The 141,799-nt window shown below is 45.2% G+C and overlaps 4 protein-coding genes and 1 long non-coding RNA gene across 5 annotated transcripts; 3 read left to right on the top strand and 2 right to left on the bottom strand.

Moving 5' to 3' along the window:
• Nucleotides 1–45,544: 45,544 nt before the first annotated feature.
• LOC138061405 (uncharacterized) lies at nt 45,545–57,304 on the top strand. Its single transcript, XR_011135125.1, has 4 exons — nt 45,545–45,580; nt 55,646–55,891; nt 55,991–56,418; nt 57,112–57,304. It is a non-coding gene; the product is annotated as an uncharacterized lncRNA (long non-coding RNA).
• Nucleotides 57,305–65,906: 8,602 nt separating this feature from the next.
• Nucleotides 65,907–102,262, top strand: YDJC (YdjC chitooligosaccharide deacetylase homolog). The gene is made up of 6 exons (XM_068910844.1): nt 65,907–66,502; nt 87,021–87,193; nt 94,856–95,015; nt 95,798–95,897; nt 98,376–98,553; nt 100,630–102,262. The coding sequence occupies exons 2-6, from the start codon at nt 87,036–87,038 to the stop codon at nt 100,958–100,960; spliced, it is 927 nt and encodes a 308-aa protein (XP_068766945.1). The 5' UTR covers nt 65,907–66,502; nt 87,021–87,035; the 3' UTR covers nt 100,961–102,262.
• On the bottom strand, nt 71,980–77,661 carry SDF2L1 (stromal cell derived factor 2 like 1). Its single transcript, XM_068910845.1, has 3 exons — nt 76,288–77,661; nt 74,679–74,875; nt 71,980–72,652 (listed from the first exon to the last, which is right to left on the bottom strand). Exons 1-3 carry the CDS (start codon nt 76,454–76,456, stop codon nt 72,374–72,376), a joined length of 645 nt encoding a protein of 214 aa, XP_068766946.1. The 5' UTR covers nt 76,457–77,661; the 3' UTR covers nt 71,980–72,373.
• Nucleotides 102,263–103,927: 1,665 nt separating the features above from the next.
• On the bottom strand, nt 103,928–122,715 carry UBE2L3 (ubiquitin conjugating enzyme E2 L3). Its single transcript, XM_068910846.1, has 4 exons — nt 122,601–122,715; nt 113,781–113,876; nt 109,595–109,781; nt 103,928–106,273 (listed from the first exon to the last, which is right to left on the bottom strand). The coding sequence occupies exons 1-4, from the start codon at nt 122,625–122,627 to the stop codon at nt 106,119–106,121; spliced, it is 465 nt and encodes a 154-aa protein (XP_068766947.1). The 5' UTR covers nt 122,628–122,715; the 3' UTR covers nt 103,928–106,118.
• Nucleotides 122,716–126,603: 3,888 nt separating this feature from the next.
• Nucleotides 126,604–132,778, top strand: LOC104138923 (peripheral-type benzodiazepine receptor-associated protein 1-like). The gene has a single exon (XM_068911505.1). The coding sequence runs from the start codon at nt 126,604–126,606 to the stop codon at nt 131,482–131,484; it is 4,881 nt and encodes a 1,626-aa protein (XP_068767606.1). The 3' UTR covers nt 131,485–132,778.
• Nucleotides 132,779–141,799: the final 9,021 nt, after the last annotated feature.

The raw sequence follows: 141,799 nt of genomic DNA, 5'->3' as shown, positions 1-141,799 counted from the left end.
CTCCAGGGGAAGTAACGTTGTCTTTGTTTTACAGATGAGGGAAGCCTCTGGCACAGAGATGTTGATGTGCAAATTGCTCGAGAGCTGAGCTATGTTCCCCAACTCCTAGGCAGGGTTTCCCAGCTGCGGCTGAGCTTCACCTGAGATAACCAGCTTTGTTCTGTCCCTCACTATGTCCAACTTCTTATTTCCCACCCTCAGGACCTGCTGCTGCTGCCTGCCTACCCTTACACTGGCTCCATCAGGACCAGCACTGAGAGCAGGCGAATAAGCCCAGCTGAGCTAGATGACCCTGTGCAGAGCTGCTTGCGTGTCTCTGCTCCACATCCCACCACCTACAGACATTATACCCCCAACTATAATACTGCGACACAGAGACACTCAGGTTGACCTGGCAGAACAGACTCGCATGGGCTCTGGCCATGCCATGCCTGTACTGAGCTTGTGCCTCACCACCAAGTGCCGGCCTCACCGGGAATCGCTGTGGGAGAGCCAGCAGCATGGCATCTACTTCCAGTTACATTGCAAACGCTCCACGTAGAAATTGATACTCTAAAATTTGCTGGCAGCCGGTGACTACACTAATTGACTATATTTGCAGTTTTGAAGCTCTTGTTCAAATGATGCAAATATGGATAACAAAATAATGTGTCATAAGCTTTGCCCGTTGACAAAATTAAAATCTGGATATAAGGAAATCTGTACTTCGTCATTCAGAAGAATACAAGCTGTTACTAGACGGTCTTGTAATATTTACTGTATCTCTAACTATTTATGTCTCTACTTTCTAAGTGTCTGAGTTGTGTACATCAGGGGAGAGGTACATGCTTAGCTGTTATTTTGCAGAAATCTCAGCTGGTTTTTGAACCACACTATTTTTTTTTTTGTTTTCGCAACATGGCATTTCTGCCTTGACTTGGCTCAGCTCCTCAGTGCCTAGAGAGCTCCACCAGATGACCCCAAGGTGGAGCCAGCCAAAAGCTTGCCCTTGTAATTTCAAATCTCTTCTATCCAGAAAGCAGCAGAATTCAGGACCTTGAAATCTTAATCATAATTTTGTGTGTTATATAGTATTCCCTACCAGCTATCTTGAGGCCAAGAAAATCCAAACAACTGTAGCTACACTACCCTCTTCGGGAAGGACCACTCCTCTCCCCTCAAGTCCAGGACCTTGCTGATATTGAAGCAGCTCCAAAAAAGTTGAGGAATCAGCTTTGCATAAAACAAACAAGCAAACAAAACTAGGACACTTTACAATCAGTATTGCAAGTCCAGAAGCTGCTTTTCACTTTTTCTAGGAAATTTCCATGAGAAATACGCTGAGGTTCTCAAACCATTGACTCCACTGCATGAATTCCATAGCACTTTGGTTTTCCCTTGACCATAATGTCGCTACACAGACATACACACGCAGACATACATGCACAGGCTAGATGCTGCTGATGCCTTTACCCCAGAGCTGGCTGCCTTTCTGTGCTGCCAAATATCTCTCTATACCAAATGCTTGCCTTTCCTAACAATCTCTGGGCATTTACTTTCTATCAGGTAGGTAGAAGTCTCTCAGAACCCACTTCCCAACTGCTGTTTTTAAAATTCTACCTAGATGAGAGGCTCCTGTAGCTTCTTCCCTCTCTTGGGTGGCTCTATCATCTAGCCTTATTCCCAAACTTGGCCTGTGAGTTGCAGGGTTGCTATTTCACCGGGATGGCCCTGGCCTTTGAGCTATGAGTCAATTTTGTGTTATATGTTTTGAGCTAACACCCGCACTTGTGCTGAAGTCCAAATTTGCTTTGCAGCTCTTCGTGTTTGGCACTGCCTGTGGGTCTGGACCCATGCCACAGATCCCTCACCACAAGCTACAGTGATCCTCCAGCCAGTGCTAGGAGTACGCAGGGTATGGGGAACAGAGCACACCACGCTTCCACAGGCAATGCACAGCCAACTTGCTTCCTCAAGATTTTATAAAGCCCTTTCTCTCTCTCCCCTACAGAAGACCAATGCTACCCTTGCTCTCTACATTTAGAAGTAAAATACCTCAAACAACTGAAGTAGAAATATGGTAGAGAGGAGGCGACCTGAGATTTCTGTGTTAGCTACTCACCCTCCTGCTCTGCAGCTCTAAACTGCAGATTGCAGCCTATATTGGTACAAAATGGCTACAAAGCCGTACCAAATGCAGCCTAGAGAGCTCGGCACCTTCTTGCTGAAGCATGAACTATGACGCATGCTGAAGGCCCTGAGAAAGACACCCCCAGTTTTGTTTCCTTCTCTTACAAAGCTTGTGTTAGAGCCTGCTCAGCTCCCCACCTGCTCTGGACTCTGTGCACACTTGCCCCAGGCAGCTCCACCATTCTTGGTGTCTTTTTCTCCCTGCTTCCCGTCACTTCTGAATGACTGAGGTTTCTGTCACATTCTTCAAAGATGAAACAGGTCTCCTGCATAGCACAGTAAAGCATCCAACTGAGGGATATCTCTAGCATAAGCTATTCAGGGTTTGATTAACAGAATTGTTGTGTGTTGTGGCTCTCACTTGCAACAGAGCTGAAGGAACTTAGCAGGTCCTATGAAGACTGTTTTACTACAACAATGAAAACCCTTTACTTGGGGTTTCGTCTACAGCCGTGACTACCTAACTCCACCTGGATGGTAGGGGCTATACAACCTCCATTCAGACTACCTTCAATGAGTTTGTTAGCCCAGAAATAACATCAATCAGCAATTGTTTTTGAGGTAGGGAAGTAACTTGACAGATTCTTTCAAAGGAGAATTAGGTTCCTAATTATCTGTGACCTTGCGTGTTTCAAAATCATTATAGCCATTACAGGACATCACTTGTCTTTACTTTGGCTGTTCCCACTTCCTTTGCATTCTCTGACATTTTTCGTATTGATTTTCAAAGAAACTGATGGGGTCACGCTGTGGCCCTCACCAAAGGAGAGGAATCCTCAGTACCTCCAGCAGCTCACCCTCACAACATGGGACGAAAAGCCATATGTTCGGAGACTGGTTAAATTCAGAGCCCCATGCTGCTGGCTAGGCATCCGAGACAGAAGCAGTGGTCATACTGCATCGGGGTGGGTTACTCCCTAGGGCAATAGCCTGCAAAGCAGGCTACCACCCTGGCGTCCCTGCTGAGATAACTCGGGCTTGCTAGGACCCTCCTGACTGTGCTGCACATAAAACAGTGCCCTGCAAAAGAGGCAGTCAGGCACACAGCTGATATTTTCTGGATTTCCCGATTGCTCATTACCATCACTTCGCAGAAGCATAGCTGTAGCTCTCACAATGAAACATTAACAAAGCAGAGATCTTTCTTGGTTGACAGGGTGGAGCGATTGTTCCTGTCTGAACATTTTGAAATTGTATTACAGATTATAATTTAATAGCTCTAGAGGTATTTTAATGTACAGCCCGCTGCCATCATTTTATCACCTGAAGCTGAGGGGAGAGCGCCTAGATGAGCCAGTGGGTAACACACTATTTTACACATTTAATAATTCTAAGCTGGAGCTGAAATCAAAGGCTGAGTAGCTGCCCAGAACGCTTCCACGGGAGGTGCCTGACGTCATTTTTCCAGTTTCCAAAACAACTCTTTGCAGATCTGCAGAATTCTCTGGAAAATATTGTGTCAAAGACTCTTTCTTTCCATTTTTGAACCTCCATGGGGAAGTCATGGAAGGGGTTAACTGAGCAAGAGGACCATGAATTCTGAAGACATTTTCAGATACCTGGGGTACCTTCGGCTCCACAGCGTTGACCTCTGACTCTGGAGGTTTATCAGCACGTTCACTAATCAGGGGTGTTTAATGGAACAGCCACATGGATTCCTGGCATTCTTGAAACGTTATGACCCTGTCAGTTGTAGGAAGACTAAAAGTCTCTTGCTTTTGAACTCGCTAGAGTTTGCACTGTCTCAGAAGCCTTTGAAAAATACTCACTGGATTTCTTACCTAGCTGCTCTAATCTGCCCAAGGTCATCATTCCAGAAAAAGGGTTTTATTTTGTGGGCATTCATCACTTAGATGGATCCAATCAATGTTTTCTCAAATCGTGGAGGGGAAAAAAAGCATTGTGTGCCATATTTATGGAAGCTAGGAGATAACAGATTTACTTTCACATTACGTGTGGTTTCTTTGTGTTCACTGTCAGACTCTAAAGACCAATAAAAAAAAAAAGTCAAATATGTTTTCTTCAACATACACAAAAAAAAAAAACAACATTACTTCAAAAAGTCTCACACAAGTACCCAAGGGCTTCACACCAGCAGAGTCCACATGGGTGTTCTGCCTTAAGCATTCATGCTGGGGAGTTTCAGCACAAAGGTCTGGATTTGGTTACAGTCAGACCCAAGCCTGGCTTGAGGAACAGATGCCAACCCAAACTTTGCCCAGAATGTAAATGGACCACATTAAAATGCCTGGCTCCTATTCACTGCCAGGAAGGTGCCTGATTCACTTCTGAAAATTAGACTAGAATTTAACAGTCACCTGGGCGATTTTTAAGAATTACTTCAAGTATAGGATAGGAACATAGGACATCAATATCCAAGTAAAATAGCTTGAATTTTGAGCAGGAAATATTTTTGTTGGCCTGCTTGTGAATAAGCTCCACATACAGAAGCCTTGCTGGCACCAATCGTGGACAATCAGACTGAATAACCCATCAGTGGAAGAAAATCTTGTAATCAGGGCACTGACAACAGGTTAAAAAGAAAAAAAAAAGATTGGAAATATCAAGAGCTAACAGATGACTTGAAATGAATGGTTGTCTCAGCTGCAAGGCTTTTAAAAGCAAACAGCTCACATCATTTCTGAATGATTTCATAGGATGGCTCATATTTCTCCTAAAAGGCCATGCCACAGTCTAGCAGACCTCATGGGAGACTTTTCAGGTGACTCTTCCTTTATCAACTTCATTTTATTACTCCTATTCTTCTGCCACTTCTCCTGAAAGATCCTTAATATTTTTAAACCCTTCACCTACTGGCAGATTGTCATTAGATTACATTGTTCAGCCAAGCTACATAACCTTATTTTGACATGGACAACAGCAAGAGCCTGACCCTTCACAGAGCAGGGGAAGAAAACCTTAAAAGAGAACAGAGGAGGTCAGATTCTGTCCCACACCAGGAGATGAGATGCTGCTGCTAAGCCAAGGGCTGAGCAAAAACAACTCCCTTGCAGGATAATGCTTGCCCTGTCACTCCATAGGCAGCATCCTCCACCTCCTGGGTTTTCTCCGAGGTTGTGAAGAGTAACGAAACAGGGACATGCACTGAACACGATATTTCCCCAGCACTCGACCTCACTAGCACCGAGGCAGGCACCAGCCCACACACGCGGTGACCTTGCGTGTCCTGCTGTGCCTCACGTATGAGGGCTCAAAACCTGGGAGGAATTTTGTAGCATTCTTTGGGGTGTCTTGCTCTCCTTGTCACCTCTCCTGACCTCGCAAATGGGGGGCAATATGGGAACTTGATATGTAGGTCAGATCTTAATCTTTTTATTTCTTTTACTTTATTATAGAATCATTTCCTTCTATTTCCTCTCAGCTCACTTTCAGGTTTGCCTTTCAGCTGCTGCTTGAACATCCGTCTGTTGATCTCTCCATCAGTTCTTTCTCTCTTCAGCCTAGGACAGAATGATTTGTGCTGAAGAGGATGACACTTTTCTTCATTTTCTGTTTTCACTCTTCTTTCTCCCATGTCCAACTGGTGTAATACAATGAGATATTTAAAACCACACAGACTGCTGTAGAAGTACCTGTGCAAGCCAGATTCCTTTTTTTCCTTTTTTTCCTCTTTCTTTTTTTTTTTTTTTTGGGAGTATCTAATGGCAGAACAGAGGCCAATTGGGGACCCACTGGTATACAAGTTGGGGAAAACTCATGCATTACTAGTGAGACTCATTCATCTGTCTCCATCCTCATGCTCCTCCACCCCATGAGGCCATGGAGCAGATGCACCTGATCTATCTGCAGTCCAGCAACCACCTTCCTGTGGCATACATGGCCGCAAAGGGGGAATGGACATGTTGCCTAGCACTGCCCTAAATATGTTGGCCAAACCAAAGCCAAGTGCATCTCTCTAGCGCAGGACCCAGGCTGATGGAGGGAGTGCAGGGCATGCCTGCTGCATAACCCAGAGACATCCCAGCCAGGCAGCTGGGTGTCCTGTTGGGCTGCCCAGTATGGGGAGCCTCACAGGGTTTGAAACCAGAAAGCTGAGATGTTTACATGAGGTCGTCTCCACCTTCTCCCATCTGACAGCCCTTCTCACTTCTTTCTGCCTTCCCTTCCCACACCAAAATGAAAACAAAAGTATCCTAATGATGAGACATGCAATGCACAGGCAAGTCTACTGGTATTTTTTAAGAAAAAAAAGAAATGGAACAGGGTGGATTTTCAAAAATGACTCCTACCAGAGTGAAGGACAGTATCAGTCACTGCAAGTACCAGCTCTGCCCCACAGAGCCCTAAACCTCCCTGGCACCAGGATACAGCCAGGGCAAACCACAGGTCTCCTACCAGCACTCACCCGGCTCAGCCCTCCACACATATGGAGGAAATCAAAGATATGGATTGCTGGGGCAGCCTGTTGGGGCGTTAGCCACTCCATCAGTTTCAGGAGGCTCAATACACAGATGAGTGTGCAATTCCTCTGCTCAGGGTATCTCTAGACCTCTCACTCCATACATTTCTGATGCAGGGAATGGCACTTCTCTGCTGCCTGACTCCTCGTCCTGCTCTGAACTGCATTAGCATGAACAGAACATTTTAGACAGACGTTGTTTATCATACCTCTACCTTTCAGTTCCTTGAAACACGTGTTGTTGCCTTCAGACTTAGACATGCCCAAAGAGGCAGCATCTCTCTTGAAATCAGTTCTTCAAGCAAAAAAACTCCAAGACCCCCAGCCCCAAACATGTGATCAGAAGTGAAAACGTGAGATGGGCCTTGCTCTGTGCTCTGAAAGCTGCAAACATGGCTAGGGGGCAATAGAAATGCCAGAAAGGAGGGCCAATGTGGAGAGTGCCCTGCTGGCAGCCCAACTGCACATCAGATCTCAGAGCCTGTGAACAAGTACACTTCATGTGATTTCCCGCTTTAAGATGCCTTCACACACTATCCTCAGATACCTTGGCTTTACCTCACAACGACACCAAAGTTTTCAGCAATGCAAATGCTTTCAGCATAGTCACAGGTCCTAGCTCCTCTACCCAAGAATGTAATGTTCTTCTCTGTCGAGGATTTGAATACCCAGAGAGAAGAAGGTTGCTCTAGCCTAAGATCCATCATAACTACTTTGCTCTGGCTGCACAGTCAGAGTCTAGTCCTTATCAGCGTTTACCTAAATATCTTCCACTATGCCCCCAACCTGGATCAGCTCTACTGATAGTATCATAGAACAAGAATCAAGGGAGTCATTTTGATCTACGGTTTGCACTTGTGGTCATCTAAACCAACATCAAAAGCCAGCCCACAGCTGCAGAAGGACTTGCCCCATACCCTAGATGCTAAACCCCATGCAAATCTCCTCCTCGTAACCCTGATTTTCAGTTTGGGCAAGCAGCAGTCAGATGAAGAGGCTGACGCTTCATAAATATAAATTGATCAAATTTATACTTTAATTGATAAAAATTAATAAATTGATAAATTTAAATATGCTAGCCTAAACTGCACAGGGCTTTGAGCAAAATATAATCACTAATATAACTAGTATCAAAGTAAAAATCTTACCACAATACAGGAAACAGAGAAATGGCAACCACAAGAAAAAAGCAGGAAAGCACCACAGAAGCTGTGAAGGGCTATCTCAGGCCACAGCAGCCAGGCAGCCTGCTGCTGCTCCTGACCCCTCTCTCCTCACTTTGTGAGGAAAACAGGCCTCCTTGGCTTTGCCAGAGACCTTAACTGCAGTTAGTCACCCATTATGGATGACAACAAATGCATGAATTTAGCCACCTAGCTAAAAGTAAAACTTTATAAAAGAAGCATCCAATAAATCACGGAAGCCCCATTTATACGAGCAGGCAGCATGACGTTAAACCTCAGCACAGGCCAGCTGTGGCCTGCGTTTACCCTCCTGGGCTCTGGCACGGGAGCACTGCCAGCTGGATGAGTTTTAGAGACAATTGCCAACTTGTACGAGACCTGTTGCTGCCATTGACCTCTTCCACCTACTTCTGCCAGGGAGGGACTGGGGCTGGAATGGCAACCCCAACTGCTTCTTTTCCTTTTCTTCTTCCTTCCATCAAGCCATGTGGATGCTGCTCTTTGCCTGAGTGTCTCACAATGCTCAGCAGAGGCCAGCTGTGGGACCCTTTAACAGCTGCAACTGTCTCAGCTGTGGGGCAGCTCTCCTGGTTTGCCCTCTGTTCTCTCTGCTGCCTCCCCCTGCCTTTTGGAAATTGTTGCTCTGAGAGCTGAGCAGCTTGTGCGACAGCCAAGAGGAGCTGGGTTAGCGTAAAGCAGCAGGGCTTTGCTCAGCCGGCCTGGCTCAGCTAGTTCAGAGCACGCCCTGAAGGAAGCAATCACCTCTAGCAGAGGGAATGATAGCAGCTCGGAGCTGGGGAGGGTGGCAGAGGAATGGGGACAGGGACATTTCTACAGGTGCAACAGCTAACACAGGGCATGGCCAGGTGCCTGCTCTTCAGCCTGTAGAGATATCTCTCTCAACTCGTCCTCTAAAGAGGATTCTGCCCTCCTGATGGATGTAGATCAGATGCTTAGTAATGCTAGGAAAGTACTAGGTTTTTATACCTTTACATCTGCTTTTTCCTCCTTTCATCTTCCTTTCAGGGAAGGGACAAGCAAGCCCTGGAAAGCACCTGAGAGGTGCCAGCCCCTTGGAGGGTCAAACCTATGGCACTTCCAGGAGTGTTACTGGTGTAAGACCATAGGGCAAATTGCTCATTTAAGGTGAAGCTAGTGAAACGTTAATGCATTCGTATCCCTGCTAAAGGTGTTGGATACTTTGGCGGCTGGTGAAAGTTTAATCATCCAAGCTTAAGTGAACAATTTAGCTGAGGTGAACAGTTGGTTTCATGCCTCACTTACTAAAATGCTCTGAGCTGTGAGGTTCCCACTTGCTGTAGCTCGCCATGCTCTGGAAACCACTTGCTCTCCATGGGTGCCACTTGTGCCTGCTGCTCTGGTTCTTACGTGCGCTGTTAAACGTACTTGGAGCTGTGAGAGACTAAGGTAGGCAAGACGACACTGGGAACTTCAGCTGGTGCACAAACTGTTGACGCTTGCAGAGAGCACCACAGTCTCTGTACATTCCCAGCAGAGACGAGGCCTGCTTGTCAGGGCAGGCCAAGTGGAGGTCACTTGCCCCAGCTCCTTTCTCTCCGATACATCACCTGCAGAATTCTACCACTTCTACTCTTTGGATAAGAAATTATTTTTGGCTGTGTTTTGCTATATTAAATATTAGCTCTAGGCTTTCCCTTATGCACTGTGTAATCCTGTTCTGTATGGGTTTTATATATTGTTCTTTTGACATTATCACTATTGCATATTAATAAATTAAACTTTCAATTCATGTTATTCTCATGGGCCAATGTATATTGCTAGGGGGTGAAAAGAAGGGATTAAACTGGCTTAAGGTGTTCTGCTCTTGTATCGTGCTACAGTAGATGCATAAGAAGGATCAGGGAGTTTTCTTGGCTCTGAATTGTTATATTAATAGCAGAATTGTGGGGTCATAATTTTTATTACACTCTTTTAATAAGCTATTGATGGAGACACATTTTGCACCTATGGGAAAATATAATTATACTGGAATTGTAACATCCAATGTTCTTAGCAGAATATCACAAGGTATTAAGAAGAGAATAGACGATGAGTCTTCATGTTGCAATGAAAGAAGTTTTGGCAAGACTAGAGGGGTGACGGTTCGAAATAGAGAGAGAGGAGTAAAAACAAGCTGAAATGTGTCTAAGTCTGGGCTTTGAGAGTTACTAATTAGCACTGCAGTCAGGGAGCTAGTGGCATACAGGGCTGCCTGAACAGGAGCATACGCAGGTGCACAATGTGGTGCTGCGTATAGTCAACAAGCTCTGATAATAAGAATGGACTGGAGAAAAGCCCCACGGTGGGGTATAGCTTATGCTGGGGCTCCTTATCAAATGCCACATTGCAATGTTGAGTTGTGGAAAGGTGAGGCAGAGAATACACCGATGCCAGATGCAACTGCCCCATCAGCCACCTCCAAAACAAGGGAAGGGCTAGAGACAATTGAAAGACTTTCTTTGAGATGGTTTGATGAAGTACAGCAGATATTATATATCCTACAAAATCTTAAGAAAAAGTAGAATGACAGGTCTGAAAGCAACAGACTAGAAGAGACAGAAAGCTATGGGATGGGCAGGCCCTACCACAGGAGATGCTGATTATCTTCTTCATTCTTCCCACCAGCTCCACCTGAACGTCTCTGGACTTTGGAGACCTGAAGCTCATCCAGACGGTGACGTGGTGAATAAAGACCTTACCAGCAAGTTCTCCTTCTGCAGCTGATCTCAAGAGACTTCCAGCCTCACTTCTCCCAGCCTCTGTGCAGATACAGGAAGGATGGTTCTTCTGGGCATGAGCTGCTGGGTAGGTAACTCCTGAAGAAGGCGAGTGTATGAATGTACAGTTCTTCACCTACTCCATTTAGCCCCGTCACACCACGAGAGGAGCCAGCGCACCGTCTGGCCACGCTGCAGACGGGGCCACTGGCCCACTCCACATCCATGCCCCACACAGGCTCCCTGGGCATTGCCACTTCTGCACTGAAGCAAACAGGAGCTGAAGCCATGTGCTTCTCCCAGACACCCCCCCAGCTACAGCAGGGCATCCACTAGGGAAAGGACCTCATTTTAATGTATTTGACAACCTTTACTACCACTCTTACTGACAGTTTATTTCTTGCCCAGGCAATCAACATCAAAAGCCCTGCATCTACACCATCAAATATATTCTGTCCATGGTTTAAAGACAGTCTCCTGGAAGATCAGATGTTCCTGTAGCCTGATAATCCTACAATGCCTAATACATTTACAGTACCACATGGGGCCTTTAAATGGACAAATCTGTCTGTGTTATTTTTACTATGACTATCATTATTATTATTTTATTTCATGTAACGCTCCAGATGTGACAGACTCTTTATGAACGTTAAAGCAGTTCCTTGCTCTGAAAGATCTCATGGTGGAGAACTGAAAGCTGTTGCCTCAACTAGCTTTTGTTGTTGTTGTGGTTTAGCACTTGCTACCACATACCAGCCAAGACACACAGTAGCTCTATGGAGATCTTGGCGTCTGAGCCCTGAATGGTGACTCCTGGGTTATGATTCCTGCTTGAAGCCCTGTCAAATGTATCTTAATTTGTTAACGGTTTTGCTCCATTAGGCTGACTCTGCTAAAAGGCTATAAAAAGTAATAGTCCATTTGTGAGTTTACTGCTATTAGCTGCAAGTGTTAATTCATGCGCAAAAAACTATACAGCTATATACATTCAGCCAGTAATGAAGTAGAGGAGATTACATAGTGGGTGAGGAAATTATTCCCATTGCAGATTTGCTGCGTATTCATCTGTAAACAGTCACCCTTCCTGCTTTAAGAAAAAAAGTGGTAACTTCTTGGTTTTAATCACACTCTGTCAGTTCTAATTGCTTCACAAACAACATCACAGGGGTGGGTAATTGGGCCCTTCAGTTTCTCCATCATAACAATGTGACTACTCAGGAGAGGAAAACAAATCCTCACTCCTTCCAGAAGCTAAGAGAAAACAGTAACAAGTACATGGAAAGGAGCCCTTCTAATTTCTGTGCAAGTCCTGACCTACCCGTGCAAGGCAACACTTGCATGTTAATGCTTAATCAGCTTACCAAGAACAGGGATCTCCCCAGTGAGCCACTTGAAGAAGAACGCATAGACCAAGCTTGGAAAATATGGACTCTCAGTGCTTGGCGCTTGGAAAAGTGCAGGCTCAAGCCTGTCACCTGCTTTCACACCCATACAAAGGAAGACGAGCTCTCTGCCACCTTTCTCTGCTGTTTGTCACTATTTTTCATTTCCCCAGGACACACACAGAGGAGAACGTCGCCTGGCTGGTGCTGAGCCATGTGCTTTTGCGCAGACAGGTGCCCTTTGCCTGCCGAAACACAAGCACGCAGCTCAGCCAGCCGCTGCCTGCTGCACCAAGCGGAGCGGGGACACGGGCGCCCAACATGCCTTCGCGGCAGACACACGAGGCCTTTCGGTGACATCCTGGGTAGGCTGACGTCACCAAGTGTTCCTACTCAAGCAAGCCGCAAACCGAGCCCTATAGATTAAGGTTAATTTTTTTTACTAGCAAGAACAAAATTCTGTCAAATGGTGAAACACAGCAAATGCCAATTGAACACAATATTCCCCGGACTTGTAGGGAGAAGAACCATAGTCTTCTAAAAGGGCTTCTAACGTGTGGTTTTTCAGGAAAAATAAAGAAAACAAAAGTAAAGAAAAAGTAATATGCACCCAAGAATCATATGCGGCATGGCACTGGGCAGAGAAAGACCAGGGAAGCTTAACATTACATTGACTCTCCTATATGTAGAAGCAATAGACATCAAATCCCATTTTAGCATGTATTTGGAGAAACATTTATAAATCTTAGGGAAATTATTCTCACCGCACCCTAAGAGAACGGTGGAACGGGACTAGTTTTGTGACACAGTGGTCTGCAGTGGCACACAGGCACCTATTTAGTGTCTGCTAGAACCTGTTTTACAGTCATGTGCATACAAACATTATGGCACCTTCTCCCATACCAAATTTTCCCAGGGTAAAACTGTTCCAAGAACGTTATCTTCAGTTCTTAGCCTCTGATAACCACATCTGTTTGGTCCAAACTTCTTGGTTGTTGTTATCTGAATGAATGTTAACAGGGTGACTTTTAATGATGTTTTCATTGTATTCTACCTTGTTTGCCTTACACCGTATAAAATGCATTACAGGAAGGTGCTTCATGAAGCCATTATGCTATTATTGATAGTGGGAGAAATTGCGATCTTTGAGCATCAACAGAAATGTCTTCATTGCTTTTGAGAAGGGAAAGGGAAGAGGGGAAAAAAGGACAATCAGCTGGTATGTCAAACATCCGTATACAAATGATGATTCAGAGAGGGGTTATAACAGTACCAAGGCTAATGAGACACTACAGATAAAATAAGAGATGTAAAATTGAGTTCACTTTACAATCTTAGTGTATTATAGAACTAATCATTGCTTGGAGAAGTGGAAGGAGAAAAAAAAAAAAAATCAGCCAATGACTCGGTGCTCCTGGGTCATTCCAGGTTTCAACCATCTGTCGACCTGCCTGGAGAAGTTTGAAGAGCACGTTTTAAAGTGTTTTAAGAAGCATGGAATATGCTTTCTTGACTGAAAAGGTAAAACCAGGACAAGGAAATGGGATGTATTTGCAGACCTGACATTTAAGGATAGGGAAGAAATAGAGCAGGAGAGGGAGTCTTGACAAAAGCTGATTAGAGAAATAGTTACGCTTGCTGCAGGGAAGCATGCACTCATTATATCGGCAAATATTGTTCTGTTGATCAAACTCCTCCCCCCCCCTTTTTTTTCTTTTTAATTTTTCTGCATGCACTAGTCTTTCAATAATCCACGGCTTTCAGTTTTAAGCTTTAGATTTACATCTCTTTCATCACCCTGCTTTCCCTCTATGGGCGGGAACATTTGACACATACTCTCTGAAGCCCTGCTAGCCAAATCTACGCAGCAGCTAGGAGTTTGAAAGATTTGAGAAACGCCCATCCAGGATTTGCACCTGGATATCAGAAACGAAAACACCCCCGACTCAAGGTGCATCAAACTTGCCATAACTCTGGGGAACAGGCACATACAGGAGGCTGAACGCTTAGGAAAAACCCGACATTTCATACTGCCTTCCTGGGATCTGTGCTCTCCTGAAAATTCGTCCTTATTTGTGAGTGCTGAAAGCTAGAACCTCTTCTGATGCTTTGCTTTCCAAATTTCACTAGGAAACACTGGTTATAAGTTCTCTAGAGAAAATTATTCAAAAGCTCATATAAGCAATTCATCCTCTATCAAGTTTAAGAGAAACTCACTAATATATATCCACTACCAGCCTTTTGTAGACAATGCATTATACTAGCCTGTATGTCTTGTCATAATATATTCAAAGTGATATGTGGTGACGGCAAATCTGTTATCCATTAAAAAGGTGCTGAAGACCAGCTTGTCGGAAGACTTTTGTTTTTTTCCATTTTGCTCCTCATTAGCTTTTGAAGCCTGGAAGTTACAGAACAAAGTTCATGTTAAAGACTGCTACTAATATTGTCATGCTGCTTTAATGCTGAAGTAATCAAATATGTGAAAACTATATTCCCAGTTCCTAGCACCACATTTTTATTCTAAACATTAGAAAAGCATACACATCCTGGAGAGAAAAATGCTTGCAGCTGACCGATATTTATCTGAAAAGTGCGATTTCCTCAAAAGCAGCTTGATGCAGCTTCCTGCCTGCATGTCCAGCACCACTGGGACTCCAATTCAAAACTTGCATCCTCGGTGAGCGGACACTAAGGGAGGTAAATTCATCAACTTCCACAGAGTTACTGCAGAATCACATGCTGCCATAGAGTGAGGTCAGAAAAAGACTCCAGGCTTCATTTAGCAGTATAATTCTCTTTTCATGAGCACGTAATAAAAACGCAGGGAGGTAGAATAAGTTTTATTCTCTGAAGTTCTGATGAGGTGTGGGGGCTTTTTGTTTGTTTGTTTTTGAGAGAGAGAATGATTGAATTTACATTTAGGCATCAGGTATTTTCCTCTAACTGAACTGACCCAGACGCTTTCTACCGTAACCTTCTCATACAAAAGTCTGAGAACTAACTTCTGAAGCTTTCTTCTCGCATCAGCTAACAAGGCCTCTAGAACATATCCATGTAATCCTTCCTCAAGGAGTTCAAGATACAGAGCAAGGGAGGTACAGGCATCCATCATTGGAAATAAATGCCTCCCCCTCCCCAAATTTTCTAATCATCTTGGCATGTTTTTTCTGTGCATTGATATCCAATTAAAAGTCTATAAGAAATTTTTGTAAGGGCTACTTGAAGAGAGATTTCGATGCTACGTCTCAGAATCTGTGATGATTTGGAACTATTTTATGAATGAGATGAAGACAGGCAAAGAAGAAATGAGCGTATCTAGGTGGAATCCTGTTCCCATTGACACCACTGAGAAACTTCACATTGGAGCTTAATAACGTGGAACCAGAAGCTTGTGGGATCTGGAGTCCTGCTGGCAAAGCCACGGCCCCAGGCTGCGCGGAGGGCCGAGCAGAGGACTGCCAAGTGCCTGGTGGAGAACGTGGTGAAATTCCTTTGGTAGGACTCCGAGTTGGCACTTCTGAGTATCTGGGCAATGTTTTTCATTAAGGTATACACCAAGCAAAGCCTGCAGAGTTTATGTAAGTAACAATCCCCCCCACCAGGAATTACTTCCAGAAAGTATATTATTAAACACTCACTAGTCAGCATTACTTAGACTTCTCACCACCAAGTATGCTCAGCCACCCAATGGAGGAGTGACGTCTGCACCATATAGCTCTGTGCAGCTCTAACTGTACAAGCAAGGTCTGTGATGGTAACGGGATGGCTCTCGGAGTGTTATCTGCTCCTCTGGAAAAGCGAACCTCGGAACAAGCCCCTAGAACGCTTCCCTGGTAAGTCAAAGCTATCCTTCACTCTTAAGAAGTGGCTGTTCTAATAAAATATCTCTTTGTAGAGATGACCCTAGAACAACACGTCAGCTTTCCGGTATTAACATTATTTTACTTTTAGTGAAAGAATGACCTTTATCAAGCAGTTGATTTTTCCTGTTCCCTTGAACGACCGCTTAAGAAAACCCTTTAAAAGATGAGGAGGGATTTACAAGAGATCTCTTTAAAAGACACGATGGCAGAAGATCTCTGTGCCAGAGGGGCCCAGAAACATTTTACACCTCTGTTTCCCAGTACTTGCTTTCAGCCTTGCTCTTCCCTAGGAAGTGTTGGAGACCTTCGTTCACATCTCTGAGCACAAGGAAGTTCCAGCATCATTTTAAAGGGCGGGAGCTGACAACAGGCACCACCTACAGATAGGACTGTTTATGCTGACGCAGGATAAATGGATGGTGATCTCCATTAATTGTAACCACTGGAATAAACCTGGAAGCGTTTTCTTGTGCCGAGAGATAGCAGTGCAGGCAAGGAGCACAATGGGAGCCATGCTGCAGCGGCAACCGGTTCTTTGCAAGGAAGATCCCTGCTATTAATATCATTGCTATCATACCAGATAATACAGTAAAAGGCAGCAGCCTGCAGAAAGGCTTAGACTAGAGTAAACTGAGGAGTACTCTTCCGATTACAGTGCGGGATAAAGTCCACAGCGTGTTCTCATATCTCTGCAAGCTAAACATTCATCGTACAGCAGGACAGTCCTGCTATTTGTATTGCAGTAACACCTAACGGACTGACTGGGAGTAAGGCTTGACTGTGCCAGATGCTGCCAAAACAGGTTAAAGAGGCAGGTACGCCCCAAACACCAGAAGCAGATAAAGGAGGATAAAGGCTGGGAAATAAGAAAAGCCTGCTGTCCATCACAGTGCACCAGGACAGATCCTGATCCCTCCAGGGAAAGGGGTGTCCAGTGTCCTGCTCACTGGGCTAAACTACCCTTACGTGAACAAAGTGGTTAAGTTTTAATCATTTGGTTCCCTCCAGAGTGGCTTTCTTGCTCATTTGCTGGATGAACGTCTGGCTCAGGAATAGCTCGTGCTTGCTGCAGACCAAGGCTGGGCTTCTGCAGGTATCCAGCCCTGCACGTGGCAGAAAAGAGGGCAGGATGAGAGGAGAAAGAGAGTCGCCCTTGCTTATTCTCATCCTCTACGTACAGACCAGTGCTTCAGCTGGAGGTGCTCGAGCCTCAGGCAAACGGCAATCCCCAGCTGCCCGACCGCCCCGGCGTTGCCCGTGGTTCCTGCTGCCCTGAGTCCACTGCTTCCCACTCCTTTCAGTTCAGGCTCCTCAAGTGTCATCCCTCCCGCCGCAGGGGTGCCTCATCCCTCCCTTCCTGCCTGGGAGCAATTGCACAGAGATGAGCATCGTGAGCAGATGACGGGGAGCAAACTGTCATGCTAGTGATGCTAGCTCCCCTAGCACGTGCTGTTAGTGCTGCAGAAGGACACAAAACAAGGTACCACTGGAGCGCCCCCTGATCTACTGCAAAAGGCAGATGAGCTGCCCCAAGGAGAGAATGAAGCTGGTACAATCCTGTCTGTCCCTAGCAGGGCTCAGCCTGCTGGCGGGGTATTGCTCCTCTCTGAGCAGAGCTTCACAACAAAGCTTCGACTCCTGGTGGAGGGGCAGCTCTTCTCTCCATGTGAAGCCTTTCCTGATCTATTTTTAGTCCCTTACTATGAAGTAGCCCTGTGCAGCATGCAGTTCAGGCATGGAGAATGTCTCCATGCTTGAGCCTTTTGGAAATGGCTAATTTAATGCAACACAGGGAGAGAAAGAAAGGAGGATACTGAAACACAGCACAGCCGGGGCCTCAGAGCCATCTCAGGTTCAGGAGGGAAGGAAAGCACACAAAGAGCTCAGAGACCCCCCAGTCTGGCTTTCTGCAGGACCTCAACATATTAAATTGAAATGGGCCTCTTTTTGCCCCTGGCTGTTCCTACAGTTGAAACGCTTTAACCTTTAAAGGTAGCATTCAGGAACCATGGTACTCAAGCGTTAAAGTTAACCTGGAGTGTACTTTTGCAAAGGAGAAGGAGTTTCACAGGGGCTTTCACCTCCCAGGCTTGCGTTTCATTTCAGAATAGGCCATGTGCAGTGCTGGCTCCGCCAAGTAACCTGCCCAGGGTCCTTCATCTCAACATTTTCCTCAGCCCTGTCCTGAAAGAATCAACAGATTAGGAGCAAAGAAGATTTAAGGCTTCTTTTACAGTGGTGCTGAGTGCTTGCTGCTTCTAGTTTTGATAGGAGAGGTGCTGAGCACTTCTGCAAGAGGAGGCAATTCATTTCTATCTGTGCTGCTCTTTGCCCTTGTCTCTAAAGACGACTTGAGACACTGGAAAATAAATTAAGTCTTTCCCTATCAAATCACATCAGAACTCTCCTCATTTTTGAGGAGGCCAAGGTCTCTGCTACAGTCCCCATTTATCCCTAGAGCAGGCACTATTCCGTCCTTCTTCCTCTTGAACCTCTCTCTTGCTCTGCCGCTAGGTCAACTTTTTCCCCTCCCATGTCAGAAGTCCCACTTCTCTGCTTCTGTAAGTCCTTATCGAAATGCCTAACTCTTGTTCCTGATCTTCCCATCCTATTCTCTCATTCCACTTTCACAGTTATTGTCATTCCCCATTTCCTTTGTTTGCCCTATGCCTGCAGATCTTGGAGAAGGCTTTCTCTTGATGTGACCAGCCTCGAGCCTCTCCCTTTCCTGCTGTTCTTCAAGCTTTGCTATCCTTCCATGCCCAAGTGTCTTCATGCGTCTGTTCCCCAAGCCCTCTCCTGGTCAGGGGTGCCAGTGGTGTCCTCGCAGTTAAGCCAAAAGGGGACCTTTTTCTCCTCACGCACTTGAAGATCCTCCCTGGACACAGGCCATCAGTGTTCCTTCTTTCCTTAGTGCTTCTCTATAGACCTCGCCATCTACTTGCTTCTCTTGTCCCTTTCTGATGCTGACTTCAGTAATTTCTTTTCTGTCCTGCAGCATCCAGGGCCTCCCGGGAGTTCTGCCTGTCTGCTATGCTCCGCTATACGATTTTCTCTGTATCTTTGAACTACCAGCAACTATCTCTGCAGGTGACTCCCAGCTCATCTGGTGGTGAGAAATGAGCTTATTTTCCATGACATTTCACCCCTTAGTGTCCATTTTTTGAGATCACCCACAGCATTGAAAGGATATGTTTTGTTGTAAGGATACCTGTACATCAAGAACAAGAAGCAATCAGCTCTTTTCATGTTCTGTTTGCCATTAAAATAGGTAAGTTTGGGGTTTGCAAGTAATTACCTGCATTCCTTATGTAACATGAAAACAGCAACATTTCCGCAATACTCTCCCCAGGACAGAGTAGCCGTCAGACAACAGGCAGCAGTGTCTCAGCCCGCCTTGCATTTGAGAGCAGGGTGGAAAGGTGAGTATCTCTATACGCTGCTACCTAACCAAGCTTTTAATATGGCACGGCAGCCACCAGCTTTCAGCGTTTCCATCAGTGTACATCGCGGAGCACGTAACTGAGCCTGCGCACTGTGCAACCAACCGTATGGACTGTGCAGCCGGTCCCATACAGTAGACACCCAATTTCAGCAAAGCCTCCAAGAGCAAACACATTGCAGGCTCCTGGCTAGCTCTCCTCTCAAACAGGAGAACAACACGTGATACCTTCACCTCACGGGGCATAACAGCTCAAACTGGCTGCACCCAGCACCTTAGCAAAGCCTCCCATTCCAGCTGTCCTACCCACACGGTTTTGCTATCTTATCAATCACTTCTCCGGGCAGAAGCAAGTCAAAGTAGCAGATTATCTTTAGTAAGGACCAAAGCACAAATGAGTGCTTGGATCCAATGGCGTGCAGACATAGCTCGCAGCCAGGTCCCCCCATACTTCGTAGATCCCCCCCATTAGCACCAGGGGAGAGCAGAGCCCACAGGTCCACCTCTTCCTGCCGCCGGGAAGTGCCGCCTACTGGCCTCGCAAGCACAACGAAGGAGGCGAGGAACATACAAACAGCTTCTGAAAGAAGAATGAAGATGCACAAAGCACCCTGAAGAAAGCACGGCTTTCGCCTAGCCTGAGTTCTAGATTAGCGAACCCTGGTGCTTATCGGATGCCTCAAAACAGCCTTCCCGCAGCAGCGCTCTCACAACAGAGCCGAGCAGCTAAACGTGGCCGAACGACTAGTGTTTGAGACAAGAGCAAGCACGACAGCCTTGGGATCCCAAAAAGACGCAGCAGGAGGGACAACTGGGAGGAAGAAGCAGCTGGCCACAAAGCAAGGCAACCTTAAAAACGCATTTACCGACTGTAGATCTGTACTAGGTCACTGCTAATGAGCTTAGATAGATTTTCAAATCAAAGGTGGAGATCTTGTTGACTGCATTTTCCTTTGTTTTTCCTTTTCCTCTTTTTTTTTTTCTCCTCCTTTAAGTAGCTGTCCACAAAATAATCTTCCTCTTTCCTAAATTGTGCTTTCCCCCTCTCTTGTTGGCTAAATCTGGGCTGAGATTTGATCGCTGCAGGACAGAGATACGTTAGGAAATTTGAGGCAGAGGACAAGAAAACAAAAATCAGAGGTATTTGGTCTGAAAAGAGGCTTTGTCCAAGGCATAATTCTTGTGTGTTTAAGGACAGAGTAATAGATTTGGAAGGATAAGTCATATATCTTCGGATTTTCTTCCCTGCCCCCTTTGATTGATTAATTCCAGTCTCTTCAGATCTTTGCCTGTTCCCACAAACCTGGAATCTCAGGATTGTTTGATTAAGTCGCGGTTACCATGGCGATAAAAGTGCCTCTGGCCAGTTTGACCTTTGACTGGATTCAATTCACCGAGAGGAGCGGACAGGGACTACAGAGAAAGCTTTAGCGTCATGTCCACCACGGCAGAAAATGGGCTCGCCCGCGCGCTCAGCCAGCGAGCTCGCCGCCCCTTTTGCAACATAAATCAGGCTGGAGCTCGCCGAGGAGCCTTTCTGAGATTTTTGGCAATCAATTTTTTTTGGCCAGTATCACTTCAGGTGTAAAATAACGCGCAGCCGCAAGGTGGGAGATTGCTTTTGAAACGTAGCGGTTCGCACAAGGCAAACAACAGCTGAATTCGGCCTCCGCAAATCTTACTTATGGACACGCACACACGACTTAAAAATCACGTTCAAGATATCCGTCAGATGTTTTATGGCTGTTTACCAACACACGGCCCCATGTAAATAAGGAGGCAGGTGGAAAAGCAGATTTCAGCCGTGAGAGGGGTTTCCGGGCCGCCCCACCGCAAGCCCCGTGCTGCCGCGCTGCGCTCCCGTGCGCGCACAGACACTTGTTCCTTTTCCAACACTTCCCTTGTAAACCCATTTCAGCAAAAATAAAAACATTGGGGGGGGGGGGGGAAGGGAAGGGAGGGAGGGAGACGAGATTTCCAAATTAAACCTGTTAACGCGACTTGTAAACGGGCCCGACAGAACGACAGCCGAGCGGCCGTTGCAAGGCAACTCATGCGTGCAAGCTTTCCAGATCCCTGGCGGGAGAGCGGGCTGCGGCCGGGCGCCGCGGCGAGGCGCCGCTCGCGCCCTGCTGCCTGCTTGGCTCCGCGCGCTCCTGCCCCCTTCATTTCCATCGCTTTTGCTTTGCGCGGGATAGAAACCTTTTCCCAAGCCTGGCTCAGAGCAAGAGCAGGCAAGCTGGAAGGGGGCATAGCTGCTCGCTCCTGGAGCGGTCAGCTCCCCCAAACGCCGGGCACCGGCCCAGCGGCAGGCAAAACAACTCGATGGCACGAGCCCTTTGGAAAGCGGGGGCTGACCCGGGCGCGGGCGTCGCGCGTGCCGCAGGCGGAGCGGCGCTCATCCCGTCCTCGGCACGCTCAGCCAAGGCGCGCGCTTCCCAGCGACGTGGCACAGAGCCAAATAAAGGGAGGGAAAATAAAACGCAGGCGCTGTAAAAAGAGAGTGAAAAAGGGCGTCTGGGCTGCGGTAACAGCTGGGTTGACCTTACTTGGGTAACGGACAGCGCTGGTTTAAAAGGCACAGCGGAGCGGCCAAGCTGGAACAACTTGGAAATTAATTTTCCCACTTCTTAAACCCAGGTTTTGGGCTGATTCTTTGCTCATTTACTGTCCAGAAGCTCTTCCTTGTTCTCAGCCAGTTTCCCGTGACTGCAGAATTCAAGGCAATAGGCGAAGGGGTTCACCCGAGCCCTCCCGCGGGCCGGGCCGTCGAGCCCTGCGTCCCCGCCGCCAGCGCCGCGCTCTGCCAGGTGCTGCCACTTCCGTAAGCCTGCTGGAGAGCGGCCGGTGGTAGAGGGCGGTGGTTCCCAGAGCACGCGGCACTGGAAGAGATACTTGTTTCGGAGCGGGTAGGCAAGCGTATACAGGAAAATGATCAGCCAGAAGGAGGTGGCTCTCCGCGGGAGAAACATTCTTGCTTCCAAGACAATTCAAAGATAGAAACTGTCAAAGGCACCTACCTGGCTTTCAGGGAAAAATAAACTCCTAAAGATCCTCTCACTTTTAACAAACATCTGAATCCTTCTACTTCCATAGTTCATAAGCGAAACTGGTTTGGATGCCGATTTCCCCTCGGAAGAGGCAGCAGGCACCTAACTCCCTGGCTCATCCCCGGCAGCAAGACGGGAAAACATTATTAATGTAGAATTTGCCTGCTCCATCTCGGCCCTTCGCTCCCCTCATTCTTTTGATGCTGAGTGCTTCCAGTTGTGCCAGTCTGTAAACTCTCGGCAGTATTTTGTATTTTCCTTCGGTCTCTCTCCCTCTCTGTAAGATTTCACCAGCCTATTAGTGTTAGAATGTGAGTGTTTATTAAATCCAGATATCTATTTATCTATTGGTCTATCTTTACGCAATTCATACACATGCACGTCTGCTGGAGCCCAGTCCTGGGTATAATGTTCCATTAGAGTGAAATGTTTACATAAAGGAAACTGAGGAGTTTAGCTATTATAAACCTGGACACTGTCAGTTTACTTACAAGAATGTCATATACAGTCCGTGGCTGGCCTTAAATTGAGACCCTATCACATCTCTCCTTTCATATCTGTCCCCTTTTGTCTTTGCTTGCGGCCCATCACAGACGGATCCTAGATTGGTTCAGAAGCAGCAAGAAGCTTGAGTAGAGAGTCCGATTCCTGGCCGGACATTGTGCCTGTGCAGGGTGCCTATCAGACCATTTTTTTTGTCCAAGCGGAAGTCTGTTCCCATAACCTCAGAAAAACATCGCACTGAGACGGTCACGTTTGTCTCTTCCTCAGAGATAAATCCAGACCCAGCTACTACTCATTTTTTTCCTATCAAAAAATGACATGACAAGCCCCCAGCGTGTGCAGTCCCACCCTCCCCCCCAAAAAAAGAGGTAAGCAGTGATTTGAGGAGGGCTTGGGAGGACGCATAGCGTACCTGCTTTTGGTACAAGCTAGCTTTCCCACTCTGGGAAAACACACCTTGTTTTTGGATCCAGTGAGTAACGAGATGACGGGCGGTCGCTGAAGACCAGAACTGCGATGTTTAAAGCCCTGCCAGCTGGCGGTACTCGCCTCCAGAGAAACCCGCAGCGCAACCTCCCAACAACCGGTGTGACGTTAAATACGAGTGTCTGGCCGCGGCCAGCGATGACATTAGCTATCGAGGGCAAACCCCGGTTTCCTCGCCTCCTGCCCCCGTGGCCCGGGCGTGCTCTTTGCAGGGCGGCTGTCGCTCCCGGAGCGCAGCATCGCCGCTGCGGGCCGGCTCGCTTCCCGCTCACCCCTGGAAAGGCGACGCAGCTGTAACGACCTCCCGTGCACTTAGGTCTCACAGGTTTGTTTTCAAGAACGGGGTGAGACCTCACACATCCCCAAGCACCTTCAGCGGCTCCTCACGGCGCCTTCTGCGCCATCCACCACGCTCCAGCAGAAGGGTCACACGAGCTCCTCCCCTCCCACCTAGCTCTTTCCAACAGCGGGAAGAAGTGAGAACCACCAAAGGAAGCCGAAGAAACACCACCCGCTCGCCGACCGCTTGGGGAACGGCTTCCATGTCTGGCTCTCACCACCGCCTGGGAGCAGCGGTGCCGTGATGGATCCCCCTCGGTGCCTTCTGCTTCCCAGGACCCATTTGGAGGGTTTTGCTCGCTGAGCGAAGCCGGTCAATGGGAGAATCCTTCCGTCGCCGCATCCCCTCCCTCCTTTCCCTCTCTTGCGCCAGCGCTCACCCGCTCGCGAAAAAGGGAAACAAAAAGCCCCCTAGAACCAGTCTTGGTTCTCACCTCTTCCTTTGTTGCTCGTTTACTCCCACCCATTTACGAGCGATCTTTCCGCGGCTGGCGCGGGACGAGTCGCGCGGGCGCGATCCCGCAGGAGCACCCGGAGCGCCGCGCGGTCGGCGGCCGAGCGCGCACCCTGCCCCGGCGCGGCGCTTCTCCGCAACCTCTTTATACACGCCTCCACGCTAAAATGAAGGCATAAAAACACTGTGGTAGCTGGTGGCGCTGTCAGAGCTCAGCTGATAGACCCTCATAATACCGCCGGGCCAGAGGCCTGAGGCTGTATGATGTACCCCAAAACCAACACGCATAGCAGAGCTGAAGAGTCTGCTCAGTCCTTAGATAAGCCAGTAATACAGTGAGACTAATTACAACTTCTTTAGCATCGGTTCACAAGAGCCAGGGCCACAAGATTAAAAACAAAACAAATGCAGAACAACCTCCCCCCCAAACCCTGCTGTGATATAAACTCACGCTGCCAACGCTCCGCTCAGGACCGGCTGGCTGACAGGGCCGCCTGGCAGTTAAGTTTTACGCCAGCTCAGGTGTCATCTGTCTGTGCCGTTTTGTCTCGGGGCCGCGGGCGGTATCGCACAGCGCACGCGGGGAGACCTCGGCCGGGCGCCTGCAGCGGGGCGGCCGCGCGGAGGGAGCGCCGCGGGACCCGGCAGGGCCCCGCCAGGATCGACGGCCGGGGCACGGCGCACAACGTCCGCGGCAAAACCCCTGCAGGCTCTGACCGACTTCCAGCCCGGTCTCTTTCACTGATTACTGCCAGAGAAGGATAGTTTGCGTGCAAGGTTCGCGGTACCTGGATATCAAAGCATCTCTCAAACACCAGTTAGAGCTCGTAATGGCTCCAGTCAGATTTTTTACTTTAACAGGTAACAGTCTTCGTCATATAGAAACGTGTGAACAACTTCTAATCCCAGTGTTTTCAATCACCTTAAAAATTAAAAAAAAAAAGAAAAGTAGCATAAGCAGTATTTTGAAGAAATGAAGCAAATGCTGATAACCTTTTAAAGCGAATTCAAATTTTTCAGGAAGAAAAAAAAAAAAGACGAGCGGAAAAACCCTGAAAATTGTTATATTTTTAAAAACCCTCGGGACGAACCGCCATCTGGGCTACCTTTCCTCGTTCCGACCGCGATTTCTTTAGATAAACCTCCGCAGCAAGGTATTTTGCGGAAGGCGCCCACCAAGGCGGCTGGGGCCCGAACGGCGGCGCGCGAGCCGGCGCTGCCCACCCGGCGCTGCCCACCCCGGCGCCCCGCGGGCAGCCGCTTGCCTTGCCCGGCCGAGCGGCGAGCCGTTGCTCCTTCGCACCCCTGCCGCTGATTATTCCCCTGCGCTTTTACAACCCCAGCGCCGGCCCTTGGGTCGCCTCTTCTCCTGCGCCTCCTCGGCGCCCGGAGGGAACCAGAAGGACGGGACCCGAACTAAAGCGGGGACTGAACGTCCGTCAGCTTTGCCCCCCACCAAAGGCCCGGTGAAGCTTTGCCAGCCCCGGTTTTGGGATGAGGAGTTGGAAAACGCCCGTGGCGACCGTCTCACTGTCGCGCCGAGCGCAAGGAAAGCCTCAGGCTTTGCTGGCTGCAAGGTGGCAGATTTAACTCCCTCCTCTTAACTGTTCCTTGACTATAAGCGCGCGCTGCCTGCTGCTCTCCTGCCCGCCCGGAAGGAAAGTCACGACTGACGACTCGAGCTGTCAAAGCAGCCCTCGTCCTTTCCACGGGCGCGGGTGGGAGCGCGGCCGGGCCCCCGGAGCGGGGCTGGGCCGCCTCGTAGAAGGTCCCTGTTTCCAATTTAGCGCAGCTCCCAGGAGGTATTGCATTTCCTGGTGCAGAGCAGAAAACGCTTGGAGATCCTCGAGCACAAAGCCCTGTTGTTTCACTCGCGCCCTGCCGAGCAAATCCTCCTTCCAAGGCTGCCGGTGGGGAAATTTCCTTCAGTTTCGCCATAGCAGAGTCCCGCTTAAAGCTGCTTTTGCCCTTTTCATATCTAGAAAGCACGATTCCTTCACAGACCAGCTTTATTTCCTGTGTTGCCGGAATAATTTTTTAACCGCAAGAATCACGCTGTTCCTAACGGCAAAAGCCTTTGCACCCACCCCCTGTTCTGCCGCGCTGGTGGCAGAGCCGCGGGAGAGCCGCTCGCCAGCCCGAGACCCCCGGGGCTGCCGCCGTCCCTCCCTCCCCGGCACTCCCGCAGGCCAGCACCTTCCGGGATCGCCTGAAGCGCACGCATTTCACAGTTACGCTTTGTAAACCCTCTCCACTGTCACCCCCCACTTCTCCCAAGGGGGGAAACTGAGGCACGGCGCTGCCCGAGGCACGGCATGCGAGGGGGCCCTGCTCCAGGCGCTGCCTCCCTCTCCTGAATTTGGGAGAGCCTCCCTGACGGCTGACAGGTTTCACCCCTCTGGCTGCCAAATACACTACCGTTAACCGACCAGATCCCAGAGTTTCTCCTCGAATTTTCCCCAGATTACAACCAGGGCAAGTTCGCTGCTGCTTCGAAACAGCGTTCCTCTGATTCCAACCTAGGCTGACAATTACAGTGATTTAAAACCAAACTAATTGCAAAGTACTTTGATCGTGCCTAGCGCAACTTGTGGTTTGTAGGCTGAAAATAGTTGAAAGGAACCCTTGGGTTCACAATTTCCTTGAATATAAATTTCATTTTGATGCATAAGGTAGGATTTTAATATTAAAATCAACCTCGTGTTTGTGTTTTCCTCTCTTCCCATTTCTTCTTTGAATATTGTTGCTGGAATAGTTTTCCTCTTTAGCTTAATATTTCCCACATAATTTGTTTTAGCTCCAACTAAGCTTTCCTTATTTATTTATCTTTTTTTTAAGGGGAACTTTCTAAAGTATTTCCTGATTTTGGTCTCAGTCATGACAGTCACTCTTTTCTGTTAAAAGAAAACAGACTGACAGCGCAAGTTGCTTTCTTACAGGGTGGAGAGAGAGGGCATCTGAGCAGCAGCTCAAGTGACTCCTGATCTGTGTTACCGCGAGTATCTCTAGCAATATTACAAAAGCCCCAACAGCAATTTGCACTACATTAATTCAGCCCATGCAGTTTTTGTTAGCATAGCATGGGCAATAAATCCTTCCATTTCTCTCTCCTCCTTTGCACTGGTGAGAGTACAGGCCATTCGCCTTTGCAGCGGTGACGAGCTGCATTGGCTGGCTGCAGCCGGAGCTGCTCTGAACGATTCTCGCCAAGCACTGCACGTGGATCTAGAGTTCAAATGCATGCACTTCTTTTTTTTCCTTCCTCCACACAAGTACAACTAGTGCAGATATTGGACTTCTTTCTAGCGAACTTTTACATTTCCCTTTATTATATTCTGCTGCCTGTGCCCATTCCCAGAACGAGCCTACAACCCGGGGCTGCTCTGCACTTTTCCTGTCTCCCATCCAGCATGCTTGTTTTAAATGCAATTTCAGGTATGAGTGGCTGGTTCAAAGGGAGGTGCACATGTTGGCCCCATCCCCGAACTGGCGCCTCTCTGCCTGGGAAACCTGAGCGTTTCTGTCCTTGCTTATGAACCGTGACATCTGTGCATTCCTCGGGTGCTGACCCCCGGGGGCCGCAGGTCACCCCCAGGTCAAGCAGTTTCCTCTTTCACCACCAATAGAGACCTTGACTAGAGGTAAATTATGTTGCAGTTTAAGGAAATAATTTGAAACACTCTTGTAATTATAATAAATTTTGCTGTTTACATTTTAATCTTCAACCCTTTCACCCTCTGGTTCTCTTGTTTAAGAGAGAGGTAAAAAAAAAAAACATGTGGGGAATTATATATTTAGCAGAGAAACTCCTGCTATGGTGGACAGTTGAATAAATAGCTTGAGTTCCAGGAGCACAACAGCTCCCAGGTCTTTGTCTGCAGTCAGCACGAGCGTGCGCTTCTGTAAGTGCAAGATCTACTTAATCTTCAGATAAGTATGTTCATGCAGTAAGGCCAGAAACATAATATAGTGTCAGGAATGTCATGTGAGCCCCAATCCTCCACGCCGAGGAACTGTAAAGTTACTTGAAGAAAAGTCCTGCGCACCTTACTCGGGCAAAATTCCAGTGGGCTCCAATGAAATTTTGCAGTAAAACAGGCTTTGACTCACAGCTATAGAAAGAGCAGCTGTTTTACTCAACATGTATATATCCTCATCTGATCATTCGCTTTTGCTGCTCATGAGTGCTGATGGGGACTGGAAAGCCTTTCTTTCAAAGGAAAATGTATAAATAATCAAAACAAAACCCTGTCACTTTTCAGCTGAGAACTGTTACTGCATTTGATATTTTAAAATGAGACCCTGCTCACACGCAACCATTCTTCGTTTACCTAATATGTATTGTCATCCCAAAACTGAATTTGTGACAACACGATAGAAGAAGCAGAGTGATTATGGCAGTAAGGTCTATGGTGATATTAAGAGATGCAAGAATGAACACTTAAGGAAAGCAAATAACAAAAATAACAAAGGTACTCGGGGCCAAGCTTGAGTTCTCAGGAACTTTCTTTGCAAGGATACCCAAATTTTGTGCTGATCACTGCCTTGATTGGAAATGACCTAGGGGTGCTGATAGGTAAGCACCCGGGGTGTTGCCACCCCACCGCACTCAGAGGATCCCACCTGCGCTGCATAGAAGAAGCGGAGACAAGAAGGCCAAGAGACCAGAAGTGGTGCGACTGAGATGCCCGTCCCGTGGCAGGCAGCTTAACTTCACTGTGCTTTAGGGATGATGCTGGCAAAACAGGTATACAAGTCACCTTCATAAAATGCCAGAGGTTTACAGTTGAAAGCTGTTACTCCTAGCAATATTGTACCCGTGTTAGGTGTTGTTACAGAGCATCATAAGTTTCAAGAGCCTTTGGTAACAACAGCTTATGAAGAGATAAACATTGCCTTCAAAAGTGAAAGGGGGAAATTCAGAGAAACAGCTGAGACTAAAGACAGTCACTCACCAGCAAACAGAGAGGAACCTCTGGCAAGGCACAGCCACTCTCAGAGCAACCCCTGAAGCCAAAACACCTCAGACCTGCCAAACGTAAAGGCTTACCCTCGGTGCAGCCAGGCTCTCTGGGAAGGGAGCTCCCACAGCAGCAGGCTCAACGCAGCTGGAGAGTGCTAAGGGGGCTAGCTGCTAACGCCAGGTGAGCCTGAAGGGTGGGCAAGACGAGCCACAGCACTGCTTACTGGAGAGAGAGAAGAGGGAATATAAAGCAGTCATGGACTAGCCCACCTTTGGGGATCTTTCTGTACTTGTTTCTGGGTTAGTTGGTGTCCTGGGGCTCCATTCCAGGAACATCACCTGCCCATGGGCAGCCCTCAGCAGGGCCAGAGCCACAGTGCAGCTTCAGCCCCTCCTCACCAAATAGCCCCTGCTGCCCTCACCCAACACTTAATTCTGTTAATCGTGTGCTTGATTGACTGATGCTCACACAGCTGCATTGCTGTCCTCTGCTGCGGTAGTCCTGGTCTGGTCCAAGGTGTGAAGGTGGGAGGGAGAAGAGCAGACCCCTTCCTCGGCAGGAGCAGCAGCGAAAGGGGCTTCCTCTCTGCTTGGGAGTGCAGGGAACAGCAAGACACTGCTCTGAGATAAAGGGACAGCCTGTAGCTGGCGACTGCCACATTCCTGTTGGCAGGGCATGATCTAAACCTCCTGTTTTATCCTTTTTTTCCGCTTCCTGAGGAGCCCTTCCCTGGCCAGCTGGAATAGGGAACCAGAGGATGCTTCAGGCAATATCTTGGTCTCCTGTCTAACTTCTAAAAGCAGCATCTCAGGGTGTAACTTCTTGAGAGATAAAAAGTCAGGTTCGGAAAATCTTGATAGTAATAACAAGCGGAAAGCAGGAGCGTATATGGTGTGCATAGCAGTTTCTGGATGTAATGTTTTGAGGCTTTCCCCACCAGATATTGTTATTTTCTTATGGTATTGATATTGCTGGCTTGCAAAACTAATACCTGGACATTGATTCTGGGTGTTGTGTGTTTGCTTTTTGTAGTATGAAGGCTACAGGCTTCATATCCTTCCTATCATACCCACTTTCCAGCTTCATCCTTCCGTCTTCATCACAAGGGCCTACAAACAGAGCCCTCTTGTAGCAAGCACAGAGGGCAGTGTCCTGCTTATATGGACCTTTGACTATATCATCTCCCATGAGCTACGCATACAGCTGCCAGCTGAGCCAGTAAAAGCTGGGCACTTGTGGCCAGAAGCAGAGTTTTAGTCCTCACGCTCATACATGTCAGTGACTTCACCAGAGATGCTAAAAGCTGGACAGGAACTGGAGACTCCCCAGACTTCAGTTCTGGGCTTTGGTGGAAAGATTATTTCTTGTAGAAATGAGCACTCTAGTGCACTTGTCCTCCTGCACCAACACTGCTTAGTAGCATAAGTCTACCTCCCTTCAAAGCCAGCAGCAAAAGTCCCATTGATTTCAAATGGAAACTCTTAATCTTCAATTAAGTGGCCAAATTTGAAACGAATCAGCACCTTCCATGTTCAAATAGTTGAAAACAGTGATCCTCTCTGTCTTCCTAAAACATGACAAATCAACCATTTCCAAATGCAGTGCATAAAAGTGGACTGTATAGAAAAAGCATTAAACTGGTGCGTAGATGGTAAAATAGAAACTGCTTTACATTGGGTGTTACTGCTATGTGCGGTCAGTTCCCAGACACGATCTTGCTGACAGTCCGTATGGACTGCGGGAAACGCAGCCTGGCGGCTGACTGCTTGCTTTCATCCACAGTGCCCATCTGTGGCGGAGGGACTCCTTAAAAGCAATCTCTGTCTCTCAGGTTAGAGGACCTCACAGCAATAGCTGGGGATTGACTAGATGAACTAATAGAGGTTTCCTCATCTCTGGTTTCTACGAGTACGTTAAATCAGATCAGTATCTTGTTTCAGGACAGACCTAGGTAGATTACTCTTTTGGTCAGCTGTGGCCATGCCTATGTTCCTATGATGACTGGATATCACAGAAATCGTGCAGGAATTCCCCTGGATCCTCCCAAGGAGTAGCAAATATCTGTCATTCCTATCAGTAGTGCACAGAGACTGCAGCAGCACCGATCCAGAGGACTGCACAGGGCTACAAATCAGTGATGGCAGTGTTAGACTCTACATTACCATGAAACCTTTTATTGCCAAACTTGAATGAAGTTTTAGGAAACAGTGGAAAGCAAGGAAAAGGCAAGGGAAAACCTGTCACCAAACAGACTGGTCCATGTTTTGTCCAGCCCGAGGGCGAGCCCAGAATCCCCAGTTTGCTTTCTCCAGAGGAGCCAGTGTCTTAGTGGGACAAACCAGGCAAAATTCTAGGGACAGGTTTCTCTGGGAGCTCAACAGGGGACTCCTGCCCCCCATTAGCCCCAAACATGAGGAAAGGATATAACCGAAAATCAAGAAGCCTGAACTAAGAACATGCCAGGTTATGAAAGCATCAGGGTGTTACAGTCATTAGCACTCTCAGTGCCACGTGCTGAGAATATGTATTTAAGCAGATCCATGTTCTCAGCATCCCCTCATTTACCTCGCTGTCGACCAAGAGGCATCTTGCAAGGTTCGTGCTCAAAACTTCAGCTCCTGCTCCATTCCCTCTCCGGAGCGGAGAGGCGGATGCCCCACAGGCGCTGATGCGAGGAGCAGAGATGAAGATGTTTGCTCTGCTCTGCAATACAGAAGCACAGGAACGAGCAGTGTAAGAGCTGTCTGTGATTTCATCCTCTCAGAAGCAAGCAGAAGTCCTAGTGGCAAAATCACAGGAATCTAGCATTACTCAGAGCGATTTCTTTTTTTGTCTGCACACGCAGAGAACCACGCTGCATTCATCTCGCAAGAGGGGTGTACTACCACGGAGGTGGATGGAGGGGCAGGAGGGGAGCGGAGAACGGTTCCCTGCCGAACCTCTTCACGCAGCTGAGCCAGGGCAAGGTGCCGCTGGCGCCTGGCCAGCATGGCAGGAGGCAAATCAAGCTTCTCTCCACGGAGTACCTAAGTCCTTGTCCTTTCTTAGGAGAGCATGTTTCAAGCCCTGCTTTTTCCCTCTCCGAAGACATTTCAAGCCCTTGTTCCCCATGTAATTGTGTCACAGCTTTTAGGCTGATCTGGAGGAAATGCTCGCATCCTTCCTGAGTGTTTGCTTTCTCCTCTTACCCACTCTAATCCAGATTCTCTTCTCGCAATTTATTACTACATCTCTGCCTTGCGTTTTAATTTAGTTATTACAACTCTAAAAGAGAATTTTTTTTGCACCACAAGCTTAATTAATGACTTAATCTAATTTGTTCTCGCTGCTTTGTTTTCCTTGGAATAGCAAGCTTAGCTGATGAAATATTTTGGTGGATAGTCAGGCTTGGTAGCAACCCCCAAATTTAGCTGGGGCTTAGGCAATCCCGTGGGCCGCAGGAGAGCATCGTGGGGAAGTGAATGGAGTTGGTAGCTAATTCATCTTTCTCACCTCTGAGCTTCTAAAATTGTCTGATACTCAGATGAAGAATAAAACACGTACTGCCTGCTATCAATGTGCTCTCCTGTCCCTGGTTGCCTGTAAAGCAAAAAATGGTCGTGTGGGGATAAACGCCTTGCCCGAGTTTTAAAGCAGTGCCAGGAGCGAGCACAGCTGGCCCCAGGCGACAATCGAAGGAAAATCGGGGCGCCCAGTACGTACCGGGGGGCGGAGGGGCAGAGCTGGGACGCCTCCTCCCCTCCTCTGTCTGACCCAAATGGACACTCAGCGGTTTAGCTGAGGCTGTTTGCGACAACAAAAAGGGCTCCAACACCTGTGGTGTTTGTGCAGCATAAACTTTGCCCACTCTCTCCTTTGTCAAAGCAGCTGTTCTTCTCCTGAAGAAGCGCAAGCTATTTGGGCTCTGACATTTCTCTCACCTGCTCTTCCTGTGAGCAGCGCAGTTCAGGAACCCACTTCTGCTTCTGTTCGGGCGATGCAAATGATTCATGTCTTTGCTGCCTGACTTAACCCTGCTCGCACCCTGTATCCCCATCAGATGCAGAGGTTTGCTTTTGTTGTGTACTGTAGTGCTCTCAGGAACCAGAGTGTCCCAATGCACTTGGAAAGAGCTGCAAATTTTCGTACAAACTGAAGAAAGCACAGCAAGGAACAAAGGGATTCTAGGTTGTGTCTCATATCCAAGGGTTGCCTGCCAGCGAGCGAGTACAGCGCCTGGCACCGGGAGCCCCCTCTCAGGTGCTGCTGGCAGGCCGAGCAGCAATGCGGTAACAGCAAAAATCTCACTAGGGCAGAGGCGGTAATAGTAGCAATCTCACCAGGGCAGATTTTTATGAGTGACCTGTTCAGCCAGTGAAATCATTTCGAAAAACAAGACAGCTTTTTTCAGTCTGAAGAAATCAGTACATTTGCCTCAGCCACTATTTATTTTATAAGTGTCCTGCATATAATGAAAGGAACAATCTTTCTTACCATCTGCCTTACTGAAAAGCACATTTTGTGTGTCGAACGGTTTCAGAGAGCTAATGGCAAAGTGCACATTACTAGCCCAGCAGTGAAAGCATTTGTAAACATCATCATCATCAAAGAGGCCTAGAGCAGCAAAGGCTGTTTTTTGCCTTGTGAGTTTATGTCTGTAAATGACTAATTGGTAAAGTTTTATCTGCAGAAGGTGGTTGGTGGTGGAAGATATTTACAAGAAAGAAAAGCAGGAAATAATTCATCTTGAGAAGCTGAATCTAATCTGAGATGTTCGTGAATTAAAATGAGCTTTAAAGATGGCTCTATTTTCTTTAAAAAATATATAAACAGCATAATTTTATTTTGCATGAAATGAGAAATGGAAATGCACAGCCAGAGGGTACAAAAAATTGAAAAACAGGTGAGAGTCAGACCGGGTGTCTCTGGCTGTTAGAGCCATGATACTGCAGAGGAGTCTTTGGGGATGGAGGAGCTGAGCACTTGCACCCACTTGTTGCACTTGCCATTAATTTATTTAAAACAAATGAGATCCCAGACTGTGAATGAAACAGAAGCTGAGCTGTGGAAAATAGCCATTTGTTTTATCCTATATAACCAAAAATGCTTCTTCTTTGAAACAAAAACAAACACAAAAACAAAAAAACAAACCCACCCTGGTATTGCAGACTGGAGAACAGTATTTTCCTTCAGGCTATGAAGTTGTTAAAATCATTTCAAATGAGCTTGGTGTTTAGTCTTCCCTGCAGGAAACATTGCTCTACCTGTCTGAAATAACTCTTATCAGGGAAACAATGCTCACTACCTCTGCTGAAAAATCAAGGGGTGACTCTTTAAAACAGTTATATGACCTTTAAAAAGCACACAAAATAAAGGAACAACAAGGATGTTGGAATCCCCATTAGTTAAATGGCCTCCTAGGCTTTCATTGGGTTATGGATGTATTTAACTAATAGAAAACATCGCCCAGTTTGATTCCTGTCTTAGAAGCAAAATAGGGATAATTTAGTATCAGGAGTGATTAATGTCATTTACTTACCCATTTAGTTATAGCTGTTACTGAATTTAAAATGCTACTCGCAAATTAAATATTTTACAACCATTTTGCTCCTAATTGGTTGCAGATCACAGATTTCCTTTAAACATAATGGCTGTTCAGGTGGTAGGGTTCGAAATGCACACTGTTTTCTTACAATCACTTTCGACATTTTGAGAATTTGTTCAATTTTGATTCATTTCAGTTAAATGGGATGAGAGCGTACATCTCTGGAGTAGGCTGTTGTTTCAAAGTGTGGTTTGAGTATATTAATTTGCACTCTTTCCATACATAGATTGGTCTTTAAGAGTCTGAATTAATATAGCTTGAAGAGATGCTATCTTGATTGTTATTTGGATCAGGATAGTTTAACATGCTCTCAACGAAAACACATACCCTGTCACCTAACGAGCCTGAAGGTTTCAGGGATTTCTTTTGATGATACCTTTCAATGAAATATTTAATTCAAATTCAGATGAAAAATAGTGAAGTCCAGAGTGCACATCCTCTAATGTGAGCAGCAGAGGAAAGTTAATTACTTTTTTTCCAGTAGGCTGCAAACAGCAATTTTAGTACGCCAGTGACTTCCGAAAGTAGTACTGAAACCAGGAGAAGGTCTGCCAGGAGCTGGTGAAGAGCAACAGATAAACTTTATACCGCGTTCGAGTCCACCCCTGTGGGACAAAGCTTGTGTGCCTACCTGGAAGACAAACTAGTAGTTTGTTTTAAATATTATCAAGGTGTTTTTTCTGTGTGTGTGCCTGCGTGAGTGTCCGTGCGTGTTTCGTCATAGTTGGTGTACACCTTTCCTCTCTTAAATGTGTGTGCAGGAAGGAGAAAACCTGCCTGAGCTGCAGCGTCACGATGCCTGAGATGTCTATTGTCAGCTCTTAACAAAGTGATTTTTTTCCTTCGAATTCTTGACTTTTTAAAGGATTTTGGTGATATCCCAGCACCAAAGTAGATTCCTTGGAGGCTTAGGTCAAAAAATGTGCTATCTCGGGTTTCTGCTAGAAAGGGCAGATCTTCCTATTCATTAGTAATATTAAGCCAAATATTTGGAAGAATTGAACTGATTTTGCTCTGCAGTCCCTCGTGCTTTTCTCTAGTTCCCCGTTAATACTGTTTACACAAAAAACAACCTTTCCCCGATGGTACTGTCAATTCCCTACAATTTTTTTCTACCCAGTGGAGCTGCCCACTCACGAAATCCTTTGCTCCCCCTCCGGCCCTGGGGGCAGGGCTCCTTTTCCTGCCTTCCTGCCACAGCTTTGCCACGCGACGACGTTTGCGCATCTCGGTGTTTGTGCGCTGCGCGACACCAGCGCCCCTTCCTCTCCAGATTCGGACATTTTCCATGGTCATCCAAATATGGATTTGAACGGTTTGATGTCATGTTGGGAAATGCATGCGCGTGTTTTAGATGCGGACTCAGTCTGCTCCAAGGAGTGCTTGCATGGCGCAGACAGACAGGGACCCTTGCACTCTCTTAGCGGCTATCACCTGCCCCACAGCATTTACTAAAATCATTTAGTCAGAAAGATAACGTTGTGGATAAAGACTATTTTTAAATGTTTTGAAAGGACACTAGAATCTGTTCGATCTCAACAGATGACTTCTACAACCTAATTTCCATCTTCACTGATAGAAAAAGCTAAGTGTTTATGGTAAACCATGTCTCAGTTTGTCCTGGGTTGGTCACAGAGAGACTCCTGAGAGGTTTGAGCTCTCATTGAAGAGTTAGTTCTTCTTGTGGGCTGTTGTTTTCCAGGTACAGATTTCAGTTAGTGTGAAGAAGCTCTAGTTCTCACATAAATGTTTCCAGCTACAGATTGGTACATTCGATCAGGACTTCCCGGGTTCTAGGTGTGTAAACACCAACATTTCAGTGCTATTTTTCCCCCGTTGACATGAAAGGCGTACATAAACGTGTTCAAGAGCTAACAGTGTTGACTGAAATATTTCTAAAGGGTCTTTTATACCTTAAGCACCCGCCACTTTCCTGTGGTTAAATGCACAATGTGTGTGAGATACAAACCAAAGAAATTCTGTAATTGCAAAGATTATTTTTCAAGGCTTGTTAATGCATTTATTTCAGTCTTCCACTTATGCCAACAAAGTCTTGCTTAACTAGTTCAATATCTCTCATTATAAATGATGAGGAATGCTAGATTATAATTAGAGGTAGGTGCTTTGCTCAGTTAACCAGAGGTGTCTGAAAACTGAATGTGAACTAACAAGAGATATTTTAAATATAATTGAACACTAATCTTTGATGGACTTGAATAATTGGTATACAGCTTGACAGAAAATAATTTAACAAAGTGCCATGTTAACTGTTTTGGATTTGTAAGAAGAGCAAACCCCACAAGTTTAAAGGTAATGGGAAATTAATTCTGAAACCAAGTTTTTAATAAATGTTGTTTAAAATTAAGCCTCATGGGTGCTACTGAGCAATACGAGGATTAAATTCAACTTTGGAAGCATTCACTAAAGCTGCAGGTTAAAAATAAAGCTATATTGGTTAACAGCTAAAAGCAATGGAAATCAGTTTTCAGTTCATTTCTAGCACGTAATTCAGTAGCCATTCCAAGCAAAATTGTGAACACTTCTTTCTGCAGTTTTCTCTCTCATTTTGAAAGGACAGTTTATGAGGTAGTCAAAATAAGAGCACAGAGCCACGTGTTCACCCCCTAACACCCTCTAAATTTATTAAGTTGAAGATTCACAAGCCTTTTGTACTAAACTATTTGTTCGATAATCAAAGCATCATTTCATAATTGCAGTTGTTTAGATCAGCTACATTTAAATGCACAAGCTGCATCTGACTAGATGTTTACTGATGGGATTTTAGAGTTGAAAAAAGAAAAGACTGTTTTCAACATTTCTCAGAGTAGCCAGTGTCTCTGCTACCACTGCACAGAGACTTCCTGCTTTTACCCACCTAACAAACATGGAACTATCTTTGTGTTTAGCGCATATTTTATGGATAACATAAGAAAGGGAAAACCTTTGCAATTATTTATCTTCATATTAAATTCTTAACGCAGAAGTGAGATATGACCTTAGATAAATCTCCCATAATACCCTGCTGATTCTTCCCATTTGGTCAGGGCTAACAGAATCTTATTAATTGGCAACTCGACTATGGGGGTAAAGAGGTGGTTTTTTCCTTCAGTTACTTTTTCTGAATGTCAAACAGATTAGTGCACTAAAATGTCTGGGAGATAAATATGCTGCAGGTTTCAAACAAATGAAGTCCCAAAATTGTTTGTTAAAATTAATTCAGAGAACCAGGGAAATAACTTTTCTTTTTCATGGTCTCCAAACTGTAGGTCATACAATTTATTTTATTTATTAAAAAAAAAACTATTTAAAAAATAAGAAAAAGATTTGCAAAGAAGGAAAGAACTGAATCTCATGTTTTGTTTCTGATCAAGTTTTGTGAATTGTCTTTATTTCAAAAAATAACCTGAATTTTCCTTTCGTTTCACTGAAATTAAGAATCAGATCCTGAAATACTTTCAAGTGTGTTTTTTGTCGCTGTAATGCACTCCTAAAAAAAATGCTTCAGTCTTTCACAGCACAACTCTGTTCTCTCCCTAGCTGTTTGAAAGCACATTTTAATTTTCAGTACAACAAGATGACCTTTTTACTTTTGTTCCAAAAACAGTTTAAAGTAAAAATTCACACAGTTTTGAAGATATGCCCATCCTTGGTATTTTAGGAAGGGATTTTTATTTGTAAATATTTTGTTCTAAAATGTATATAAAAAAGCTTGTACAGTGGTGACAGGGTGAACCTCCTGAAATTAGCTAATTCAGAAAAAGTTTCTTTATATTTAAATTTTGTTTGTTACTAAGAAATTGTGGGTTCTTTAAAAACAAAATCATGGAAACATTTCTGTCACATACTCTGAACAAGCTAGAAATAAATGTTGTGTATTAAAAAGAATTAATACAAAACATTTGGGATATTTTGCTTTCAATGAAAATCGTTAAATAAAATGGGGTAGTGTTTGAACTATGATTTAAATACAATTTTATGCTAACCTATCTATGCAGGCATTCTCTTTAATTTTAATCCTGAGCAGGAGATAGGAAAAATAATTTTAAATACTGTTTGTGCTTTTTTTTTTCTACACGTATAGCTCCATTTAAATTATCCCATTCAAAATAGTGCACTTTTGATCCAGTAAACTCATTCTTAAGTTAGTGTTACACTGATAAACTAATTTCAAACAAATGTAACTCAGTGCCAACACACAATTTCAACAAGAAGTAGAATTACACCAACAAATATCAGACAAAGTGTTTGAGTCTGTGTGAAATCTGAGAGAGCTATATTTCTCAAGCAATTATTGTAGGAACTTTGGGTTGTTTGTTGGCTTAGATTTTTTTTTCTTTTTCTCATTTAGATACAGTTATATTACTTTTTAGTGATGAAACGCTTTCAAGTACTTTTTTTTAAATTTTAGGTCGGAATTAAGCTTTAAGTCATGGCTATGTTTTTTTTTTTTTTTAACGATGGTTAAGAACGACTTGCTTTCTAAGGAGAGAACATAGCCATTCACTTTTATACCCATGCCAAACCTCTGCAGTATTTCTTTGCGCTAACCTTTATCCCCTTTCTGGACTTGCATTGGTCTCTGCTAGAAAGCAAGTCAGCTGTAATTACTTACAGGTGAGTTATTCCATACTAATGAAATAGCTCTATGAAAACGATGTTATTGAATTGAAACGTAGATGGCAGAAACACATTGATTTATTTTGCATGGATTTTTAAACGCTTAACAATCACTCCCTCTGCCCTCCGTGCTAAAGAAATTAAGATCCAGCAGAGAGAGAAGTGAACCCGAAGTTCGCTTGTGAGTTAGACCGATACCGTTTTGGCACGGTTTTGGGGGTCAGAATGAGAAACAAAGTCGGGGCCCGAGTTTCCCGGCGAAGCGCCTCTGCCGCGGCCGGAGCCCGGCGCCGGCGCAGCGCGCACCCGCGGCCGCTCCCGCTCCCAGTCCCGTCCCCGTCCCCGTCCCCGTCCCCGTCCCGCTCCGCTCCGCTCCGCTCCGCGCGGGGTGAATTTGTTTACTCTGTTGTGCTTTTTTTTAAAGTGTGGGTAACTCCACCCATAACTCCGCAGCTTCCCACTCACCCGCTCCTTTTTAACCTTTTAAGCACTGCTCCTGACCCTCCATCCTCCCCGCCACGGGCAGGCAGTTGCCAGCCACCTCCAGTTTTACTGAGCAGAGCCAACGGGACCCCCGGCCCGGCCCGGCCCGGCCGCCGCCCGCGGGGCTCGGGCAGCCCCGGCCGGGAGGAGCCCGGTGCCCCGCGCCTGGCGCCGGGTGCCCTTCCAGGGCTCCTTCCTTCACCCCTCTCGCTCTTCTTCTTTTTTTTTTTTTTGTTTTTTTTTTTTTCGGCGGGGGAGGACCGGGATTTTGTTTTGTTTTTACAGCAGCCATCCAGAGCCCTGGGTATTGATTTTCGGGCACATGAAAGGGATTTTTTACAGGCCTTCCCTGTGGAAGGGAGCAGCAGTAAAAGGTGATACCACCCACTCCGAAGGAATGCTGTGCATGCAATTAGGAGCGAGCTCCCAGCCAGGGGGTTAGGATTCAAAGCCAGCCCAAAGCTCCCCACCTCCCACAAACAACAAATCCATTAAAACTACCAAAGCCATCAATACTAATCAATGCACCCAAGGGCCATTAACCATCGCGGTGCCGGCGCGCTGCCCCCGGTTTGGGCCGGCCGCGGGTGCTGGTCACCCGCGCAGCGGCCCGGCCGGGCGCTCGGGGCGCCGGAGCCGGCAAGTGCCAGCGGCTCCCGGGGGCGGAGCGGCCCCGGCCCCGGCCCCGGCCCCGGCCCCGGCGGCAGCGGCGGGCGCAGCGAGGCAGCGGCGCGGCGGAGCAGCGAAGTGGTTAATCAATAGCAGGGCTGCGGGCAGGGGAGGGGCGGCCGGGGAGGGGGGATAAAAAATGCAGAGAGGAAGGAAATGGAGGGAGTGAGAATTAGACTCACTATAAAACCTCCTCGTTCGGGTTTACAAAAGAGGGAGGGGGGAGCGCCGGGCGGCGAGGCAGGGAGGCGGGGGGAGCGAGAGCCGCCGCCGAGCACAATGCCCCTCTCTCCTGCAGCGGCGATGTTTATTGGGGTTTGCGCTGGGGATGTTTTTAACTATTAGTCCAAAGAGCCGGTGGGATCCGAGGGCAAAATCACAGCGCTGTAAAATCTCTGGCATTAAACTGATTTTTGCATTAGCTGGGTCCCTGCTCATTTTTTCCCATCCAATCCCTCATTCATAACTTGCATTTAGTGACTGTTTTTCTCATTCATGTTCCCCTCCCTCTCGGACACTGTCAAAGGGAGCACAAGAGCCTGCTTTGTAGAGGTTTGATCAGCAGAGATTTGAGCTCTTTGGGCTGAGCGCATTTCGGTTACATTCAATCACTTCTGAAGCTATCGATTGGATGTGTTTATGGAAACAGGCAAGGTATTTTTGGCCATCCGTTAGATAGGAAATGATTAAGATTATTTATTTGTATCGAAAAAGACAAGGAGATCTCTCTAACTTTCTTATTTTTAAACCTCTAGGTAGGAAGATATCATTAAGAAAATTGTATGTGTTTACCACATTAAAACGACTATTCAGTCTAAATAAAGATGTGTTTAAGCGGGGGAGCTTGGGCGCACTTTAAACTTTTAAAAATCGTTTCTGACAGCTTTTAAATTACTAAAACGTTTTAGAGGGTGACTTTTTGTCATGAATAGTTCTTTTGTTTTTATTTTCCATAAAAATTCCTTTAAGCAGCTGCATTTGTTGGAAAAACTATCAAAATTTGAAAAAAAAGAACAGTTTGAATTTCAGTGATAACTATACATACAGATGTAAATACAGAAACAAAAACATGGAGCAATTCTAAACTATTTAATGCTCATATATGTCCCAATCAAAGCTCATGCAAATAATATTGTTTTGTAAATTACTTGGGTAAAAATATGGGGATAGTGAAAGCTCACGTATTTTAGTGACAACTTTTAGGATCATTCAAATCAATATTTAAATAAAGGGTTCACTTCATTTTTCATGTTTGTGTGTTAAAAAGAAAAGTTGAGGCAATCGTTAAAAGAGAAGAGAGTTACAATTTTAGATGAGCTCAGAGATGACTCTGGTTTCCAGCCTATCCAAAGGAGCGGTGGGGATCTTTCCTGAAGTTGAGGCAAACCAAAAGTCCAATCTGTTTAAGTTTAAACATTGCTAGTCAATGCTGCCCTGTGAACATTTTATGAATCTATTTTTTCCTGTCTCCCACCGAGTTTTATCAATTCCTTTTTGCATCTAGCATCATAGTTTTCTTCGCAGGAACAAATGTTTGCAGCTGGGAATAAAAGACAAAACATAAAATCAGATCTGCTCTTCCCAAATGTAGCCATCTTCCACAAGGATGGATTTTAAAGTTAATTTATAACAGCCTGTGTAAATATCTTTGGAAACTTCTGTGAAATTTTTCTTGCTCTCCTCCTTTCTTTTCGTTTCTGTTTGTCACCCACATTCACAAAACATGTGTATGTTCAAGGCCTAATTAGGAAGGTTTTATATGAGTTTGTACATGTGTTTTCGCACAGAAGATGATGGTGAAGCGTGTTACTGTGCTGTTCGTGTGGGATCATGCTAACCTTGCAGATGGGAAGGGTGTTATTAAAAAAATCGTAATTAATAGCATTAAGAAGCTGATTAAAATAAAAAACGCATTACTGCAGCAGGGGTCTCATTAAGAAATAGTCATGCCTGTCTGCCACAGATTTAAGAACTTGGAGCCACAAGGCCCTGAGCTGAGGCAGCTCCAGTTTAAGCAAACGGCGCAGAGACTCCTCCCCCAGTGACATCAGGCTAAGTTACGCTGCAAAAACACCCCAAGATCTGCAGGAAAGAAAAATCAGCTTTTCTCCCTCCCCTCCTTGATGTTTAAAAATGATAAAAACGCCATTCTTCTCCAGCACTGGACATTTGCAAAGAGTCCTTCTGTAAAGCAAACTCATATCAGAACAAACGTCCTTTATCAGCCTTTCTTTGCAAAAGGAGGGGAGAGCAGACCTTCACGTCTGCAGCAAAACACCACCACCAAAATTTCAAGCAGTTCCCCCACGTCCCCCAGCCCTGCAACAAACAAAAAATATTAACTCAATCAAACAAGGACTACAGCAGAGCAATATTCCTGCTGCAGAGCAGGGAAGAGCCCGGTGGAAAGAGCGGTGGTACAAAGCTACTGATCTGGGGCTGGGGACCCGGGGCAGACGACGAGGAACTTTCTTTAACTTTATTTACAGTTTGACCAAAATTAACTTGATAAACCCGTTCGGGGCTTCCTGTAAAGTTACACATTTTTCATGTAAACATCCAAGCAGTCGCCTTTCTCTAGGATGTGTCATTTCCTGTGTAGCTATAGTAGTGCATTAAGTAAAGGGATAGCAATGAATTTACATACTTATGTATGTATAGACACCGTGCATAGGAAAGATAGCAGGATGCTGGGTATACACAGCAGCAGAAAAAGGCACAAAGCATTTTTTAAAAATAAGTTTCCCATAAGTTTGGGAAGTGACCACACTGAAATAAGAAACATGCCTCAAATATTCTTAGCGTTCAAGACAAGGCTGGCAATGAAAGATTTATGGGCAAGGCAGTGTGGGACAAGAAAGCTTCTATGTTTAGCGATCCGGGGAGGTGGATGTCGTTCTCAGGACATAGGTCACCAAAAAGATCTACAAAACCAATGGAGTCCTTACCTGCTCACCACGGTCTTTATTTTACTGTGGATCACACACTGCTAACCATTTAGCAAGGCGGTCCTAAGGAGGCATTCTGGCGACTGCAAGCAAGCCGGAGGAATTAACTGTAGGGGTGCAGGGGCTCACCTTTGCTCCAGGAAGGACATCTTTCTTTTGCTTTAAAATATCTACTTTTTTTCCCAGCAGTAAAGTGTCAAACCCACAAAGGAAGTGATATAATTAGTGCTGGTACCCACTACAAACTGGGATCTCCGAGGCGAGCCCAGAGCAGCTTTTCAGAAGTCTACCATTTTGAAATCAGAAAAACATTTTCTAACAGACAGAAGAATCCCTCTTGAATCCCCCCTGGCCCTTTTGAATTCACGCCCTGCCTTACATCAAACGCTTTTTTGCTGATTAACTGCACAATCAGGTCCCTGCAGATCAGGGGAAGAATGGAGGAGAGAAAAGCAACCTCTTTTCCAGAGAACAATACCATTATTTCAGCTCCATTGGACAGGAATGTGTGATTTCACAGCCCACTGCCCTTCTCTCCCATCTCCAAAAACACTGCCAGAGATCCCCTGCTCCAAGTCCCCCCCCATTAGTACCCACATCCAGCATTTAAAACTTGGGTTCAATATTTGTGTGTGCGTGTGTGCGTGTGTGTGTGTGTGTGTGTGTGTGTGTGTGTGTGTGTACATGTACACACACATATACAGAGATAGATGGCAAAAATATCCAAATCAGAGCCAACTCCCAAGCCCAAGGATATGTACTGAGGAAGTTTAGTTTATTTTTAAAAATAGCTAATATCCTTTTTTTGGTATAATGTAAAATTCTAGTTCACACAGGCAGAAGCTATGTTTTGGATTTGGTGTGAAGGTAGTTAACAAATGAAACAAAAAGAGATTGAAAAAATAAAAACGTTCAACAGTTCAGGGAGAAATACACTCTTTCAAACACAGGGTACTTAATAAAATGCCAACAAACATAGTGAAAACATCTTTTTACCTTAAAAAAATGTATGGCTTTCTTAAAGCTTACCTGGTTCTTTTGCTGTTAAGTTTGTCTCATTTGAGTTTTAAAACATTTTCACTTAAAAACATCTGTTGAAATCAGTTGTTGAATAGCTGATTCCACAGGACGAAGTACTTATTCTAAAGGTGGAAATAACTGTACAAATGTGAGTTTGTTAGTTAACAACATAGTAGGAACCTTTTCAAAAAAAAAGAAAAACCCCAAAAACTCTCCAAGATATTTCTCTGTTGCAGTGACCGTGTCTCAAATACCCTCATGATCTTTGTTTATTCATTTTTCAGCAATTCCTGTGTTTTACAGTTTGCATGGCAAGAAAAACATTAGAGCGCTTCCATGCCCAGCCCCTAAACTTGGATATACCCTGGTTTCACATCAGCTGCCTTTAAGACAGTTTACAAAAGGGAAAGCTCTTGTTGTCATGAAAGTGTACTGAAGTGACCTGGTGTGTTTTAGTCAGTAACAATTAAATCATTTGTTTTGTTCAGCCCGTGTTAAGTGTGTATCCAGCACTGAGCGTGTGAGAGAAACATGGCAATCGACTTTGTTACTCGCTCGTTAGAGAGAGGAAGAAAGAGCTTCTCACGTGGACGCGCATACACAGAGCCTCTGCCCCCCCACCCCCGCAAAGCCTCCCCAGCTAAAATAATAACTATTGTTCCAGTTTGACAAATTCAGCGGTCTGTTTTGCCAAGGTAGATCTTTCTTTTCTACTCGAGGGAAAGAGGTCGAGCTTTGAAACAGAAATATACGCAAGATAGCTACAATCTTTTGGGCAAAGCAGAAAACCACTGACCACACCTCTCAGATAAGAGACCACTGGGGATCAGTTGTGTTCCCCCAACACCAGCCCTACTGAACAAAAGAGAGAGAAAATAATATTTGTTCAGGTCCCCCCTCTGTTCGCCTTTGATTTATCTGTTTACAACCAGGACCCCCTCAGTTGAAACAAAAAATCAATGAAAATGTAGTTGGAGAAAAGGCGGGCAAACTACAGAAAAAAAAAATTTGTGAATGGAAGAATGTGTTTGTGCATTCATTGTTAAAATAAAGAGTATGCCGTGACGCGGGGCCCCGGGCGCCAATGGGCGCGGGGATAATATTTTTAAATATCCTCCCCGATAGCCAATGGGGGAGGCGGTGGCAAAGACTAGCGCAGGGGCGAGCCAATGGCGGGGGAGGTATGCTAATGAGGAGTTGGTCAGGCAGGAGCTGAATGTCAACTAGTCAAAGATGGAGGCCGGAGCGGGGAGGCCATGAGGTTGGTACCGGAGGATTTTCCCCGATTTTTACCGGTTCGGACACGGAGCCGCGGCTCGGGCGGCGGCGGCGGCTCGGGCGGCGGCGGGCGCGGGGGGCAGGGCCGCGCCCCCCCCCGCCGCGCTCCTCCGGGCAACTTTGGCCGCGGCGGGGCGCGGGCGCGGCGGGGCGCGGGGCAGGTAGCGGCGCGGCGCGGAGGGGGCCCCGCCGCCGGCCCCGGCGCGCAAATGGCGGGAGCAGCGGCGGCGGCGGCGGCGGCGGCGGGGCGGGGCGCGCCGGGCCGGGCCGGGCCGGGCGGCGGCAGCGGCAGCGCGGCGGCGGGGGCTGCTCCGCGCCCCGCACGGCGGCTGGGCCGGCGCGGCTTGCCGCGGGGTTGTGCCCCGCCCGCCACCACCGCCTTTTTATTAATTTTGTGTTTTTGCGCCGTCGCAGCGGCGGGAGCGGGGTTGCGGGGGCAGCTGCCGGCGGGGCGGCGGCGGCGGGGCTGGCAGGCGGCGCGGGGCCGCGGGCGCGGAGCCGCCGCGCGGGGCCGGGCGGGCAGCGGCCAGCCGGGCTGTCTCGGCTGCTCGGCGTCGCCGCCGCCAGCGGCCCCGGCCCGGCCGTCCCGAGCGGCGCGGCCGCTCCCCGTTCGCCGCCCCGCGCCGCGGCCGCTGTCCGCGCTGCGCGGCGCCGCCTCCCCGCGCCCGCAGCGGCGCCCCGGCCCGGCCCGCGCAGCCCCGCTCGCGGTGCGGAACAGCCTTATGATATTTTATTTTATTTTAGCCAAGGGATCCTGTTTTAGAAATCTTTTCTTCTTGCTTAAGAGCCAGAAAGAGCGAGGCAATAAGTCACATGCTATCTCCAGCCAGTATTTATATTGGCTTAATATTTAAATCACGTAAAACTAGTGCTTTGCTTAAATAGTCCAGAGTTTTTGCAATAAACCAGGGTGCGCAGCCCAAAGTGTTTCTTTGGCATTCTTGCACTTTGCCCCAATTCCGCTCCGTTTCCCTCCAGTGTGTGGTCTCACCGAGTTGTGTAAGGAAAGCTCGTACCCTCGAACACAAACCTGGGCTCTGGGATCAAAAAAACTTCCTAAAGTTTAAAGCACATTCTTTCTTCTCTCCCCCCCCTCCTTTGCTTTCCCTCTTTCTATCTTTCTCTTTCTTTTTTCCTTTTCTTTTAAACATCTCCAAACTAGCCTAGGTTTCTGGGTTAGGGATAAATCATTGTACAAAAAAAAGGAGGAAAAAAATGTGAGATGCGATCAGAAAATGATGATACAATTTCAGATTCTAATTGGGTTGGGACATTCTCAAATCAATTGGCTTTTTGTTAATACTCCTCTGTAAATTTGACAACTAAAATTCATTTAGTTCATTTTCTCACTCAGGCAAAACTCCCCCTGACTTCAATCAGTTTAATTCATTTTAGCATTTGGTATGATTCTTACTTGTCTATACAGTTTATGGAAAGTTCCTTTAAAGTTTGAATTTCTTTACATAGATTTTTTCATTGTTTGAAGTTTGATTTCAGAGTATTTTATCATTTTTCCAGTGATTCTTATTTAACAAGTAGTTATATTTTCCAATATTTTTTCAAGTTTGAAATTTTTCAAAGAAATAAATGGTAAACAGTTTGAAACCAAAAGACTAACAAGTTGACATTTAAATGTTACTTATTCCTAAAATTATTTGGAAGGTCTGATTTGTAATGATTAACTGATGTTTTCTCCTTCCTACCAATATATTTTTTTAAAAAAGGAAAAATTTTCAATAATATTGTTTTCACGACACAAGTAGATTATTTTTTTAAAGATCTCTCCCTTCTGGAGAGCAGTTGTTTTGAAAGCTTGTTTAAATGCTTGTTTAAAATAGCAAAACTTCCTTAGCACTTAAAAATAAATCAAAATAATTTAAGCTACTAGCAAGCGTGTATTTAATAAATATCAAATATTTTAGCAGAGGATTCAGATAAAAGTAATAGAAAAAGATGTGCACTTCTCCTCTATTGTGTCTTTAAAATAATATTTAATCTAATTCATTCCACATACTTTTGTAATATACTGGTCCTGAAACATAAGGAGGACAATCCAATTCTGGTCTTTACTTTCATAAACTTGAATGCGGTGCATCTATCACTGAGAAGAAAAAAAGAAGTCCCTAAAACAAGCTTATCTAAGTTCTTGCTGAAGTTAATACAAGATGCAATTGTGAAGTATTAAAATCTAATTTTGAAAAATGACATTGAATCGAAGTGGTTGTTGAAGAAACTCCTTTTTTTTGCATGTAACAGATCTGTTTTGGAGTAAATCATGCACAGAAGGCCATCACTTGGAGAAGTTTCTAACTGATTTGTCACTTATATTGGAAAATCTCTGAAGTATACTGTTGTCCAGAGCCCTTTTTCTGTTGTACTACTGGCAATTATGATGAGCAGTGCAATATTAAAAGGGCATTGGCTGGCAGAAACATGACCCCCTTTAGTAGCCCACCCTCTTCAGAGTGGGCAAACAACCCTAAAATAGATGCCTCCTCCAGTGTATTTATGCACGTGTGTGAAATACGGTTTTATACATGTGGGAGTGGTTTTAAATAAGAAGAGAGATTCTGGGTTATACAATTTTAGATGTCGTTATACGTAAATGGGCAGGAATAATTTAGACATATCCTATTTAAAGCATAAGCCCCAAACATTTCTGGCATCACATTGCCTGCTTTGTTTACCAATACATTTTAAGTAATTTATTGTTAATTTCTACGCACCTCCATACAATATCTACATTGAAATTTTATGACAATTTCATTATAGTCTTCCACCTTATAGAAACATTTCCCTCGGTGTTTGAGGTGGTCCCTATTAATGGCTATTGGGATTTAATGCTGTTGCTTTGTTTCTAAGAATCTGTGGTGTTTATACTGTGCTTTTGGAGTGGTGGCACACACAGATATGTGTGAGGCTGAAACACAGACACTAGATCTTTTTGTATACAAAGTCTCACTGTTTCTGTAACATTTTCCATAGCACATCAAAGCACTGTGTATTTATACCATTATATTTACACATCATCATCAGGCTTTTTGGTCTGTACTGGTCAACCATTAAGGAAACTTCTGAAGGCATGGGAGAGGAGTGGCGCTTTCTGTGAGCATTTATTTAAATTGTGTAGTTCAGATTCATTGACTGACCAATTTGCTTTTTATGGAAAAACATGCATTTGGGGATGCTGAATTATATCCCTTGTTCTTTTAGTCTCTGTTACTACAGCAAAATATTTTATTGTATAAAACCTTTAAAACATATCGTGCCTAGATATACTGGGCATGCAGCAAGAGACTTGAATGGTTTGTTTAACAAGCCACACTAACAGTGGTCTTTCTCTCTCTCTCTCTCTCTCTCTCTCTCTCTCTCTTTCTCTCTCCCTTTCTTTCATTTTTTTTAACTAACTTTTTGTTGTTGTTGTTTTTTACCTTGTCTAATTACGATTGGAAATAAACTTTGTCATGCAGAGTTTTATTGGGGCTAAACACAAAAACGTTATTGTGGTTAACACTAATGTAACAGTCCCTTACAAAAGGATGCAGGGACAGCTGTGCAGAACGTGACAGTGGCTGCTGGTATCGCTGGCTCTGACAATGTTGCACTACTGTCTGCACAAATAAAGCAGTGCAATAATATTGTCAAAGCATTTGGTTCCAGTCCTAATACATCCTTATGATCAGTTACTGTTGCACACCCAGCCCCTGACATCATGGGATTCTGTAGTTATTAATGCATTTTAGTAGGGATCCAACCCCCTACTCTGATTCCCCCCTCCCAAAGGCTTGAGCGAGCATAAAAACGTCAAGATCATGTAGAAATAGCCTAAAAAATACCTACGTTTTCGTTTGTTTGTTTTATGTTTAGGTTGAGCGGTCTGTATGGAAATTCCTTGGGTTTTGTTCCCCATTTTCACTGCTTCAGTGTACAAAATGGATTGCCCTTTCTGCCACTAGTGTGGATTTGTGTGTCCAAGTTGTAAAATAAAAAAGCTGGCCTATTCACATTTTAAAGCCCTCTTGTCCTCCTTCAGAGCAACCACCACCTTTAAAAATATCCTGACCAGGTTTGACTGTTTTCTTGCTTCTGGTTTAAAAGTCAAGAGTTTTATGACCCTGAGGATGTTATTGTTGTGTATGGAATTCAGTGACTTTAACGTATACGCATATATTCACAGGCTATTTAATTTTTGCTTCCTATTGATGTATTTTTCAAATTCTATTGTATTTCGCTTTTAGAGGAATTACTGTTAAGACTGAAGTGATATTGATACCTTCATTTTCATTTCGAAAAACAGTAGAAGGCATGTAAATAATAATCAGTAGGATTTTGAAAGACATAATCTTTCCCTGCGCATCTCAATAGCAAGCGCGGAGCAGGTCTGAAAGACACAGGGATGATGTAGGCCTAGGAGCAGTAATATTGCATTCAGAATTGATCTTTAAATAACAGTATGTTGGTGACTGTCACTTGCAGCGTAGTTGGAGGCAGATGTGGTATTTTCACTTGCATTTGCTAAGAAAGGGGTTTGGAGGGCTGGGGGATGGGACCTCTCTCTCTCTCTCTCTCTCTCTCTCTCTCTCTTTTTTTTCCTGAAGCCTTGAGCTGTTACCTTGGGAGCAAAGGGTGGGGGTGGGGAGAGCCGTCATATTGGAAATCAAATCTAGGTAAAAGAGCGTTTTCAGATTGCATTGCACATCCCAAGCCAGGCCAGGGCGTGCTCGTGAGCGAGCCATGGGGAGGCAGAAAATGGAGGGCCACATCCTGAGGGGTGAATCCGGTTTCAGAGGGACGCGGGGAAGCTGAATCCTCAATAAGGCATTCCAGTCCTTCAAGGAACAAGGGAGCAAACAAAAGACACCTTTTCAAGCCCTGTGTTTCGTGTGAGGAGCTGAAGCCTGGCTCCCCTTCGCGCCCAGAGGGGGAGGCTAAGCCTCCGAGTCTGAACCGGAGGCACAGTGCCGTTGGCGGATGCGGGACGCTTCCCATGCCTCCGCGGAGGTAACCTGAGCCTGCATGGTTCCCTTTCTCTAGAGCTTTTCTTTTCACGCATCTCTGTGCCTTGTAGCACGGTTGCCATTTTTGCGTGCGTTAAGGAACAGGGAGGCCTGTCTAGCTGTGGGGCTTTTCCCTCCTCCTCCTGGTTTTTTGATTCATTAAAAAGCAGGAGAGAGTGAAACGTGAAAGGGCTCTGCCAGTGGGGGGGTCGTTGCCCCTCGGCATGCCCACCTCGGCACGCGAGTGACCCGAGTGGAAGCGAGCAGGGGCCCTTCACCCAGCGAAGGAGGAAGGGAGGATGAGATAGAAGATGGAGGCCACCCCGTTGCGGGGCAGCACTTGGCTCGGAGCGTGCGTGGAGCCCATCAGCGAGCGAAAGCCTCGGTGGGGCTGATGCAGGGCTGTAAGATGGCCTCCCGGCATGGGAGCCTCCTTGTTTGGAGGAGGAGAAATCATGGGGGTTAGGGAGGGGGGGAAATGTGTATATTTGGTTTTTTTTTTTTTCTGTATAAAGTTCCGCACTTAAAAATAATATGGTAGCAACACTTGGAAAATCTCCCCTGGTTCAGGGGGATTTGAGGCCTGGGAGGCCCCGAGGACGTGGTCCCATGGCTCCGGGCTGGGGCCCCGGCTGCGGAGCCGGCGAGGGCTGGGGGAGCTCCCCGGGCTGCGGGGCAGAGGAGGGGGTTCCCGCTAGGTTTGGGCCTGGGATGGAGGTTACACATTCCAAACCCTCCCTTCCCCTCTCTCTCTCTCTCTCTTTTTTTTTTTTTAACCCTGCCTGCCTAAGGAATGTAACAGCACAAAAAAAAAAAAAAGCACTAGAGGAAAGCGAAAAAAAAAAAGAGGGGGGGGATTCGGAAGCAAAGGCCCCTTCAGGAGTCTGTATTTGTGCAAGGGAAACCATTTGCATGTGTGTGGAGATGCCAGAGTGCGGCTCCAGTTGGGTCGGAGGGGGAGGGCGCGGGAGGAATGCGGGGAATCAGGTCGGGCCGCGGGGGGAAGGGCTCGGCGGAGCCTCCATCCTGTTGTTGCATAAACTTGTTAAAAGAACCCCTCCTCTGTGGAGGCAGCACACATAGGGTATTAGTGTGGTGGAGGAGGCCAGACCTGCGCCCTGGCTACACAACCAATTGGAGCGGAAAGTGAAATCAGATGGTTTAAGTTTTCAGAGGGTTTTTTTTTTTTTCAGGGGGACTTTTTGAGTCATTGCATTTAGTGCTAGAGCTGCGTTAAGGTCGCTCCTGCTCTCACTGCTCCTGGGTGGTTTGGGGAGGGCCTCGGCTGGGCAGGGGCAGGGGGTGCCTTTTCCCCTCTTGCAGCACCCAGCCCACAGAGAGAGCTGGCCTTGGGGGCCTGCGCAGAAATGGCCCCTACCCCTATGCCGCAAGGGGACCTGCGGTTTGCTGGCAGCTGGGTATTTGGTGAGGGCAGTCTGTCCCCTGCCATGGCGGGGAAAGAGTTATTTGGGGGCTGAAGATGTGGTAGGGGGAGCCCCGGACTAGCCCCACGCGTCCTCCTTCGCCAGTCAAGGCGGCTAGGAGACGTTTCTCTTGCCCTGCTATGCGTGCAGGGCCAGAGGTGGGCTCAGCACTTCCAAGGTGATAGGATTTAGCCTATTTTGCTCCTGCATTTAGTACCACCAGATTTTTTTTTTTTTTTCCATCAGACAGCAGAGCTCTGGTAAACACCATGCAGAAAAGCCGTATTGTGGGGTTACAAAGTCTAGGCTGTTTAAGGAGCTCTGTCATTCCTTTTAATGGAGCTCACTGACGCAGATCTGGCTTCTGCCAGCCGAGGAAACGTTGCTGCTGAGAAAAGGGTTATTGAAACCCACAAACTAAATATTATAAGCAAGAATCAAATGGCAGGACATTCTGGAGTGTAATCCCCTCTGATTCAGGAGAAGGGGAACGTGCTGATAAGTGGCTGTGGGTGACCGAGGATCTCCAAGCTCAGCGAGCGCAATCCGCTCAGGAAGGTGGTGTTTTTGGAGAGGATTACCAACCCTTACTCTCTGGAGTCTCTCACACCTGGACAGGTTGACTCTTGCATGGAAGCAAGAATCCCCTTTTTCTCTGGATGGATTTGTGCAAACTTGCTAGATAGACTTAAGGAGCCAGGACTGGAATGCTAAGAATTTTTTTTTTTTAAAGAGAGAGAAAAGAAAGAGAGAGAGAATTAAAAAGGCAACACTTTCCAGTTTTAAAACAATGATAAAAATATCAGATAGAATGGAAAACTCTGAATCAAGTCTCAGCCTACAGCTGTTTCCAAACTGTTTGCTCTGACCTTTGGTAATAGTGTCAATTCCTCTGCAGAAAATATATTGTAGACTATATAATGTATTTAATTGCAAGATGGCTTTTAAATGGTCTCCTTTCCTCAGGCTAGCGAAATGGCTGTGACCAGAGAAACAAGACTGGACTGAAGAGTTGTTGCCCCGCTATGTTTTGTGAGGTTGCAACTGAGATGGAAATTTAAAAAAACCGCTCGCTCGCCTGAAGTGGCACCTTTAACCACAAGAGAAACAAACAAACAGCAATGAAAGGAAGGGGAAATGGCTCCCTAAACTAAACCAGAGAAGACAAGGTCTGATCTCAAAAGGGAGCAGGAGGCCTCTGAGCTCTGGAGAATCAGCTCACTACTTTATTTAGCCCTGAGCTTCATAGTAGGAACGCTTCAGTCTTTCTGTCTGCTAACATCAGGAAAAGGAGGCTTAAAAAATACTGCAATGACTCCACTACAGTTAGTTTCCCCCACACTCACTGGCAAAAAAAAAAAAAAAAAGACAACAAAAAAAACCCCCTTCCTTTATTGAACAACATTTAAAGCGTTATTTCCATTCTAGTCCTGGTGACATTTCCATTTAGTTTCTATAACTGTGATTAAAGGCGAGAGAGGTTTCTAAACATATCTGGAGATGCTGAGCCTCCTGGAGTATAAATAGCATGCATTTCATAATCTCGTGTTTAAATGTTTATTTTAAAATAACCCCCATATACATTCCAGAGAAGCCTCTCTGCTATAGGACATAGCTTGACCCAAGCTTTGCATATTGTTTGCAAACTGGGAAAATATTACTGGAGATTAGTTCAGTCTTCATTTTTCTGTCTTGTTTAAAAAAAGGAGAGAGAAAAAAAGGAAGGTGTGGGGCGTCCTGTGCCAGTGCACCACTCCAGGGTGCAGGGCGCCTGCTTAGAGTGTTGGAGATAAGGAAATTCCTTGAGACACGTCTAGGCACTCAGCACAGATCCAGAAACATAAAGACAAAGTCACTTAATTGCCTTTGCTTGGGCCTTAACTTGTGCCTGACTTTTCTAATTACATCCTTTGCTCTCTCCTGCCAGTTGTAGCTTCTGCAACTATTGAAAAACCTAGGTTGGGTAGAAATTGCCAAACTGTGCTCCCCCCATTACTGATTCAGTAGCAACATCACTTGATGCGTGAATTGTATGTTTCAACTGCAAACTCGCCAGGGGGGTTGTCTGTTGGGCCACTGGAGAAGTTAAATTGCTTGTGTTAAGCATAAGACTTGTCTGAAATAACAGCGAGGTTGAAGAGTGGAAAAAGATATGGTAAATATAAGCAAAATAGAGACTGAACAGAAATAGATGGAAAGGTAAGGCTGAGCCTAGTTGCCTTTTTTTTTTTTTTTCCTCAGTCCAACAGGATGCCTAGTTGCAGGGATTGTTGAGAAGCAGAGTGGCAAGATAAAACCTGAGGCTTTCTGAGCTGCATACAGCAATCTCTGTGAACATGGCCTTTTGATTAGCATGAGCAAAGGCTAATACAAATAAATAATTTGGGAGGGGGGATTCCCGTTTGCTTCCAACAAGTGTCACAAATAATGGCGATAGAGGAGGACTTGGGGCAAATTGCAAATTTTGTTTTATCAGTCCATTAGAAAAAACAAACAACGGACCTTCCCCCTGTTCCCTTTTCTTTGGCATGGTCTTGGTTTTCAGCTGCTTTGGGCAAGTCAGGCAACATCAAAGGGGATACACGGCTGCCTCACACCAGCGTGCCAAACACCAGGGATCTCTAATGGCAAAGACCAGATCAATGTGGTATGCATAAATTAGCCAGGAATCCATGAATTAGGGGATTGTCTCTCCTTTGCACTCTTACTTAATCCACTGGAAAGCAGGCTGAGGAAAAAGCAGCTTAAAGTGTCAAAATCATGAACTGGTTTGGGATGGCCTGGGAATGAAGTCTCCTTCCCCTTCACTCTGGACGCCCAATGCTCTTAGGTGACAGATGCAGCAGGGCAGGTTTGCTAGAAGCCAATTTGCAGAGGACAAATCTAGTTGGCAAAGCAGCTGTGAAGCTGGAGGTGTCCCAGCCCCTCCCTGGGACTCTCTTCTGGGGCCCTTGGTGCGTTCAGCACTAAACCAGCCCCGCTGAAGAGCGTGCCTCACAGCCTAGGACAGAGAAGGTGCTGGGGAGGGAGGAGAGGAAAAAGCCAAACAAAACGAGCTAGGGCAAAACACGTGTGCGTCTCCAAACACTGCTTAATCTGTGTGCATTAACGTGAAGTCAGTGCGGGAGAGCCAGCCCTGGAGATCTTGTTTCGCTTTCTAATTTTTGGTGTGTACTTAATCCCATGATTTCCAATGAGGGGAGGGATATTTTAAAACACTGGGCTCTCCAAGTAGGACAGCCCTAGAAAGGACGTTCTCTGAGGGCTTGACGCCTGTTACTAAGAGGTTCAAAATACAACTATCAGCTAATCAAATAAATAGCACTTCCCAGTCTCTAACAGCCAGGCAGCTAATTGACCGAGTTTATTAATAAAGAAGAGAAATTTAAACAGAAGAAGAATGTGAGGAGTGGGGACAAGAAGAACAGAAACCTGGATAAAATCCACATTGGAGTTAAACATGTCCTGAAGGAAGGGATAGAGGCCATGCACAGATTCTGTGGGGTCAGGGACTTATCCATCCCTGCATCCCCCCTCCATGCCCCTACCCTCCTGGGAGCACATGGTGCTGCAGTCTATAGGGCAGTGCACTGCTTTCTAACTTTTTACCCCCTTCCCCATTTGCAGGCATGGAACGAAGCTCCCTCCAGTCACCTGCCGCAAGACACATAATCCAGCTTCCTAACCTTCAGGATGAGACCCTATCAATATTGCCTCTGCTTTTGTGATCAGGGTAGTAGTGCAATATTGCTTATAGGGTCTTTTCTTTGGAGGGTATTCTTCATGGAGAGAAGAAAGCCACAGCAGGAAAAAAATAATCCTGTGTACCCATCGAGTTAAGAGAAAAGTGAAACGTGAAGCGTTGTTAGATAGGCAAGTAATTGCACAGAGATGTTATTTGTGACAAGTAATCGTGCTATTGTAGTGACTCAGGTTGCGAGTAATGGGCGTATTTTTGATGTTATCACACAGGATTCAAAACGGCCTTGCGCTTAAAAAGCGCAAGCAGCGATTGAAACTGGAGAAACCCATCACGTCTCCATTTTAAAATAGTATCAGACTCGAGATGTTTGAAGGGTGCCTATTTTACATAATGATGTAAACACCCATCAGGGAATGGGAGGAGATAGTAAAGCCACACTTGCTCTTTCTGTGCATGATCCAGCCAGAAAACTAGTGCTGTGCAAAGCAGAGTCTCGCACAAAGAGGCTGAAGCTCTGATCCCAATAACCTCCTCGGAACAACGCTCGTGTCTCTGCCCGGTGAGCGCGGCCGGTGAGCTACCCCGCCAGGCTTTGCGTAAACGGCGCCAGGCCGCAGAGCCAGGGCTGTGTCAGTGGTCGGGGTGTGCAGCACGGCCTGGGCGCTGGCTCGAGACCTTCCCTGAGCTGTACACGGAGGTATGTGGCAAAGGAGCAGGCTCGGGGGGAAGGGGGGAGGTTGAATCTCCTCTCTGCTCTATAGATGAGCAGCTGGGGGGCTGACAGCAGCCGGGATGGCTGGGTGGGTGGCCCTGCCTTCCATTTCAGGTGGTCCCCTCGGTCCCTTTCGGGACCTCTGAGGCCCAGGGAAAGGGAAGGCGGGAGGGGACTTGGGGAGGGAGCCGGGCACGGCAGAGCAGCTGCTGCGCGGGGGTTTGCGAGCTGGGGCCCACAGCCCGGAGACAGGGCCCTGCCCGCTGACTCCTGGCCGCACAGCTGACCCAGCCGCTGCCCTCGCCGTAACCCGCCAGTATCAGCCGGGGGAGCAGCCAGCGCTAGGACAGAGGCAGGAAGGCCTTCCCCGGCCCCTGGCTCTCCCCACAACCCGTGGCCAGGCTGCAGGCCGAGGGGCCAGCCGCGGCTGCTGGGCCAGCACTGGGACCACCGGGCGGGCTGCCCCTCTTTCCCTGTTGCACTACTGTCACGGTTGCAGCGAGCAGTGCAATAATGAAAGGGCGTCAGTGCGCCGGGAAGCGGCGAGAGCGGGGGACAAACCGGCCTCCAGCGTGACAGTGGGCAGGGATGGGACATCCCGCCGCCCCCCGGGAGCCACCTTAACGGAAGGGGGGACGACACACGGCTTTGATTGTGCAATTTGCTTTGTTTAAGCAGGCAGCAGCAGAGAGGGTGCGCGCAGGGGCAAGGCAAGGTGAGCGGCTCCGCGCAGCGCCCTGCCCCGGCAGCCCCGGGGGGGCCCCATGGCCCTCGCCTGGCTCTGCCGCTCCCGGAGGGAGCGGACGCAAGGCAGAATACCTCTCTGCTGTACCCGACCAGCACCAAATAAATAAAGTGACTTCCCACGTCCCTGTCGCTGCCTTTTCTTCCTGGGGGGGGGTTTCTTGCAGGTCGCCAGCCCCTTCCGCCTCTTCCCCCAGCCGCGGGACACAGATAAAAATCCACTCGAGGGCTTCGCGTCCGGTATGTTAAGCGCCCGTTTGTTCTTTGTGAGGAGAGGTTGGAAACGCTAATAGGAAAGTGAGTGTCCCACTTTACCATGGAGCCTGCAAAACAGGCTCAAGGCATGCCCTGGTGCTGGGCTTAGCAGCGGGGGGCGTGGGTCGGGAGAGGAGCGCGGGGTGGGAGGGGAAGGGTTCGCAGAAACGGAGATCAGAACTGCGCTCTGCATCTGGGAGCTGCGCTGGGAAGGCCAGGAAATAGGCTTTTCATTATTAGTGGCCATGGTGAAATGGATACTCCTATAAAAGAAGGCTGGGGAGGGGGTATTTCCTTTAGTGAAGGACCTTTCCACTCTGGCCTTTTGAACCTGTGCTTCTGCCTGGCACCGTTTCTGCTTCATCATGACTTTTTGCAGAGGAAGGTGAGTGCAGAAGGCAGGCTGGCTGTAGGAGAGGGATGCAATCTAATCCTGATGAAAAGGCTTTTACAGCCTATGCTTCATTTCCTATTTCTTTTGGATTCTCTCTTTCTTCCGTCCCTCACATGCACAAGCAGATATAAAAGCTGAGTCCTTCCCTGCGGTCTCTCTCCCAGGGAGAACTCGGCCCTCTCCCCAGCTTCACCTTCAGGCTTTGCACACACACAAAATGGCTGCAGCAGCCTGTGGGTGGGCATGGAGAGCTCAGGAAGCTGCTTTTCTTTTTCCCACCCTGCCTGTCCAGGAAGCCCTTCTGCTTTTATTTTCTGTGGCATTTTGCTCCTGCATAGCTCTGTGCAAATCCAAGGGGGTCTTCTATGTGTGAGCTATGCATGGAATGAGAGCTAGGGAGGGAAACGGCCAGTTTGCATGAGAAGGGGACCTGTCGGGCCTCAGTGTTTATTTTTTTGCTGACCTTCTGGGGATATGGTCAGTGAGAGCTGTGACAGCTGCTGGAAGCGGCAGGGGCTTTGAAGATTGTGAAGGTTGTGACCTCGAGGCCCCTTTCCTCTCTCTGTCCCAGGAGCTGCTGAGTCAATCAGGGAAAAGAGGAGGTGAAATGGGGGCTGCTCTTTAGCCATTTTTCAATCAGTGAATGAAACAGGAAAGGACAAATGCAAGAAGAAAAAAAGAGCGATTACTTCCACTTTGGTGCATTGCTGAGAAGCGGGAATCTCTTTGGCAAAAGATTATAACAATAGTGGAAGCCACTGTGTTCCTAAGATCCAGCACCTTGAATAAAGGAGTTGGCTGAGCAAGGACCTGATGTCAGATCAATAATGGCATATTAGGGAGAAAGCCTACAAACTCCTCCTGGTTCAAGGCAAGAGCAAACCCACCTCTCATTTCCACCTGATCCCAGCTCTAGGTCTGGCTGCGGGAACTCATGCACCCAGCTGGTTCCCTAGCTGCCACCATCTCCTGGATCTTACAGTAACACATCTTCACCTTTGCTAAGCTCAGCTGACCCCCCATGGCCAAGGCTGTTGCAGAGGCCACTGAGTGGCCACAGGCACGCATGCCAAAATAAAGGGACAAAATACATTGTGTGGAGCTAGATCCTTGGTGTGTGTGTGTGTGCTTTCAAAAGGCAGGGGCTTGCTTGGCAATCCACACTCCCAGGCAGCCCACGAGAGGGCTCTCACTCAGCCCCAGAGCCCTGTCTGAGCCCAGCAAGTGGGGTTTAAGTTTTTTCAGTTTCTGGATAACATGATCCTATGGATCTTTCCTTTCAAAATAGTAATCAGAACAGCAAACACAGTGCCTGGCTTCAGTTGACCAATACACAACAGAGGCAAAGAAGGCAAACAGCAGACTTTTCAGTTAGTTTGCACAGGGGGCACTTAAATACTGTATTGGTTACATAATACCCTTTGGGGGGTTGGGGTTTTACACATTCTTCTACTAAATATATCTATGAGATTTGTTTTAAACTGATCAACACAAATCCAACTGCAGCTTTAAGAGGAAAACTCCTGTGATTAGACCTAATGCCACTAGGTAGCTCATAGCATATTTACTGAAAACCAATGCACAATAGAGTTTTTTTCCTAGGACTGCCAGTCAGCATTGCATTCACTCCACTGCAGTGGATGGTGTTGCTCTTTTCGTAGATGGGCCACTATAGACTGCCACTTCCCTGCAGGAAGCGCAGGCTGCTGATTTTTAGGGCCATATCCTGCCACTGCTCCACATCCAGTCCTCAGGAGTCATCCCAGCACAGAATGAGGGCAGGATATAGTCTGGCAATTGCAACAAACTAGGTGCTAAGCAAGCAGACGAGGCGTTAAAAAAATAGCCTAGAGCCTTCCTAGGTGCAAGTGATTGGAAAACAAGCATTCACAATTAGCTCCTCCTGAGAAGCCCATTCTCATGGGGTACCTGAAAGTATATTCCCTTCCTCATAAGCTTTCCAGTGAGCATCCTGTTCCCATCCAAAGGGAGTAGCAAGTGGCCAAACTGCTCCACTGGAGGTCTGACAATAGCATCCGCTGCCCACCTTTTCAGCTCAAGTCTGACTCAATCTGTATGCCACTCCTGCTAAACCCAGCTAAACCCTTCCTGGGAATGCCAAGCTTCCCCAGGCAAGAACTGCATTTAGCAGCCCTGTGTCCTTGCAAAGCCATCCCTCTGCTCAGAGGCAAACAGGTGAGAAGAGTCTCAGAGCATCACAGCCTTAAAACCACGCTCTTCTCTTTAGCAGCTTGTCACCAGAAACTCCATGGGCAAAGATCTCCGCCCTGAGGAGCTAGCAGAATGGCAAGTGGGCAGCTAATTGAGAATGGGAGTACCTAATGTTGGCACAAGCCAACATTATCTTCATGGTACTGCACAGAACAAGGTACAACACTTGCACTCAGCATCATAGACCAACTTGGTAAAAATCCTACTTACCTACCCACCTGGGGGGTGGGCAAGCCCTTGCCTTGTAAAGCTCCTCAGGTCTTGCAAATCTCAGACACACCAAGTCGTCAAGTGACAGTGATACGTTGTGCGTGGTGTAAACTTCAATGCACTATTTTGCATGGGGTGTAATAAATAGATATTTTAAGGAGTCACCCTGCTACTACGACTTTACAACAACTGACGGACTCCCTCAGACACTGAGCTGCTGAGAAGCAACACCTTTGCCAGGAGCTGCTACATCTTTGCCAGCAGTTCACCCTATTAAAATTGATACGGAGTTGTACTTTGTACAAAAGCCGCATAGTGCTAGCAGACAAACTCCAGCTTGTTCATCCACTGTGAACCCCCATCATATTTCAGGAGTTTAGTGCAGTAGCAATCTGGTTTTACACAGTCCACCAGCAGAAAATGCAGTTGCTTCGTTTCTTTTTATAGCAGTTACCTTTAACATGCCTCTAAAGTATTTTGTAAAAGTCAAACAAAGGGGAGGCTCTGCTCTGGGAGAAGCAGAAAATGAAAGACCTTCAGACCTGAAGGGAACAGGGATCTCAACAGCTGTGGAGAAGTAGAGAAGGCCACCTTGATGCGTGAGCTGCTACAGATGCTGAGCACTAGCAAAGAGAAGGATTCCTCAGCGCAAGCACCCAGACACCCAGCGATTCATTTAGCGCATTTTCAGCGGCTTTTGGAGCAAGCGAGAGGGCAGTTGTAGCGTTCCCTAGTGGATTCGCTGGCCAAATTCTCTCTTCCGAGTTCTGACCAGAATCGATCCCTTTCTCCCCTCCTTTTTCCTCTTCATATGCAGATACCTCTACTGAAACAGGAATGCTTGGGGGGGGGGGGGGGAGCAGAACAAAAGGCATTAAATATTAAATTTGGGAAAAGTGAAGCCAGACTGTTTTTCACACGTACCCTGTATTCGGGAGCCAGTGACTGGGGTCATCTTTAAAGCCTTGAGCGGGTGAATGGTTCCTGGCATCAGAGCAGGAAAGCCCTTTGCAGGTGGGTTAAAGCTGAGAGCCTGCCTCACTCCTCCGGTACAAGACACAAAACGCTGCCTGCCCAGGGGAGCTGTGTTTTGGGGAGCGGGGAGGCACAGCTGCCTGGCTGGAGCCGCCGGCTGGGGCAGGCAGGAAGGAGGGAGGGAGGCTCTGCCAGGGCTCTGCGCTGGTCCTGTGCCGTCCGGGGGCACAGCCGGCCCCGGCAGCCAGTGCCGAGCCCTGCTGCCACCAGAGAGGCTGTGAGCACCAAGGGCTCATCGTCGCTGCTTGGCAGGTCAGCGCATCGCAGCCGGTGGAGCCCGACAGCTGCTGCCGAGTGAAACAGACCTCTGCAAACTGATTGCATGGGGATTTCAGAGGGTCTCCTGGCTCGTGGCTCTTGAAAGGACCTCGCTGACAGCCAGCCTGACCGCTTTGTTTGCTTGGCTCTGTCCAAAGGGAAGGTGTCCAAGCCCAGAGGTGCTGCCCCACTGAGCTGGGGGGAAGCAGGGGGCAGCCCCCCTTCCATCGGGGCTGAAAGTGTACTCGGAGCCAGATTTCCAGGCCACCACCTTCCCCCCCTCTGCAAGTTTGATGCAGAAAAGATCAGATCTGTCGGCCTTCACAGAGACAGAGGGGAGGCTGAAGGCAGTGCAAAGGGGGCATCGACCAAAGCCACTCTTCAAATAGACCTATCAAAACGTCCTGATCAACTCAGGAGCGTACAATAAAATAGATGGGGGAAGAGACATAGAGCAGGATAGACTGTTTTGTTCAGTAAGTATTGCTCAGACTATTCACTCACACACTTCCTCATATTTCTGCCTAAAACAGCCCTGAAATCCAGGCACATCTTTTCCTGCCTCTTCTCAACCAAATTTTAAGCCCACTGATGCACTTGCAGCACCTAAATATCCTGAGACACCAGCCCTGGGGCAGCCCACTGCTGCTCCCACTGTACCACCCAGAGAGATGAGACTCTCCGCAGGAGCAAAGGGGCCTCAGGGTCTTCCCAGCTCACCACGCTTCCTGCGCACCAGGCAGCGCGACGGCCCGCCAGGCGCTGAGCTGCAGGGCTGACGGCACTGGACAGGCAAGGGCCAGGGCAGAGGGGGGCATCCCCATCATCCTCAGAGCTGCTGCAGGCTCCTGCAGGACCAGGGCACTGTCCCGCCAAGGTGCCCCTTACTGATCCCTGCTGCCTAGCAGCAGGGACTCACCTATCCTCACTTGCAGCAAGCGAGGACAGCGATTATGTTCCTTTGCCCCAGAGTTTTGAGGTCTCCCTCTAGCAGGCTCCATGGTGCAAGGTGCTGCACACAACCCTAAAGGACAGAGAAGAGTTTTCAAGTGAAGCTTAAGGAGAACTAGCCGGATCAGCTGCCCACCTCCAGCATGTCCAGGGAGCTTTGATGCCCCTGAAAATCACTAGTGTGCCCAGAAGGGAAGCAGGCCACCCAGTAGGGTTGGGCTGTGGCAGGGACACCAGCCTCAGGTGTGGGAATGGGATAGTGCAGCCACCTCACCAGGCTCCGGCCCTCCCGACCCTGGGTGCTGCTGCTGCTGCTGCGGGCAGCTCCTGCCCCAAGCCCCAGGGTGGCAGGCAGGGCCAGCCACAAGAAGGTGCCTCTGATGGTCAGGGTGGCGTCACCATTTTCAACCTGTGCCAAGCAGGCCCACAGGACAGCAGCAGTGGGGGATCTTCTGCCACGCTGTGGAGCTGCACAGGAAGGACATTGCAGGAGGGCAGAAGTTCATCTCAACAGCCCAGGCGCAGCACCCGGCCTTCCTGGCAGCCTCCCGGCAACCCAGCCCTGAGCGTCAACACACCGCTTACAGACAAGGCAGAGAAAATCCATCATTTGCTTTTCCAGGAGGGAGAAAAGGTTCTGAGAAGTCGCTTGGGATCACTTGGTTCTGCAGCTAGGAACCAGTCCTGCTCATCAGTCCCAGTGCAGTACCTTAAATACACCTCTGTCCCCTCCAAAAGGGGATCTCTGACTTTAGCTAACGCTTTGTTGAGGCAGATTATTTTAGGCTAAGTACTAAGCCTATTTGTTCAGTATGAACGGTAGTGTCTCAGAGAGAACAACAGACAATCATTTTCCTCCGATTTCTTAAGGCATCAGATATAAGAAAATATGATCGAGTGTCCATTTGGTTTTCTGGCGAGAACAATCTACACTGGACAACTTTCCTGTGGAGACAAGCGCAGGAAATAGCCTAGAAGTGGAACCATCCTGCATTATTATTTTTCCTTAAGAAGCACTTTTTAAAAGCAGTGCCCCCATCAGCCACAGCCCCCACAGAGCTGCACTGCACAGCCTCCCAGAAGGCCGGCGCTGCGGTTGAAGTCATGGCAGCATTTCTGTCCCTGGGTCACTGCAGTCACAGCCCCATAGGCCTGCTCCAGAGAGGGGCCTGCACCTGGGGGCAGGTCGGGAAGGGGTGAGGGTGGCTAAGGCACCTCTTTCCTACTACATGTCTCCTCCCCGTGGGTTCCCCTCTGCCCGGTGCTGCGGCCCCATGTAGCTCCCAGCCACGTCCCGCCTGCGGCTCTGTGACTCTGCCCTGCCAGCGACCCCCGGGCTTCAGATTGCTAAGCCGCCTCCATTAAAAATCTCAATAATTCACTTTGCTCCGGTATTTTCCTCATATAGGTTCCCCCCCCACACACCCTGTTTTTCCTTCCCCACAAAACATAAGCAACCATTGCTCAGTGGTGCGAGCGTGTGCGGGGGAACGGGTGCAGAGACAGGACTCGCCCTGGCAAGGCTCTGGGGCAAAAAGCTGTGAAAGTTGTATTGTGAAACTTCAAGTCTCAGGAGGGTTTTCAGCCTTTTCTCCACTGCCCATCACACAGCTCTCCCAGGGGAGGTGCCCCTTCCACTCTCACCGGGACTTTCAGAGTCACAATTACCGCTTTCTTTTTGGTAAGGAAGAAGGGTGTGCTCTCCCAGCAGAGAATTCATACCCAAAGGAAACCTCACAAATGCTTCTATCCTACCATTCCCACAACACACATCTCTTGCCTAGCAGCAGCCCTCCTGCCCTCGAAAGCCTGGGTTTAGCCCTAATAAAGCAACTTTCCAAAATGACATTACAAAGCACTTTCATCCCCAGAGCAGAGGCCAGCGGGCTTCGAGGCTGCTGGTGTCAAGTCACTGCTGGGAATTTTAAGCAAGATTTTGGTCAGTCACCTGCAGTAAACAGCCTCCCATCCCATCAGGGGAATAGAACAGCAGAACAGGAGGTGGCAGATAAAGCAAAGCTTTTAACATCTCCAGCTATTTTGCCTTGGAGTCTGAAGTTTCTAAGCTTGGCTGAAAGACACCCTCACCACTGTACTTTTGAATTGCTGAGCCAAATGCAGCACAGTGTCAATAAATCTGTTTTGCTATACAGCTTTTTAGAAAATTGTCTGCAGCTCGACAGTAACCATGTCCACATTCTCACCCAGCGGAGGCAGAGGTAATACAAAGGTATCGTTTCTGCCGGAAAGTATATGGAATTGCCATACTCAGTGCTGTTTTGGCAGGAGCCTCGCATTCTGCACTTTCCATTTTAGCTGCAGAGGTTTAATACTACAATAGCCTTTTTGGTAATGTAGCCACAAACACACACAACACAGTCCCTGCATTAAATGGCGCTGGCACGAATCAGGGGTCTTCCCGTTTTGAAGAAGCAGGGAGGATAAAGGGGGAATAGACCAGCTATCAAACAGGTGCCGATAAACCCATTTCATCACCCCACACCCCGTATGTCCTTCACATGACATTGGCTACCTTGTGAGCCCTGTAGTAGGGAGGGAACTACTGGGACTGCACTGGGACCATTTCCTGGGTCGCATCCCCCGTGATGTCAGAAGCAGAGTTCGGCTGGACAGGATCTGAAAAGCTCTTATAAGCCTCACAGCTGCCACTCAGCAACATGAATAAGGTCTCAGAAAGCACCTATCTCTCGGGACGTCCTAGGTCCGAGAAAAGCATCAGTGTGCCAGCGATTGCCCGTGCACTCCCTGCCTCCGGTCGTGCCCCTCGGCTCCCTCTCACGGGAATTCACGCGAACTCTCCCGGGCAAGCACTGGCCCGTTGCTGTATTTTCTCGGCACAAGGAGGCACCGCTCTCCTCTAATTCCCCGGAACAACGCTTCTGTTTGTAGCCTTTCAAAGTCTTGAGCTACCTGGCTTTAAACGCGCCACCGGGACCGGGGAAATAGGGGGCGGCAGTGGAGGATCGGGGCAGGGTCCGGCGGCCGCCAGGCCGGCGCCGCTGCCGAGGCAGCCGGGCGGCAGGGAGGGCACGGCGAGGAGCCGCAGGGGCAGGGCGCCGGCGCTGCCCTCCGCGCAGCCCGCCCCGCACGGCTCCCGGCCCGGGGCTCAGCCCTGCCGCGGCCGTGCGAGGAAGCACCTGGCTCCCGGGGCCAGGCTGAGCGCGGAGCTCTCTGCGGGTGCCGCGCAGCGCCCGCCTGCCCGCGGCTCCTGCCGGGGCTCTGCCCGCTGCCGGGGGCTGGCTGACAGCGGCGCCCCGCACCCGCGTCTCGGGGCTGCGCACATGAGGGAGAGGTGGTACCTCCCCGCTCCCCTCCACGCCCCGCTGCAGCAGGCGAGGCTCCATAAAGAGACGACCACTGTGCCCGGCAGAGCTAGCAAGAGCTGGCCGAGAGGAGACGGGCGGGGTGGGAGCACGGGACCGGCGCAACCGAGCGGGGAGGGAAGCGGCAGAGCGCGGCGGGAGGACGGGGTCGATTACGGGAGCGGAGGTCTGGGAGGAAGCCTCCTGCCAGCAGCCGAGAGTCGCCATTAGCAGAGGCTAGCTCGTAAATGCTGCTGCTCGGAATCGCAGGAGGCTCCTATTCTAGATTAACTTTCCGCTAGAGATGAGGGAGTAGCCAGCAGCAGGCGGCCGATGCAGCAGGCGGCCGATGCTGAGAAGCTCAGGTCGCGCTGCGCGGTAGATTTGCGGAGAGATCTACGTGCGCTCGGCGAACGGGTGAAGCGCTCGCAGCAAGAGCGGCCGGCGGGCGGGGAGCGGGGCCGCCAGCCTGCCCTCCCCGGCCAGGACCCCGCGGCAGCCGCAGCCCGCAGGGCGAAGCTGACGGGGCAGCCTCCTAGCAGCCCGAAAACAGTCTCGGTAAGAGAGGGCAGCTCGCTTTCCACCCTAACGCCAGCGGGAGCTCACGGCGGACGGCACAGGACCGCTCCAGGGGGAAGCGGTCCAGGCAGGAGCCGAGGACAGCCAGGTTAGTTACTCCAGAGACAAGACGTGTTTATGTAAGTACTACCACGGATGGGCAATATATCTTACGCTGGCTAGAAACAGACCGTCTGACAGCAGCTTTTACTTTCGAGACCTCAGAAAGTGCAACACGATTGCTGTATATAAACAGGGAGCTCTTTTCTCCTCTTGTTAATGATGAGCCGTTTGTATCTTCCCCCCCCCCCCCCCCACTGAGGCGGAAAGCGGTTTCTAATTTTATTATACAGGTAATTGCCTTAAATGTCTACTTTAAGCAAACAGACTCCAGTCTTGGACGCGCTATATAGATCCTATAGAAAGATAGTAAACAGAAACGCCCAACGCATCGCTTTACAGCCTACGCTGATGTTCTAAACTTTCCTTTTAAATAACTGCCCGGCAGAGCGCACCTAACAAGCAAGACAGGGCCACACAGGATATACCCCAGCCGTTGACCGCCTTGGCATCGTTACGCAGAGCGCGCAGATGTCAATTGTTTCGCCCCGAAGCGGCCAGATTTGCAGGCGCTGCGACGGCCCCGGGCTGCCGAGCGCGCCCCGCTCCGCGAGGTCCCGCCCGCGGCACGGGAGCCGCTCCGCGCCGCTCCGCTCCGCTCCGCCGGGCCGCCCGCGCCCCACGGCAGGGCAGCAGCGCTGACTAGCGGCCGCCGCGCCTGGGCGCTCCCGGCCCCACCGCGCCCCCGCCTCTTCGGCTCCGGCAACTCTTTCGGGCTGTAAGCCGGAGATAACGGCAAAAACGAGCCCATCCTCTTTTTCCTGTTTGCTTTCACGTCACCCGCACTTTTATATAGATTAGCTACATCGCTGTTTCCAAGGCACGAGGAAGTAGTAATCTGGATTTAAGAGAGTAGCAAACAAACTCTAGCGAATTTAAGGGATCGCACATGAAGTATCGCTACAGGAGACTTGCAAGGCAAGGGAGCGGCGGAAGGAGTTTGGCAGTCAGCCCCCCTGCCCGACTCCAGCCACGGGGAAGCACAGGGGCCCAGGCACGGCAGAGATGGCCCCAGATCTATTTGGTTTCATGTTCGGCTTTGCGGTTTGAATTGCGCTAGTTTTAGTCCAGATATTTCCGCACAGGACACACCTCTCCTAACCAGTGCCCTCAGAAAATGAAACTTGGGTGAATACATAGATGAACATCATGAAGATCAAACTAAGAGCAGCCTTAGATCCGAATCCAAATTTGACAATCCTCCAGGCATACAAAACCAGCACTTGCACATTACTCTGTGTGTGTGTATATATATGTACATACGCACACACAAAGCACATAGGAACCAATTAGCCAGGTTTACACCTTGCATACATTCTGATTAATTTGTGATGTGTTTCAGGACTGTTTGGTTACCCTTGAGATGTCATACAGCTACTAACACCTCCTTATTCCATCATTTAAGACCCTAATGAAGGGATACTGTTTCCCCAAAGGGGTGGTAACAGATGAATCCCTCACATAGCAGCCTCAAATAACACCAGAGGAGTCGGGGGAGGATTTTACTGTGAACTTTATGCTAATTTAGAATTAGTACAATACCCCATATAGTGAAAGGTTTTTATAATCAGTTTAATCTACTGCAATGTAAGGGGGGGAAGGGAGAGGAAGTGTTCAACTGTCCAATAGCTGACTTTACTTTCAAGGTAGCCAGCATCTTCCTTAAAAAGCTCAATAACACAACCATGGATGCTGTCTTGTAATCACAAACGTGGATTCCTGAAAGGTTGCTGATGAAATAGCTACATTATGAAGCCATTCATTATCACAGATATCTGAACAGGGGCCCATAGCTGGATCACCGGAAGATATGTTTGAGTAGAAAATTGCAAAATCAAAAGGGTACAAATGAGAATTCAGAATTAGGGAAGAGGGGCAGGTACCCTATATTCCTCAAACTCTCACAGGCTCTTAACCAGTTTCCTAGCTACCAGCAGGGAGCCTCACTGAAAAGCCAATGAACATGCCAACCAAGGAATCAGACACCTAGGAAGAGGCTGCTGCTGGAAGAAAGATTATTTCTAAGGTCTGGCTTCTGTATGATACAGCTGTCAAACATGGTACATACCATCTATGGTGACAAGTAGTGCTTCCAGTGCTGAAGGATAAGAGGAGACAAGATAGAGGATTCAGCAGAACGAACAGGGCTGGAAATGCTGCTGAGTAAACAACACTGTTCCAGGGTTGTCCTGATGGTGTTTCCTTCCCCCCACCCCCCTTTGTTTTGATGCTTAAAGATATATTCATTTATAACTTCTTAGTAACAAAATACCTGATTAGTATTTTTCAAACATAACAAATGAAATAAAGTCGGTTTATTTCATTGGAAGTTCCTTCCAATACTTTTGAAGGAGTAAAAGCATTTTGTCTCGTCAGGATAAATGAGAACTAGCTAGCAAATGTTTGTACGCTTACCAGTTAACGTGGCTTTAAAAAAAAAAAAAAACACTACAGAAAGTAAGAGTAAGAATGTTTGTATTCACACACACTTCCCTTGTAAATTAACTTATCTATGGAACTTTTAACGTCATTTTACATTGAAAAAAAAATCTGCCAAACACTGCACTTATTCTACGTTTATACATAATTCAAGGTAGAGTTCAAACTAAGCAGATTTCCTTTAGCAATTTTTCCCACTGAAAAGTATTACAAATAAAGATCCCTCTATCATTTTTCCCCAAAGCCCTTCTAGTTTATTAAAGGAAGTGCAACATTGGTACATCTTTTGAAAGAGTTCTTATGACAGCACAGTGAGCAAGAAATTGAAAAGCATGTCAGTCATTTGAACAAGTTACTTTCTGCTAGCATCAGAAGCCAAAATACTTAGTTTTGATTTAACCTTAAAGTGCACAGAGAATTTTGACAAGTAGTACTACAAAGTTTAGTTTACTGCCTTAAACAATAGAAACAAGACAGCATTCCTGATTTTCACGTATATATCTCTCAACATTTCATGTTTTACTCAGAGACCCAACTTCTTCAGTCAGATAAGGAAAGTCCATAGGAAAAAAACAACCAAACCTAGCAATATAAACATTGAATTTCTTTTATAAACTTAAAAATTAAGTCCCCAGTCCTCAGCTGCAGGGGACAGACCAAAAAAGGTGATTTATAAGCAGTCAGAGTAAACAATAATACACCTGAATGAGAGCTTGAAGTCTCAGCATTTCAGTTTAAAACATAAAAGAAGACACGATGCAGATATCAGTGCAGTTTCTGTAAGTCTAGAAGTTACGTAGAAAGGAAAGCACATTATCACTTGCACAAGACATAGTCTTCACAGCTGTAAACCCTTGCGTTTCCTACATTAACTCATGGCCTTTGTAGTCTGCATTTAGCATGCCATGAGTACCACCAAAACAACTACTGTTTTGTTAGACCTTTCCAAACTAAGATGTACTTGAACCAGCCTTATTCAGGGGTCCTTCAGCATAATTTCATAGCAGTAAGAACTGGGGAGGAAAAACAAAACAAAAACCACCCCCCAACAACAATTAAAAAAAACCCCAAACACACCCACAAATCTATTGTGACATATATGCAACTGAAAGATTCAGCCTAAGTGATTTCTTCATCTCAGTCAGAATCAGAAGCTAAGGAAACTCAAGTTTACATTAAAGAGCTTTTCAAATAAGACTTTCATGGGGGAAAACATAGTTCATTACAAATAGAAGGTGTTTTCAAAACTCTGATCATATTAGGAAGGAAGCAATAAGAACTAAAAAAAAAAAAAAAAACAACAAAAAAGTTTTTTGTTCTCTCACAGCTCTCAGTTTGCCTCAAATCCAGAAAATAGAGAGGGAGGTCCAGTAAGATCCACTCAAGCATGATTAGCAACACTGACAACACTCCAGCCAGGGACAGAAGTCTTCAAATACAGATAAGCTTCCAGTGGGGATAGTACCTGGTAAGCAGACTGAGATGAGCCGCCTATCTCTACTCCTTCTCAATTTGTTCAGCATCCCACGGGTACACAAACACTAAGCCTACATGACTTAAGCATAAAGCATCGAGCCCACAGTGATATAGAACACTTTGCCAAATGTACACCTCTTCCTCCTGCCAGACACTACCACTCCTTTTGTGGTTACTCAAATACCAACTTCAAAAGAAAAGCCTTCCTTTTTAATAAGGGAAAAGGCAGCTTGTTAAGCAGAAAACCGTTGCATTTATCTTTTGTATCTGTAACATCAATAACAATTTGTCAGGAACATCAGTGAACCCAAAACATTCATTGCATAAAAAATTGCTTCTAATACAAAACAGCAAAAGATAGTCCGCTTAGTCTCCAAAATGATTGTAATCCTTGAAGAGCAACATTCAGCTAAAATTCATAGGAAAAAAAAAAAAGTCTTACCTCTTTATTGAAGGATAATAACCAGGTACTCAATAAGTTCCTTGTTCCATAGGTTATGAAGAAAAATCTGCTAGTTTCAAACCCTAAAGCAAAAACTGAAGCTAGTCTGTGCAGTATAACTGTATGATGGACCAGAGCATGAAGCATGTATCAGTATTTGTAAAGCTTAAATGCAACTGCCTGTTACACCTCCTCAGCACAGCTCCCTCAAACTAAGTGTAGCATGTGATAGGAGTCGTAAAAGCAGCAAATGTTTCCTGCTTCTTTAACTGATTGACTAATTAACACCATAATCAGTAAGCCATTTACTCATGGAGACAAGAACGCCTAATTTTCTAACTCTTCACTGCTCATTTACTGAGCTTTTCTGTTTAAAGTAAACAAACATCTTATGTTATTTTGAATTTTAATCAGTGTTTCAGGTAGCACTGTTTAACAAACACATTCAAGAGTTAGTTTTGTTCCCTTTTTACAGGGAGGGAGAGGAACAAAGAAAATCAGATAAACTGTTCAGGGAAACAGGGAGTTCCTTGCTAGCACTATAGAGCACACCACTCCATCAAAAATGCAGGACCTAACCATTCTCTAAGATTAATTCTTCTTTCTTTTTCTAGATCCAAACAAAAACACCCACATGGGTCCCATTATTTATTCATCCGGATTCTCATATGGATCTTGCAAAGTGGCTTGCAAGTACAGCATAAGTCAGATTCAACTGTTCCTTCAGACCACATGGAAGTTTGTTTAATTAATATTAGAATTTCACAAACAGTAGCTTTCTGCTCCAATTCTTAGAGCAGAACAGTCTCACCATTGGATAATTAACAGTATCACCATTGCCAAAAAAAAATCTAAGCTTCTTGGGAGAAAAGGAAATTAAAAGAAAGTGAAAACTAAATCTTCTTACTCCAACGTACATATTTGTATCTCTCCAATATAGCACACATTGGAAGTCACAAAAGATATTGGAAGTGATTTTCAAACGACCACAAATATTTTTCACGAAGGCTGAACTGCTGATGCCAAACCATATTTGAGAACTATTTTTTCCTTTTCCAGGCTTACTCCATGCCCCTCATTAGTATTATTCTCTCACTAAGAAGCAGAAATAAGTTTCCCAATGTTTAATTATAACTGGAAAATGATTACAAAATATGAATTTTTATTGTACTTGGGACTACAGAAATCCATTACTTCAGTTTTTCCATTTCCTTTGGATTTGAGAAAAAGTGACAAGCAAAACAAATTACAGTGAAAACTAACAGACATATGAACTAGTTTCACCAATTAAACTTGAAAATTGAGAGAGGATTTTGCCAACTTTACGTGTCTAATCCTGGCAGATGCCATTCCCCACAGAAGTGCTGCATTCCTAGAATGAACTAATGCCCTTCAGTAATACAGAAAGTCAGTCACTTAGGCAAGGCAGGACTTATAAGAGGCCAAGGATTAGCATCTCCCAACACTGGAGTAAACAGAAGCATTATGGATCCTCTGACCAATTCAGAGCTCATCATGTTTTGCAGGGTCCATACTGGGTTTGATGAAAATTCCTTCCATTGCTTTCCAATAGTTGTGATGATTAGCAGTAGGCATGCCATGAACTTCCCGTTGGCCTCTAATTGGATGGCCATACTGTTCCCCAGTTATTGAAAGGAACACATCGGTTCCTACGTGCTTGAAGCGCACTGCATCATCCCGCTCCCAGTGTGTCCCACTGCACTGCACAATCCATATATCCAGGTCATCTCCTTCACCATCATCACCAAAGGCACTTACTTCCTGTTAAGAGACACAAACTTCTTGAAGTGAAAATGTAAGGAAATACCTCCAATGCACACACAAAAACATCAACCATATAGTCAGTAGAAAGTTTAAAGGCAAAGAGGGAGAAGAAACAAGATGTGCTGTCTCATTGCTTTGTATACAGCTGTCAAATCCAGAAGCAGTAACTTATTCCCATTATAATCTGAACACAAAGTGTCAATAAACCCCAACATGCATTACAAATTAAGTAAGAGTCTGGGAGCATGGAGATCAGAAAAATATTTCAGAGAAAAAATTCAAATCAAACACTACTGATGTTGATACAGACTTCAGTCTCCCCACTAGACAAAATTTGTAACTGTGGACATTTTATTTTGTAGTATGATTGACCTCGTAGTTATCATCGCAATAGTTTCTTAGTGTAATATATTTTTACCCTGAAGTCTCAACAGTTTAACTTATAAATAATCATATTCCTTTTTTACTTAATTTTACTGAGCTTTCAATTGGGTTATCAATTTTATCAATTATTCTTGGGTTTTTTTTTTTTGCAGTCTTACTTCAAACAGCTAGTTCAATTACACTTTAAAAAAAAAACAAAAGTGCCATTAAAGCAATGGAATTTCTGCTAAAATAAAAACCAAAAGACTAAATTTCATTATGCACAAAACAAAAAAACAAAACAAAAACAAGCCTTCAGGTGTTTGAAGAAACCTGCTAGGCTCAGCTCCAACTGTTTAGGATTCAGTATAGCCTTTAATTATTAATAACCTCATGACCAGAAGGGATTAACAACTTGAAAATAGAACTGAAATCGTTTATACCTAGTAACCTAAAGAATTAGGGCCATGTTACTTTTAATTTACATAGCCCAAAAAGCGTTAAAGACAATATGCTAATTAAAAGGTCAAACTACTTTGCTAAGAATATGAAATAGAAGTTTGTGTTCAGAACCACCTCGTATTTCAATAAGGTCATAAGTCAGAGTCCTTTCAACCTCTAGGAAGTCACCCAAACTCTTCTCTCTTGCACAAATACTGTGCAGACACATAGCAAAAAACAAAGAGAAAAGAAAGACAGTTAATGAGTATCTTTACATCAACGACAATGTCATATGAATTGCCTAAACTCACAAATGAGAGTTGGTGGAAAGTGTTAAGAGTCCTTCTGTTCTTTATTTTTCTGGAACGCTACTTTCCAATAATTGATCTTGTTTTAATCACAATATAACCTAGATATCCTAAACAAAACTGGACCCTATTGTTGCAGCCATTTTACACATGGTAAAAGGCAAACCTTTTTTCACAAAGACTTGGGTCTTCTGGCTCAGAATCTAAAGACCTATCTACATAGCCTGAAGGAAGACTAAAAAGATTACTAATTACAAACTCCCAACAAATGCAGATTATTTATTTTAAGAGAGATTTTTAATCTTGGACAAGCATCTGTTTATGAACAAGGCTGGGACCTAGTTACAGTCAGAATCACTGTTCTATGAAATTACAAAAGAGTAAATAAGAGTGATTGTGAGAGCAGATTTCTGTTGAAGGAGGACAGATATATCAGGATAGGGAGCTAAAATAAGGATAGGGAGAAGCAAACTGAAACTAATGGATCGGATCAGCAAAAGACTTGGATATAGGAATGCCTAGTGTCACAATACATAATCTGTTGCCTGGCTCTAGAGCAAACTTCATGATGTTGAGGAAAGCACTCAGTCTCTTACACCTTGAAAGTGTTTAAACACTTCAGAACAGTCTTCCCACTAGCAGTAGCGCAGTATAGAGAAACCAATATAGATTAGTTAAACTACTGTGCAATACTGATACATATTAAAATTTCCTCTGTCAAGAGCTTACATATATTATTCCAAGATGCACTTGGGATATGCACAGACATACCATTTCTGGCAGCTGATAGCCAAGCCTGATTCTTCAAAAATATTAAAAACTGGAAAGAGGTATTGTTACTATCATGCAAAAGCTTTATACAAAAAAAAAAAAAAGCTTTATACAAAAGCTTAACATTTAGAACAACTCACTTGGTTATTGGAGAGTGGTGATGGGAAGTGATGAGTGTGTAAATTTTTTCCTGTGTTAACGTGGGTAAGTCGTATAGCTTGCCCACATTTCACCGGTGTTCCTCGCTGGCAGCTGCCATCACTTTTCCCACGAATCCGCCAGTAACTGTTAGCATCATCTGAAGCTTCAACTCCTGTCACTGACTGTTGCCCACTTCCTGTTTCAACAGAATTAAGTAGTAGGAGGCTTAACCCACTTTTCCCAGTTCAAAAAGTTCTGAAACACACTACAAAAGAGTATTTCAGTCTCAACCATTTTCCTGTTTTAGACAGCCTCTAATTCTATAACCTTATTCGTGCTGCAATCTAATAAACAAACTGAACTGATAAGGAGAAGAAAAAATGTTAAGGCATGAACATCTAAAGAAATCTGCCTTAATGGTCTCATGCCTTCATGCTTAGAGGTGCTTAGTTGTCATAGTCCACCTATTGACTGCAATGGAAATGCAGGTACCAAATGACTTTAGACCGAAGAACTTAAACAGAGCACGAAGAACTTAAACAGAGCACGTGTTAGGAGATGTGAACTGTTAAAGTTCACAGCAAACACACGAGAAGAAGTTATGTTGGAGGTATGATCCATGAAATACTATTCGCATCTTTTCCTTTTCAAAAATACTATCATTTTTTTCAAGCACTCAAACAAGGCACTCAGCAGCCTCACCCCTCCCGGCACAGAGGCTGAGATGGGACTGCTGAGGCCCTCCACACAGACCAGTGGGTCACCTCGGGTGAGGGCAGAGCACCCCTGGTACTCTGCGGTGGAGTCCTGCCCCAACCCCTTCTCACACCCTGGGCCTCAGCACCCTCCTCTCTGCAGCTTTCCTCCCAGCCTGCCAGTTCTCCCCCAGGACACCCCACAATCCCTGGCCTGCTGCTCCCTCCCCCCCGCACCAGGGGCACAATCCCCAGAAACCTCAAACCTCCTTCCCTGGGCCACCCGCCATCTCCCTGTCCCACTCGCTGCCTGCCCCCCGCCATTTCACAGCCCCCCTTCCCACCTACCCCCCCGCCATTTCACAGCCCCCCCTTCCCACCCGCCCCCCGCCATTTCACAGCCCCCCTTCCCGCCTGCCCCCCCGCCATTTCACAGCCCCCCTTCCCACCTACCCCCCCGCCATTTCACAGCCCCCCCTTCCCACCCGCCCCCCGCCATTTCACAGCCCCCCTTCCCGCCTGCCCCCCCGCCATTTCACAGCCCCCCTTCCCGCCTGCCCCCCCGCCATTTCACAGCCCCCCTTCCCACCTACCCCCCCGCCATTTCACAGCCCCCCCTTCCCACCCGCCCCCCGCCATTTCACAGCCCCCCTTCCCGCCTGCCCCCCCGCCATTTCACAGCCCCCCTTCCCGCCTGCCCCCCCGCCATTTCACAGCCCCCCTTCCCGCCCGCCATTCCCCAACCTCCCTCCCCGCGAGCCCCCCCGCCATTTCACAGCCCCCCCTCACCGTCTGTCCCCTCACCGTTTCCCAGCCGTCCTCCCCCCCTTTCCCTGCCCCTCACTGCCGGCCGACCAACACTTCCTTGCCCCGGGTCGCCTCAGCGCGGCGCTCCCGCCCCGGCCCTGCTCACCGGAGCCGTACTTGACCTCGTGCGAGTGCAGCCGCACGCTGTGGCGGGTGTTGAGCAGCTTCAGCACCGACCCGCAGGTAACAGCACCCGGTGCGGGCTCCCTGCCGCGACACGGCCCGCCCAGCAGCGCCAGCAGCAGCAACGGGAAGAGGCAGCAGCCGCCCCGCATCGCTCCTCAGCCCGGCCGGCACCGCCGCCCCCCAGCAGCGGAGCCCGCTTCCACACCCCCTCCGCCACGCCAGCCAATCACCCGCTGCCAGCACCGCGGCCGGCCAATCCCCGCCCGCCCTCTGCTCCGGCTCCCACCCGCATTGGGCTATACCCTAGTGACCTCACCACCGGCAGACCCCCGGCGGGAGGAGCTCATTGGGCCGGGGGAGAAGAGGTGGCCAATCAGAGCAAGCGGCGTGGCACCTCCCAGGGAAGGATGCGGAGGAAAGCGGCGGCTCGCTTCCCGTCAGCGATGGCGCGGGCGGGCCCGAGGCCGGGTCAGCGCCCGGCTGGGCCGCGGTTCCCCGCCACCTTCCCGCGCGGCCGGAGCGGAGCGGCCCGGCCCGCAGCGCCCCGGGAGTGGCGCTGACAGGAACGCGCCTCCCTCTCTCGTTGCGAGCTTTCTGTTGCCGAAAACAGGTTTATTTCAGAGGAAAGCAGGCCGGGTTTGGTGCAGCAGTTGTCTCATCTGACGCCTACTCTGGAGTTGTAAGAAAAAGAGAAGCTGGGCCGTTCTGACTAGCTGTTACGGGCCGCGTACGAAAACACACTGCAGAGAGGACTGATCAGTGAATTATCGCCAGAGCCTGGGGAAAACCGGGTGTCTTCGCTAGGGGGAGAGCGCTGGCAGACAGGAGCTAGCTCTAAGGTAACGAGCCTGGACGCAGCGCCGGAGAGCTGGTGTCGGCGCCGATAGGTAAACCAGCCCGTGCCCTGGCCTTCCGGCCGCTGCGGGCCCAGAGCGAGCAGCTGGGGTGTTACTTGGCACAGATCTGCCCTTCCCTGCCGTCCCTGCTCTTGAAGTGTAAACGTACCCCCATTTTTGGGTCTCTGAAAAGCACAGCCAGTGCCATTCAAAATGCTAGTGTAACAAAATGCTGAAAAACAAAGCAAATTCATGGTGGTGAATTGGCTTTCATGAGAAAATACCACTGGTCCAATCCTTTCTGGATGGTATTAGAGCGTCTCATGACAGGGCATGAATACTACGCCAAGAAGAGCTAACAGCGATTACTCTGTCATTAAGCTGCAATGAGAATGTCTGTGCTTTCAGAGCACAAAGTTCACCTTCTGTGATTCAGTCTCCTTTGTGAGGTTCTTGTAACAAAAATATTAAGCTTGATATGCAGTGTACACTGGCATTCTGTATAAAAGAAAGCTGCATAAATTAACATACACATTTCTTCCATTCATTGTTTAGTTTTGCAGACTGAAAAATATTATCTTTTTTTTTTCCTTAAAAAAAAAAAAAGTCTCCTTTATCAACAGGAGACAATCACAGACAAAGGATGACACAGTATCTCTAGCATGGCCCGTTAGCTCTGCCTCTGAAACTGCTCATTTGATTGCCCCATATGTCACGTCATGGACAGTCTGGTATGAGTTTGGTGTAACGCTCTCAGGAATACAACGTAATTTAACAGAGCAAAAGCTTTTGACCTTCCTAGCAGCAAGGAAACAAGTAGGAAGGGCACCTGTCTTGGGACTTAAGTCGTAAGAATGGTATTCTACAACGTGCAACAGCAAAGAACTGCAACACTGCACTTTCTATTATAGGATGATTTAGAAAGCACATTAGTCTGCTGCCTAGTGGAAACATTGTAAGATGCTCAGCTGACTCTTATCTTTTCCACCAGTCCTGAGTCTGTGAGGCTTTTTACTAGCCACATGTCACTCACTCGAATAACCATGCTAGCTTTGACCCATTTGATGTATCTGTGCCTACATCTAAGAATCATCTCTCACTTAAATGGCAGGCCTGCATTAAAACAAGCCTGAGTCCTAAGCTCACATACATGCACATATACACATGCGCACACAAGACTCGGTGTGTTTTTCTGATGACTATAAACTAATTTTCTAGTTCCTGAAATGTAAATGTCTGCTCAAAGAAAAGCAAAAGATCACACATTGATAACCGAACATCATATTTCTATGTCGTTCTAAGAAACCTCCCTCTTCTTGTAACTAAGACAATAGCTTGCATTTACTGGTGTTTCTATAAACCGGGCAAACCCAGATGTCTGTAGTTGCTATTTTAGCCATGGAAAATCAATCATAAGGGGCTTTAGCTGGTACCTGTCCATCTTTCTGGGAGGTCACTTGCTCCCAGTGCATTCAGTGCCATTTACATGGTGCTCCCTACAATGCTTTTCAGTTGTACTTGAGAAACATAATTGGGTTAGAACGGTTGCCAACAGAGAACCCCATCAATGCTAAACACCCATGGCAATTAGCAGCCACCTCATTGCTGCAGGGCCCGCTATTGTTTTTAGTAGACTGTTGAAAGCTGCAGGTAAACTTGGCTCCAAAATTATGTGATGGGGCACATAATGAATGGAAACAATAGCTTCTTGCATAGGAATTTCATTGTGGTTCTTGTTTATGCACAGGAATAAAATAATCCAACAGCACAGTAAAAGGGGAGAGTGTAGGATATAACTAGAATGCGTTCTGCCTTCGATCACTTAATCCTGCAGTCCTTTCACAAGCAAAGGATTTTCAAGGAATGAAAGCACCTACAGTTTCTGCTCAGTTGCACTTGTAGGTATAACCTGCCCCCTTCCCCCCCCCCCCGAAAAACAGGTTTTAGTGGGTTTGGCAGCGGGAATCTATCTGTGTGTGTAAAGCATAGGAATGGGCGATCCGGAACTGGAGACATGGCACAAGAAAATTTCAGGGAGACTATGCTGGCCCAAAGCAACATATTATAGAAAAGTATTTTCCTTCTTTTTATGTTGGCGTTAAGCTTTCCCCTTGGTTATGGGGAGCACTGCAGTGACATCTCCTGGATTCTCTTTCTCAAACTATCACTAACCTCAGGCAAAACATACAGGACACAGTTCTGCTCTTACTAGGACCTGACCCAAAAACCTTAGAGTCCAACATCAGCTTTATTACTGACCTTTCTCCGCATCTGATCCTTTCTCTGATGTCAATAAGGAGGAACTATACTGAAATCAAGGGAATACTAGTACTAGAGAATCAGACCTGTAAACGTTTCTGGTTCCTTCTACTTCTGGGTCTCCTCCTTTCACGACACACTGATGAAATGATGGTTGTAACTTCACTCCAACTCAAATATTTTTTATCTATTCACATGACTTAGAACAGAGCTGTCTTAACTGTGACCTCTAGGCATGGCCACAATACAAATAAACCGTAATCCCAACGGTAAAATGCTGTCACCCAAGGAGAAATTGAAACAACAAAAAGGTGGCTTGCCAAGAATTTATGGAATTACAGTCTCTCATCACTTAGCCCATGTTTTTTAAGGCTTAGAGACTGAAAACTAGCTATTCAGATTTTTTTTTTTGATTCAATAGATACAAGCAAAATATAAGAATAAGCAAAGTATGTAAGTAGAAGACATTTGACAAAAAAAACTGTATAAGTATATACATGTTGAAACTGTAGAATTTCACATCTAAGGGAAAACAGTTGATGTTTTCTGATTGCTACCCTGTTTCTAGTCTTTGAAAAAGAGAGGACTTTCTGGGAAGTTCTTCAGAGTCTTCACAATCTGTGTTCAGTAACATCGTCAAGTGTCTTTTGGCTATTCTCCCAATTGATGCTGGCTCTTCAAGAAGAGGGGATCTCCTCTTAGAGCTTCAGCAGAATTAGCATCTGTGTACATTAAATCGAATGAAATTTTCCAGGTGCTCTCAGTGAGGCTGAGAGAAGATTCCAATTGCTGTAAGTGAACTGCAAGATTAATTTCCACATGTAAATGATGCGTCTGAGGAGTTACCCATGTTCTCACTGGTAACACTAGCTCTTTTGCAGAAGGAACATTATTCCCTGTAAGACTCTGCAGAAATCTCTGGTGTGCAGTAACAAAGATAACAGCTTTCGGCTGCCACTCTTTTGAGACAATAAGGAGTCCTCAGAGGTCCTGCAGAGGTGTCATCTTCTCTGTCTGGTAAAATAGGTAATTTTCCCTGGCTCTCATTTGCAGTACTAGATTTTTTAGAAATGTTGTTTCTCTTAAAAATTGTACGGTAGCCTGCTTTGGGGAGCCCTCTACCTTTTACGATAGACTTTCAGGAAATTTTGGAGGCAGTAGTTCAGTTATCTCTGGCAGAGGAGTGATATTCTGCCTAATGGGTTTCTTGGTTCATTGTACTTTGCTGATGATCGTTTATTGCTTAGATCATCATCACTACATCAGAACATCTTTTTTGCCCATGACTTCTGATGTAGGCTTTTGAAATTTAGAGCTCTTCAAGCTTCCAATCTATCAATTTGTGACGAAAGTCTTTTGCCACCGTCCTTGAGTTTTTAAAGCCAAACATTGTCTCAAGGTGTACCTCTGTGAGAGGAACAAATGTAAATCCAGGTTTATCTGAAAGTGATTTTTCAGTTGCACTTGTATAAAAAGCCTTTTTAACAAGAGATAAAGAATCTGCTCTTGAATTCTGGAAAACCTGTATCATCCCAGCTGTTCTTTTTTGCCCCTCCAGCCCTTCACCCTTTAGGAAGGGGGATCCTCGGAAGCAGAGGAAATGCAAACTATTTCCTGTTGTCAAAATAGAACTGAAAAAAAAAAGATTAAAAAGTTTAGATGTCATTAATACTTAAGTGTAAAATGTAGCTAGTATCGAACATAAATTAATTTTTAGTCTTTCTGCATTAAACAGTCTGAAGGAAACAGAGAGAGAGAAAATAACTCTCTGAAAAAGTAAGGAGAGAAAATGGATTAAAATTCACTATCAATGAGCAGTGCCATTAATAATCATCAGTAAAGAAAGACTGGTCTTTCCTCACCTATGGGTTGTGCATGAATACACATGCTAAGTAATACTCAAATCCTGCTTTCTGCTATACTCTAACGTAAAGCAATGGATGAGTCAGTGAGTTAAGGATTAATCTAAAACCATACTTAGGCCCTATGCTTGTAAGAAACACCACTTGTGTATGCTTAAGCCTATCGTCTCACTGAAGTCCTGAGACCTGCCTACCTGAAATTTGTCAAGGAGAGTTTGAGTCTGGTACTTTAACATTACAGCATGATTTAATGTAAAGTTAATAATAAGATCATCATAGTAAACTTTGCCTTTTAGCTATATAAGCCACCTTGCTAACGCCATGCACCTCGTCAGGTTTTGACACATTTTGTACCAGTGTGAATTCAGATGACTTCAGAAAAAAGGAAAGGGAAGGTGACTGATATACTGTGTAGCCTCCATTGATCTGGTATGCAAGGAAGCCTTTGGTCTCCTAGCAGATATAATCCAGAATTTGGGGATATCAACCCTTTTTGATGCGAGAATCCATACCCATTTTTCCAGTGGAGATGTGACTCCCGTACAGTGAGTTGGGCAGTCATTAGACCAGCTTGCTTAGTTGCTTCTGAAGCAGAAGTCATTCACTGACCAAAGATGGAAAGTCACTGTTGTTTAGTACAGGTGAAAGAGGTGGAAAGGGACAAGCAGAATACAGGGGCCACCCATCCACTCACTCTGGAACTGTTCTTTCTTCTCTCCCTGTAAGGAGGGGAAGGGGTTTGTTTCCACTAAAGCAGACGCAGCCTGGTATTATAAATATCTTCTGCAAAGTACATGTTTTTAGAAACTGCACCCTGCCCGTGTTTTGATTCCGCACCCTCACGATACTGATTCCCTGCTGATAGCCATCGATAACTCCCAGTCTCAAAAGGCATCTCTCGCTTTTGCTCTCACCTTGCTTTTCTTCTTGGTGGGCATTGAAAGGTATCAGCATCAATCCCTCTCAATATGGAGCAGCATGGATGCCTGTCAAATGCCAGGCCTATAAATAGTCTTTGATATCGATATCAGTAATAAGTGGAGGGGATGTGTGATATGTCAGCAGGGGGTGTAATAATTTGCGGGGGGAATAAGTGTGTGGGGGGGTGTGATAAATGGGAAAGAGGCGTAATATGTCGGCAGGGGGTGTAATAATTAGTAGGGAGGCGCGATACATGAGGGGAGGACATGATATGTCTAGAAGTGGCGTAATAACTTGCAGGGGGCTGTAATAAGTAGCTTGGGGGTGTAGTAACTGGCAGGGGGCAGTATCTATCAATACTGAACGTTATTGATCGGCACCGATACCTCTAGTTCCCGACATGCCTGCATACCTTTGGGTCTCGGGCTGATGTTGCTCTTGGCAGGCAGTGATGACTATTGACATTGGCGGGCCTTGACGAGTATTGATTTTGATACACATCGCTCAGGCATGACATCCAGAGATACCCATTGCTCTCGGTACGCATCAGTAGCTCTCGATCTTGACAGATGTTAAGGCCTGTTGATTTCCATACCCAGTTAGATTCTCCCAGCGCAGGGCCTGCACCCCCGCCCAGGACTGGTCCTCTCCCAGAGTCAAGCCTGCATCTTCACCTCAGGCCTGGCCCCCCACAGCAGAGATTTTTCCTGGGAGAAGGAAACCCTCTTGCTGTCATACCCAAGGCTGGGCACTTCTGTGAAATTTATCAATGTGGGCCCCTGCAGTCCTGCTCACCTGTGAGGTTTCTTTCATTTGGCCCAAGAACAGCTAATTAAGACATGCCCCTACGTCACATTTGCATGTCCCTTTCCCCAGTCTCCATAAAAGCCTGCTGTGCTTCATTTCCTCCCTGCATTACGCCTCAACACAGTGTCCTCCTGCACCCCTTGCTCCAGCTGTTGTCCCACGGCAGCAGAACCACAGCTTCGGGGGTCACAGCCTCCAAGCCCCGCGCCACAGGCTCCTGCTGCAGGGCCTCTGTCTGTGCTGCGACGCAGGCTGGGCCGGGCCAGGGCGCTCCAGTGTTCCTGGAAGGAGACTGCTGGACCGTCATCGGGAATGTGAACACAGATGGCTTGTTTCCTCTGAAAACCTCCCTCATTAGAGGGGCGAAGAGGTTTTAATTTTAAAATTCCTTCAGAAGCCAATGAATTTCCCTTCCAAGATTTTCTACATCTTTGAGGCTGAGAAAGAAAAGAGAATTCTAACTTCCTTTTATTTAAAAAAAATACATTTTACTTCATCTCATTCAAACACCTTGTCTTTTAGGATTCACACAAATTTCAACTAAATTTTATGCAAGCAAAAGACAAATCAAGTCCTACTGTGCTGTCATTGTAATTCCAAATGAACTAACTTACTGCAGCCGAGGGAGCAAGAAAAACAAAATACATTTTAAATGTCAACAAGTCAACAGACAGCTTATTGGAGGCATTCATTGTTAGCAAATGCCCTTGTGAAATGCAGGAAACCTCTAAAGCTGCTACTGAAAAACTGGAAGCTCAAACAGAGAAATTCAAGCTCAAAACCAGCAAAGCTTTTGAGGCTGGAAAGAGCTCTTGCCAGCTTCTGTGGCTAAGGTAGGATTGCTTTTTGTTTCGATTAAGCTAGGAGGGGCAGCCTGTGCTTAGCATGCCCTGGCTCATGCAGCTTCACCAGAAATGCTGGACAACATTCTCATTCATGTCTTTATTGAAGAGAAGAGACTAGGCAGAAAAAGCCCACCTTGCCTTTCAGCTCCAGGTTGAATTTGCAAGGGGTTTTCTGCAGGGCTGTAGCAGGGTAGGCTGCAAGGGCTGTTTTGCCAGCCACCTGGGGCATGGAGGAAACATTGGGCTGGAAGATGAGCAGGACATGGCACAATGCCAAGATTTGCTTCCTGGGGAGTGTCTGCTGCCAGTCACAGGAAGGAGAGCTGGATAAATGGGAACGAAAGCAGGAAGGAAAAGCCTCCAGGAACTGAATTCAGGATTTAAGAAGGATGTTACTGTTAATAGCATTAAACACACACTAATGTGAGACACGCAACTGAGAAACCAGGCTTTGTCTAAGATTCTTAAATAGTGCCTCTCACCTAAGCAGAGGTGAAACAGCAGTGACCGTACTAGAAAGAGGCATAAACCACCAGAGTTTGCATTCACAAAGGCAGCAGGTACCTTTTTTTGATTCCTAACATTACTTCAGAGTTGTGCTGACTTAGGATCAGCTATAGCAACATACAACTGTTAAATGGTGGAAGTGTTCATAGAAACTAGTAGAATGAAGATTTAACAAGTTCTCTTTTTTTTTTTTTAGCATAATTTATTTGGAATTTAAGTCCATATAATTTTTCTATAAAGAAAGAGTCACTGAGAGTCACTAAGGGGGCTGAAGGCTGTCTCCGTCTCTCACTGTGATACTCATTTCCTCTAGTCACATTTACATGCCAGGGAGAAGTAGGCTTTTGGAAGTGAGAGCAGATGTCTGCTCTAGATCCAGCTCAAGTGTCCACTCTGCCTGTCTCAGGGAAGACACAGCCTTGGAACCAGCTCTGCCATGAACTTTGCTATCATCCGTTCCAGTTTTATTTTCCTCCTCCAAAGTACCAAAATACTTTTACAAATGATCATCCAAATCTTAGTTGCCCCTGCAAATGCTCTCAGCCTCATGAGAACATTTCTTCTGCTGCAGAGCGCTCTCAGACAGGAGGCAGTGGCATCCCCTCCAGCATCATTTGTAGCAAAAAAAAGTCCTGTAGCAGTTTCCTACATGGGCTGCAATCAGTGGGACCCCGGATATTAACTGGAATGCAACCTACCTTGACTCACTGACTCCAAATTCCTTGTGAGGTAACAGATGTAGAGAACCATGGGCTACACAGGAATTCATGGTCCTGCGTACAGACATTTAACATCTCAGCACCGGGTGTGAGAGAGGTTGAATTCCCTCTGCTGAGCCCTACTGGCTTTCTCCCCACAGATGGGATGCATCCCCCTTTGCTGAGGGGCATGGCTGCTCTCTGGGTGTGCCTGCACATCATCTCCTTCGCTTTGGCACTTGGTACTTTGGCTGTCTTTTAGGAAGTGAACTATGCAGAAAGAGGGAACTCCTGGAGGCTTTGTGTGTGTGTGTGTGTGTGCTTTTTTTTCATTTTAAATCCAAGAACCGTCCAGAATGGAGAACAACATCGTGGTTGCAATGAAAGAGAGCTAAGTTGCTCAAATTACTTTGCCTTAGTCATGCATTAAACAGGAGATGGGTCAGTCTGTTCTCGTAGAAACAACTCTTGAAGCCTTTTCCAGCCCATTCCCTGCCAGCTGCTCTTGCTCCCTGTCCCAAAACCCTGTGCTTGGCCTGATAACTGTTTCCTTTCTTCCTCTGCCGTCTTCCCTACATGCTGGCAGAGGTTCAGACACAAAAGTCTCCATCATCCATGCAAGGGGCCCCATCCCTGTGTGATCCCTGCTCTCAGCCTCCTGCCCTTTCATCCCTGCTGCCCAGGACTGGTTAACAACAGCCACCAAGACAGCCATCCTGGATCCACTGACGTGTTACCCCATGTTACTTTGTCACTTTCTGAATTACTCTGTCCCTGCCCTAAACATCAGTTTATTATTTCTCCTGCCATAGTGCAGTGGCTGAATATTTTGAGGTAACGTTACTGACCAAGAAGGAACGTATTCTGCTTTGATGGAACTTCATTTTCTCCTTCCACAGCTAAAAATGCAGCCCAATGCTATCTCCCACTCGACTTTCCTGAGCTACTCAGTGCTTTCACTTTCGTTTTGGTAGATCAGGGATAGATTTTCTGCAGTGAGGGAAATCACAGTTCAATGCCAGGACGGACAGACGGGATTTTACGCACAGTCTGATGGAGAACTGTCCTATATCCAGCACTGAATGGCAATATGTGTTATCCCGAGAGCTATCTTCTGTTCTCCTCTGTGGCCTTCTCCAGCCCAGTTTCAAGAGCCATTACAGACTTCCTGACCTAAGTTAACTGAACTGCAGCTTTAAACTCGCACTGAATTTACACCGCCAACAAGCCAAGGTGGGTAAAAACAAGCAAGCAGCACTCAATGGCTACGATGGAGGTCATGGACCGAGTGTTATATGTTCCTGGCATTGTTGAAATGATTACTTTTGCACTGAAGCAACCAAAGAGCGTGGCTGCACTGCTCACCCCCCTTGCAGCTAAAGGCACCAATGTCACGAGTCTGAAACTGAAAGTGCCATCGTCGGGCTGCTCCGGGCCGCAAGCACCTGCTTCCGCCGCAGCCCCGCGGGGGCAAAGCCCGGGCGCGGCCCCGGCCTTGGGGCACCGCCGCCGGCGCCCGGGACGCGCCCGGAGAGCTCGGGCAAGAGCCGGGGCATCCTCGGGGCCGGCGGCGCTGCGAGCCGCTGCCGCCAGGGGCCGCCCGCGGCCCGGCCCGGCGCTGCGCGCTGCGGCGGCGCCGGCTCCGCGGCCGCGCTGCCCGCGGGGCCCCGCTGCCGCCGGGCCCGGCGTCCCCCCTCCGCGGCTCTCCGTCTCCCGCCCGGCCGGGGCCGGCGGAGCGGAGGTGCGGGGTGCGCCGGCCGGGCCGGGCCGGGCCCGAGCTGCCCGCGGGGCCGGGCGGGCGCGGGGGGCCGGGGCGCCGCTGCCCCGTGCGAGCGTCGCGGCAGCGGCCGGCCGAGGTGGAGCAGCAGGCGCTAGCCCGGGGCTGAGTCACGGCCGGGCTCGCCCCCGGCGAGCCCAGCTTTTCCTGTTTGCCTGTGGATTGCGTTCATCCCCCCCCACCCCCTTCCGTTTCTGCTAGGGATGACCGCTAAGGATGCTTCAGGTGAAACTAATAGTCACTGGAGATGACTTTGGCTATTGTCCTCGGAGGAACCAAGGCATCGTGGACTGTTTCCTGGCTGGAGCGGTGTCTAACGTGTCCCTTCTAGTCAATGGAAGTGCTGCAGCAGCTGCAGCCAAGCTGGCGAGGAGGTAAGCTGCTTTCATTTTTACAGCCCCGATAGAAACACTGTGTCATAGCCCAGGCTGATGGAAGAAAACCGAATCCCCAGCACCTTACTAAGGCTCTTCAAATAACACCACTGACCTGCAAATCATACCCATAAGGGTTCTTCCTCTAGTATTAGCCATTTGCTACACATTTTCTGCCTCAGGAACTAGCCACTTCCACAGGTATCTGATTGGTATGGTTTAGGTTTGTCAGTCTTTCTCCTGCCAGACTGCTGAAAGATGTACCTTCAGAATAAAAGTCCATATTATATGCCCTGAACAAGCTAAAACTATAGAGCATAGAAGCATTAGTTTAAATCTGGTTCGATTTCTGGCATTTTAGCTAGGCTGAACACAGGGTCAGCCAGGTTCATTGTAAAATCAGAAACAGATGTAATTTTGCAAGTGCAAAACAAACCTGAGCAGTGGAAAACTTGACTTTTCAGGCCCCAAAACCTAAAGAAAAAGCACCCCAATCCTATTAATTTTAGGCCTGATAAATCCATTTTTAAAAATCACATGCATAAAGAATGTGACAGAACTTTGTACCTGCCTTGTGCCTTTGACCTTTACTCTCTCAGGGGCTTTTCAGAGGTTGCTGCCATAGTGGGCTCTGCAACAAATCAAATGGTATGTGTGGTTCTCATGGACTAGCACAGCAAATCCCTTAATAGGAAGCATTACTTGTATTTAGAAGGTAAAACCTAGCTAATGCTTCAGCTCGGTGTGGGCAGGCATTTGGAAGCAGAAGTATATCCAGAAAGAGAGCAACAGGACTGGGAAACAGTTTAGGAAACCAAAAGAAGGAGAGGTGCAGAACTGGAATTAGAAGAACCAACACCTTACAGCTCAAATCCAGCTGCTGCAAGGGACAGTTTTATGAGAGTCACAGTCTTTGTGCCCCTTGCGCATCTCCCTCCATGCTGGCTGCACTTATAGCAAATAATTCACAAGTACCCCTATCTGTAGCTTTTCTCGTGAGAACGATTGGCACTGGGTGGAGGAGGAAAGCCAGGGTGTGGTGTTAGCAGCAAATTTTTTTTTTTTTTTTAAGAAAGGTTATAGATGACACACAAATGTTGAGAGAAGAACCGCCTCTGAGTTGATAAGGTGAAAGGAAACAGGGCTAGGCACATCACTGCTGCAATGCCCAAAATCCTATCAGTAAATGAAACAAAATGTAAGTCAGGGAGATAAAACCAGCACTTCTCAGATACAGCAGCACCATGAAACTCTTAAAGCCCTGAAGCTCTGCTAGTGCTATTTGCTGTTCCAGCCCTGGTCTTTAGCAGGCTTTTAAATATAGAATCCAGCTGGCCTCATTTCTTTAGCCAGGAAGTAGGCCATGTAATCAGCAGTTTAAAAAGCATCTTTGAATTCAGATTATGACACTTGTCCTAGCATCTGATATGGGTGTGAAAAGCCAGGTTGGAGGACAGGTGACAGGAGAAGCTACAACCTGCTGGTGCAGTTTCATTCTTTTGGGGGGTAGTTTTGGATTCCAAGTTTTGGAATGGATTTTTAATTCCCATTTGGGAATGAAATGGATTTAAATCCATTTTTGAGACTATAAGCTGGGTGACTTTAGGAACGTCTGTTAGCAGTGAAGATCAACAGGCCAGGCTCTTGCAATCATTCATTTGTGCAAATAATTCTCTAGCTCTATTTGCTCCTACCCATGTAGTGGGGAATCAGTCAGGTCTAGGGCATTCTCCAATACAAGCCTCAAATCAGGTGTTGCTGGAACATATGCACTAAACTGGCATCTGACCACATAAACAAACTTGTCTCACCCTGAGATGTTTGTTCCTCCGTTGCAAAGGTTCAGACAAGCTTCTTGTAGACACAGACACCTAGTGGGCCAGACTTAGTGAAAGCCTTATTAAATTATCTTCTAGAATGACCTCATCTTGCTATGATTCAAGAAAAACAGGAATGGGAAAGTATCACTGCCTTGTCACTGCTGGTGTTGTCTCCCATCCTACTGTGAATATTAAAGCTTTGCAATGTTTTGATTTTTGTGGGGATGAAAGTTTTCTTTTGCCCTTCCTCCACAGTTACTTGTCTAAGCAAGTACCAAATATATATGCTTAATTCCATGGTGAAGCTTTCAGCTTGTGACTAGACAGTGATATAATCTAGGAGACTGGCTCTATCGCAAGCTGAGAGAAAAGGCTTGGAATGAGTAGCTTGTTCTTTCCTGTGACCCATTCCAGTGTTGTGGGTTTTGGCCTTTTGTAAACGTGGTACTAGGATTTTGTCAGTGTTTGAGTGTTTCTGTGGCTTGTAGAGGTTATCTGGCTGCTTCTTAATTAACTGTCTATGACATGGATGCTTGCCATCACAGGTCTTGAGCTCTCTCCCCTCACCTGGTCTTCAGTTAATTGAAGGACATAGCTGCATGGGTAGCTTTCTCTACCTGCAGTGCTAGCACTATGTAAGGAGAGGGCTTTTCTTGCAGGATCGTCTTCCTTAAAGCACCTTATGCTACCCTGAAACGTTAGGGCTCAGCATCCTTCAGAAAGGAACACAGTTCCCCTGGAATTTCATTCTTCTCTTTGTTTTCACAGTAGTTACGCAGGCCTCTGGGTATACCATCTGTTGCCTTGTGTTTTGGTTGGAAGACTTGGCAGACATGCGATGGCAATCAGTAGATCTTTGTACCAGCTCATTCACTAACTAATTGCAATAGAGCAGAATCAAGCAGTAAATAATAACACACCTTCCCTAACATCCAGGCTCTGGATCTTGGGCTTTTCTCATTTGCTGTCAGAACTGAGCTAAAGGAAGGGTCCCACTCCCTTCAGGCAAAAAACTAGTTTCAGTAGAGGCCTGATTTCATCACCACACTACAAACTTATTGATAGCAACTGCTAGATCAGTGCACAACTGCAGCAGCAGAAGGGAGAACAGACTCCCATTGTTTTTTTCCAGTAACTCAAAACTTTCCTCTTTTAAGGGGCATAGACTGAAAGAGACTTCCTGATTATCCATGTAATGTAATCTTGGTTGTATATTTATCAAGCTCCACCTTGAAGTCAGCCAGTCTCTTCCTAGTTCCTCTTTCAGAGCCTTTCCCCAAGATCAGGATTGTTTTGTTACCTGAAGTGAGTGGGTCCCTTCGTTTTTCCTTAAAAACAGAATCACGGAGATAGCAAGAATACAGCAGCCTATGATTACCACTGTTTCCTTCCTTCCTTTATCAGCTAGCTCAGTTGTGACCGAGTATTGGGACCCTTCCAGATGCTTACATCCAAATATTTGATGAAGAGCAACATATTTTAGAACATAGCCTCAGTCTTCCTGGGGGTTTTGCAGCTCAAATGCTAAACATCAGCTACACAAAAGCTGAAGCCCCTGCAACATCTGGGTACATTTAAAGGAAGAATCTAACAAAACCACATTTAACTGCTGTCTATGTTTTCACTTCCTTTCCCATCAACACTAATTGCAAAATGTGTGTAAATTGTGACTTAATTCTGACCCTCCCAGTTGACATCTGACTAATCTAGAAGTCTCTCATGCTTTCTCATCACCCTTTTATCTGTTAATCACATGGCAGACAGTTACACTGCTGAACTGTTTGGATTGGGGGTGGGAGGTTTCATGTTCTGAGGCCTTAAAGGAGAGTCCCAGATGAAATTAACTTTACTGGCAGCAGCACTTTTTGCTGATGCAGGTTCATGGACACAAGAGTTTCAGCTGATGCAAAGATGTAATTAAGCAAGCCACAGCCCTAAGCAGTGTTACAGTACTAGTTCTTAACAGTGCAGAGGCTTTTGAGTTTCTCCCAGCAGGAATAAATCTTTAGCACTAATGGAGCAAGACAAGATGCTCTTTGATGAAAGACAGTTAGATGTTAACAGTTTGCTAGAGGGTGAAGGTAGGGAAAAAAAAAAGTATACAATGCCCACACAGAGAAACTAAGAGGTGCTCTTCTTCCCACAGAGCACAGCCTTGCTTTGTCTGGTTGCAGACATTTGGATGTTTACTGGAGCAGGATGTCTGGATACAGATATTTATGAGGCTCTTAATTGCATCACACTTGTACTGAAAGCTGACAAGCCAATAATTTCCCAGATAAGGATACAAACAGGATGTTAAAGGTGAGATCTATTTGCTCATCAAGGAAAAGGATTGGTGCCATGCTTATCCCAAAGTGTGCACTATGGACTGAGACCATCAAATCTGGGCCCAGGGAATCGCGAAAATGCCAGCAGCCACCATAGCTGCTCCCAGGAGCACAGGGACTGCAGAGTCCCTGCTGTGGCCAGGCAGGAGCCAGGGCACTGTTACTCATCTGCAGCAAAGCTGGCAGGCATTTTAAAGAGTGACTCAGTGCAGTGACATACAGTCTCCAGGGACCCTTTACTGCTGAGGATATGAATGAGCAGGGATTGCAGCTGCACAGAAGCCCGTTGCCTCAGCAGAGACTTTTGTTCAAAGCGCTCACGTGGCAAAACAAGCAACTACTTGAAAAGGAAGCAGTTTAGCTGATTGTATTCCCTCTCCCTGTTTGATAGCTGGGCTGGGCTTGTTGACCAGGAAATCTTTCAGACTACATTCCTTATTGCCCCTCCCATGCTAGTATTTGTCATAAAGATATCTCCTTCCCCACCACCACCAAGAGGATGCTGGGTGGAGAACCACAGAGCCAAGCTGGCTTCCACAGCCACCTTTCTCTCAGTGGAAATAGATCACAAATGGACTACCCTTAGTGGCTGCAGAGCCTGTTTGCCTGAACCTCATCTCAGCAAGCTAACAGATAGCACAATCTAATGCCTCTTGTGCTGTTAGAGGATTGTGGCTAGGAATGCAAGCCCATGCTTCAGCCTTATCAGGAGTGAGCTGGACCCATATGCTAAGTCCTCTTCACCTCTGTTTTTCCCTAGGGCAGTGAGTGAGACAGGATTGCAAACATCTAGACATGGGTCTCTCAGAACAAATCATGGGAGGGTGGTCAGCACTTAGAGAGCAAGCAGATCTACCAGCTTACTATGGGGACAGCAATTTTTACTTCCATGACTTTGTGTTGGTGGTATAGCTGTTACTACACACTTACCAAAGAAGCTGTTGCTTAAAGCTCAGTACCAATCCCTTTGCTTTGAATCCAGGGTGGATCAATTAGCAGTTACACTTGACTGGCACAGATCAGCAGTGCTCATCCTGTCCCTCCCATAAAGGGAGGCTCAGGCAGAGGATTGGGTGTGAGGCTGAACCCAGGTCAGCTGAGCTTTGCTCCCAGTGTGGCATCATATGTTATATAAGCTGTTTGAACTGCTGGTCTCTTCTGCAATTTTTCAAGCAATAAAATAACAGGTACTTTACTACTTTTAGAAAGAGCTGAGCAACTGTAAAATATGTGCACACAGAGGAAAGTTATCTGCACCCTGCTGAAAATGGGGTCCTTCCAGGATGTTCCCATAAGCTGACTTTTCTCCTTGCCTTTTTATTGTACAGTGTACTTTGGCATTGTTCTTTGGTTGCAGTGGTGAGGGGCATTTGAGAGAGTTTGGTCCAGCACCCATCATACTAAGTGGAAAAAAGTCTATTGGTTCAGCTCTGAAGGGCTCTTTCCAAGCCTCTGGCCAGGATAGAGCATGACTGGAGCCTGGTGTCCAGGCACAGCCCAGATACTGCCATAATGCTTGATATTTTGCTCATGTTTTCATCCCATTGTACTTGGGATGTGCAGTGTCAAGGCTTAAGAACACACACAGGGCAGCAGGGCATTTGGTGCTGAATAGGGGCATCAAGTGCCTCATTATATCCAGAGGAAATGCACAAGCGTGGTACAAGAAAATGCTAGCTAGCCACAGAACCCTTCTGGGCCGGCCATGTGATCTGCCTTCCCACAGCCTCACGGCTTTCCCTGCATGCCTGCTCTCTGCGTCTCCCACAGATGAATTCCTCTGAACAACTTTCTTATGTGCTGTGATTGGCATTTTGGTTTCAATGCCCATATCCCAGACCCATTAACTCTTTAGATTCATGGAAAAATCTATCAAGCAGCCACGACTGACCAACCCCAAGAGAAAACTATTAAGATATTCAGCTGGTCTTAGCCAAAGCTCTGAAACATGCTCTGCTGTTACAGTCGGTATCTCCCCTTACAGTGAGAACAAGGGCAGCTCTCTACACTTCCACATTCTGCACATTCCCCAGCTCGGGGCTGGTTTCAGAGCCCTTCCTCTGCCTGAGCTAATGTTACGTGGGGCAGTGCTTGGCTCCCTGGCGCCCCACACCTGTCAGAGGGACTTGGCTTTTCCTGGAAATAGCTCCCTTCACAGCATTTGAGGCACTGCACAATTGGAGGGTCATTCATTTGATGCCCCTGGGAGACAGCACTGAGAGGCTCAGCTGTTCTTTTTTTTTTGCCCTCCCACAACACTCAAGGAGAGTGCTCAACAAAATATCTCCCATCTGCTGATTCATGGTGACACATGAATCTTTTCCTTACAGACAGCAGTGGCTATGGTGCAAACAGAGCTATCAGCTGATGCAGCTGGAGCTTCCTAGAGGCACAATAAAGAATCTGGAGCAGATTTCTAAAAAGCCAAGCTCCCCCCTTGCCTTTGGGCTCAGGCAGGGTGCAGGATGGGACAGAAGCCCTTATGCATGGCAGGTGCCTCTTCTGCCCTTCCATCAGCCCCCTGTGAGCTTCTCAGTATAATGCTTAAGGGCTCTCACTCCCACTGAAGGCATCTTCCTATTCCTGTATTTCAGAGCAGCATTTTGGCCACCCCAGGAGAATTTCCAGAAGTGGCAGTAAAAATTTGCACAAAGCTGAGCACTCACAGTTCCTGTCTCTCTTGTAGGGGAAACCACATCATACCCTGAAGGAGATACCAGTGCTCTGCAAAGCCCTGTGGTTGACAGCTCTGCAGATACAATAGTTCTTGATAACTTTAAGCTGCAGTCACTAGCAGGTTGGACTCTCATGATTCCTTAGGGTCTACACTTAATATTGCCAGCCTTCTGTTGTAGTCTACCTCCATGCTAGACAGATTCTGCTTAGCCTTGTCACTCAGTCAGCAATCATCTGCACAGGCAGACAGAAACCTGGGCAGTTTCAGCCACAACCTCTTGGGTCAGGTTATCCTTAAACTCAACCAGCACAGCATAGCAGAGACTCAGTTTACACTTGTAACGTGCATTTGCCATAATGGCTGCCATAGGCACTGTTTATAATTGGATTCTGCTTAAGGGCAGCTTTAAAAGAAGTTCTTAAGAAATGTCTTATAAATGTCGTATCTTTAAAAGAGTAAACAACTCAAGAGAATATCTAGCAAGAGCTAATGAAGTGCTTTTAGAGAAAGGGTTGCAAGGTGCAGATTCCCTCCCATCGTCTCCAGTGACTGCAGAGGAGTTCCTCTCTGAGAAATCTGGTGGCTCCTCCTCTGACATGACCCACAGCTGGCTCCTGGCAGACAGCACAGGGTTTTTTCTTGGAAATGCTCTGCTCTGGGTTAGAGTCTTGTCCTGCTCTCCTTTCTAGGAGAGTAGGAAAAAAAAAAAAACTTCAGTGTGTAGAGCAGCAAAACCTTTGAGCTCAGTCTAGCTCTTTCACTGAAATCTCACCCTTTGGCCACAGTGAGGGAGGCAGAGGTGCAAAACTTAACAGATATTTCATTCCTGCTACAGATACAACATCCCAATAGGCCTGCACGCCAACCTGTCTGAGGGCTCTCCTGTCTGTGAAGTGCTCAAGACAAACTCTTCTCTGCTTAACCAAGATGGATTCTTCCATGGGAAAATGGGATTCAGAACAGCTCTATCAAAAGGTCTCCTGAAAATGTCAGAGGTAGAAGAAAAAGCCACATACAACTTGCTTTCCTTGTATAACTCAGCCTTCACTCCTCCCAGCACATAGCAGTTGAAGATCTTTCCCAGGTCCCAACTTGGAGTAAGCTTAGAGATGACTCTATAGACTGTGTTGTCTGGGCAGCAGGAGGCGGCTTTCTGGGTCCCATGCCTAGTTCTGCCACTAAGCTGCTCTGCAGCATTGGACAACTCATTCCTCCCTGCTATGCTTCAGTGGCCACGTGCATTGATGTGCTGTAAGGACTTATCTGGAGGGGTGGGTGGAGAGGCAAGGGAACATACACTTGCAAAGAACTTTGAGATCACTAAAAGGAAAAAGCAACAGAAGTACTAAGTAGGGGCTAAGCAGGCTTTGCCTCACCTTGTGAGATGCCTCTTTTCTCCAGGGAAGTGGACCATTTTTGCTTCATAGTCTACTAGGATGATGGAGTTCAGGTGACTAAAACTCTCTATAGGATTTGGCACCCATTTCCCCATTCATTTTATAGGGAAATAGGTATCCAAATCCCATAGATATTTTAGAAAAATCCCAGCCTCTGTGCTATCTATGTAACTAGTGCTATAAGGAGAACTGCACCTAGGAGAGGCCCTGGGGGACCCAGCAGCATCACATGTCTATTTATACACCAGAGCACTTTGTGCCTCCCAGGGCCAGGTCCCAGATGCTCACAGTGGCCAGTGAGGTCTCCAGCAGCTCCCTTGGGTTCTCCTGATCTCTGCATTACTGACAGGTCTTTTTTCTGCCCTTTCTCTGTTGCACAGGTGAAGCAGGAGCTAAAGGCACAGGTAGAGCTATTCCGTGAGCTGACAGGCCACCTACCTCCCCACATGGATGGGCACCAGCATGTTCATGTCCTTCCAGGTAAGAGAGTATTTCTCTTCTTCCCAGCCCCAAAGGAAGAGAGACAGTTTGCTCAGAGGGAGCTCCCCTCACCATGGCTCCATTTGGGCACTAAACCTCACCATAAGATGCTTCCTCCACAATTCCAGTTTAAAACATTGGCCCTGAGGAGATAGTCCTGCCTGGGCCCAAATTGGCTGCTGGGTGACCTGGGTCTTCCTGTAGCAGCGCAAGGGGATTAACAGCACAAATTGCCCAGCTTGCACCTTCTCCTCCAAGGACTGATAGTTCATTTCAACATCTTTCTCCTAATTCCATGCTCCCGCCACCATGGAAGGAAGCAGAGCAAGGCCCTTGGCAGCCTGGCCAGTTTAAAATACTCAGGCAGGAATCTGGAATGCTCAGGTCTGAGATTTTACTGTTCATTAGCTTAATAGCTCTAAAAAGTTGCAGGCTTCTTTCAGCCTCATTTTATCAATATCAGCTATGAAACACTTGTACTTGAAGGCATCAACACAGGAGAAAGAGAAATCCTATCATCTTTTTGTCAGGGATGGGAGCTCAGAGGTATGAGTGTGGGGCAGATGTGCCACTAATTATGCATTTGGAAACCCTCCCTTGTCCTGTCTGGTTCTGGGGACTTCCTTTACCAGCAGCTGTGGCTTGGATAGTTGTGCAGAAGTCAGATCAGGGCCTCATTTTGCCTCCTACAGTCAATTAATCTGGTCCCCTGCATGCATTCAGGGCTTGTTTCTGGCATTTCCTCAATCTCAGTGGCTTTATTAAGCTACAGGAATTACATGTTATGCATAATAGCTCAGCTCCTGCTCCCTCTCCCCCTTGGCACAATGGGGAGTGTGTGGTTAGGAATGAAACAAGAGAGCTGGTACCCAGGTAGGGCAGCTAGGTCATCTCATCCCCTACGCTCCTTGTCAAACACAGCCCAAGCTGCAACCTGTGCTCAAAAGCATGTGTGGAGCCTCTCAGGTGGGGGAGGAGCTGGGGAGACATTTTACACTATGTTTTGCAGACATGACAGCATTAATAGAGGCTGAAAAGAGTCATGGAATACAATGCTGTTCAGAGTGGGGGGAGGGGGAAGAGGGGACTCACCCTACAAATCTACCTCTAGTGTTGTCTGCTAATACTTTCTTAGAGTAATAAAGTTTATTAATTTTGGAGGTCACTTCAATGAGAGGAAGTGATCAGGTTGCATTTAGAAGAATGCATACTTTTCTGGCTCTCCAAGATCATTGTTCCTGGGGAGAAAGATTGTAGTACTGACCACACAGGCAGAGGAAGGAATTACATGGGGCCTTCTGGGGCAGTGACAGCAGTGCAAATACTCTGAAGTGCCAGCACACACTTTGGAGGATGTGCTTCAATCCCTTCCTCTGCCAGAGCTCTGGTGCTGGTGTCAGCAGGGGGGCAGTAAATGGAGTGCAGCTGCTGAGGGGGCTGGAGAGCTTTTCATTTGTTTGTCACTGATGGTAACCATAATTAGTTGAGTGTGCCCCACTCACAGGTAAGTCAGCAGGCTACAGGACTATTTTAGGGTTTGGAATTTGGTCTCTGGCTTCTGGGTCCAAATTCAGTCCCATCTCCCAGCAGGCCAAGAGAAGGTCCAAGTCCTGCCAGCAGAGGCCGAGAGCTGGAGGACAAGTCTCCTTTTAGGCAGATCAACTCATTCAGCAATGACGAAAGCCTTTCTGCAGGTGGAACTGATGCAAAGGCACCTCCGAATAAACTTGTGCCCTGGAGAACAAGTTGCATCAGGACAGCCTGGGCTGTGTCCAACTTGTAAGACTGGTGCTCTAAATTGCCAAGTTAACCACTGAGATTAGTACTTGAAAGAGCTACCAGCTTTAGAGCAAGAACTCCAAGCTAAGGCCTGCAGACAGAGACTGGTCAGTAAATGCAATTGATAGGATGCTTTCCACAGTTGGCAAGTATCTTTTTCCCTGTTTTCTGAGCAAGGTCATTGTGGTACAGAGATAGACAATTTGGTGAGCAAAAATCCAGATCTCTCCACTCCAGCACTCAGCTCCCTCTGGATGAAATTTCTTTTGGTAATCTTCCCTCATAACAAATCTGGCTGCCCAGTGACTTGATGAAGAATTTGTTCCTGACAGTGCAAAGTCACCTAAGCTGCACTCTAAGCCCAGAGTCACTAACTTAGAAAGGGTTGCTGGATCAAATGCTCAGCCACAAGGGGGAAGATAAGCTTCTCAACAAGTTGCTTGAGCAGATGTTGAAGGAGTAATGTTACTAATTCAGAAAGTCCCTCCCTGTAACACTGTACTTTAGGTGGGGAAAGAAGTGTTCTGGGGACTCCTATCCAGATGAAGGAAACCATCTCAGTAGAAAAAGAGGTAACTGGAGCTATGTTTTTGTTTTAAAACATGGAAGGGAAAGACATCTTTGTGCTAACAGCTTGCTGGAGACATGATGAGTTGGTTATCTGATTTGTGACCAAATTGTCTCTGTTTTTACTTGTAGAAGTCAGACATGTATTTGCACAGGTGTTAGAGGAGTATGGGATCAAGTACACTCGTGTCCCAATAGAACCAGGCCTTCACAAGTGTGAATGGATTGCACCATCTCTGATGGACTTCTATCGGGGAGTAGAAGAAGATTCTCTTAACACAGTGGATGTGTTTACAAGGCATGGAATAAGGTGAGACAGGCATTACTCATTCTTGTTTGTATTAAAGAACTCAGATCTTACCAGCTCTTGATAACATATTTCCAAGATTTAAGAACACCATTCTCTCTCCACTTTGGGGCTGATAATGAGATTTCAGGATGAGTACAAATCTGTGAGGAGGCACTAGGGCTTAGTATGTAGTTTTGTTTGAACTGAGATGACTCACTTCTCACCTGAAAGGTATTGTTCCTGTCAGGGTATGTTTATTCCTCAGCCTTTCTAATTAAGCAGCATTAGTCTAGCATCTGGGACAGTAGGAGACTGAAGTTTTCTATTAACACCAGAATTTTAAAAGTAAGATTTAAGGCAAGTTTTCCAAAAAAATAACTTTTAATCTCCCTGCAGTAGCAGAGAAAGTATTTAAGGAGCAGGAAAGAGACTTATTGGAAACAAGTGTTTCTTATTAACAACAGGCAAGAAGATGAGAGAGCTCACAGTATAACAGCAGGTGACTGCTGGCCTAAGCAAACAGTCTTGCCAATATCCTGCACCTTACTGGAATCAATACCAAAAAAGCTCAGCCCTTCCCCCAGTAACATACTTTAAAAGCTTAAATTGGACAGTGTTTTATAGAGGAAAGATGTTTCAGTTCAGACCCTTGCAGTCATCTATCCCATCCTTTATAGCAAGTTTCTTTCTTAGTCTACTGCATTCTCTTGGATCTTAAAGAGCTTGTTCAGGATATCAATTGTTCTCAATTACTACTTCCTTTAAAACACACTAGCAAAGAGCCTAGTTGCTCTCTCAGGTAGAGCATATGTATTGAATCAATTGCCAAGCAAGGTAAGGGCACAGAAATTCATAGAGCAGTTAAGAAAGAAAGAGATTGCAAACCAGCCTTTTTGAGCAGTTTCCTGCCAGTGCTAGGCAGCTTAGAGGAGAACCCACACACTCCAGGCCTCCTGATGCCCTCTCCCCTGCCCCATACTTTACCAGAATAGCAGATTCAGAATGCCTCACAGGAGATGCTCTTCCAACAGGTCTTTTCTCCCAGCAGCACAGAGGTCCTCAAGGGTAGGACCTCTGTGCTAGCAGGGCACTTCTGCTTTATAGCCTCCCATAGCACCACCCCTCCTTGATGGCTGTGATGCTTTGCAGCTGCATCCTGCATGGAGAAGTTGCAGTCAGCCAGCAAATGCTTACTTGATTTCACCTCTTCTCCTAGTGAGGGAGACTAAACAGGACAAATTGTTGTAAAAGAAACATGCATATCTCTAAGAGAATGGAAAGAGCTGAAGTCAGTCAGCTGAAGTCAAAAGGAACTAAACTCCTGCAGCTCAACTTCTGCAGCTGTGCAAAGAGGTTCCACACAGAGCCCCTTTAGTTCAGCTTATGTGATGCTGTAGAGGACAAGATGCTGCATGACAATGATGCTTTATTGACTTTAATCACAGCCTCTAGCTTGCTTCTTCTCTAGCTACGTAGTCCTCAGTAATAATAATGTTCTGCCCGGTGTTTCATCTTTTAAGTAGTTTTGACTGCTGTATACGTGGAGAGTGATTTGTTAGCTGGGTGCTTCCATTTTATTCCAGTCACTTTTTTTTGTTTTCACTTAGTCAAGGGTTATTTGGAGATGGTTAGTATTCAAGTTTTAATTGACCTATCAATAGTAAATTATTTTGATAGGGTATATTGTCTCAGTTGAGTAAGACCTTTCCCTTCTGCACCAATAAAGTGCAGCTGTAAATTCACAGATGCCAAACAATCCTTGTTCTGTGACACAGTGTCATGCATAACTACGGTAATAACAGAAATGTTATTTGGGGGCTTTGCTGGGACTATCTGCCAGACTGCAGAACTACAGCTTTAAATAGTATCATAGGTTTGGTAATAAGGAAAGAAAAAGCACTGTTATTTGCACTGTTATCGTTTTTCCTTTTGTTTATAGTTAGAAGTTTATAATAACTTGAGAACGTGAAGCCTTTTTTCTCTGTTGTTATCTTAAGTTTTAGGTTAACTTTAATTCCTAAGCCAATAGACATAGCACAGCCTTGTCTAGGTACCTAGCCTTAGTATTAATTTCCATGTTCCCTCCTCTGCCTACAGGTGGCCTAACATTTACATAGGTTTGAGTACCATGGGCAAGAACATGTCTGTGAGTAACATCTGGAGTGCCATTGATACTGCCATTGGGGATTTCACTTCCAAGCTGCCCTCGCCCGCACACCTGAATCCGCAGAGCAGGACAGTAACAATTGAACTGATGGTACATCCAGGGTACCCGAGTGTCCCACCCATCGGCGGCTGTGGGGAAGGACCAGACGACTTCTCACAGTCCTGGGAACGCTTGCACGAACTTCGGACTTTAATCAAGCCAGAGCTGCAGAGCCACTACAAAAGCAGGAGCATTCAGCTCTGTTCATTCAAAGATATTTAAATGAACGAGCATATGTCCCTATCTTCAGAGTACAAATAAATGTATGTAGTTGGCAATATCCTGAGAAGCTAGACCATTGTTACCACTGTTTGTAATACTTGCTGATACAATACAGCTGATGGGAGCTGGGAATAGCTGGGAACAGCATAAGGCCTTTCAAGGAAGGAGAGCCACCTGGACCCTGTAAGCATCTGTGGGCAGTATCACAGAACTGCTACCCTAATTGGTATTTTTTTAAGCCACGGCAGCTGCTTTGAATGTGACCAATCTCTGCATCACCCACTCGCACACCACTCCAGTGCAGTGTAGCAGCCACGGTCTAACCATCCTACCAGATTTCTATTCTGGCCAGCGCAAAGGCAAGCAGCACGAACACACTCTTGGATGTTAGACCAAGGAGCGCTTACAGCAGTTTGTGAGCTCTTCTATATGAGAAAATGACACTTCTCCCACCTTAACTGCAAAAAGAAACACACGCTAAGGAGCAAAGGCTGCTTTAAGAACAACTGCTCCATGTAGGGTGCCTGCGGAGGCCTGACAACCTTCATTGTTAGGTTTTTTTTTTCTAAAGCAGAGAGACAGTCTGGATTTGCTGCTTGGTTCCCCCCACACGCACACTTGTGCCTGCACATTTATGGCAAGGGGTGTGTTATTTCAGACCCTTTCTCTGGTCAGAGCAATGAGCTGTTAGCCCAGTCTGCAGTCACATTCCATGCAAGTCCTCAGCCAAAGGTAGTTACAGTTCTTTCTATTTATGTTGCCTCTTGGCATTGAGCTATCACAGGAAAGTAGCATCAATGACAGCCCTTTCAGACAGGCTTTTTCCCTTTTTTTTTTGGGGGGGGGGGAATGACTTTGCAAGAACAGCAACTGTTAACCCTCTGCTATTTCAGTAACTGCTGCATATAAGAGCTCACCGGCAACTGTTAACGCACTGCCCACTGCCTTTCACGAAAAACACGTGGGATGGCCATGTACCTACCAGGAGTAAGTTTTCAAGCATGGAGAAGGCCCTTGCATTTCCATTTTTATTCCCTGCATGAAAGCATTTGGACTTCAACAAACCCTGCTGATTTGCTGTATTACGGTTACACTGCAGTTTCAACTGTAGTCCTGCTTCATTCACCCATAACTTTTTCAGAGAAAAAAGTCTTCTTTTACATCATTCATACTCATTGTCCTCTCAAAAATGATCTATTTAATGTCCTTTTTTTTACTTAACTGTATTTTTTAATGTCAAAAATTTCAATATGATCATAATTCTTTTAAGTGAAGAATAAACTCAGGCCTTTTTTACTGTAATGCTTTAGGAGGCTTTGGCTTTTAAGTTTTTAACTGCTAGGAGAACAAACTACAGAACACGTTATGAGTATCTGCTCCTACTGTGACAGCCTACAGAGTGCAGAAAGGACAGATTTTTCCATCATTAATGGGAACCATTCAACCTTTCCTCTCAAGCAACCGAGAAACTTTTTGCTTTGTACATACATGAGAAACATAACATCAAGGTTGCTTTATGTGATATTTTTCAGGTCCTTCCGTAAATTATTGTCACTAAATTAATTCAACAGAGGATACATATATATATTTTTAAACAATGTCTCTACCATACTGTATAGATGAAATACAGAACAGCTGAGTCAGATTAAAATAGTAGTTACTGTTTGGGAGGATGATTTCTGACGCTTGACTCATCAGTGTTTGATGGTAAAGTTTCTGGCATGTGATAAAGAGAACAAAAAAACCCCAAGAAATTTCAGAACTGCAGTTGTTTCACAGAGAAAGTGACTGACGTTCCAGAGATCAGGTCGACGTGTGAGTGCCATCTAGTGACTGATACTTTACTCATATCCAGTAACATGCCTGACAGCAAAGTGAATTTCTAATACTAGAGCTCAGACTTTTACATTATGTGACCACATTTTGTTGGATAATTTTTAACTATCTCTTTAACTTTTAAATTACTCCACGTTCTAACTCATGGATTTGCTTTGCTCACAGTCACGAGGACCTTACATCCCCGTTCGTTTTAACTGCACGCATTTTCCACTTCGTTCACACTAACACAACACTGGCATCGACATGATGGCAATCTTACCTGAGTTGATCCTGTAGTGCAAACAGAAATAAATATTTTGTAAATTCTGTATTTTTACTGAACAGCATTAAAAACATTTTCTTTTAATTTCAAAAAAAATTAAATGGAGAAAGGAATAAAAAAAACTACTGAAAGACTTTAAATATGGAACCTTTAAACTGTGTATAATGTACACAGATAAGGAAATAAATTCTCAGTGGTTCTATGAAACCTTTAAAGGAGACACTGAGTTCAAAGTAAAAACACATTCAAGACCACTACCTAAAAATCTCATTATATCAAGATACTTAAAAACAAATAAATAAATGAATGAATGAAAACCCAGTCTCTCTGAAAATAAAACCATGCCACAAAGCCTTTGAGAGCATTTTTATTAGGGTAGCAGAATGGAATTGCAGAAAGCCTATACCAGTACTCCTGGGTGTAGTTTCACCAGTACGTTGCTTTTGTTTTGGATCTTAAACTGCAGGTTAAGAATTCAGCATGGCTTAGGGAACCAGAGAGAACGGGAGCTTGGTTTCCTGAGTTAACGCAGGTCTCAGCACTTTGATTGTTTCTCCCCTCAGACTTCAACCGTTCAGTACAGCATTTGATCTGTCTTTTTCAGAGGGCACCTATAAACAAAAGCTGTCGCTTGGGTTACACATCTTGTAGTTTAGAAATTGAACTACGCAGAAGGCACACAGAGAACTGATAGTAATACTTTCCTTCTATGTGACCTTTACAGATGACATGAGAATGGCTGGTATAGCATTGCTATCGGCCTGTATGACTCCAAACTGCAACTCCTTGAATTACACAGCCCTTCCAGTTCCCCTTCAATGGCATCCAAGTCACACTGACTCAAATAAATGCAGTATTTAACCTGAGAGGCTTACAACCAGAAAGCATACTATTTGGTAGTAACGAGGGCAGCAAACCAGTGCTACAGTTTCGTTTTTAAATAAAAAAGAAAATTTAGAGAATGGCAAGTTTCCATGCCAACAGACATGATCAAAAGGAACAGCGACTCATTTAAGTATCTGATGCAGAAGTTATACACACTTCAGTTTGACAGATAATTTGGCATTATTTTATTATGAATCTGAGCGAGCGTGAATGAAACAAAATCTGTACCAACTTTCTGCAAATGAAGACACAAAGATGTGAAAATTTGGTAATAGACAGTGCTCTCACAAGCCTGAAAACACTTATGAAATGCAAGTTTCCGTAAATAAGGTGAATGTGGTTTAACTTTATTTACCTGCCAAAGAATCTGTCTAAGAACACTTAAACATAAAATTTCTTAGCTCCCTAACTTATAAAAAAATTTACTTTCAACAGAGGTGAGGTACTGGGCTGTCATTGTTTACACTAAATCTGAAATCAAAGGTGGATGAGAGGGATGAATGGAAGAAAAAGCACATATACAAGACGTGAGAACCAAAGAGACCTACTGCTTGACACGCTGGTTCTGAAATGTCACAAAGGCAGAGGCTGTACTAAAACTGATTTTAGGAGTACAGATACCCATCTGGATGCGAGGGATTTTCTAATGCAACTTCCTGCACATCAAAATGATATGTACTCCCAGACACCTATGGATTTCTGGAGATAAACCTGCTTGCTCAATAACATACCCAAATTCTACAGGGGGGGAAAGAGAAGGCAGTTTGATTGTATGGCAGTTTGAGTGTTGAGCTATGATCACACTTGAGATTTAGGGAAAAAAAGATAGGCAGCCAAAAGAAAAGAATAGAGACACAATAAATGATGCCCAAATCTGAACAGGAAGGGCTTCCTTTAGCATGCACAGGTGTGCCCTGGAGCAAAAGGGAAACAGTTCTGCCTGATTAAGTTAGAATGATAGAATGATACGTGAAGTACTCATTAAATCATCTAACTCAAATGTTTGTATTTTTCAAGCATATGAACAGTAGTAGTGAAGTGCACTCTATTACAGTTTATTGCTTAATCCTATTCTCATATCATTTTCAGCAAGAACTGTACAGTAATTGAGCAGGGAAGTGGGAGGAGTGCCACCCCATAAAATACAGATGTTTCATCTGCATTCTGATGGAAAAAAAACGTACTCTGAGAACTAGCAGTGCTGCCAGGTTTAGTATTTAAGTTCAAAATTAACATTTCCCCAAAGTATTTTTTTTTTTTTTTAACTCCAAAAACAGTTTATCACTTTGGCACCTCTTGGTCCCCAGTTTCTGAAACTCTTCTAACCTGGTTGCAGTGTTGTTCTGTGCAATTTTTCCTAGCTGCTCTGCACAGGTACTAAGAATAGAAGTGAGAGAAGTTCACAATCACATTCCACTATTCATTTGCTACAGATTTTTTTTTCCCAAAAAGTTTTCCAAAAGCAGGAAATAAGCCATATTTTAATTCAATCACGCACACAAAATCTTGGGTTTCCCCGTTTAATAAACATTATTGTGGTAACATCAGCCAGATTTACATAAGACCTGGACATTATTTCTGATTGTTTTTGTGGGGTTCATCTGGTTTTGTTTATGTTACAAACTGAAGTTAAGGGGAACTTGCAACAAGTCCCACAAAGCACAGTGCAACATTTAAAGAGAAAAGTAAACAAAACTGCCAAACACTCAATCATTTTCTGCCAGAACTGGGATAATTTCTCTAAGATATCAGTTTGAGGAGGGAGAAAAAATTCAATGAAGAATTAAGTGAACTCAAGAGAGTGGGAACTGCAAGGGAAAAAAAATAAGAAATGACAGCCATAACCTTTTAAATTTAAGGGCAGAATATAAGTCTAAGATATTTTTGATAAATTCTGACAAGAAAAAGAAAACAGCATACTTTAAAGTATATTGAAGCAGTGATTTTTAAACAAAGAAAGCAGAACTAGAACATCTTAAATTTTTAATCCTTTCTTTACAGGTTACCTAGCCCACTTTTGATTAAGAAAACTGTAGAAAGTTAGTAACAGCCACAAGTTAACACCGAAAGGTGGCACTTGTCAATTTTCCATAGAGTCCTGCTTTACGGGGTGTCTCAAATGCACTGCTCCGATCTTCTATCATACGTTGCTGACATCAATTGTGTCAGATTTTAGTCCACTGGTCGCTTTTCACCATATTTCTTTGTAAACTCTTCAGCATTCTTACAGAATTTTTTACGGTCCTTAGAGTATTCTTCAGCTAGGTCAGCCCGAAGGGGGTGTTCGGGCTGTGGATCATTCACCAGTGCTATGAGGGACTGGATTACTGTCAAAAAAAGTATAAATACTGTCAGAGACTAATATGGTTATTTTTTAAAATCAAGATGTAAGCAAAATGCCCCAATAATAAGCGACTTAAGCTGCACTTACATACATCCCTATACATTTTTTTTTTTTAAGAGCAGAGCAACATATTGCATAAACAAGCTATAGCAACATATTAAGCTTTAGTTTAATAACAGTGAATGAAAACCAGAAAAGCACATTTGAAAACTAAATCAACTTCAATATAGACCAAAGCGTACTACAAATTATTTCTTGTGTAACTGGATTCCTATCAATGAAATATTCTTTATACGGTTAAGGAAGAAACTAAGTGTTACAGACAAGCTCACTACAGGTTTTTTCCTAACGCCTGTTGTAGGTGTAATGTCGTAGGTGTAACTGGGCCTGCTTTTGGAAAACATTTTTTCAGCTTTATTTTTCTATGACTCTCCTCCCATTACTCTAATAAATACATCCAAATACACGTGCTAGTGGAGATATACTGGGTAACTGGTATACTGGTTTACACAAACGGGTAAGAACTGCAAGATGCTTTTCACCCCACTGTTTACTACTATTTCATCAGCATTCCCATATAACTTCCAAGGGAAATGTCATTCTTAGGGTAACCAAATTATACTTCATGCTTGCGCAATGAACGCTGCGTACTGCAATGATATTTAATGCTGCATTTTCCTCATGTACATTCTTATGACCATCTAAAACTAAACTGGTTACAAAAATCAGGAGTTCTCATATCCAGCATCAGAAGGATTATGCATAACTGGACACCGCAACAGCAAGCGCGGACATGGAAAAAAGTATTTCACACTCTGACACTATTAATAATATTCCATTTGAAGTACGTCCGTGATATGCAAAACAACGCACAGCAGTACCCCAAGAGCTTTTACAGCAAGTATGCTAAAAATCTGTTAACTTCATGCCTTCCACATGGGAGCCAGCTGCCTCCTGAACTTACACGAAAAGCTGGCATCCACCACGGCCGGCAGCAAGGAGTTCCCCAGCCCAGCTACACGCTGCGTGAAAAGCCGTGGTCTTTCGCTTGTTCTGAAACTGCTACCTACTAGCTGCCCTGGGTTCTCCCTAGCTTCGTGACGTACGTTCTTATAACGCTGGCCACTCTGGTTGCTGCGAGGCTGCTGGAGAGGTGTCTTGCAGAGCACATATCTTTTGGTGCTCACACCCTTTTCCACCCTTACCTAATGGGGACGGGGAACATAGCTCAAAACCAACACTCAAAATCCAGAAAAGTAAGCTTGACACTCCATAGCGAAGCAGGATGCTGAACTCACATTTTCTTATAAATCAGAGTTTAAACTGTATCAAACTGTACAAGGAATGTAGCACTGATATTAGCTTACTTCACAATAACTAACCACTCCTGTACTTCTGAGATACCATATTAATGATTACTTACAAAACTAGTATCAATACTGCATGCTCAGTAAACATGCTAAAACACTGCAGAAAAAGTATCACTGTGTTATTAAGGTTATTTAACACGCAACTTAAAAAAAAATTGCATTGTCATAACACTAGCTGCCCCAATAGGCAGAGCATCTTAAAACTATACTCTTACAACAATCTTTCTTAATATTAAGCATACACTGATAACAAGTACAAGCTGTAAGATATACATTTAGTACGTATAAGGTTTGGGAGTTAATGACATACGATAAACCTAATCCCTTCATTTCCTGACACTTGACTGATCAAAAACAATCATCTTAACGTTGTACTTATAATGTGGCATTATTTCCTTGAAAAAGGCCTAAGAGACAAACGGACTAAAGTTTATTTTTCAGGGCAGAAGAGTTTGAGAGAGAGGAACAGACACTTAAGCAGGGCTGCTAATGTTTTGTTGTAGCTTTGTGCAAAGACAGCAACAACGCCAAAAACTGAGACAACTTCCTGAAGAAAGAGGAAAATCAGATGAAAGACCGCAAAACAGCAAAACTGTAAGATCTGCAATATTTTGGTACCCAGGATTTGTTCCAAATTCTGATGTTAAGACAACTTTTATGCCCTCTCTCAGAAAAAGAGGATTTTGCTATTTATCTGTGAGAATTGACTATTTCCCACATGCAAACAATTGCCTCAGCACTTTCAGCTGATGCCAACTTTCATTTCAAACTAGGTAGAAATGAAATGTCATTCCTTTACTTTAATAGAGAAGGCAACACACAAATAAGACTAAGACAACTGCTATGTTTTTGATGGAAACCTTCTACACATTGCTAATTTTTTTTTCTCCCACGGGTCTGTCACTGGTATAATTTGAGATAAACTAACCACAAAGCATAAGTTCTTCACTCACCTATTTTGATTTTAGTAGGCTCATTTCGTCTCCCCCCTCCCCTCTGCACTTGCTCTTTTCCCAAGGCAGTAAAGACCTGAAGGAGGGGTCTAGAAGAAGGATGTATTTTGTCTCGCAGAGTGAGATTCTTCAGCGTCACTAAAGCTTTTACACTGGACTAAACTGCTATTAATTTGGATTCATAATATTAAAAAACCCTGTAATTACTGCAAGAATGCTTGCTGTTTTTGTAAGTACAACAATAAATGCTTAATATCAAACTAATTGCATCTTCTAGAAAACATAAAATTCTCAGTACACAAATTAATGGATGAGCAACAGAAAAATCTGTTGAGATCATATCCTCAGTCTGCCTAAGAATCCGATGAAACATTTTTCTTTAAAATATCTAAGTTCTTATCCAAAGATACTCCACACAGTAAGCTTCACAGCAGCCACTTTTTAAGAACCAAGAGTTAATTTGTGTTATTATTTCAGTTTTTGTTTATGGCTCCCCAGATATTTCAAATCAGATGTTGAATTCACTAAGCCACATTGCACAGATAAATTACAGGAAGCCTTGGGGTTTTAGACCCTCTCTTTCAAACAACCAGAAATGTACTGAACAGCTCTGGATTATAAAGTCACTGTTTTAAAAGAAACACAAAATACACACACACCCCAACCAGAAATGTTTTTTTGTTGTTTAATATGCCAAGGACACTACCTTAAACTCTTCAGTCATTAAGAGTTTTGGGGTTTCCTGGAGGTAGAAATGCCACTGCAGCCAAGAATAAGCGTCACTACCTTATGTTCCAATGACAAGATGAGGTTCTAGAAGAGCTGCACACTGCTCAGAAAGTGTGATTCATGATGCAAACCTTGTAACAAACGATATACTAGACCAGCTATAACCAGATGACAAGCTGAAACCGCTATTAGTTTCAAGCACACAAAACAAAGTTTCTCAATATCCAGTTCTTTCTCCACATGGAGTCCTACCTTGGTCAGTTTTGGTTGCTGGCTTCCAGTTTTCAGCACTAATTACCGGCAGACAAACCTGCCCCTTTTCATCGATATTAGGGTGATAGATCTTTGTTTTAAATGTAATCTTAGGAGGTTTGAATGGATATTCTGCTGGAAAGTTGATTTCGATTCTGAAGGCTCCTTTGTCATATGGAGGATTGTCCTGCAACGAGAAGACAGAACATCAAGAGCCTGGCATATTCTAACGGACACAGTTTAAGAAAACACGTTACAGACTTCAACCTATCAAATGACCTTTTTAAGGCGCTTTTTCCCAACACAGAGCATCATGTCTGTGTGTCAGGAAACATCATAACCGGTTTGCTAACAGACAGGCAGTAAAGTTTCTACAATCTCTCTATTCACCCTGGAAAAAAGCAGATTACTACTGTTTCGAAGGCCGGCTGATGTTCCTACTGGTAAGAAAGCGTCCAATTCCATTTACTCCCAACCGCATATTTCAAAAACATTGTAAACACTTTCTGAGATACAAACAGGAAACCTGACAAAGAAAATTGGTATCTCTAAACCTAGTTATTTCGTGTGCCTCACAACATAGTGGTACAAACAGCAAAACAATTTGATTTGTCAGATCACCCTATACGTGCCGAGGACCTTTTTGCTCTAGCTGACTGCATAAACATTTGCTGAGCATTCATTTGTACTAAAGATAGATATTCACTGCATCTGCTGATGAGAACATTCTCAATTTGCATGCAGTTTTAGCACCCACTCTTATCAGATCATTTTTGAAGGAGTACGATGAGAGGTCTGTGAAGGAGGCAAAGCAATTCTTCATGCTGAAACAGGGGGGAAAAAAAAATGCCCAGCATCTCATTTAGAAAACCTGTTAGACTATCAATAGTTTCAAATGCTTATTAGTAAACGAAAGTCAGAAGAAAAATAAACTATTGCTACTTCTAAAGTTTATGAAAATATCATTTTCCACTTACAACAACAACCATGGCATGAAGTCTTTCCAAAAACTTGAAGTAGGGAGCAAAAATCAAAGGATGAGAGTTTCCAGTTTGTACAAACTATAATCATACAATCTCTTCATTACCAGTCAGACCAGTCCTTCAATCAAACCCATTTTGTAAGCTAGAAGAGTTTACCAGTATTGGGGGAGGGGTTGCTATTGAAACGTTATCCAACAGAAAAGTTTAAAATTTAGTTTCATCCATATGGAAAAAAAATCTGCTTGTGAATTTCCAAGAAACATCACACAATTTTTGCAGCCAAATGAAGAGGTAACTAAAGTGTCTTAAAAAAAAAAATCACTTTTCATCCAAGCAATCCTAAAAGTTTTGAAAGTTTAAGAAAAAAACTTTTTGGTGGCAGTGACAAGCTAAGCACTTACTGCCCTCTTCTCTCGCTGCTCACTTGTTCTTACCTCCATTACATGCTAGAAACTGTAAAGATGTTTAGTGAATAGATAAAGGAATGGATCTGGCTGAAAAACATCTATTTTCTGCTCGGCTCTTTCAGTCCGAACAGTTCTTCGGTACAGTTCACCAATAAATTGAATCAAAAACGCATATAAAGGGAGTGCTCATCATTTCAGTGGATGATATATAGAATATTCAAGCAATTCATTTCCAGACATTCCTGTTATGTTTACTCTGACACTGAAAAAGGAACTGAGTCAGAATTACAAATACTGAAACACAAATAAAAAACATTTGACTCATGTTTACCTGGAGTATTTTCACTCTGCAAAAGTTTGTCCATAGTGAGCAATTTTAAAGCGAGATGAAATTTTCAGAACAACAACAGCATCTCTTACAAGGAGAAGGAGCCTGGGGCAGATAGCCTGGTTTTGGCATTGAAATCAAACAAAAGGTGTATCTTCTTGTAAGGAATACAAAGTACCTTATTCCACAATTTAGACTGGGAAAACAAGCTGTACGGCAGCCACACGTGAAGTGACAAGCTATCTCCGATTTGTTTCTCAGTTAAGCAAATACTTATCCTTAAAAACTAACCATTACTCTGAAGGACAAAATATACGTTACATACAATAGGATAGCAACTGTTAAAACAATATCTTTCACAATAATTCTATAAGAGCACTACCCAAAATATTAACCATTATATCTCCGAAACCTTCATTAAAAGGCTGGCCAAAATAATTCCTAGTTTAACAACAACTGATCGGTCCTACCAAAATACGAGTAATTTGTCATTAAACCCTAAACAAGAACATTTTCCAAAATGGATACAACATGTAACACTTTAAAGGCAAGAACTCAGCATAAAAAATAAACGTGAAACCAGCTTGTATTTGCCCTTTTTAAACCCTCAAGTCCAGCAGTGCAATAGCTAGAAAAAATAAGCTAAGAAAGGAAATATCATTTATAGTGTGTCCTCAAAATAGTAACCCATATTACTCTTCGAACAGGTGCATCACTTAACTTCATTAATTACTACAATAAATATAGATTTCATGAAAAAACTCCCTCTTAACTACATCGATAGTGAATTTTAGGCTTAATTTATGCTCTTGCAACATGGCATAGTATAAATCAGAAGGCAAGTAGGAAATATAGTTCACCGCAGTGCTGTTTATAACACTCGTGAGGTCCTGAACCTTTGCAAAGCAAACACTAAGCTCATACTCTGGTGAGCAGAAACTTTGTTAAAAATAGTTGCCTAACTGTACATCACTAGTTTAAACAAGAATAACCAAGTATTTTGGTGTTTGCTTTTATCAGATAGCAGGTTATTTTTTACCTGTCTTATACCACTTCAAGGTAATATCAAAGTAGTAAACTGCAACACATGAACCTCAAATATCAGAGTGGCCTATAAAGAGTATTGTGTATCAGCTTTGTCAGATTTTAGCTTCAAATTCTGCTTCCTTTGTTTGCAAGAGTAGCCTCAAACCATTCAGAGTAATTACTTGAACAAACGTTAAGTAAGCAGAGTAAACTCAGTCTGTTGTTCTACAGCATTTCAAGTTCAAAGGCCTAGCAAGTATCTCAGTGGAGCCTATATGATCCAAGGTCAGGAACAGCCTTCATATAACAAGGCAGAGGCGCTGTCAAAGCAACGTTTCAAAGTCTTACAAAAAAGATAGATTTACATTGGTCTCCCACTTCAGGCACTACGCAAGAAAAAGGAGAATTGATGCCCAACTTGCATGACTTCTATTGCCACAGACTTTGAGGTAGCTCAGGCAGTGAAACGAGCACGGGACCTGGCAGTGGAAAATAACGGAGGTGGAAATCCAAGTGACTTCAGCCAAGGAACCATCAGACCAGATTCCTGCTTTCCCCATTGTAACAAATCCCTCTCTATTTGACTAATACAGTGGTTGTCTACTTTTATTAAACATTTTCCTAAAAACTGTTGATGTTTTTATAAACTTAAAAGTGCCTTTTGGCATTAATTCATGCCTCAATAAAGATGCCTGCTTTACAGCGCTTAGTTCTGAAAATCCAAACCTTTTCCTCGCGTCCAACATTTTCCAGTGTTCAATTTTGTCCTTGAAATAAATCTAGTTAATTAAAAAGAAAAATCTATTGAGGAGTAAACATAGTATTTCACACCTCAGGCTTTTTCCTATGATGATACAGAGTTGGTAGCTTTAGCTTAGGTTAATAAGCTACAAACTGCATTTGCTTCCTGCCTCGATCGCCTCTCCCAAGTAACCTAGCATCATCACTGAAGCCACAGCCCTGGCCAGGCAGGTCTTTGTTAGAGAAGTCTAGAATCCCTTTCAATTAGCTACAGTTCTTCTTCATACTACTTATAAGAGACACCCAGTAACATTATCAGACTTTGATAAAACAAAATACACAAGACTCAACTGCAATGAGACAGGAAGATTATACTATTTGCTCAAGATTATACAAGGAAATCTAAGGAGAGCCAAGAATTAAATCCAGGACTGCACTTCGCTGCCCAGAATACGAGATCTGGAAGATGTTTAAAGTACTGCAGTATATTCTACAGAAACTTATGTTGTATTTATAAACAACTGGCATCTGCAGAAAACCATAACTCTGAAAGTCAGGCTCCATAATAAAAACAATTGGTTGTCAGGATGCAAAGACTATCTAACGTCACCTACAATACAACTAAACCGTGGATTTATGAGATACAAATGATCCTCGTTTCGTTTTAAAGCTCATTAGAATAAGTAGTAGTCTATACTCACAGGAACAATAAGCCCTTGCCAGGTCAATAAATTAGCTTCATCAACCTGGATATTACGGAAGTTTTTCATTCCACATTTGCGGATTTCTTCAAGCTCCTGAAAAGCAAGCAAAGTCATAAGTGGAAGTTAACAACAATAGCGGGTAACACGCTCATATATATTTTTCAGAATGCTTGCAGAGGTCATCATGGGTTTCTTTAACCTTAAACAACTCGTGGTTTCAGAAGTCGCAACCCACACAATTAAACAAAAAACAAAAAAAGGGAATTTTACACCTATGAGAAGTAAAACTACCTGAGGCAAACTAGTAAAAAAATTATTTATTGATATGTCACAATACCAAAATGCCTTGTTAATAAGATTATAGATAAATATTTTTATTTCTACTTCTATCGTATTAAAAAATCTTACACCTGCTATTCAAACCAATGTCTTTGGTAACAGACTGATAATTCTGTGAAGCACAGAAATAAAGCACATCGTAGGACTTCTCTACATGTGAAAATTAGTGGTTTAGAGGAATTATTTACGTTGAATTATTTAAACACTGATGAAGTCACTGAATAGACGCATTATGTCAACTGAAAACTAACAAATGCCTGTATAATCAACTTAAAACCGATGCAAAGTCGGAAAAACATCAATCTAAGTCAAAATAGCCTTATTAGATCAGTAACTCAAGCAGATACAGCTTTCTGTTTCCTACCTCAAAGTTAACAGTAATTATAAACGTACCTCTCTTTATAGCTGTATCGCTCTAGAATAAAGAAATTACTTGCATGAAGTAAGCACACCTCTCCTCAGAAACCACTAGTCAAATCATTTTTGATCATTTAGTGATCCAGAAATCACCAAAACAGATAAAGCCTATTTTTATACACAATACAAAACAATGTATAAACACAAGCGTAGCAACTGTTTTTTCAAAGTTATATATAATCCTAAACCGAAAGAGAAACACCCCAAAACTCCACTTTTTTCATAATAATAGTAGTCCTTTGCTCTTTAATTAAGAACTTCATCTTTAAAAATAAATTCAAAAGTCATCCACAGTGAAATGTAAAACTTCCCCGGCGCTTTCAAAACTGAAGCACATGCCTGCGTGTCTACTCACATTCGGAAAAATGTTGCTGACACAGCAACATCGGTGCACTCTACCAGCAAACTGTTCTTCACGTGGGTGCAACTGTATTTGCAAAACTAGACTTTATGTTATTATGGTAAAATCACCAACTACAAGCAAAGGCACTATACGTTAAAAAAAAAAAATCATTTTTTCTAGTGCAAGTGCTCTAGTGTCAGGATTTTTTGCTAAAATTGTTCTATGTTCATCATGGATCAAACCTTTCCACACCTGACTGGCAATGTTTTACTACTTGCAGTAATCTCTAGCATAAACTTAGCTTCACAATAAAATGCAAAACGAACACAAGTTTTCCAAACATACATGAAGAAAAAAACAAAACAAAACAAAACAAAAGAAAAAATCGCAGAGCAGCCACACATGGGGAGCTGAGCTTTCCCGCACCCGCCCACTGCAAGGACGGAAGCGGGTGCCTACCCGGAACAGGACGGTCCAACCCTCCAAGTCTTTGATATTGAAACGACACCCAATACAATCTTCAAGACACCAAAAATGACTGTTTAGTCCAGACCTCTGGATTCATCCCAAAACTCCACTGCCGTTAGATTTACGTAACGTCACAGAAAGTCTTGTTTTTCTTTAAAACAATGAGATGATTCTTAATGCAGGAAAACATACAAAACCATACAGCAGAGAATCCCACGAAGCACGTTTATAGTGAGGCAGAAAAACCCACACGTTCAAAAGCAAATATCCTTCCTTCTCATAGAAATAAGATATTGTTTACAATCACCGAAACTACAAACGCCCACGATGCTTTAGGCCCAGCTTTGGACGCTCAGTGCACAGAGCACCAGCTCACAAGGACGCGGACCGGTACCAGACTGACGCTTTCCTGACAGGGTTGGGACAGTAACTCCCTCAAACCAGCGCGCTGACTGGCCCATTTTCTGCGCATACAGAACCGTTAAGTCCTGGCAAACCACTGCACCACGGAGGGTAAAAGGGGAAAATCCCATTCCACACCAGATATAACGTATCAAACGTCATGGGGGGGAAAAAAAAGCAGCTAGATTAACCAGTACCTATTTAAGCATGAATAAACGTGCATTACCAGTGTCTTCCTTCTAAAACAAGGAAAGGAAAACAGATTATTTTAGATATTTTCTAGTCACTATATTAAAACATTATGCCTATTTCAGAAATCCCCCCATAACGTCCCAAGGGGGGTGCAGCTTCCACACAGTAGCTTTCGCTACAGGTTCAGCTGAGAGCATCACGCAGTTGCTGCTCCAGACAACAGTTCAGCACACACAGATAGAGGATGGTTATGGGCCTCTAATTCAGGTATATTATTAAGCTAATAAAATAAGTTAGTAAAGCATGGCTTCACGTTAATGGAAGATTGAACATTTACATTTAAGTAAATTCAGGTTAAAAACCTCTTTTGTTTGCAGTGATGCTGGATTAAGAAATGCAACAATACAGCGCAGAGACCACTGCAAAATTTAGAACTTTGTAGGAAACTAAAGAAATTCTCAAATAAACATGCAAATTGCTCCCTTGCTTCCCTGAAGCTCACCTCACGAGAAAGGGAATTAAAGGCTCTAGAAGACCCTACATTAGGCAGCTAGCAGAAAACCAGGTCAGGACTTTTTCCCATTAGAACGACACGTGGAACCTAGGTAAGAATTCAACTTCAAAATCAAAAAAGTAGTAAATTACTGCAGCGTATCACAACTACGCTCTGTGCTTCCTTCTCGGCCACCCTGGGCTCTGCAGCAGTAACGGACGGCTGGAGGAGGAAACAGGCGGGTGTAGGAGAGGCCATTCTTTCCCTCCCGCGCAGGCCCGGCGGCTCCGGCACGCGCTGCAGGACGACCTGCCCGAGTTGTTCGCTGCAGACAGGTTCCATTTTAAACTGGAAGTGACCCGCTAGCCTTGAGATTTCATATTCTACTGTAAATTCATCAAATTCCGTGTTAAACTTGCGTATTCTCAAGCAGCTTTTTTTGGTACCGCTGTCCCTACAAACTCAATATAATCCTTGCAAGTCATGTTTTTAGGGTTTTTGCGCCCAGTGCCTCAGGAGCGATAACAGATTCAGCACTCAGGGTTCGAGGGTTTGGAAGTTTTTTCTTTTGTTTTTCCGTCAATCAATAAAACCCATAATAAAGCTCTAACTGCCCCAGAACTACAGAGGCAAGCATAGCTAAAAAGCGCGGTTTAAATGAACCGTTAAAAAAGGTGAATGAGATACTGAATACCTTCAAACAGCGCAGAGATTAAATGTTAATACTGCATTTAGCGTGGGCTCAAGCAAGTCTAAGGGACAAAAATGACTTTATGAGGTACTGGAGATATTTATGTTAAATTAAGTCTTAAGAGCCTAGGCAGACAGTTAGTAGTAGGAACCAACAAATAGTTAGTTCCCATTCTTGTTCTCCACCCATTAATTTTGTTAAGTAACGTAATTAAAGGTGCACTGAAGGAGTCTAACTAATGGTCAGAACGCTGAAGCAAGAAGTCAAGGCGCTATTTCATTCCCCGCTCTGTTATCAACCTTGCATGTGACCTTGCCACATTGTTTTCCCCATTTATAAAAATCAAAATGTCCTTATTTCATGGGGCTCTCTTGGGACATGGCATTTGTAGTTTGGGCATGTTCAGATAAAGTGTTGTACACAGCACATAAAATGGAGAAAACTGTTTCAGATGTAATAGCTGATCTGTAAGTAGAACGCTGAAGATGATCATAAAGTCTCTTTCGCTCATGTAATCAATAAGTACTTACAATTTTGATTTTCAATACTGTGTGGTCATTTGTGCTGTTCATAGCATACGAAAAAGCACTGAAGATAAGTACTCGTCACAGTTTAATCCGAGAGTTATGGTAATAAACATAAGCACTCATATTCACTACAGTAAATTCTGCATCAAACCCAAAAGGCTATTAAATGCACAAAGAAAAAGTCGACAGAAATAACCCTAAACTGAGGTTATCTGCTGTTTACAGCCTATGTTTACCTATTTATAAACATGTTCCTAAGAGAAAGGTGACAAGTCAAATAGGCCCCAAGACACTGGGGCCAATTTCAATTTTGAATCTCCTACAGTAGAAAGAAATGTTTAAAAAGAAAAAAAAACTTTTAATTAAAAAGTATATAAACATTATTAGATTGATTACAGCTCTTGTAAGAGTTATTACCAAGTTTCCAATGAGACATTACAGTCCTGTGTATTCACATGCCTTTTATTTGCTGAGTAAGTCTCCTTTTTGGCAAAGTATCTTCATTTGATCTTTACTTGGAATTGTTTTCTTAAAATTTTGATTAAAAATCCTCCTCTCAGTTCTGAGTTTCAAAAAGGGAAAATGAATCAGTATTTTCACTTCTATAGAAGGACAATCATACACTACTCAAATCCAGCTGAAATTCATATTTCCCATTACTGAGAACCAATGTTTGGATCAATTTAGAACTGGGGACTATTTTTCAAATATCAACGTTTGTTGATGTTTGATCAGACTCATTTATCTGGGAGGGTTATGCTGCTTACAAGGCCGTAAGTGGCTGTAAATGGCATGCCACCTGCAAGAGGTGCATGGGTGTGGCTTTGTGTTTGCATTTTATCATGGAGTTCAACAGTTGCACAAATGTTTAACTATGCAATTATGAAAGCAGAGTGAAAACAGTAAGATTAAAATATATACTATATATACACACATTTCACTTCACATATGAGGTGTTGTTTACTCTTTAAATCTATTTTCAATTTGTAATACTGAAGACAATTTACAACACTTAAAAGCCAAGAAATAAAAGCATGGATTTTAAAGAAACCTTAGTTTGGTCATATGGCAGATCAGCAGAGAAGGAAGTAGTCCCAAACACGGGATGAGACGGTCCTCTTCAACAGCACTTACAAAAACACGCGTTCAAACTACATCTCAATACTTAGTAGCCTTTTACTAGTTTAACAAAATGAACGTGTAAGTACCACATACTACTGCTCTAACATCAAGTACTATGACTATCCAGCGCTTCGGTAGCCTTCCTCTCGCAGCTACCCTCTATCCCCCAGCGTACCATCTAGGGCTTTTTAATGCTACCGATCTTAATGGAAACTGCGGGTTTTACACTGGCGGGTGGCGAATGAAACGAATTTCGTTGAACCTCCCGGCACTTCTTTTGGAGATCTATGTTCCCAGTCACACCTCTTTGGAGACTGCATGCTTTTGAGAAGAAATAGTCACCAAGCAGGAAAAAAAAGCATCATTGTTATCAGTTATGGCAAAATAGCTCCCTTAAAAGAGAAGGTTTCTCTACCTTCCTAAACATAATTAGAGTTTGTATTTGCCTGCTTTTCCCTGAGAGCTCGTCCCTAACAATGCGTCCTTGACAAACACTGCTTTATCCCACCTCTCACATTTCACGAGGAGCGGAGATCTGACAACTGCAGCTCTTTCAGGAGGTGTAATGGTGGCGCATAGATCAAAACTCCACCTCAAATGTTGTGGGATATGATTCAATAGTTATTATTATTATTTCACATTTTTACTAATCTAGGTGTGCACTTGGAAATGCTTGAAAAAAAAACAGTAGAGAAAACTGCAGTTAAGCAATTCAATGGCATAAAAGCTTTGCAAAAACAGGCCATAAATGAGGTCTTTGGCCTAAGAAATATTATTTGCTCGTGTACAACCTAAGATAACAACACAGAGCTTGTTATAACTTGGCTTAATGTTTGAAATTGAACGGTGCAATAGCACAATTTTTAATACTTATTTCACAATGAGATTTCCAAGTCGAAGACAGGGATAGCTTCTACAGTCTGAAAAGGATATCCGTTCCCATTTGTGAGGTGGAAACAACACTCACGTTCCCAGCTCTCTACTAGAACCAAGCACTTCTAGGCAGGCAGCATGTTATTATGAACTTACTACATCCAGTCTCTCAGTGCCAACATAATTAATACAAATAACCATGATGCATGACACGTGCCCAGAGAAAAATTCCAGTACTTCAAAATGCTGGCAAGGCCTTAAAAAAAAAAAAAAAAAAAAAACCGACCAATTCCCATTTTCCTTATGTGACTTACAAAAGGTTCAAGACTTATTCTCCGTTACCAAAGACAAACTTGATATTTAGCTCAAAGACAAGACAGTTAATGCTTACCCTAGATTATTTCAATAATCGAGTGACAAAATAAAAAGCTATACTACTTTTAATCACTAATCATTCTATGACCCTGAGAAAGATACAGCACAGACTCTTCTGTTTTTTAAAACTTTTAACAGTGAAACACTTCAAAATACCATTTGTTGATCTGTGATTTTTACTTTGGAGCTTTAATAATATCGGGTTGATACACATGGGAGTTAGGACCTACAGAACTGCAAAACATCTTGCTGCAGCAACCCAGATTGCATCACTGGGAGTCCAGTTCTAGGCTGTTCCTACTGAGATGAATGGTAAAACTCAAAGCATTTTGGATTGGCTCTACTCTACAAAAGGAACCCACGTAGCTGCTTGTTTAATAACTTTTACAAGTCATCATCTCACAGCTGTCGAACTTGCTAAAAAAAAAAAAAACCACACGCACAATTCACAAACATAATATAATAAAAATGAAAGTAAAAATGTTAAGAGGGAAGTTATCAATGTCTCCTTCCTTCCTATACCACTCCCTCTCAAAAGCAATTGCCACACTATTTTTCTAGAAAAGAAACGGGTCATGATGTCAAAAAACTAACATTTTAATGGTATTTCAGTAAAAGACTGATGGCACTAATTGTAACATTTTAAAAGTAGAGTGGAATGATGACTGAGCTGGGGGTGGGAGACAGCAGAGCAAAAGGGACTGCAGATATTAAGGATAATTTTTCTTGCCTTCTAGATTTTTGATGTTATGTTTAAAGTTAATGATTATATAATAAAATAATATTAAATATATAAAAATAATGATTTATAAATACATATTTCTTTCTCCAAAACAGCAATGATGTGTTTCTGAACAATTAAGGAACTTCTCAAAACAGGCAGAAAAGCTGGTCTTACAAAAAGACAACTTAAATGGTAGCTTACTACCTGGAACAAAGGGCAACCTTATCTGAATATGAGCAGCAAATATCGATTATGACACTAAAGCTATGACATAAAATAACAACCATCAAGAATGAAAGAAAAAATCAATGCTGTCTCATCAAGATCCTTAGGCACATTTAAATGCTTACCCCTACTGATTTAATACATATGAATGACTCTGCATACAATTTATTCTAGCATTAAAATTTTAATCTTTATATAACACATATAAAACAGTGAAACTAGCCTTAAGAGAGCAACGTTGAACTATTATTTTCTTTAAAAATGGTGGAGGTATGACGGTTAATTATGTATCTCTGCAGTTAAAGAAACTTAACTTCAGAATCTGCTACCCAGATATCCCCTCACTGGTAAGGGCCCACATGCTTGAAGCCAGTTGTACAGGTGATTCAGGTGAATGCAGGTGACTAAGTTTATTCTTTTGATATCACCTATACACCTGTCATACCCTCGTGCACGGTTATGCGGCACCCTTCGGGGACAGCATTTCTAATAAAGCTAAAAAACCGCCTGACAGGGCAGGGACTTTCCACCTATGCTTCACAGCACTAGCCTGTAAAGTTCATTGATTTATCTTATAGGTACTTTACATGCAAATATTGTAGGGCATTGCCTCAGAATTTTTACAGACGACTAAATTTCACGCCACTAAGGGTGCGCGTCCCAGGCAAATTCCACACCGCATGCGGTTTGTGATGCTAAACGACAATAACATACACGCACGCAAAACGAACTCGCGTGCTTCGGGTGCAATGGTCATCGTTCTTTCGGAGAAGCATCTAACTCCTTGAACAAAACCATGGGAAACGCAAGGGCTTCATCCCAAACAGCATTTTGAAATAAATTATACGTGCTCTTCGCCCAGACCAGATGGCTGAAGCTGAGTTTATATTCGGGAAAATACAAAACAAAAACCAAACAAACAAAGAAAAAAACCCCCAAAAGCCCCCACACCACCATCGCGACTTGGGAACACATAAAGCGCTGGAGCCGAAAACATCGCAACGCCCGGAGCGAAGCGAAGGAGGAAACTTCTGAACCCAGGTCCACGTTTCAACGCGATAAACCTCTTCCTCGTAGAGGGAAGGGGTCACGCTCAGGAACAACCGGCAACGGGAAGCCGCCCAACGCCGGGGCGCGGCGGGGGGAGCCCCCGGCGGAGGCGGGAGCGGGCTCGGCGGCGGCGCCGCTCGCCCGGGGGCCCGGCGGGGCTGCGGCGCTGCCGGCCGCCCCGGGGCAGCGGCGCTTCCTTCCCCCCAGCCCTTCCTCTTTGCTTAGTCACCGCGGGAGCCCCCTGAGGGAGGGGGCGGCGGCGCCCCGCGGCGCCCGCCGAGCCCGGGGCTGGGGGGGGCCGCACGGGACGGGACGGGGCGGGGGCGGCGGCCGCCGCCGCGCAGCCCCGCTCGGCGCGGGGGGAGGCGGCCCGGCCCCGCGCGGCCGCGGCCTACGTGCCGGCTGCTCCCCTTCGGCCGGCTGCGGCGCGGGGGGCGCCCCGAGGGCCGGGCGGAGGCCGCCGGGGGAGCCGATGCCCGCCCCCCCCAGGCCCGCGGCGGCCCCGCGGTGGGCGGGGGGGAGGGGGCCGCCGCCGCCCGCCGGCCGGCCCCTCCGCGGCGCGGGGCTGGCTGTTACCTTCATCAGCCTCCTGCTGGCCGCCATCTTGGTTCTGCTGCTGCCGCCCCACAATGCATGGCGGCGGCGGGCAGGGCGCTGCAGCGCGGCGCTTCCTGGGCCGGCGGGCGGGCGGGAGGGGGAGGCGCTGCCGCGGCCGCCGCCGGGGCGGGAGGGTGCCGCGGGCCGCCCCTCCCGCCTCCCGCTCCCGGGGGCGGCGGAGATGGGGGCTGCCCCGGCCCGCGGGCTGCGGCGGGGGAGGCGGCCCCGGCCCGGCCCGCGGCTGCCGACCGGCCTTGGCAGCGGGGCGCGCGGCGACGCGGTTTTGCCTCAGTTTAGAGTGGTTTTGTTACCGACCGCTGCTTTAAGGCGCCGTTGGGAGCTGTGTTTTATTTGCTGCCTGTCATGCCACGTATAGTATTATTTTTCCCTTCTCCTAAGGGAAGGGGAATAAACCCCCACCTGTTTTACCAGATAACATGGAGGTTGTTCTCCGGGCCGGTCGCCACCTCGCCTCTCGCTGTCTTCGACCTGCGAGTGAGGGGAGGGAGCTCCAGGTCCCGGAGGGAGAGCAGGCCCGCGGCCGCCGGCCGGCCCGCTGAGCCGAGCGCCCGGCCGCGTCCTCCCGGCGCTCCCAAAGCTGTCCGAGAAGACACCGTCAGGATTAGTCGAGGCTGCGGGTTGCCACGTGCTCTTGAGGCTTTTAGCGGAGCTCTGCTTGTAACCGCTCTCCAGCTCGGGTCCTCCCCAGCTGGCCGCTAGCGAGCTGGTCAGCATCAAGCTGGCCGCAGGAGCGGTTCGGTGCCAAACTGTAGGTATCTGGTGTCGCTTCAGATGCCCGAGGGGATCTGAGACATCAGCACAGGGCTAGCAGAAATAGCATGGGACGTGAGTGACACCTGAAGACCTGGGGGATACCGTACGACATCTAAAATCCCGCTAGACCTCTGTCGTTAACTGCTTCCAAAACACCCGCTGTTGACCCACGCTACCCAGGATCTTCTCTGGGGATGCCTAGGCCTTATTTCCCCTCTTCCCCTCCTCATAGCAGTTGATATGTCCTCAGCTGATTTGACACTTGCCAGATCGATCTATGGAAGCACTGCTTTTATCACCTGGAAAGTTCTAAGCTTTAAGATGAGCTTTACAGACTCATCTCAGACAACCCGAAAAGGTAAATGTTGTGGCTACTACAAGAGGCTTTCAAAAACTTGTAAAAATGCAGCAAAAATTGGTAACCATAAAGAACAAGGATTCTAATACACTCTCTTAAATTATTCCTTGAATGCTTATCTGATAATCAATATTTTGCCTTAATACAGTGCTTTCTGCTCCAAAAACCTCAATTAACAATTATTAATGAAGTAACCTAAACAGTGTCCATAGGAACCAGCTGCGTACTCACCTACTTATGAGCATTATAAAACAGTTTGTAAAAGTCTTTGAAGATCATAATATAATTAGTATTACGATAGTTCTATTAAATATTTAAGATTATTGCATCCATTTTACTCAAGGAAAATTAAGTCTGAGGAGGTTAAATGAAAAGAGCAGACCATCCTGGTAAAGTAGTTGACAGATATAAAGCAACTATGTGTGCTGGCCAGCTGGAGAAGTCACACATGTGCCACGCAGGTACAAAGCGTGAACAAGGAGAAGCTGCAGAGACACCGTAAGGCTTCGTGATAGGCTGTTGAAGTGGGATGCTGGCACTAAAGATTTAAGAACACCGATATCTAATAAAAGGGCTAGTTGAGATTATATGCTACTGAAGTTTAGAATTACCTAAATCTGATACCATGGTAACTTGGAAGAACAACTCCTATAACTTCTTCCAGATGTCTACAAACACGAAGAAAACAAGCTGCTTCAGATATTATCTTGATTTCATCATTTGCCAAAACTCTATTCATATCTTCATCTCATGCTCGACTGCATATTTTTCCAAGACCACCATAAACTTGTATTCTCTGATCATCTCTTTCTCCTCAAAATGCAGTTATTCAGGCCTGTACTTGCACTGAGACACAGAACCTCCATATACAAAACACCACAGGGAAATCTGAATTTACTATCTGTAATTTTAATCCATGATTTTTATAGCTTGTAACAGAGTGTCAAAAATATCTGGGATAATTGCTAAGATAATCCGCGTTTCCTTTGACAAGAAAAAATACCACCCACACTATAACTAACAATAGCCCAGCCAGTTCTTAAGAAATCATTGTTGAGTGTAGCTGTCTTCACAAATTGCCACTTAATGTTGAAATCCTTTATTATAACAAGGTGTTTGGGAAGTTTACAAAGAACGGGGTACATTTCACATACCTGCCACTAGTATCCGGGATCCTTTCAGTGTGGAGTTTCAGGCTGGATACAGAGCGCGTAGGGGGATGGTAACGCTGATGAATGACGCCTCGCCTGTGAACAAGGCTGTACAACTGTACTCATATTGCTGGATCTCCCCTGGACGTCAGCTCTTGTCAGTCACAAAAAGCTGTCGCACAGTCTTAGAGAGGCAGCGGGAGTTTCTGTTCAGACAGAATTCCAGCAGTTACACCTCCTACTTTCCTGTTAGCCGCAAGACCAAAGCCTTTAATTGAACTGAGTTCATAACCATAAATAAATAAATAAAATCTGTATCACAGATAATAGGTCCATAAATAGATACAAAAAAAGAGAGTGAGCGGGGCATCATCATCTAACATCCCTAATTGATGCCCTGGCATAATTGTGGATGCTCGGGAGTATGAGGACCCGACCAGGGCTTGCATGCTGTCCCTAAATAGGACCGCTGTTCCGGTCCAACAGGGCATTTCTTACTTTCAGAACGCCTTAAATATGCCAACTTGTAAAATACGGACAGTATGCAGATTTCAAAGTGATTTTAAGTCATTCAAAACACATTACAGGAATCTATCTGTAATCCATAAGGGTGAAGCCCATCTTCAGGAACAACTAAGATAAATAAGAATTAATAAAAAGTAACTTGTATCTTAAACCATTATATGCCTCTCAGCTGGAACTGTTAAAGATAAAATGGATAAAGTGAAGACATACTTAACTGTTTTTCACTGAGAATTGTCCAGTCTGTATTTCTGTATATTTGCCTACAAATTAAAGTTTTTATATTAGTTTTCTTGTCCCTTTCGTTTCTTGGATCTCTTGATAATTATAAGCATTTTAAAGCAATTTTATGTAAGACAGTTATTTGCCCTTTGCTCTATCATGCAAGTACCTAGTACAAATTATAAACTCATTTTCTTCCTCCTGTGTTTTGTATGTAATGTACATCAAAGTGATTCTGTCCCATGCAGACACCTTTTCTCTTGAACACAACATTTTGTAACTGTTCATGAAAAAATCAAACACAGTAAGTTCCCTTCACCTCCAGGGAGGGAGGGGAGGAACAAACGAACCAGCTCGGCGGGTTTCATCTGCACTGGCAGGTAACGTGACAGCCTCTGGCCCAGGTTAACGCTGCACAAGCCCTACAGACGCTCAGGCTTTTGAAATACTGTGGACCCACCAGTCCATGAATCCCCAGTTTCTTTCCTTCCTAACTTTGCGAACGGGCTCCCCTCCCACCCTCCATCCCCTAACACCTCCTAGACCGTGCCGCAGCTTGCCCAGGGAGCGGAGCCGTACGCTAAGGGCGCGGCGGGCCAGCCCGCGGCCTGGCCCGCTGCTCCTGCGGCCTCCTCCGGCCCGCGGCTCCGCAGCCCTGGGAGGCCAGCGGGAAAACCGTTTCCCCCTCGAACATGCCTGGGCCGAACAAGGTGATAGCGCGTAACTGCGTTGAAAAGGGGTTTTGTTTTGTTTTTTTTTGGGGGGGGGGGGAGAAGAGAGAAGAGGGAAATACAGTTAACCGCTGTAATAAAGCCGCAGCCAAACGACGGTGTTTCAGCAGCAGCTGCTGAAGCTGCTGCGAGGGAGGCGCAGGCCGCTCGGGCAGCCCCGCGCCGCCGCCGCCCCGCGCGGCCGTTGGCGGCGGCCGTTGGCGGCGGCCGCTCCCGCCGCAGCCATGAGGCGAGGCGGCGCGGGCGGGGGGCCGGCGGCGGGCGGGCGCCCCTCGCCCCGCCGGGGCCCGGCGCAGCCGGCCGGCAGCCCCGCGCAGCAGGAGGAGCGCAGGCGGGAGCTGGAGGCGCTGCGGGCCGAGCTGGAGGGCGAGCGGCTCCGCTCGCACGAGCTGCGCCGCCGCTTCGCCGCCGAAACGCGGGAGCTGAAGGAGGCGGCGGCGCGGGAGCGGCGGCTGCTGGCCGACCAGCTGCGCTCCAAGTGGGAGCAGCAGCAGGCGCGGGAGCTGCAGCGGCTGCGGGAGCTGAGCCAGCGGCAGCGGGAGGCCGAGATCCGGCAGCTGCTGCGCTGGAAGGAGGCGGAGCTGCGCGAGGCGCAGGAGCTGCTGCGGCGGGAGCGCGACGCCGCCGTGCGCCAGGCGCGGGAGCTGCAGCGGCAGCTGGCCGAGGAGCTGGCGCGGCGGGGCGGCGGCGGCGGCGAGGCCCGCGACCGCCTCCAGGCCGTGCTCGGCCAGCTCCGCTGGGACACCGACAGCGACCAGGCCGCCCGCATCCGCCACCTCCAAAACGAGCTGCAGCTGGAGAGGAGCCTCTTCCTCAAGTACATCCTGGAGCGGTTCGAGGGCGAGCCGCCCGCCTCCCCGCGCGGCGCCGCCGCCTGGCGCAGCCCCCAGGCCCTGCTGGGCGGCAAGACCGCCAGGCCCTGCTCCTGGGAGAACCTCATCGCGTCTTGCACCCCTGATGGCGAAGGGCTCCGGGCCCTCGCGGGGGCGCCCAGGCAGATCAAACATCGGTCGGCACCGGAGGAGGTGCTCAATCAAGCGCAGTTGGCGCTAGAGGCCAGCCACACCGAAATCCCTAGCACGGGGCAGCGGGTGACCCGCAAGGGTATAAAAGATGCTCACCTCCACGAGGAAGGGGACAGCATGGAGCTTCTACCAGAGGTTGTGGGTGAAGACTTGGTGCTGCATTGTCTGGATTCCCCACCTGAAGGAAAGCTGGGCGGCCGGGGGCCTGTGGGAGAGGGGGGTATTCAGGTAGCAGGGCAACAGGCAGACTGGCTGCGCGAGAGCAGGTACAGGCAGCTGGTAGAGCAGAACACCCACCTCCAGAGTGCCCTGAAGGACCTGGAGAAGAAGTATAGTGACCTTCAAAATAAGAACTGTCTTCTGAGGAAGAGAAGCTTTCCAGAAGTGCGGGAGCAGGTGAAGAGGCTCAAGCAGAAGAACGCTGAGCTAGCTGTCATTACCAAGCAACTGGAAGAAAGATCCAGGCAACTACAAGAGACCAATCTCAAGGTGATCAGCACTCCAATACCACTGCCCATCCAAAGCTCCAGTGTGGAACTGTGCATGAAATCATTTGCCCAGCAGAGGGCTAAAGAAATGAGAGAACATGCCAAAACTCTTCTGGTGAAGGATAAGCAGATAGAAGTCTTGCAGAAGAAGTTTTGGGAACTTCAGGCCAAACTGGTTGCAGACAAAGAGGGCTCATACTGTCTCAGTTTCAGCGACTTCAGTCATTTGCTAAGCAAATCTCACAGAGAAGCGTTATGCTCACAGAGACAAATTGCAGTGAGGAACCTACAGGAGTCTCCGAATTCCTCCAAAAGTGTTCAAGCTGTTTCTTCTCCAGTGTGCCTAGTACCGAAAACAGTGACAACAAGCATGGATTCAAGCTTAGATGGCTCATCTATGTCAAAGGAGACACAAACAGAAATTGCCACATTGGCCAAAGATACAGAGTCAATGGAATCACTTTTAGAAACCATGTCCGAGAAGTATGAAAACATCACTTTAAAGACAGACCAAGTCAACAAGCAGCAGAGAGAGCACTTGGGAGTAGAGCTTGGTAAAAAGCTTAGTCAGCACAAAAACCTGGAACAAGAAGTTTCCAAAAAGCAAAAAAGATGCGAGGAGTTAGAAATGCATCTTACAGAGATGATGAATGAAAATGCCAGACTTGCTAAAGAAAATTCTCAACTCAGTGGGAAGACAGAATGGACAGAAAAGGTTCGATCTGAAAACACTGATCTGAAGGCGAAACTAACGCAAGTGACAGAGGAGCGAAATTCTGCCGTCCAAGCAGTCAGCCATCTTCACACCAAACTGGAAGATCTAGAGCATGAACTGGAAGACATGAGAGAAATAGCAGTAAGAAGGCAACAGCTGGAGAAAGAACATGAGGAAATAAAGGCAGAGCTGCAGAAGAAAGAAGAGGAAGTCAGGCATTTTCAGAGGGCTCAGGTAGAAGTAAAAATTGCACATGAAGAAGTCACGCAACAGTTTCAAGCCCAGGTGAGAGAGTTAAAGAATCAGTATCAGAATCAAACTAAACAGTATAATCTGTTATCTCAGGAACTTGAACAATTGAAAACAAAAAAACCCAGCCATATCATTTCAGAGCTGCCACACGTTACATGTTTTTCCCCAGCACAGACCTATGCAGAGGATGCCCATGATCTTTGTTGCAGTGAAGATAGTTCTGATACTTTTGAGAAGCCAGCCAAAGCCCTGGCAACCCCAACAAGTACCTTGAAATCTGATTCTACACAGGACAGTCCTAGATCCTGCCTTATTTCAGAGGAGGATGCTGTAAGTAAGACAGAAGAATCAGCAACAGACAAATGTACCTTAGTTCTACCAAGACAACAACCAGCAAAACTTAGAGTATTCTTAGCTCGATATAGCTACGATCCTTATGATGGTCCTAATAAGCACCCTGAAGTAGAGCTTCCTCTAACTGCTGGAGAATACGTTTATATCTTTGGAGACATAGATGAGGATGGTTTCTTTGAGGGAGAACTGATGGATGGCAGAAGAGGATTGGTCCCCTCCAATTTGATAGAAGAAGTTTCCGATGACGACCTGATGATGACTGTGCCTCCAGACCCAAGTGATTTCTTGCAGAACACAGATAATGAAGTGAGTTTTTGCAGCAGAAGTGTTCGCAGTGGAGGAAAAAACGATGGCCTTGATGAAGGAATCTGTGTCAGTGCGTTGGCTGATAGACTAGGAGACAGAGAGATTCCTCTTAGTCATGCAGCCATACCTTATCCAAGAAATCTCACTCTAATCAAGCAATTTGCAAGAAGTATTATTATTGGCTGGGAGCCTCCACTTGTACTAGACGTGTGGGAGGAGGTGCAGAACTATAACATTTCTGTAGATACTGAGCGTAGTTTCTGTAGCCAGGATGTGAGATTTAGCTCTGAGACTCAAGCAGTGATTGAAGACCTGGACTTAAAAAATAAGACCTACCGGATTTCGGTTCAAAGTGTAACAGAGAAAGGAAATTCAGACAAGATGCAGTGTACTATCCTCGTGGGGAAAGACTTTCATATAGCACCAGAATGTTTGAAACTTAGGAACATCACTCCTACTTCAGCAGAGGTAACTTGGATGCCAAGCAGCAGCAATTATTTGCATGCTGTGTACCTTAATGAAAGAGACTGTGATGTAGTAAAGCCAGGTGTCTACTGGTATACTTTCCAAAATTTGCAACCCAACACTCCCTATGAAGCAAAAGTCGAAGCATGGCCTAAGGACATGAAATGGCATATTCCCCAGAAGTCAGAGCAGAATTCAGCAACAGTTAGATTTGCTACTCCATCTGCAGGAGTACCTCATGCACCTCTTGATGTTCAAGTGGAACCCGGACCATCAGTGAATACTTTGCTTATCAGTTGGCTACCAGTGACAATCGATGCTGAAGGATCTTCCAATGGAGTACAAGTTACTGGTTATGCTGTGTACATCAATGGACAAAGAGTGAAAGAAATTGCATCTCCAACAGCTGGGAGTGCCCTGGTAGATCTGTCCTGTTTAGAGGTATTCGAAGTATCTCAGAAAGTTTCTGTGAGAACTTTGTCTCCATATGGAGAATCTGTTGATTCGGTGCCAGCTCTGATCCCTCCAGCCTTGCTGAATGCTCCCGGCTGCTCCTGCCTGCCTAAGTCTACATCTGTAAGACTGACACCTGGAAAGCCATATGAGGCATTCCGAGACTCTCAGATTTCAACCCATACCACATCCTCTTTGTCCTCTTCCTCCTCACAGGTAAGTGCAGCAAATCAAGATACCAGATTGGCCATTCACTTCACTGGTAACTGCTGCGACTCTGTAACTTCGCCCCAAACAAATGCTTCCCAAAATCAGTTTTCTCACCGCTCTGCCACAATACATGAGCTTACCACATTGCCACTGAAGTCATGCACTGCAAAGTATGAAGATGATAATGAATGCTTACAAACTTATCAGCAGGCAGAAGTCACTGCGCAATCACCACAGCCTAGCTTTCTGGCTACATGGCATGAAGAATCATTAGGTTTTAGGATGTCAGAAGATTTTGTTGAGGATGTTCAGAGGAATAAAACAGAAAAACAGTGTGTCCGTAAAAGCAATTTACTTGAAAATCTGCCAGTCACAAGCAACATCAGCAAATCTAGGATGGTCCATTATGTTGGTTCTGAAAATTCAACAGAACTGTTATCAACTGCTCAAAGAGACATTAAAGAAGATGATGGAGCTTGCTTGAGCTCTATACATCTATATTTTAGTCAACTTGAACTGGAGAAAGTTAATTCTAGAGACCCTGGAACAAGTCACTTCTCTGTCCAGGAAATCCTATGTGATTCTACTGATAAGAAACAAACAAAAGAGTCATCTGAAGAAGTCTGCAGCAAAGGGGAAAAAGAGGAAGGCCAGACATCAAGAATGGGAAACTGGGAATTGAGTTATCCTGATTATCACAGCCATAGTTATGCTCTTTCAGCTATTTTGGAAGAAGAAGAAGGCCTGGATTTAGGTGTCCGGGGACTACATAGCATAGAGACTGTGGATCATAATCATCCTAGTCTACAAGAATCTCCAGCTTTTCCTTCTCATTAGGCTTGGAGCAGGAAAAGTGAGCATAACTTAAAGCATAAGCCAAGCATTGGCATCTTGGCTTTCCAGCCCAGTTGCAGAGAAGATAGATAACGATAGTTCTGTAAGGGTATCTGTGGCACTTTATGACTATGAACCCATCTTTATGTCCCCTGATTTTGATGCAGCTGAAGATGAGCTGTCATTTAAAGAAAGGCAGGTTATTTCAGCTCTCTGATTCCGAGTTTTGTTCAAAAAGAGGGAGCAGTTCTGTGCAGGCTGGAAGTGGAGTATTGCAGTAGGAGAGGAGTTGCAGAGGTACTTAAATAGGTTGCTATAGAGCCTTTCCACAGTAATATCCAGGAGAATTACAGCTTCATGGCATGTTTTCTGTACAGACCCTGTTTACCTGAGATTTTAATATTATGGAAGACGTTCTTTCCTTCAACCAACAGAAAAGAAACCCACCTAGTTGTTCCCACTGGATTTCATTTTATCCAAAAGAAGCTTAGGAAATGTGTTCTTTATTATTATTATTTTTCTTTCTTTGATTTTACTTTGCTCATTAATATACAAACATCTCTTCCCCATGTTAAATATGTATAGTATCTCTAGATCTGTACATGCAAAACCAAAAAAAAAAAAGGAATGATATCCTGTTCCAGTTGAACTGGGTAGTTTTTTTACTGACTTCCAGAAAGTAATGTTAATGTACCAAGTCTTTTCTATCTCAAGATCTATTAAGCACAGGCATTTGTACCATAAAGGTGCGCACCTTAATGCTTCACAGAGGAGTCAATACCAAAAATATTCTTGTAGTGGGCGACACTATCTAACTCATGTTTCTCCACAAGGGCTACCTGTGCTCAAGAAAACAGTATCCTTTGCACAGATTTTTAAGAGGCACAATGTTGTTTGGTTAGCACTGAGCTGTCCAGTTTGCAGTCATTCCATCCAAATGTGGAAGTTCACCTACACCGAGTTACATCCAGAATCTCCCCTTTTACATACTTTATACTAAAAATGTTTTTGTGCTCTGGAGCCGATTACAATATTCCCCCCTGTATAGAGTTGTTTCCCCAAAATAAACTATTTTACTTGTTAGCTTTTTAAAAATATTTTTTTCATACTTAAATTTACTTGCCTTATTTCTAGTGTATGATTGGCTCTGGCTGTGAAGTGGGACTTGGAGATTCAGTTACATGTAGAGTATTTTTAAAGAAGTGAATATTCACGTATTTATTTATAAAGAACACTAAGTTTAAGATAATTATTTGTTTCGACCTGTGGAAGGTTTACTCTCTGTAGCGTTGTTAATTTATTTGTATATTTCACTCTGTCTTATGGTATAAGTTTTGTTCAGTTTTGGGGTTTTTGAAGACCTCAGTGTTGGAGCTAGCTTGTTTTTAAGTAAACCTGGACTACAGTAAAGCAGTTCCTTATATTTTTTCAGTATTTGCCTTTGTCCTTCACTGCATGGTACTTGAAAACATATAAAACTCTAATTAAAATTGTTTTGCTGTTGCTTTCAATTTAGTTCTGTGACTAACTGATAAATTAATCTCTTTGAGTAAGGGATTTTGCGTATTTGAGGTGATAGAGCTAGCATGGTGTAGCCACAGAGTTTCAGCGTGCCCCATTTGTATCTTCCAAGGATGCTTGGACAGCTGTGGGCAGATTATGTTGTATAAATGAACACATCCAAGGATCTGTTCTGACTTTTATTCTTTTGTAAAGACCTATCAGTAATTTAATGTATTCTTTTTTAATCTTTTCAATTTGTGAGCTATAGCTAGGTTTCAAGGGAGGTACAGAGTACAGAAAATTTAAGCCTACTTAAGCCTGCTTACAAAGCCTACTTGCTGTAAGACTGTTTTTCCTCAGTTATTGCTAGATGTCTTAGACGTAGTCCATAGCCCTTTGCTCAGAAATTTTGCATTTTGATCCATCCTGTGGTAGTAAATACAATAGTTCTCTCTAACATTTGGTTATTCTAACCGATTTTTAACATTGTAACATTAATTTTCTAGACTTCTAAAATGCCAAAAGAAAAAAAAAAAACAACTTGCTATTATGAAACAACCATTTTGTCCTCTGCACTTGTTCAGAGCATTTTAACAGTTTCTCTTGGAGAAGGATGCTACACTCAGTCAAGTTTTTACCCTTTTAAGCCTAAACCATAGCAAAAAAGCTTGTGCAAATGCAAAATACAGGTGCCCGATTATTAAAATCGTATTTTGCCAAAAACATTCTAGAGCTGTTTCAAACTGTACGTTAGAGGCCTTCTGAGCTTGGGAAGATGCATAAAGAAAACCTATAAAAGAAGTTTAAAAACAAAGGACACCCCCCCACCCCCGAGCTTATGGTCATTCTAACGGTGGACTGCTCTACTAGCCCTGCAGATGCGGAAGGCTGGCTCTTCAAAAATACTGACTTACAGAAGTGTAGGTCATACCATTAGATGGCGGCAGAGCCCAAAAAACGAGTACTCTATTGACAGCATTACCTGAAGGATGTTTTTAGGTTAATATCGCTTCTGTCCTAAGTAGTTTTAGTACTACCGTCAATTTTAAAGAGAACTCTAATCAAAACACTTGTGCTTCATCCATGTGTTACATTACCTTTTGCATTTCTCACCATTGCAATAATTTTTAAATGGTAGCAATGCATTTTTCTTTCTTTGTTTAATTTATGCACATCTTCATACGTTTCTTCAGTTTGGAAAAGCTTATTTAGAAAAAAAGAATCTGAACTTTGAACCAAGCTTGACTTTCGAGCTTTCAGTCCTCTGATACAAGTTAGTTTAGGAATACTTCATTACAGAAATGTAATTGTACTTAAAATTGTTTTCATCAAACTACTGGAGTGTTACAAAAAAAGATCTAAACTTGGACATGATGGGAGGAAGAGCTTATAGGAGTCAAGGCACTTAAAAGCAAAAGTTTAAAAGCTCTTTGCAGTAAATAATCTGCAGAGAGATTGTTTCCAATCCTTAAAATACTTTCCAATATATTTTTTTAATCTCCTCATCCTGCTAGTATGAGGTATGTTTCATTGGCGCTGTAAAAAGTTTAAATCTCACTGCCCTAATTGGAAAACAAAAGTGTAAAGATATCTTTTATAACAATAAGGAGGACAGATAGTATTAGCACAAGCAGGGTGGAAAGGATCGAGGGGACAATGAAGAGTCAGTTTCTCCGATTCAATAGCTACAAATATGGGAAACAACAACAAAGGAATAATCTCGTGGTCTAGAGCAAGCGAGGGCCTGAGGATCAGGCCCGGTGAAGTTAGGGGTGAAGAAGCGGGGGACAGTGACAGAGCCAGCTTAAGACGTGGCTTCTGTGCCCTCTGTGGGGAAACCATAGCCATGGTAGGAGCCTGGCATGTTAAAAGCCTCTTTGGCAGCACCTGTTGGGAAGGAGCATGTTGTACCATTGCTAAAAGCACAGATCAACCATGACCCTTGGGGATCATCAGCCATAAACCAGGTTAGATGCCAACTTATAGAAACTAGTAGGAAAGTGAGCCAGACACTATTTTGTGGAGTATTAGCTATGACCTGGGCTGCCTGCTGTCGTGTAGGGCGCATCCTGGGTCATTAGACTGGAGATCACACAGATGGGTGCTGAGCCAGGTTATGATAGAAAGTAATACAGTAGTAGATGTAGCGCTGGATTTTCCTGCGGCATCAAGTAAAGCAGCATGGTTACTGCTAAGAAATACAGTTGTTTTGGATATCGCCATCCACTTGTGATCCACAAATTCACGGAAACATTAGACAGATGAAGGACAATGATGGTATCATCCAGCAATGGATTTTGAGGGTGTTGAGAAGATAATTTGGTAATACGATTGTATAACACGTTATTGAAAGTGGCAGGTCTGACACCTCAGAAGGTACTCTTTTTAATGCAAACAATGGAAATTTCTCAAGATGTTCAAAGTCAGACTAGTCAGAAGAATCAAAAATACTATAAAAACAACTGCACATTCACGAGGAGATGATTAGATGACTGATGATTATTTTCATGTCAAATGTTTAAGTACATCCATAAACCCCCAAATTTATATTACAGATATATTTTGTTCATATCCAGGTTTTAATCTGAAGAACTGTTGAGAGGTAATAGGAAAATAATAATAGCGGAATTCAGCCCTTTGAGCATGCAGGCCCACATGTATGTGGCATGACTTTTGGATGAGCAGTGCTGCCAGACACACACAGAGCAGTCCACAGGGTGGTCCACAAAGTAACCCCATAAAACAGAGACAAGACACATGCACAGATCCCTCCAAGAGTATTTCCTTCAATAAATTTTCTTTTAGAGCAAAGCTGACATAGCCCGGGGTGGGGGTGGGGGTGGGCATCAAAAGTTGCCCTTCCCAAACACTGCTTGCAGCGTTCCTCTATTCAGTTACCTCTGCACATTTGATAAAGCAGACCCTGTAGAATATTGCCACATTAGGCCAAGTGTAGTTTTATGAGTTTTCAATGTTTCAAAAACCTAATATTGTTCTAACCAATGAAAATCAGGCATGTCATGCACTCTAAGACAATATGACTGTTACCCCATGACCTCTCCTGCACAGCACATTTCGTTCTCATGACTTGAGTAGGAAGCATCAGTTGTGCTCAAGCTGTCATGTTGATGGAGGAGGAGGAAGGAGAGCTGGTATTACACACCTAGCGGCTTATGCACAGAGCCCAGCCTGCGACTAGAAGATAGGTCCCAAAAGTAGGTCTAGCCCTTGAGGTTGGTACGTTAGAGCATGCTGGCTGACAAAGATATTCACGTAATAGGTATGGAAACTGCTTCGTGGCGTTCTATAGATACGGTGCTTGCCCTTTATTGCAGGCAGGTAAAGGTGTAAGGAGATCTTTTGACAAGGCAGGGAAGGTGTAGATAGGGACCTTCTTATGATAAGCCACTAGAGATTATTCCTTACATCATCTGCTCCCCACCATATGACAAAAGCATGTTCTTTGCAAAGCCAAAAATACTGGCATCTTCCACTATATAATGAGCTCGCTTTTGGCCACACGCTAGCAGACAACCTTTAGCCCACATGTCTATGGGCACCTGCCCAACCACATGAGTGGACACATTCCCATCCTCTCATGTGTTGAGAGAGCAGACACATTCAGTCAAGTCACATACTAAAAGTCATCATACCTTTCCTTCAGATCTAATAGTAACTTAGTTTAGACAGTTCCAGCACAGAGTTTATAATAAACTAGCTGTGAAACATGAACACCAGAAAGTGGTCCTCAGTTTTTTACTGATGTTACTCATCCTAAGATAAGAGCACAAGAAGAACAGTTTTAATGCTTTTGGATAGTCAAATTACAGTAGGAAACACATCTGAGTTTTAAACCAAACTCATCATATATTACTAGTCATCTCTGGAAGTATAGTCATAGACAAGAAGCACGATAAAGACACAAATTATTTTCAGTAGCATTTCATTGTATTTTATATTGCAAAATTAGCCCCCCAAATTATATCAGAAACCACTATTGCTTACCTTATCCTACTAAAGAAAAGCAAGCAAAGAGGAACATTCTAGGGAAAACACTGCTTCCATGGCTTGTGGTTTTTAGAAATTACCTGCCAAGTGTGTAATTTTAAAGTGATTGTCTTCCATTAGGGCTACAAAAAACAGTGTGGTAGAAAATTCAATCTGATTAGCTTTTCTAATGAGCTGCAGGAGGTTGTGGAGGCCAGAGCAGAAGAATCTTAAACATTTCATCACTGATTACAAACCTGCCTCTGAATTAATCAGATAATGAAGTGCATGGATTTAATGAACCGAAGGCTGATCAACAAATTATCAATGATCTTTGTAGATTTTTGGCAGGCTAACCTCTTTTTTTCCAAGACTTCTTTAAGCATACAAGTTATAAAAAGCATGTACATTAGATGTAGCTTTTACTGCAATGACCACTAGATTTAAACTTTATAATTGACACAATTATTTAATTTACTTACAACCTGTTAGAATTCCTGCTGGGTCTCCAGGAGGGCTGTAGTTATCACACATGAAATTTCATTGAGACAGTAATTAAAAAGCAGTAATTAAAAAGATGAGCTAATTCCTGAGAACTCTTGAGTACAGTCTCACTGGAAAAAGATGGAGTTCTAACTCTGCAAATGAGAGCACAACAGGTTTTAGACATTCCACGTGTGCTATGACTCCAAATTTCTAAAACCACACTATCCCTTTAGGTAGGACTACTTACCACGGCTAGCACTGAAGCTGCACCCGGACTGACCTCCTGGTGTCTGCTCTGTGTTCTTCTCCCCTCCAACCATTTATTTTCCCTCCATGTTTCATTCATTCACTAGAGTTTAATTATGTATTTCCATTTTACAACAGAAAAACTGGCCAAAGTACCCTGAAGTAGTTTTACCTAGCTAAGCAAGAGGACATAACAAGGGAGAAATAAATGCTGTTGGTGTACAACGGTGTGTTTAAGGTTCAGCAACCTCAGCCCTCCCTGAGAGGATAACACCTTTGCTGCAGCTAATCAGCCTGATGCACGTTTCTTGTAAGACAGGGAATGAGAGCTAGGTTTGAAGCACAAGGAGAAATGACTTCACTTGCTGTTTCTTCCGAGTTTTGGAATACTCTGCTCTTGGGATTTCTTTGCATTTTCTGCTTAGTCACCAGCTTAATACTCACTGAAAGATCAAAGCCATTATTGTTAAAATCTAATATACTGCTCTTGGCTACTGCCAGAATCAGGGTATGGACTAGATAGACCTTTGCTCTGATGCAGTATGGCAGGTCTTATGTTCTTATTATAACTTAAAATTTACTTTCCCCAAAGGGATGTGCCTGTAGAAGTCCATCTGTCAAGTGATTCATGAGAAGTGGACATAAAAGAGAACCAAATATGACTAACTGAATATATTACAAAATTTAAACAAGTATTCCTGACAAATGAATACTTGAAAGATCTTACATAAAAACCCTGAGTAAGTACTTGCATTTGTCACCTCGCTAGTATCTGTTTTGCATTTTAAATGGTTGCACCTTTGATGAAACATTTTTTTAACATTATGTATTGCCCTTTTCTTCTACAGACATATGTGGTTTTTCCTTTCTCAGTTGTTTTGGATTAAAGAAGAAGAGGCAATTACAGCAATATCAAAGAAAGAGACAGAAACAATCGCATGGATCAAATTATTCTCTCATTGAAATCCATGGGCCTGTTACTTGCAAGTTCAGTCAGACCCAGATTCCTCCTGGTTGCTTGGAAGAGTGGCATATTTGTTTTAATCCTTGTGTGTAACTCATCTGTGCCCAATATGATTTATTCTGCAATGTTAGGTGTTTGGTATTTGTCTGAATAGCTTTTAATAAAGATAGCTGTGGAAGTCAAAGATACTCTGAATAAAAATGCCAAACTTCTTTTGTAAAGTAAGTTTTGTAGGCAATTTCATTTCTGCTTCAGTTACTAACTTCAAATGTTCAGAGTCACTGTGAAAGTAAAGCTGATAGCCTACTTTTTGAAAGTATTTTCTACTATAACATTTGTTATTGAGGAGTGAGAATAAGCTCAGTTTATGGCTACAACCATCTTATATATTATTCCCAACATCAGCATGTATGCTTTCAAGTAGCAGCATGCATGCGTTGTAAATATGATATCTTTACGATTCTAATGGGGTATAGTCAGAACGGATCAGCCAAGCCGATAGATATGTGACTGCACCTAGAGATGGAATGGCATAACACTGACACTCTTACAAGATAATCTCATTTTTCTTTCAACTGCAGGCAAAGCATTGCTCACTGTGGCTTTGAGGGTGACATGTGTCTCTTTAAAATGTCTTTTTCTAAGCACAATTTGGAACATAAACTGTCTCATTGCTTCGGAGTTTTCATGATAGGCTTCATTTATAATGTTAGGAAACAGGAAATTGGAACATCAGCAGCTTTTCGAAACCCCTAAGAGAACAGGAGTTCCATTGGATGCCATCTCAGTGAAATGGGAAGATGGCAACATCTAAAAATACACAAAGATGAAAACTAGGTGAAGTGCTTCACATCCTACCGTCTGCTGGTGTTGCTCAGCTCCTCTGGCTATCAAGCTCTAAACATACGTAATCAGGAAATAACCCAAAGAACCAAATTAATACACCCAAGATTCAAAAAGTAAAAATGAGTTAAACTGTGTTATTCATTGTAGATTCTGAGTTTCGCTATTTGTTAGTACAGAAACTAATCCAAAATCTTTCTCACTTGAATTCAGACACTTTGGAACTGTGTCCTGCTATGCTGACCTACCTATTCTCCTGCATCTGTTTACAGGAAGTGTATAATGGATGTCAAACAGCTTTAAAAACCTCACAATTAATTGGCTGTTTCTCAACGTAAAATACTTAAATAAAGATGTTTGGTTGATGATATCTATTCCCAGAACCTCTGAATTTCTCAAGTCTTTTTAATGTTGAAACTATGACTAGCGTTTATAACTGTTGTATCTGATGCCATCTGTTCTCATTTTAGATTACTTGATTAACCTACTTCTAGTTATTTCAGGGTAGTCCATGCAGGCTGAAGCCACTTTCAGGAAGCCCATTAATAAGCCACCACGACCGCACCGGATTCAGGAGGCAAAGTTATACACAGAAATGGGAGATCGTGTTTATTTTTTGCAAATCATAGGAATGATTGTATCTAAATTCAGGCTTAAGAAGGCATTTGGGGTTTGTTTATTTGTTTTTGCTTTTTCCCCTTTTGCTCGAGAGGAAAAGCAATGGCAGCTATATGCCTTTAAACCTCCATCTCATTGAGTTTTTCCTTTAATTTCAGTGGCCTATGTTTGGTCCTTGAACATCAGTCTTCCCATTAGTACAGTTTAAATAACTATTTTATTAAAAAAACAATCAGTACAATTTCTGCAGATCCCTCTGTAGTTCTTCTACACAGGCCATCTTGTGAATCACAAGTTCTACCTCTGTCGGGACATTTAGCAAAGATTGCTAGAAATGTAGGGCTGGATGGAGCCTCAAGACATCCATAAATGGAGCTCTCTTTAAGCCATGATCAGTGGTGATTCCCGAGACACAAGAAGGGGTTTTCTACATCCCACCTAGCCATACGAGCAGACACAGAAACAAAATGGGAGAAACAGGGGAATAAAATGACAGTTAGCTCACACTTAGCAAATGACTGCTTCATTTAGTCTAAGCGTTTTTACTCTCTGGGATTCCACATCCTCCCTTGATAGCCTGTTCCAGTGCTTAACTACCCATACAGTCAGAAATAAAGCTCTACGATTTAACCTAATATCCCTCGCTGCAAATTAAGCCAAATCTCTCTTGTTCTCCTTCAGTGAACCTAAAAAACAATTGACTGACTTCTTAAAATACAAAACAAAAACACCACTGACACATTTGGAGACTTGTAGCTTCCTTCATCTCTTTTCTAAACCTAATAAAGACAGTTCTTTTAACCTTTCCTCCCAGGTCATGTTTTCTAAACCTCTTATCACTTTAATTCCTTCTCTTGCTCCCCTTTCCCAGTTTTGCTCTTTTCAAATTGCCGAGTCCCAGACAAGGTACAGCAATCTAGCCAAAGTCTCACAAGTGCTAAACTGAGCAGAGCACTTACCCTCTCTTTCCATACGTGACACATTCAATCTGCGATAGATCGCAACCCTTCGTGCCATCCAGCTACCCAGCCGTTATATGCTTGTGCATTTATCTCATGGAGATCTAAAGTACTGCCACAAGTCGCCAGGAGGAAAAATCTTTCGTGATTTTAAAGTTATTTAAATGGCTGAGAGGTAGCAAAACTCCATGTGTCCCGACCCCGTGCAGGCCCCGCGTCATTCCAGGTGTGGGCCGTGGTAAGCGTAAGAAGGCAGTCCAAACAAGTGCGTTTACTAGAGCGATGCAGTTGGTCAAACAAAGCTCTTGGCAGGCCACACAAGCTCATGGGTCAGCTGTTATGCAGTCCTCTTTTATGTCCCGTCTTTTATGTATGAAATTCTTGGAAAGCTGTTCAATAACAAAACTTTTACTGCTTTTCTCCATGCTATTCCAATGTCTGAACATCTACAGACTGAAAATCTAGGTGCACACTTTTATTTACAGATGCTTGAAAATTCGCACATTTGCTATTGAAACTCACCACCAGTAATTCCAGTCCATTTAACAAATCTAGTATTTCCACATGGCTCTCAAACTCCGATGCCTTAAGGTCCTCCAGGGCGCACAGTAAAAATTGCATGGGAAGTCTGTAAACAATCCAGACAGATATTGTATTTATGTGTAAGGGTAAACCTTTAAATGCTAGAACCCTAATGGATCAATGTCTAGTC

The sequence above is a fragment of the Struthio camelus genome, chromosome 17 (genome assembly GCF_040807025.1).
Source record: "Struthio camelus isolate bStrCam1 chromosome 17, bStrCam1.hap1, whole genome shotgun sequence".
NCBI lineage: Eukaryota > Metazoa > Chordata > Aves > Struthioniformes > Struthionidae > Struthio > Struthio camelus.
The sequence above is the reverse complement of the archived record's forward strand: the minus strand, read 5'-3'. Positions and strand labels throughout refer to the sequence as shown.

Coding starts and splice junctions, on each gene's coding strand:
- SDF2L1 (XM_068910845.1), bottom strand. CDS start 76,456: ATGCGGGGCGGCTGCTGCCTCTTCCCGTTGCTGCTGCTGGCGCTGCTG. Junction 74,876..76,287: donor CGAGGTCAAGTACGGCTCCG/GTGAGCAGGGCC, acceptor CTGTTGAAACAG/GAAGTGGGCAACAGTCAGTG. Junction 72,653..74,678: donor CACCACTCTCCAATAACCAA/GTGAGTTGTTCT, acceptor GTCTCTTAACAG/GAAGTAAGTGCCTTTGGTGA.
- YDJC (XM_068910844.1), top strand. CDS start 87,036: ATGCTTCAGGTGAAACTAATAGTCACTGGAGATGACTTTGGCTATTGT. Junction 87,194..94,855: donor GCAGCCAAGCTGGCGAGGAG/GTAAGCTGCTTT, acceptor TTCCTGCTACAG/ATACAACATCCCAATAGGCC. Junction 95,898..98,375: donor GCATGTTCATGTCCTTCCAG/GTAAGAGAGTAT, acceptor TTTTACTTGTAG/AAGTCAGACATGTATTTGCA.
- UBE2L3 (XM_068910846.1), bottom strand. CDS start 122,627: ATGGCGGCCAGCAGGAGGCTGATGAAG. Junction 113,877..122,600: donor CCAGCAGGAGGCTGATGAAG/GTAACAGCCAGC, acceptor CTTGCTTTTCAG/GAGCTTGAAGAAATCCGCAA. Junction 109,782..113,780: donor GGCAAGGGCTTATTGTTCCT/GTGAGTATAGAC, acceptor TTCTCGTTGCAG/GACAATCCTCCATATGACAA.
- LOC104138923 (XM_068911505.1), top strand. CDS start 126,604: ATGAGGCGAGGCGGCGCGGGCGGGGGGCCGGCGGCGGGCGGGCGCCCC.